The sequence below is a fragment of the Tauraco erythrolophus genome, chromosome 8 (assembly GCF_009769465.1).
Source record: "Tauraco erythrolophus isolate bTauEry1 chromosome 8, bTauEry1.pri, whole genome shotgun sequence".
Taxonomy (NCBI): Eukaryota; Metazoa; Chordata; class Aves; order Musophagiformes; family Musophagidae; genus Tauraco; species Tauraco erythrolophus.
This window is the reverse complement of record NC_141472.1, coordinates 21,003,625-21,125,520: the sequence shown is the minus strand read 5'-3', so window position 1 is coordinate 21,125,520 and position 121,896 is coordinate 21,003,625. Positions and strand designations below refer to the sequence as shown.

Below are 121,896 nucleotides of genomic sequence, written 5' to 3'. Positions count from 1 at the left end.
CCATATTACATTTTAGAGAAGAAATGTGCCGAAATTAGAACAACAAATTAAGCCTATTGGACCACAAAATTTAATATAAGAAAAAGTACGAGATAGATAGATAAATATATATAATTAAAAGTACGTAATGAAATGGTAACTGAGCAGAGTACTAGTGAGTGGATTACAGCTGAGTACAATGATCGCCTAAAAACTCCGGTGCCAGTAAAAGATAAAAAAAAGATAAGAAAATTCTTGTAAAACAATCAGGAAATGTATTTCTTGTTAATGTTTTGCCATCTCATTGCTATCCCATTGTTAATTGTATTGACGTTTTTGTAGAAGTTATATGTGCTTTTATACTGCACACATGCCGGATCAAAAGACAAACGGTGTACAAGCTGTAGCCTGCCTGTTCTGAAAACGACTGTGCAGTAAGCAGGTATTTGATCCACATGTAAAATACCCATCATATACAAGCCTTCTCTGCCACACTAATGCCTGTACTTTATCGTTCTAGGCTGTATTTAATAATTTTGCACTTAAAAATTTTACAATTAATGCATAGTCAGTATTTATAATAATATATTTATAATTTTATGTTAAATATAAAATATAGGCACTTTCACAAACTCCTTATTTTTCTCTTTAATACGAAGAACAGATGAGAAAACAACAGCACAAAAAAATATCAGTTGTGTGGGTCTCAGAGACGTACAACGGTTAGTATGGGCTCTGTCTTTCTTTGTTTCATGAAAGTTAAGAACTGGCCATTACTCACAGCACACCAGAGCCTGGGCTGCTGCAGCAAACAGGAATCAGCGCCGGCTGTGTGGGTGTGGGGGCTGCATGTAGCATCAGGTTGGTGTTTGTGGGTGCACATTCACCTTATCATCTGCAGCAGGAAAGGCAGGGTTACTCTGAGCCAAATCCAATGGCAATTCCCTTGATTTTCTGCTTGCTAGAGCTCACTGACTCCATCTCTCAGAAAGACTAAATGCAGCTGACTTTGGCTAGCAGTACTACGCAAATTCTTTTTTAGTCACGAAACAAACCCTGCTAGTTACGTTTTGGGGTGTAACCACAGAGGTGTGTGGTTGCAGCGTACCTGGACATACCTGCATGAACTTCATTCAGTCTGTACAGCGCAAGCAAAAATAATGATGCAGAGACGGTTTTCAGGCGAGCCACTTGTGAACCTCTTCCAGGTCACAAATCTGATGGTGCAAATGGCATAAAATGAATGCTGCTATATTGTTAGCACTACTGTTGCTCAAACTAGCTAGATTAATACTAGCGTATGCTAGTGCTACATCTTCTACGGCAATGTGTGTACAACCTTTTGTCCTAGTATAGCCCAGGAATGACCCCCACCATGTTTTCTGACCAATTTTTTGAGCTAGAAAAGGAGGCAAGCCGTAGCAGGCAGAGAAACAGAAGTGCTTCAAAAAAACTCAATACTAAGCCTGAGCTGAGCTCTGAGCCAGTCTTGAAGGAGAACTGAAAAACACGGAGCAGGTGTCCACCTCCAAATTATCTGTGTCTAGAGTTTCATGTACAGTTTAAGCTGGCGTAAACCTTCACTACTGCTAAAAAAGCGCTTCCGGACTCCGTCCCCTCTCAGCTGCTCCTATCAGCCCTTCTCCTCTCCTGCCTCTCTGCTGGCATGAGTCTTTGTTCAACTGTCCCATGACCTGCATTCAGATCTGGGTGAGAACTGATTGCTTTTCCCCATAGTAGCTTTGCCTCCGCAGCCCAGTTCATCGTGAGCCGTGCAAAAAACTGTGCTGGCAGAAGGTGAGGTGGGCAGTACAGCGGCAGGAATGGGGCTCGCCGGGCAGAAGAGGGGTGTGACTGCTGCTTTTGGCAGGCAGGATGATTTAAACCACCTGGACGTACGCATGAAACTATATTTTCCATGTTGAAAGGGCGGTGAGACGTCATCGCACACCCAGTGTGGCAATGAGATGTAAAGAGACAATTCATAGGAAGCCTTTCAACTCTAAAATGGAGTTAAAAGTTGCTAGAGCTGCCTTTATCCTTTGCCCATTGTTGTGGCTTTACAGTAACTTTTGTTAGCTTTTAAGTATTTTCTTTTTCTGCCTGTTCCATATAAATTGAAGACGCCTGAGATGAGGATTGAGTTCTCCAGAGCTAAGTTAGTTTCTCAGTTTGGACTCGCTGCCTCAAAAAGCATGGGAAACCATACCACCATGTGTTGGCTGATTGTTTTAGATGGTATTATGAACACCCAAGAAACTCCAATTACTCCAGTTTCTGATCTTTTCCAGCTAATTTTTCAGTTCTCATGATAATGGCAAAACCCCTTGAAAATACTTGAAGACTCACTCGCCAGAGGGTAGAAAGAATACAAACCCAGAAGCGCACACTTAACACCTTGTTGTAACAAGACCAGCTTCACTGGGGTTGGACAGTCCTCGCACAGGCTCCTCTGCTTTCCCTCCTGTGTCCTCTAACAGAGTGAGTGCAATTACGTGTTTTAAACAGTGGCATGTTAACACAGTGCCTGGTGCAGACTCCGCGCTCCTGCTCTTCGAGTAGGAAATATTAACCACCCCCTCGTTTCTCATGCGCTACCGGAATAGTTTATTTCTGCAACCAAGGCCTAAAGACAGACATGATAAATCCCAGCTCTGCACATACACAGCTCTGGACAAAAGCACCCGAGGCAAGAGATCGCTGAATGCAAGTGCTCTGCTCTCTGAAGCAAATGCCAATGAACCGAGTGATTTAACATTTAAAAAGATTTGAAAATAATTTTATTAATTGGCAATTGCCTCAGACAGGAAGGATAAACACGTTAGTCACAGCATTTAAGAGACTAAGTATGTGGCACCTCTTCTCCTCCTCCAGAGCATGAGTTTCATGTGATTTGCATTTGATATTTGTGGTTTCTTTTAAAATGTGGCACCTTTGATTGACTTTGTCTGGAAAATTCTCCAAGCCCACCAGCAGATCAGTTCATAAGAAAGCACAGGCACTCTCAGATCAGACAAAAAGTGTCTGAAAGTGCCAGGGGCAGCCAGAGCCTGCCGACCTCCTTCACTGCTTGTCCTGACAATGCTGAACCTGCCAGGTGGGTGAGAGGGGGTGACAGCGCCTGCTTTTAGATTTTCTTAGCATCTTCATGCACTTATTGCACTGAGCACTTAAGATCTTGCAGAACTTTACTCTGGTTAGTTAGTGGCATAGTGAAATAATTTGGTTTGGTTTATGCCCAGAAATGTATACCTCTGCTCTGCTGTTTTAACTATTTTTTTTAGCTTTCCCTTGCCAAAATAACACACCTTGGGGAAAAGCCTCTGATGTTCATGAAACAATTGTATTTTATTAATCAGTAAAGTGTTCTTCCGTGATTCACCTCGATACCATACATCTTCATGATGTACAATTAACGTACATGATTCAGTGCGATGCTGCACACCTCTGTGATTCATCGTGCTATACAGCTGAGTTTTATATGGCACACACATACAACAATAGTCAAACATGAGAGATAATGAGGAGCCAAGATTCCCCAGTGAATGCAAAACCACAGCACACCGACACCAGTAGATGAGTTGGGGAGTGCAGTATAAAGCAGTGATGGGCATTAAATCTTGTACAATACTGATATAAGACATGTACTGTCAACAGCCATGTGATGTGTTTGCCTCAGCAGAAAAATTGTTTGCCCCTAAGTCTTTTGAGTCACTTCCTTTCAGCGTAACAGCTTATTTTCTATTTGCAAAAAGTTTTCCACAACAGCAGAGTACCTCAATGCCATTAACATGTGTGGATAAGGAAGGGTCTGTGTGGGTTCAGAAGGTGGAAGTGAGTTGTCTGTTTTTTCCTGACCTGGGGTGATCACCCCGCGGGCAGCTGGGGAATAGGGATGGGGGGGTTGGGTTTGCACTTGCCAGTCAAACCCTCCTCTTCTTTCACATTCCCTAAAGGAGGACTGGCTATAGTTGCACAACCTGCTCCCTCCCTCCTCCTGGGGACCTCCAGGCTCTCTCATCCACACACACCACCAGCAGCCACTCTGCCGAGGAGAGGAGGAGTGACATCCAGCACTTGAAAGATGCTGCAGCTCATGGTGGCACCATCCCAGCTCCCGTGGCACGAGAGCAACAAAGCAGATTTTTAAAAAATTACCATCACCTGGTCATTTTGGTAATAATGTTAGATAAATTCAGCTATATTTCCTGTCACCGAGGCAGTAACCCTGGAAGGAAGGAACCTGTGCTTCCGAAGCTGTGGCCACGACAGCGCAGCACCCTGCCAGAAACCCCTCCATCTGCAACAGTGAACCAGACCCACCCCGACTAACAGGCCCTACATGGTCCAGATGGCTCTTCCTAAATCTGGCGGGGTTAACCAACACGCAGACACCCTGCCTCCGTCGAAGGCCATCCCCTCTGGTCAGCCCAAGCCACCCACGGCGCCAACGCTCCATCCAGCTCGCCTCACGCCAGCCCCGCCACGCTCGGGGCAAGGGGTGCAGGCCGTGAGGGGCCGGCTGCCCCGTTACGCATCCACGCCTTTGGGATGAAGGGCACACGGCCCTCCCCGTCCGCCGCCTCACGCACCCTCGGCGGGGCGGCCGCGCTGCGCGAACCCCTGAGGCGGCGGCGGCTTCGCCTCCCCCGCGGGGCTCGGCGCGGAGCGCGGGGTGGCGCCGCTGTGAGGCGGCGCGGGGGCGGCGGCGGCTCCGGCTCCTCGGCACCAACCGGAAGCGCGGGGGACGGAGCGGGAGACGCGGTCGCGCCGGTTCCAGGCTCCCTCGGCGGCTCCGGGATCGGCGCCGCTCAGGTCCCGCCAGCCCGGAGTCCCTCGGGGAAGGTGAGGAGGGCGAGGCGCCCCCTGCCACGCCCGGGCAGCGCTGGGGGCGGCCGGGGCGGTCGGTGCGCGTTTGGCTGGGCGGAGGGAGGCGGCGGGTGGCCGGCGGGGCGCAGCGCGGCCGGAGAGCGGGGCCGGGCCGTGGGTGTCCCCGCCGGGTTTGACGCTTCCCACCCGCTGGAGCAACTTTGAAAGTCCCGGAGGGGAGGCGCGCGGCCGTCCCGTCGCACGGCCTGACCTTGCGTCGCCCCGGGGAGCAGCCGCCGGCGGATCCCGCCGCGCCGGCCGAGACACCCGAGAGGCGGCGGCGCCCGCGCCGTGGGGCGGGGGTCCTGCGGGCGCCGCTCGGGGCCGGAGACGGGCCGTGCCTCGCCGGGCAGGGCGCGGGGGTGTCCGCCGAGGGCACCCGGGAGGGCGGGGGGCGGTGGCTGTGCGGGGACGGCCCCACGCGGGAAAGGTGCTGCCGGCCGCTGTCTGCCGGGGGGGCCGGCGGCGGGACGGGGGCCGCTGCTCTCGCCCACCCCGCCGCTCCTCAGAGGGCGTTTCAAACGTGTTGCTTTACCTGCACCTGTGGCATTTTTCTGTTTGGGGCATAAAATCCCCCAGGTTGGGCTTTGAGGTGACTTACTTTCCTCTCCGTTTTTTCCTTTTCTCCCTCATTTTTTAAGTGAACTTTTTTTTTTTCGCTTTATTCGCTCAAGTTAGTGCCTTTCCACCAGCGTGCCTTTTGTGTGTGTGTGTGTGTGTGTGTGTGTGTGAGCCATCCATTACTTCTCTATCCAGCGTGCTTCGCTGTGAGTTTTAGTGACAGAGCCATCGGGAAAGCTGTGGATCATTACTTTTTCTAAATTCCAGAAGCAGAAATAATTTGAAAGCGCCGGATTAACTGGGTCACTGCCTGAAAACATCATAGCTTTCCGCTGGAGGCGTGCGGTTAGATGTTTTCAGGACTTTGCCCTGAAATTGTAAGTCCTCAGAAGCCTACTTGTTTTATCTGTCAGTAATGTGCTTTGCATACCGGCGGCATTGTGTGAATAATGGCAGCCCTGGAGAGCCCGGCTCGCCGGCGGAGGAGAAGGCAGGAACGCTGAGGCAACCGAGGCCCGGATCCTGCTGTCGTGCCTGTGCAGGGACCGAGCGGCTCCGCGGGCCGGGGCGCGGGTTCTGCTGCCTTGTCTTTCTTGCGTGTTGTTGCAGGAGTATTCCTGGCAGACATCACTGACGAGGTACAGCGTAAGCGAAGTGAGCAGCTTAGGGTTTCTCTGAGATAAAATGTTTTCTGTTTAAAGTGAAGCCTTTAAACCTTTTGGTCTCAGCCATTGACACAGCTCGAGTTGACAATAGTTCTTTTCCTGAAGTACTCGAACTGTTTAGGCTCAGTTGAGCTCTTTTTCCGTAGCACTGATAGCTATATAAATTCAAATAAAATTAGAAATGTTATTAATGGAAGTTATGCAGAATTCTTAGGTTCTGACAAAGGACAGGCTCGAATGTTGTTGCTTCTGTAACCAAGGTAGGCAGAGCCATGCCTCCAGTTGCACTATCTACAGGGCTGCTGCTGAGTCTGATTAAGAAAGTTTAGGAAATGTAGTGGTTGTTGACTTTATTTTAACGTACTGGGAGATTAGAAGATTAGGTTATATTGAATTTGGAGGTGTGCTTGGAGTTTGTTTACATTTTATCCATCAGCAGTTCATGATATGATTAAAGGATCTTTTATTTATAAAAATTTCTTTCTGCAGTATCTCTCATAGCTCGATATCACTGTAACCCCTTTTCTGTTTTCTGTTTAGACAAGACAGTGGTTAAGCATGTTTTGGGGTTTGAGTTTTTTTTGTGTTTGTTTGTTTGTTTGTTTTAAAAAGGCTAAATAAATATGCTGCTGCAAAAATCTGGGTTGATATGCTCAAGGACTGTAGACCATGTTGGATACAAAGGATGATTTGAATCTAAAAATGGATGGTCAAAGATCCTGAAAGCAAATGGGCTGTTTTGCCAAATAAGGCAACTTGGCATGTTCTGCTGTGTATTTTAAGATAGCACAAGTGTAATGTGCTACTACTTTATTGGCAATATGTTGGCAGCGTGCCTTCCTGAAAGAAGCACTGAATCCTGCTTTGTGGAACCACACAGTGAAGTGAAGGCAGTGGGTTGTGTGGTTGTTCCCTTTAATAAATTACAAAGGGTTTTCCGCAGTAATTGAGTATTTAAGCAGCATCAGGTGTGCACACAAGATGAGGGATGCAATTTTCAGTTCTGCAGCCACGCACTAAGCAAAATATGAGTTGCACGTACTGTGCAATTTGTGCTAAATTCTTTCCTGCCTTCTGTCCCTAACTTGCAAGTCCCTCACTAGGAGCTCTGGGAGCAGTGGCTGAATGACAAATGGTAGGGTCTTCTGGCTTTTACGTGGCATAAAGCAGAGAGTTGGGCTTGGCAGCACTTCCCCTACTGCACAGGATGTTTTGGGGGGAGCTGGGAGGTACGAGTGAACGTGTCGGGTTCTTCCAGTGTCACTGCCAGGATGCAGAGCAGGGCAGCCGGCAGTGCTGTCAGTTTGCAGCTCATCTGCCTGGGTGCTTGGGGCTTCCCTTACCTTGGTGGAGTCTCGGGGGAGCAGCAGGTGTGGGACCCCAGCAGGGTCCTTGTGAAGGGACCCCACATGGGTTACTTCCCTAAAATGCTGTAATCACAACAAGCCAGTGATGGCGGATGGTTTCCTACACTGAGCACTTATTACTGTGCGGAACTGAGCTTGTTGTGGCTTAATAGCTAGCTGCAAAGTGACTTTGCGTAATAGAGTCCTGACATGTTAAATACTAATGTTAAATAATAACTCAACATGTTAAATACTGCCAAACGTGGCTCAGATCTGTTTCTTTTTGAAACGAACAGCTTCTAGCAGCATACTCAAATAGTTATTATGAAGAAAAAAAATGACACAGGAGAAGATGGAGATGTTGCAAGATTACAAGCTCACATTAACCATAGAAATAAAACAGAAAAAGGAGAAAGTTCTTTTTTGCCCCCAAAAGATCCCATGGGAATAATTTAAATAACCAGCAATTGAATTATTTCTTCACATACCTGTCATTCACCGTTTCCGAACTGTCACGTTTTCATTGCATCGACAAGTAACACAGTCAGTCAACGCAGCGTTCCCCACTGCTACGCAACGGTAGTGGTTAAACACTCAGAGCTGTGCTGGTGGGGAAGGATGGTGCTGATGCCAAACCTTCCTTACGCTGCATGCCTGCATTCATGCCTGAATTGCCGTAATGCCCCCAGCCCCAAGCCTGGAGACCGTGTTACTGAGGACTGCTCTCCTGACTGCAGGAGTGTAAGATGCAAAGAAGTGCCACGCATCGTTGGAATGATGCACTTGTTTCAGGTGTACGTGTAAGACTATGGAGTTTGATGAAATACTTGATTTTTTAATTTTTTTTCTTAGCCAATGGTGTAAACTCAGATTGTTAAGTGTTTTTTAAAAACAGGATGACAAGTTAATAACTGTGTGTGGGTTTGTCACATGCAGTTGTTACTCTAAACAGTTGTTTTCTCAAACATAACAAAGGGATTGATCTATCTAATTGAGGATTAACTACCTTGCATCGGAAAACATGGAGTAATATTTAAACAGGTCTGTTCTTTCATCTAGAAGGAGAGAACTGTATACCTAACTTAGGCTGTCATTAATTACAGATCTCTGAATAAAGAGTGTCCCATGTAAATCTCCTCTGCTTTCTTTGGAAAAAAGCATCTGGAAGAACCTGATACAAATCAAGGAATCGTTCTGTGATTATATTACTTTATTGTATGCGGGTGCCTATAGCATCTGCAGCTGATTGACTGCTGTAGATAAATTTGAAATTGAGCAAGCGTTAAAAAGAATGAGCAGCAGCTTCTGCAAATGCTTGTGTGCTGGGCACTGCATTGCAATTGTATAAATGTTTAGGTGAAGTTTTAAGCAGCAAGGAGGACACAGCAGAAGAGTACTCACTTGTATTTATCAAATGTCTGGTGTGCATTGTGTACCATCTTGAGGTCTGTTTTCTGTGAAATCTTGGAATAACACGTTGTTCTATGTTAGGGTAGCTTTCAGAAGTCAAATCATGTACTTGTTTATATGGATGGTTTGGTTCTTCTGGGTGAACAATAATTTAAAATAATTTGACAGCTCTTCAGAACTGCTGAATTCAGTGAAGGCTAGTGAGAAGTAGTGACAGTCTGGTGAAGTTCCCACTGATTGGGAAAGGGGACACATAACCCCCATTTTTAAAAAGGGAAAAAAGGACCACAAAGATAACTATAGACCAGTCAGTCTCACCTCTGTGCAGGGCATGATCATGGAGCAGATCCTCCTGGCAACTACGCTAAGGCACATGGAAAATAAGGAGGTGATTGGTGACAGCCAACATGACTTCACTAAGGGCAAATTGTGCCTGACAAATTTGGTGGCCTTCTACAACAGGATTACAGTGTTGGCGCATAAGGGAGGAGCAACTGACATCATCTATTTGGACTTGTGCAAAGCATCTGACACTGTCCTGCACGACATCCTTGTCTCTGAATTTGAGACACATGGATTTGACAAACAGACCACTCTGTGGATAAGGAATTGGCTGGATGATCACACTCAGAGAGTTGTGGTCATTGGCTCGATGTCCAGTGGAGGCCAGTGATGACTGGTGTTCTTCAGGGGTCAGTACTGGGGCCAGTCCTATTTAACATCTTTGTCAGCAACATGGACAGTGAGATCGAGTGCACCCTCAGCAAGTTTGGTGATGACACCAAGTTGTGTGTTGTAGTTGACACACTGGAGGGAAGGGATGCCATCCAGAGGCACCTTGGCAGGCTGGAGAGGTGGGCCCATGCCAACCTCATGAAGTTCAACAAGGCCAAGTGCAAGGTCCTGCACGTGGGTCAGGGCAATCCCAAGCACAAGTACAGGCTGGGTGGAGATGGATTGAGAGCAGCCCTGAGGAAAAGAACTTGGGGGTGCTGGTGGATGGGAAGCTCATCATGAGCTGGCAATGTGCGCTGGCAACCCAGAAAGCCAACTATATCCTGGGCTGCATCAAAAGAAGTGTGGCCAGCAGGTCGAGGGAAGTGATTCTGCCCCTCTGCTCTGCTCTTGTGAGACCCCACCTGGAATATTGTGCTCAGCTCTGGGGCCCCCAACACTAGAAGGACATGGAGCTGTTGGAGTGGGTCCAGAAGAGAGCCACAAAGATGATCCGAGCACTGGAGCACCTCTCCTATGAAGACAGGCTGAGAGAGTTGGGGTTGTTCAGCCTGGAGAAGAGAAGGCTCTGGGTAGATCTTCTAGCAGGCTTCTAGTACCTAAAGGGGGCCTACAGGAAAGCTGGAGAGGGACTTTGTGCAAGAGTGTGTAGTGATAGGACAAGGGGCAATGGCTTTAAACTGAATGAAGGTAGATTTAGATTAGATCTAAGGAAGAAATTCTTCCCTCTTGAGGGTGGTGAGGCACTGAAACAGGTTGCCCAGAGAAGGTGTGGATGCCCCATCCCTGGAAGTGTTCAAGGCCAGATTGGATGAGGCTTTGAGCAACCTGATCTAGTGGAAGGTGCCCTTGCCTATAGCAGAGGGGTTAGAACTAGTTGATTTGTAAGGTCCTTTCCAACCCAAACCATTCTATGCAATATTTGTTTCCTGTGATGCATTTTTCTTTTTGCTTGGTTTTCTGTTCCTTCTGCCATCCCAAACGCAACCACCTGTTATCACCTGCTCACAGTTTCCTGTTAAATTTATGGTCCAGTCAGTGCATATGCTTTTGCCTTTGAGTAACATTACACTTCTGAATAATTCTGTTGTCAGTAGGGAGATTATTCACTGGAGCATAATTATCCACGTGTGCAGGTCTTGTGGCCTTAAATTATGAGGTCTCTGGGATGGGAGGCTGACCTGTTTTATTTGTCTGTGAAGTGTCACATACTCTTGAGACACCGTGTACACAGTGTTAACTTGGAGCAACTGCTGGTGTAAACGAGGCAAATGAGCTCTTGTTTCTGAAGACCTGCTAATTAAGCAGCACTGACAAAGAAGCAAAAGTTAGAAGTGGCTTTGCTACCCTCTTGATTTGCAGAAGTGATCAATTTCCTCTCCCTTGAGCTTTGTCTAAAGGGCATGTGCAAACGATGCAGGGCAGTGCAAACGATGACTCTGGGATGGCAGGAAATCTAGCGACAACAGCGACAAGGTTCGAACAAGAACAAAAGGTCAGCAGAAGAGTTCAGCCACTTGTATCGGGGAAGAAGCCGGCAGGATACTGGAAGAACGGACGTTATTTCACGTCCCATGGGTAACCCCTGCTTCAGCTGGCGGAGCTGAGGAAGGAACGTTCATGCTCCCTCACCGAGGGCTTTGCAGGCTGGCTGTCAGTGAAAGGTGTGCTAGAATCCTGTGCCCTCCTAAACGTGATGCTTTCTGTCAACATAGTGAAGTTGTCACGGTCTGGTCAGCGCTTGGCTTTACCCTGATGGGTGATGAAGAGATGTAGACTGAAGCAGGCAGTTTCAGAAAACTAGGTATGTTATCTAGTGCAATATGTAGAAAAAGCATTGGTATTTTCATCTCTTATTTGGAGCATAACTGCAATTAAAAAGTGTCAGAAATTTCTGATCAAATGATATCTCTAAATTTTAATCAGATTAGTTGCACAATCAAGAGAGCCTGAGGGGGAAAAATGTCTTTGTTTGTTACAGAAGGGACTGGGATGAAGGGGTTTTGGCGGTCAGCAGTGGTAGGTGTATGACAGGGGCGTTTCCCAGCCCCGGATAACACGTAATGTGTGGATTCCACCTCAAAAAGCCCTGTGGGTTGGAGGCTCCCAGAAGACACAGTATATTTTGGTACTATAGTTAGACCAGTACAATTGGAGGTGTAATTTTCACCAGCAACTCTGAATCTCTCTGTCTTTTTTTGGCTTGTTTTATTCAAACCCGTCTCTTTCAGTTTATGCCAATAAGTTTACTTCCATTAATTGCATGTATAGTGACTTTGCAGGAAATTAAAGCTACTTTGTCTAAACTGGTGCATCTGAAATGATCCCGCAGCAGGCTTGCAGATGGTTCTGGAGGATGCTGTGTCCTGCAGTCCCAGTAAGGACCTGAGGCTTCCTGATCTTACACCATTAAAAAAAGAAACCTAAAATTAGTTATTGTTCATGCATGTAGGTGATAACGTTTCTTCAGATTCGCTGTGGGCATAAGCTTTATCGCTGTGAAATCTCCAAGAAGGACGTTCTGTTCCCCTGGCAGCAAACATGGGATCATCTCTAGAAACTGCCGACACCAACCTTGGCACAGGCTGCGGGATTCCATATATTGTAACCCAGATGAATTACCGTGCGCTGGCGCTTTGTTACAACATGTGAACAGAACTGAGTCACTCGGGAAGAGACGTTTACCGTGGCCAGGTTTTTCCACATCCTTGTGCGAAGCGCTCCTGCCTCGCCAGCAGCGCGCATGGTGCTTGCTGAGGCACTGCTGCCCGCCTGCCGAAAGGCTGCCTGCCCGGCTGGGGCGGCACGCGCCTTGTGCGCGGCCATCGTGGCGGGAGAGCTGGCGTGCCTGGCATGCCGGAGCTCCTAGGCAAACTAGGAGCAGAGAGTGCTCTTCCCAGCCCTTGGCGCGCTTCCCTCGCATCGGGGAAGTCAGCAGCGTGCCTGCCTTACACTGAGCTGCTTCCAAGGTGTTCGGGAAACGTCGATATCTCTCTGAGGAATATTTTTAGTCATTTCTGTCTCCCAGCTGCTCCTAATAGCTCGAGCAAATTATGCAAGTGTTTGCACAGCCTGTTGGAGTGCGAGTTCCCCAGCTCTTTCCCTCCTGTGCCCCGTGGATTTTACCATAGTGTCTTTATGGTGACTGGTTCTGGTTTTGGGGTGTCTGAGCATGGGTAAGAGAGTCCATGGATCCGTGGAGCATATGTGTTAATGAAAGCTTTTCTCTTCACAGGTTTTTCTGTGGTATATTTTGTCATTATGAGATGTCGTCTACCAGTGCTTCATTTGTGCAAATTAGATTTGATGACTTGCAGTTTTTTGAGAACTGCGGTGGCGGCAGTTTCGGGAGTGTCTACCGAGCCCGATGGATTTCTCAGGACAAGGAGGTGGCTGTAAAGAAGCTGCTCAAAATAGAAAAAGAGGTAAGAGTTTACTTTTAATTCACTTTGCTGTGAAAACAAGGACTGAAATTCTTTTCTAGTGTCCTCCATCCTCTAGCTAATTGAGGCAAACTACCTTGGGCTTTTTTGTTTAATTCCAAAACCCTGTAACTGGGTGATGTTATGATAAAGACATACTGAAAGGACCCCAGCCGAGGGGGTGTCTGATTTAAAGCGTTATTGTTTTACTGTTTCTTTACTGTTTTCCCTCACTTTCCTTGTTTAGCAGCTCCTCTCTGCCCTGGTCCTGGGGAGGAGGAGAGCTAGCTGTGCCTGTGGAGTTGGTAATTTCCCTTTGGTACCTCTGGGTGTGTTGCTGGATGGGGAGAGGTAGTGTTCACTGTCTGCCAGCTTCTGTTTTCTCCTCTTTACATCTGGTCTCTTAAGCGCTGTGGTTCGCACCTGTATGTTCGCTGCGGGCTCAGCATGTATTGCCTGGTGTTGTCTCATCCCTGCCTGCTGCAGGTTTTGATCTGGGGCTCAACTAGCTCCGAGTTAGTCATAGCTGCACTTTGGCTTGGTCTCGTCTTACAGCGAGATTTAAGCCTAACCGTTCTACCAGTCAGTCACCTTCCCTCAGGGTGTCATGTGCACCTGGAAAGCTGGATGGTTCCTTGGCCATCCTGTGGGAGAAGACACAATTAACTTACTGCACCATTACCAGCTAAGGTTGGTTCAAGTTGTTTTTGTTATTTTTTGAAAGATTTTTAGATTTATATAAAAATCGTCTTGATCCTCAGCTTTGTACAGTCCCTGCTGAGTCATAGTGTATGTGGCCCTGAGTGCTACAGTCTGCCTGCTGGTCACCACTGCTGGTGCAGCAGTGAGGACACACCAGTGTACTGATGGACAGCACAATTACTGGACTACTGACTATATCTAACTTGTATACAATATCCTCAAAGTATTTTAGGAAGGCAGTTATAAGCTGGAGGACAGCAGAGCAGCGCTGGGGGTGATATGCTTAGCAAATAATCAGACACCAAAGTTCATCCACTGCTGCAGCAACCAAGTCAGTGTGATTACATCGTGCTTAGTGATGTGATAGGTGTGTTTAATCATGATTAAGCAAGTTGCTGTCCAAAATAATGTGGAAGGATCTCATGATTTTTCCTGGATGGTGGGAGATGTACACCTTCTGTCCAGTGTCAGTTTGTACTGTTCTCTTTATTTTTACTATTTGTTAATATCAAAAGATACACAAAGAGAAGTGAAATTGGTGCTATGCAATATCGGTATTGTGCTCCTTAAAAATCAGCTGGCTGGCAGATCTCAGTAGTAGTCGGTGAGGTATGCGTTTATTGAATAGGTGTGTTTCTGGTGGGATTACTCAGGAGTCTGTGCTAGACCTGTTGCTAGGTACTTAAAGCATTTTTTAAATGAAATTTTAAAATAATATTACTACATCTTGTGACCGCATAAATCTTAGTGGAGTGAGACAAGATGGGGAAAGTAGGACAGTCATCTATTATTTGATACAGTTGGACCATTCAACAAAACCATTTTTTTTTTAAAACAACCAAATGGAATGTTCAGCTTGTGATACCGAGGAACACAGGTTGCACACTAGGAAGAGGAAACTGTGGGCGGAAAGAAATTGAGTATAATTTAAGGGTTTATTTAGGGATTAATGAAGACTTGCAACTCATTAAGAACTCATATCATGGTGCTGTTAGGCAAATTACGTTAATGTCCTTGCATATCTAAATGAGGATCAAGTCATTTGTAAGAAGCAGGCGAGCTTTATCCTGGTATGCAGCACTGGGGAAATGGGTGTTATTTAGTAGGTGCAGCTCGGGTTCTGTTCTGTTTAAAAGAATGTAAACGAACTGGAGGGGCAGCCCAAGAGGGGCTGCAAAACACACTCAAAGAGTGGAAAGGAAGGGGTATGTGTTTCGTAAGGGGATGATGGACATCATCCATCAGGATGTTTTGACAGAAGGGGAGCAAGTGCCTTCCAGCACAAAATTGTGTATTTTCCTTCAGACTGGTCATCATTTGCAGCTTAAACTAACAAGATGGGTTATAGTTGGGAGCAGCTTGGTGTGGGCACGTTCTCTTGAGTCTGCTGGGGAGATGGCAGAGAGGCAAGTGGTGATGCCTTAAATAAGTCTAGTAAGTTTTGCCAGAACTCGTCTGTCAAAAACCCTGGAGAATTAAAAAATAAGAGCTTGTTTACAAAAATTGCATTTTCATATGGAGAAAATGCTGGGCTCGTTTAACTTAGTGCAAAAAGTTATTACAAGAACTGATGTTTGCGATCTGAAGCCAGACAAATTAGAATGGGAAGTAAAGCACAAATTATAAGGAGTGAGGATGAGTAACGCTTGGAGCAGACTACAAAGGGAAGGAGTGAAGATGAAGAATAGTTTCCATCTCTTCATGTCTTCACATTGAGATGCCTTTTTGGACAATTATTTTATCAAGTTGTTGAGCTCAACACAAGAGCAGCTTTCTGAAGTATAGTGGCCTGTGATGTGCAGGAGTCCAACCTTGGTGGCCTAAAGGTCTCTTCTCACCCTAATGGCTGTCAGTCTGTTTGCATACATTGTATGCAGTATGTTTATCTGTAGTGATGACAGTAATGAACATCTGTGACTGAACTGTGCTGAAAATCATGGCAAGTCAACGGCTTTCTGATAAAAGTTACAGCTGTAACTGTAATGTATCTGTGTTTATGGATGGTTTGCATTTAGTCCAGAAAACTAATTGTTACCCTTTCTGGTTTATTTGAAGGGAAATGTCCTTTTAACTTCATGACTGATTGTCTTGTATTTCTGTTAACTGCTGCCAATAATCCATAACAACTGGTTAGAGAGAAAACAGAGAAGAGTTGGGAAAAGCTTATTCAGAGGAATTTTGTGCTAGCAGCATCCAAGGGCACAAGCCAAGTCAATAGAGCTGTGGTATCATTCTGCAAATATGTTGTATCTGTGTTTCATTTTACCAAACAAGCCAATCAAAACCAGCAAAGATCTTGAAGGCTTTGTATTAGCCAAGTGGCTAACAAGTTGTAACGTGAAACAAAGCAATTTTTGTTCCAGTATATAGCAGCATATCATACTAAAATACGTGCTCAGAAAATCTTGTAAATACTTGGAAGGGTGTTGCTCAGGCAGATTTCTTCAATACTCCTTAAAATTTGAGAAATGGAAAGACCTCTGCAAGGCATTAACTTTTTGTAGACAGGCAGTAAAATGTGACTGTATGGGAAGAGATGTGTGTTTATGTGACTAAAATACAGCTCAACATAGCTAAATAGATGTGCTGAGAAAAATAAATATGCTGCAAGGCCTTGATTAGGGTATCAGATCTGAAACTCTGGACAAGGCTTCTGCTGATTAAGTAAAACCATAGGAGTGTGCCTTGAGTGATTAAATTACAGCAAAAACAAAATTAAATTGCCATTTTACTATCTAATCCAAGCACTTTAGCAGTGCTAGGTTTTAAGCAAGGAACCGGAGTTCCTTGTGAATTGTTTTATGGAAAATCAAACTATCAGCATGATGTTTATGATGCCACGTGGGGGGAGTAGAAATGTGTCCTATAGTAGGATGTGTGCTTGCTCCTTTTGCCCTAAGTGATAATTATGTGCACTTATTGAAGAAGATCGCACATGTACTACTCAGGAAGTTATTTGATATTTTTGTGAACAATTTATATGAGTTATTGGATAAGCCCATAATTTGTCTCCCACTGAAATGGATGGGAGAGATTGGGCCCAAAGGCCTTATTCTGCAAATTGCTAGGAGTTCTTTTGACTCCATTATCTTGAGCAGATAACTGCTGGAGCAAAATGTTACAACCTGTTGTTTTATGCCTTGTCACGTCAGCTTTTCGCTGAGTAGCGCTTGCCTCCTTTGATCATCTGTACGTCTCAAGTTCACCTGTTATTTGTCACTGCTTTTGAAGGCTGTGCTTTTGGTGGCTGTTTTTTGGCAGCTGGTATCTGATCTGGAGTGTGGTTCTTCACTGGGAGATTTATTACTGCTGGAATTTTACCTGAATTTAATTTTACCTAAATTTGAATTTAACGTCACTGCCCTTTGGAAGTACTCCATGATCCATAAGGTGTCTCCATGCTACTGATGGACAGCAGGATTGCATCTTATTTGCTTGCATCAGCTGTTACAACCACGGCACTTAGATACAAGATTGTTTGGTTTCATGCAGTACAGCTGTTCGTGGATTCCTTCAAAATGCTGGCAGTGGTCTGTGTAAAATGCAGGAGAGTGGCATTAAAAAAACCCAATAAAACATAACTGTAATCTTATTGGGAAATACTTCTGGGTAACTAACAGAACTAACTTGTGGATAGAAGATGTTAAATTGAGTGGGATTAACTGTGCACGCGTTGTTCAGTCATGTCTGTGCAATGCATTTGAGTTTTATGAGAGCCAAAAATAAAAACATGTTTTTACTAGTTTTGATGCTGTATTGCTGGAATTCTGATTACCGTGGAAATTAATTTTATATTGTCAGGTTTCCTTATATGTAATACATGTGCAATAAGCTTTAGGGGATCTTTTAGTGCTTCATAAAACTTTTTGTATGGAATATAATATAGCTTGTTCACTCTTCTGATTTTTATGATCCACTTCTGGAAAGGACTGTCCAGAAAACATGGATTGTGCCAATACCTTCCAAAGGTGATGAGTTAAGTATAACCACATGCATGTCACTGGACTCCCTCATGTTCATAGTCCTAAAAGAGAACATGTGGTAATTTTATTGAGAGTCGTACAATCATAGAATGGTTAGGGTTGGAAGGGACCTCAAAGATCATTTAGTTCCAACCCCCCTGCCATGGGCAGGGAAACCCTCCACTACACCACATTGCCCAAAGCCTCATCCAACCTGGCCTTGAACACTTCCAGGGATGGGGCATCCACACCTTCTCTGGGCAACCTGTTCCAGTGCCTCACCACCCTCTAGTGAAAAATTTTTTCCTTAGATCTAATCTAAATCTGCCCTCTTTCAGTTTAAAGCCATTGCCCCTTATCCTATCACTACACTCCCTTGTAAAAAGTCCCTCTCCAGCTTTCCTGTAGGCCCCCTTTAAGTACTGGAAGGCTGCTATAAGACCGGAGCCTTCTCTCCTCCAGGCTGAACAGCCCCAACTCCCTCAGCCTGTCTTCATGGGAGAGGTGCTCCAGTGCTCGGATCATCTTTGTGGCTCTTTTCTAGACCCACTCCAGCAGCTCCATGTCCTTCTAGTGTTGGGGACTGCAGAGCTGAATGCGATATTTCAGGTGGAGTCTCATAAGAGCAGAGTAGAGAGGCGGAATCACCTCCCTCGACCTGCTGGCCACACTTCTTTTGATGCAGCCCAGGATGCCGTTGGCTTTCTGGGCTGACAGTGCACATTGCCGGCTCATGTTGAGCTTCTCATCCACCAGCACTCCCAAGTTCTTTTCCTCAGAGCTGCTCTCAATTTATTCTCTGCCCAGCCTGTACTTGTGCTTGGGATTGCCCCGACCCACGTGCAGGACCTTGCACTTGGCCTTGTTGAACTTCATGAGGTTGGCATGGGCCCACCTCTCCAGCCTGCCAAGGTGCCTCTGGATGGCATCCCTTCCCTCCAGTGTGTCCACAGCATCACACAACTTGGTGTCATCTGCAAACTTGCTGAGGGTGCACTCGATCCCACTGTCCACGTCACCAACAAAGATGTTAAATAGGACTGGCCTCAGTACTGACCCCTGAGGAGCACCACTCATCACTGGCCTCCACTTGGACATTGAACTGTTTTCCACAACTCTCTGAGTGTGACCGTCCAGCCAATTCCTTATCCACCGCGTGGTCCATCCATCAAAACCATGTCTTTCCAGTTTAGAGACAGGATGTTGTGTGGGACAGTATCAAATGCTTTGGATAAGTTCAGGTAGATGATGTCAGTTGCTCTTCCCCTATCCATCAGTGCTGTAACCTCATCATAGAAGGCCACCAAATTAGTCAGGCAGGATTTGCCCTTAGTGAAGCCATGTTGGCTGTCACCAATCACCTCCTTATTTTCCATGTGCCTTAGCATAGTCACCAGGAGGATCTGCTCCGTGATCTTGCCGGGCACAGAGGTGAGACTGACTGGCCTGTAGTTCCCTGGGTCTTCTTTTTTCCCTTTTTAAAGATGGGAGCTGTGTTTCCCTTTTTCCAGTCAGTGGGAACTTCACCAGACTGCCATGACTTCTCAAATGTGATGGATAGTGGCTTATCAACTTCATCTGCCAGTTCCCTCAGGACCTACAGATGCACCTCATGAGGTCCCATGGACTTGTCCACGTTCAGGTTCTTTAGATGGTCTCGAACCTGATCTTCTCCTACAGTGGGCAGTTCTTCATTCTCCCAGTCCCTGCCTTTGCCTTCTGTGACTTGGGCTGTGCCGCTGGAGCTCTTGCCAGTGAAGACTGAGGCAAAGAAGTCATTGAGAACCTCAGCCTTCTCCGTATCCCAGGTAGCCAGGTTCCCTGTTTCCTTCCGCAGAGGGCCTACATTTTCCCTAGATCTCTTTTTATCACTGACATACCTATAGAAGTTTTTCTTGTTCCCCTTGGTGTCCCTGGCCAGATTTAACTCTATCAGGGCTTTAGCTTTCCTAACCTGATCTCTGGTTGCTCGGACAATTGCTCTGTATTCTTCCCAGGCTACCTGTCCTTGCTTCCACCCTCTGTAGGCCTTCTTTTTGTGTCTGAGTTGGTCTAGGAGCTCCTTGTTCATCCATGCAGGCCTCCTGGTGTTCCTACCTGACTTTCTCTTTGTTGAGATGCACCGCTCCTGAGCTTGGAGGAGGTGATCCTTGAATATTAACCAGCTTTCCTGGGCCCCTCTTCTCTCCAGGGCTTCATCTCATTGTACTCTACTAAGGAGATCCCTGAAGAGGCCCAAGTCTGCTCTCCTGAAATCCAAGGTAGTGAGCTTGCTGTGCACCCTCCTTGCTTGCCTAAGAAGCAGAAGAAGAGGAGTAAGGACTGGGAATGACTTTCAAGAGTAACAAGAGAAAAGCAACAGAGTAAAAGAGAGAAAACCAAACCAAATCAAACTGAAATTGATACTTAGCCCTGACAGGACTAAAAATAGTAGATGTTCTTTTTGCTTGTGGTATGGGTGCTTGGGTGCCAGCCTTGAATGACCCTCCACACTGGGACCTGGTTGTAATGAAGGGAAATTGTTTCTGTTTTACAGAGTGGTTATTTTGCAGGGTTTTCTGTTTCTTTTTTATATTTTGGTAAAGGAAATGTCTTAGAGCACTCCTCTTGGTGCTGACAAGAGTATTCCCAAAAGGTATCAAGGGGATACTCTTTACCCTTTCTGGACTGTGGAAGTTGTCAAAATGGGTTCAAATGCTCCAGCTCTTTTATATTTTGTATCTTGCAGAATGAATGGTTTTAGATAGGGCGAACTTCTGCAATAAATCTCTGGCTGCTTTTGAGTTTGCCCTACTCTTGACTTTCACTCAAGGGGTATCTTCTGGAGGACTTTATTTTGTAAATCGATGTCATGTTTTCAGGTGTCAAGAAAGTCACTGCATTAGATTTTCTTAGAGTACTTTGGGTAAGACTGTATTATAAGTGTTGAGTGGCATATGCGTTGCAACCAAAATGATACCAAAACCCCATTGGTATTTGGGAGGTACCAGTGTAATGAAGGATAATGTAGCATTGCCAGAATACAATTACTCTGGGGAAGAACAGGCTTTGGTTTCATTTTGTCTGTTTTAAGAAGAAACTTAATTCCTTTGTATCTCTGCTCCCCAAAACAATCTCAGAAACATAGCAATCCAGGCACACAAATGTACTTGTCTGTATTTTGCTACATTTTGTTGTAGTGGTTTTTTTTCTTGTGTATTTAAACATTTTTATACCAAATTTTTCATTAGATGAGTAATGTCTTTCAGAGTTGCTTCATGTAAATAATGAGTATTTGTAGTATGAGTTGTGTGGCTTACTGGGTTTTTTTCACCAGCTTAATTTGAGATTCTTACTTACGCAGGCTTGTGTATACGCTCTTAATTCTTTTAAATCAAGCCAATTTTGCCTTGCTTTGATTTAGACATCAGCTTCAATGAAACTGGCATGTCAGGGCCCAGACTGGCAATCTGTGGCTTCAAAAATTATTTTGGGTCAGCTGAGACATAGTGACTGTAAGCATTGTCATCTTAGCTTGCAATAAATGAAAAGAAATTTCTCAAGTGCTGGGAATCTTGCTCTAGCCATATTTAAGAAGTTACCCTATCCTTTTCTTATCAGCTAAACCACCAAATTTTGCAATTTTTGAAATTGTAAAAGGTTACATGCACACATCCTTCTGTTGACTGGTGGGCAGCTTTGAACAGTTACTACATAAACAGACTTGATATGTAGGTAAATTAGTAAGCTAAGATGCGCCAGATTTGTCTGTCGCTTCCTTTCGCTTAATGCTCTTGAATCGCCCTAAACTTTGTCAGCGTGAAGCAAAATTACCTTGTGTGTGCTGCTGGTCAAGAATACACGTGCAGTTGCCATGGCTTGGTTGAGGCACAGGAACTTACCGTGTACCTCACCCCTGGGTTAGGACTATCTCTCTAAGGTTCGAACCCTTTTACTTCAATTATATTCAATTTTGTTTTTTCAGAAGACGCAACATCTGCAGGTGAACAAGTTTTAATGCCAGTTTCCTACAAAGTATGAATAAATGTTGTTCAGAATAGGGAGAAAATCTGTCTCTGATTATTTAGAAGCACTCTTTCCTATCCTTTTTGCTATCTGCAATATACAGCCTGTTAGGATATTATTAAATATTCTTTAGTTTCATAATTAGTTTAATTTCATCTTATATTGTCTTAAAAATGATTCTGTTAATCTGCTGAAAATTCTTGTTTGACAGTGAGTTGCTCAAGTTGCCAGTAGATACTTAGCAACCATTGAGGGTATTTTCCCTAGTTGTTGTTTTTTGTTTTGTTGTAGATGTGTTTCTTTTCTGTTCTGTTTTTGCATGGGCTCAGTTATTAGTTATAATTTGGAGGAGAGGTTGTGTTGCTTATTTCTCCATGCCAGCAACCCTTGACATCAAATGGCAGCTCTTTTGTTTCCCCTCCCACGACATTCTCTGACCCCGAGCTTCTGTTAAAGTGATCAACTGCAAAATGGTATTTTTGGATGTTTAAGCTGTCCTGAAACTTTACAGTAGAAGTCTCATGGATACGGAAGAGATCCTTTTCTTTCCAGGTGATGTTTTAGGCTGTTGCAGGCTCAAGCAATTGAGGGTTGGTTCAAGTTAGTCTTATCACTACATGTATCTAACTATATCGTTTTCTTAAAACAAGGTTACGGTGCAAAATGGCATGGCAGCTGAGATCTAGTAGTAGCTTCCGAGTATGGCAAGTGATTGCATGTTTGAGTCCCAAGTGCTTTGAGGGACAGCTGACAATTTAAATGTCTGTGACCTGCGTTGAATTCTGTGGGTGTTGCAGTCCCTGGGGACTCTAAATAATTTGCACTCACTGCAGCATACGAAATGACAAATTATTGTTTCTGATAACACCAAGTTGCTCTTGAGGTGTGTGGAAGTAGTGTTTGACTGTAACGCAGTTTCTTGCTTGTTGCAAGCCTGTGTGGTGGTTCAAATGAAGTCAAGGAGTTGATGTGACCAGAGTCTGGACAATGGTCACAATGGTCTCCTGGAGGCCATTTTTCACGGGTGTATTAAAAGCTGAGCACAAGGGGCTACAATCTTTGGTTGGGGGACCTCAAAATACCTGCCATGCACATGGTTGCAATGGAGTTTTGAACAACATGTTTTGTCCTCTTGAGAGGGCAGTAAAACACTCAATAGGACTAGACATGCCCTCCTTTACTTGCCTTTTCTTTTTTCTTTTTTCTTTTTTTGTCCTTAATTTTTGACTGGCTGCACGTGGTTTGTATAAGATTCCGTGGCACAAGATTTCGCTGAAAGCCAAGTTGAAGAAAAAACATGTAAAAATATATAACTTTAAGGGAAGCTTCAAAATCAGTCTTTTTAATTGTAATAATGCAACTAAGAGTGTAAAAGTTATTTCACATTTACCTGTTGCCACTTATTGAAGTGCTGATAGAGAAAGTTTCCTTTTTAAGAGGACAGTATAAACAGCCACAAGGAAACACTGAGACCTGTTTATGTTAGCTGGAGGCTGCAGAGAAGCCCAGAGAATAGCTTCAGCATTAACTCTTTCTCTCATACTCAATTGCACTGACACAATGGGGAGATGAGGTCAATGAGGGCAAATACGGAGCTGCTCTTCTGATCCACCCACCACCAAACTGCCCTGTTGGTCTTTTTAAATGTGTTTCACCTGTTGCAGTTCAGCTACTTGGGAAGAGCCCTATTTGCAAATACGTGTTCGTTTATTAGATTAGTGTTTAGTGGATCTGCCTTCTGCATGATTTCTATTTAAGAAAGCCAGGTCCACTGAGAAACTGGGTGACTCAAGTAACAGCGACCGTTTCTGTGCCTCCTCGGTCCCCTCTGCTACCTGCTGCCCAGAGAGCAGGGCAGCCCCTTACATGCAGGAGGGGCTCCCCTGCAGCTGCAGTTCCTCGGCGAAGTAGTGCCTGGCCCCTGGATGTCACTGAAGGGGGACAGTGCCACACATCTTCCACTTATGCCTCTGGTTGCTCATTTCTTTTACTCGAAAACTTCTTAAAATTGAGGTTCCTTATGGCTAAATGTTGTAAGCAGGAGAGTGAAAAAAATCATGTCATGATAGACACCTGACCACATAGCTGTGGGTTTTCTGTATGGGCACAAGAGTTTCCCATAGCTGCATCAAATATAAGCATGGCTTGTAAAAACCCTTGAGCTGCTCTAGGAGAAACAAGGAAGCTATTGGTAGACACAAGAAGACAACATGCGGTTGCTTTGTACGAAGTTGAGCTTTGGAAGGTGGAAAAAACAAAAGGCAGGCATGCAGGCTGGGCGGGTCTCAGCTTTTCAATGAAAGCTGAGGCAGAATAGGAGAGGTAAGTAGGTTATTCTGGAAACTTGTTAAAATAATCTAGTTGCTCTACCCTTGAGTGAGTGACGTTTTCCAAGAGGATATCTTTTCCTCTTCCGTGGAAGAATCGCAGAGCAGACAAAATGTAGTGTGTGCCTGTGTGCAGTTAGAGGGGGAAAAGCACAGAAATCACTTTTTGTCTCATCACATAAAAGTCTTAGTTTTAGTAATGTCATATGCATTTGAGGCAGTCCTGTCAAAGACGATGGCTTATAGGTAGTCATTGATGCTTTTCCTTTTTGGTGAACTCTGTGGTTTTAGTCCTAAACCAAGGAAAACGCTTTTTAATTTGACCTCTTTGTGATGTGTCTGTGTATGCTGAGGTGTGCTGCATGTGATACAAGTACGTAGCATCAGACGGATAAAATTCAGAGCTGTTGAATTGCTCTTTCTTTTGGATGTCACCTTGCTAGTACCCTCTGTAAGGCTTTGTGAGGGCCCTAAATGCAAGTACAAGATCCAGAACCCCACTCGTTAGGGCACACATTTTGGAGTTCTACTCTTAGCTTTTGCTTTTTTTGTTGTTTATGTAGTTGTACTAAAGTTTTTATTGTAAAGTCTTCTCTCCAAGCCAGTGTTTCATCTGTCTTGTGCAGAAGTTGGCAGTAATGTGGTTTCTGGTGCTGTGTCCCAAGTGCTTTCTCTGTTCCCATTGCAAACCGCTTCCCTGTTAGCGCTACAATTCTGGAAGGAGTCCTGTGATTTTTCACTGACTGAGTGGAAAGCTCAGTCCTCCTGGGGTAAACAAGCATTCTGTTGTTACTTAATAAATTTGAAATCTGCAGAGTGGAAACCTCTTGCCTTTTCATTCCTGTGTTTCTGTGCTATACTGTGAGAAGGGAGAGAATCCCTACCCGTTATGGCTGTTACTGAGATAAATGTAGAGTAACAGCACTGACAGAGTGCCTGACTCAAGAAATTCAGGGCAAGTGACACTCAATTCTGTAACGAAACTGGCGTCGGCTGTTATCTCTGGTGACATGATCGTTGCCTTGAAATGGTGACCTGAGTTCCCATTTTGGGAAAGAAAAAACCCGTGAACCTGTTTCAAAGACCAGAGCAGCTGCTTTGTTTGTCTTTTAAAATCTTTATTTCTGCCTTTTTGCTTGGTCAGTGTTTAGAACCATTAAAAAAGTAAATGTGACATGGGGACTGAGATCCTGCAGCTAGAGCTCCTTTATAATTACATATTCGGCCACAACCATACAAAGGAAAATGAGTCCCTTTTCCTTTATGTACCGTATTTCAGTTTTCCCTTAGGTTTAAATTGGCATTTTGGACTATGTTCACTGGAGCCACTGAAGAGCTTATCAGAAAAGGAAGGAAACAGAGGGAGGGAAAGAAAGATAGATTTCCAAATGACAACCTTTTGAATAGTTGAAGTTCAATCTCTAAAACAAAAAGTGGAATCTTTTTTTTTTCTAAATAATGTGCTCTGCAGTCTCACTTCTCATCTTGAGAAACATAAAAGAGCAAGTAAAAGAGATGACCCAAATCACAGAGTTCCTTTGAAAGAAGAAATTCAGCTGTTTTGAACACTTACAATCAAAGGAAGTGGTTTCCCTAATTACATGAACTATGTGAAAGCTCTCAGAATAGCTCTTCCACCCCAGGATTCCTTGCACTTTAGAAGTTTGCATAAAAGCTCACATGGAGAATCAGATGCAAAGTGTTTGATTCAAATTTTATTAGGCAGAAGTGAGCATACATTCGTATCTCTGGGTTTGACAGCTGGTTGGGTTTGGACCACAATCCTGGGTTTGATGGATTTCAGTCCTATACTTTAAAATCTTTCGCTGTTCAGGTTCTCTGGTGAGACACCCCTTTCAAGAGAAAAGTGGAAATGAAAAAATGGAGAAGGGATAGAGGGTCCCTTTGTGAGCTTTCAGTTGAGGATTCTTCACCTTGATTAGGCTGTTCATCATTGTGAAAATCCATCCCTGTACACAGCTTTTAGAGAATGAGGAATTTTACTTCCCCTCATTGTAAAGAAGCTATATATCATAAAATATATATTTGGAAGAATTTGGATCTGAATTCTACAACTTTAGTATTATTCTAGGACCACCTTTTACTTCAACCCATCAAAATTCTGAATTCAGTAGAGACTTTGAACAAAAAAGCAGTATTTTTAGAAGGCTTTTATGCCCTATGCTTTCTTTTTGTCCATACACACTAATAAAGGTATGGTAGTCTAAACTAAACAGTGAGGACATATGAAAAGATGCAGTATGCTTCTAAAGGCTTAAGATCTCTATTCCTCAAGATATCCTTTTCCAAGAAAGAGTTTTGGTTTTTTTTGGTGGTTTAGGAGGAATGGGAGCAAGCTACGGAGAACTTCAAGCAATATCAAGCTCATTTTTGAATGTAGGCAGCTAAAGTTAGATGCACCATTGACCTAACTGAAATGCTTAGTTTTCTCCAAATTTTGGCAAAGTAGAGTATAATTTTATTTTTACTCTGTAGGAAATGTCTTTATTTCTCAAACAGTTTATTACCTAAAAATATAGTTAGATTTTTAGCAAGAGTTATGGGCATTTATCACAAAATCGTCTGTCCTGAAAGTGCTAAAGGTACATATCTGATCTTCACCTAGCTAAAACTAAAAATTATTCTTCCTTTCCAAACCATCTCTGAAACTAACAAGAAGGTGCTGTCTCTGAGGATACAATATGGAATAATTAACAGTTGAAATATTAATAAATAATATTTGGAATGTTTGCAATAATATGCAAGACCATCACACTTGCTCTGCACAACAATAATCTCCAAATGGTCTTACGTTCTCCACTCAGAGCCAACTGCAGTGATTATATCCAGATTTGATAAAGACAGAGATAATTGATGCAGTTCACCTTGAGGAGAAATCTTGAAGCCCTCCAAACTGCAATAATTCAAACTCAAGAAGGAAAGAAGACAGAAGGGTTTTGACTGCCTTCCGGATATGTAGGATCAGCCAAATACTCTTTATAGTAACACTGAATACTAATAACAAAATACTGCTAACTTTACTTGAAGAGAAGAAGAAATGTTTCTCTGGTTGCTTTTTTTTGTCCCAATACTGCATCTTTCTTGTAAGAGTTAGCCTTCCTAAGCTCCATTTCTTCTTTTTTTCCAGGCAGAAGAAAGAGCTTTCCCTGAAATCAGGGAATTGTCTCCTAGAAGTGAACACCCTCAGCAGGCCAGTGGTGTTGCAAGTAAAGTGCACAGCAGAGTAGCAGCACAGGTAGAAAGGGAGGGGAGATGTCATGTAGCCATACAGCACACTGACAGCATGGAAAAGAATTCTGGCTGTGCCCTCTAGAGAGATGTGTCTCAGGCTGTGAAGCTTTGTGATCAGTGTTGCTAGAGAATGATTTTGCTTGGATGAAGGAGAATGCTTAAAGTCATCCCAACCTTGCTTGACCTGGAGGTGGCATGGAAAATTACATTTGCTCATATCTGATCCTTGATGGCAGTTGACTTCTCCCTATATGTAAATTAGAATAGCCCTCAGATGAGTTTTTGCATACTTCTGGCATTGGAAAATGGGAAGCTGTGATATATGTGATGCTGTTATTCTTCCACATCGAAGGAGATGTGGCAGGTTTGAATGTGCTCTGTGCCACTGCTCAGAGCTCCTGGGCCCTGCATCCAGCTTGTGAGCTCAGTTCATTGTAGTGAACTTTGCTGATCTAATCCTTGTTGTACTCAGAGCATAAATCAAACAGTTAGTAATCATGTGAGGACTATGGGCATTGCTAGAATGGGAAAAGAAATGCCAATTCTTTTTGCTGTGCTCAGATTCAGACTGGAATTGTCTTTAGCTGCAGCGTGTTGCCTCCTCTTTGGCTTTTCAGGTATAGCCTGTGGGAAAGAGGTTTCATTGGTATGCTGCACGGCGTGACCCCGGTCCTGATGTTCCTGTGGCTGGTGTAATGCAGCGTTCCTGCTTCCTCTTTGCTGTTTCATTTATTGCAGGTCATCGGGAAGCACCGTGCAGGGCGATGGAGGAAGTAGTGCAAGTCAATTGTTTTGTAATCACAAAATAGATGATCTCCATTTTCTAACTGGCCTTTTAAACATTATTAATCCCCTATTGGGATATGCATGTGCTGTTCTTCTCCTGTTTATTTCTGATGTGTCTGGAATTTTTCTTATGAAATTATAAAAGAGAAAATTCAAATAAAGTTTGAAGGTGCAGATCACTAGTGTGGAAGTAGAAACTCACAAATGGAGAAATGCCAAAGCTAAATGTGGTTGCAAGACGTTCTTTCCCTTTACATGTTTACCCTAAAACGTACTGTGGTTAAATTGTGGAGTATTATTGCAGTACTGTTATCTTTGCATTCAACTGTCATCTGTTCACCACTTTTTCCTACATCTGTATTTTTTTAGAAGTTTTGGTCTGTTTGTGTGTGTGAGTTAGAGCACTTCTCAGAAACAGTCCTCGGTTTGGCTCATTTTTCAGTTTTGCTCTTTCTGGTGGGTTCGAACTACAGAGCCGAGATTGTGGCACAGACATGGATAGAGGTTACGGTACCTCTGGTTGGTCTGTCGTAACTTGTTGCTGTTTGCTTGGAGGAGAGCAATGAGAAAGTCAGACTTTTAGCTTAATTTGCTATCCCGTGGTGGTTCAAAAACTGTGAGTTCTCTACTCCTTGTTAAGTCTGGTGTTCATGGAACTCGAAGTCACTGCCTTCATAGGATACCAGGTAATTAGTCTCTATGACTGTTCTGCATAGATTCTTCCAGATTTCCACTTTCTACAGAGTTCAGATACTGATATTCAAGTTACTGCCTTTTTAAACAATTTATTTTGAGGCTGACTGCTTGTATTCTTATATAGATATGATGTCAACATAATAAAAAAAATTATTTTCTGAAAATATTTTTTTATAACAAGGATTAGAAATGAAGTAGTTGTTACTGACATATCTGTGTAAGCAGATCGCTGTAAAGAAGTCTAGATAATATAATGAGTTCTGTGTACAAAAAGTTCATCAAAGAGAAGTAGGGGAAAAGCTACTGTATGTCAAATATATAGTACAGTAATACTAATAAATGTGGTTTTATAACACTAAAACCAATTTTTAAATATTACTAGTTTTCCTCTGAGGTTTTTATCTTAGGCATTGTTTTATTTGAAATTTTTTAGTCTTAATGGAAAAAGATTTAGGCTACCTTCATGGTAGCTCAATAATCCCAAGAAGAAATAAACAGTGGATCTACTTTGCACAAAGGTAAAAGCTTGAAATTTCAGGAGTTTTGTCTAGTTTCATTTTTTTGACCATTGCTACCCAGCAGGGGTAGCATTTGAGCCAAGTTTTGAAGTAAAATACAGTTTTCAGTCTTAGACAAAGAAGAGTAACTTTTCTGAAAAGCAGATAAGGAATTTATGTCCTGAAACTTAGTTCTGTTGGGAATGGAGACGCTGATCCATGGTGGTGTAGTTGGTAGTGTGAACATAGCTAGAGAGCTGCTGTGAAGTCTGTTGTTCTGGCTATTGCATGATGGCATGGTCCTGGCTGAAGGGCAGTCATACTTAGTTGGAGAAGGTACAAGACAGATTTTGCTGGAGTTGGGAGTCCTGCGTTCCTAGAGACTGTTCTTGCTTATGTTCTTGCTAATCTCAGCAAGGGGAAAGGGAGACTTGGCTGTAACTTGAGGAAGGATGCTTACTGCTTAAGTCATGGTAAAGAGGACTTGGTAAGTCACAGAGACAGCTCGTTGCTCTGGGTTCAGGAAGGAAGGTGATCTGTCACTAATACATGATAATATCAAAACTGGAAGCATATTCATGGTGAAGACTTGGTGGATTATTTGGACAGTTGCATATAAAACCATGATGTGCGTCATTCAGATAGTGCATTCAGATAATGCACAGCAGTCAGGGAGTCAGATTTTCAGATTATGGTGACAACTTATTTTCTTTCCTTTCTTTTGTGCCAGCTGGTCACAGCCAGAATTTCTGTGCTGAAAGTTTTGTGTCTTCTTAAAGTAGGTGGTCTCTGGGTAGGGAGAGATTCTTTGCTTTTCTGCAAGGGCAGACTGTTTTTGAGTGATAAGTGGGGAGAGCCTTCTACAGAGCTCTGATAGCCCTATGGAAAGCAAACCCCCACATGGTTCCCCAGCAGTTGCTGTTAATATATAACAGGGAGGTAATGCCTCTTGTGATGTGCTGTTTTCATGAGGGTGGGCTCAGCCTGTCTGGTTGGGGAGCATTTTCTGGAGTTGTAACAATCACTGGGATTCCAATAAGTGGGATCCCTGTCAAGTGCTATCCCTATCATTAGCTACAGTAGGGTGCATTTATCTACTCTAAGACAGGCTTAAAGTGAGTGCTCATCAAGAACATGATGATTTTTTTCCTAGGTTAATTACCGTTTTCATGATCAAGTTTGAGAAAATACTGTAGTGGAAAGATCATAGCTGCTTTAGAGGACTGGATCAGGATCCACGAGTATAGCTGCTGCTCTCTCAGTTGGAGGCTATGCTAATTGTTCACCAAAAGCCTCTGTATAACGAGATTAGACTTGTTCTTCTAAGTTATCTTATCCAAGTTCCTTACCTAGTACTATGCAGACCTCGGAAGAATCTCTGCTCTAGCTGGATATGTATGGACATGGCCTTTCTCCAGCTACTGTTTCTTTGACATTATTTTCTCTTCTGTTCCTCCTAAGCACTGAAAGAGACTCCTTGAGAGAGGATTTGGTTTTTCCCATCACTTTTGTATGAGAATGTCTTTCCAACAAGGTGCTCATGAGTCTTATAGTGACCTTGATCTCAGAAATAATTTCCTTGGATATTTTTCCATTTGTTTGGCCTGGAAAGATTGAAGTGTTGTGTATTAGCCAGGATACTTGCTCACCTGTGGAGTGAACAGGGAGTCAAAGTTTCAAGTTTTGTTATTCCCTTGTATTTTAGAGATGTTGGGAGTTTTGTTGCTGTGCTCTATAGTCAAAACAGGCTTGTGTTCAAAACGACTGCGAGTAAATGGGAAAATTTCCCAACATTGAGAAGAGAAATGATGATTGCTGAAAACAAACTGCTCTATGGGAGCTCAGGTATTTCAAACCTGCTGTTTAGTTCACTCATCTATTGTTTCTGTTCAATTGCTGATATTGCTTTGCAGCTGGAGACAGCTTCTTACTCTTAAATCTGCCTGAATGAAATACTTATAATATTGCAGGACATTGCTCATTTCTAAACTCTTACACCATTACAAATATATAGTTTATGCATGTTTTGAAGGGTTTTACTAACTGTGAATAACACTAGTGAAATCCAAACTACTCTTCTTGTTCTTGGCAGATCTCCCTTTACCAGGTGCCTTAATATTAAATGCTGATACAATCTCAAGCTGCATGCTGCAAAATGTAAAAAAAAAAATGGGATATGTTTGGACTTTGCGGATTTCTAGTTGAAATCTATGAGAAAATGAGTTATTTGTCTATGATCTTTGTGGATTTTTTTTTTTGTAAATAGCAGCATAGTTGTAACTTAAAATGTAATTTTCAAGCTCATTAAACCTTCTGTAAAGAATTTCTGCAGAAAGTGCCCTTGCTTAGTTTTATCCTAAATGCTGCAGCTTCTGTTAACAGCCTCTTCTGTCACTGACAGCAAGTTTTTAACCCCCATCATGGGGAAAACCAACACCATGATCCAGCGATTGCTCGGTTACTGCTGAGTGGCCTCCATGTGGTTACTGTACTCACCTGATGTATGTCAGTGGCAGGATCAAGCCCATTAGCTTGATTTGACTCTTCCTTTCCGTGTAAGTTGGGAGCTGTGCTGCCACATCACAAGGACAGATCCCCTGTGGTTTTTTGAAGGGACCAACCTGCTTTCATTGAGCTGAGCAAGCCTTTGCAGTGTTTTGACAGGAATGTTCTGAGTTCACTAGATAGTACTCCTCGTCCCATAGCCTTCAAATTATCCTTAAAACTGCCAAGTTATATGCCAAGGTTGTTGTAAAAAATTATAGGAGATTATAGAACTGTTTTATTTTCAAATGGTCAATATCCAATATATTTTGCCACTAACATGTCCTATGGTGTTCCTTACCTCCAAAAATCCTCATACACATTTCCTACTGCATGATGCAAATGAAATATTTTAAAGTAAATGACATAAGATGAGGTGAACCAGTAACAAACAGCACATAATAGATTTATGTCCATATTCCTTCAGTGCGGTACATTATGGCAGTTTAATGGAATTGAGGTATCTTGATAATGTGCTTTTTTTTCTTTCTTCAAGGTTGCAACCTAAAATAATATAATGTTAAAGCATGTAAAACACTCAATTACCTTGTGAAAAAGTATGTAGATTTTTTTGGCTTAATGATTTGTCAGCATTACATTAAAAAAAATCATAAGCCTGTAGGACTCTAAGAGGCATATTTTACTAGTGTTTTGTAGCTGAACTGTAGCTTTAGATGCCGATTTTCTTTGTATTGCATCTGCTAATTTATGTTTTGGGCTCATTTACCTAGAGAAACTAGTGTATTGTAAGAGACGTCGTCTTTTATCAGACATCAGTGAATTCGCAGGAGAGCATTCCTGAGACACTGGAAATGGACACAGAGTGAATGTATTTTTGAGCAGGAATCTGGAAATAAAGGTTTGGGACCGATTTGTATTAGCATCCTATATATTTTTTGTATGTTGTTGTCAGTACATAGAACAATTTTAATAAAATATCTGCTGGCCTCTTCCAGGTGCCCTTTTATTAGACTGTAAAACCCCCTGAGAGTAAATTAAGTTGCAACTCTCCCAAGGACATGAGAAAGGTCATAGCCTTTAAAATGCTACAAGACTCAGGAAAAAATATCTTTTCAAAGGTACTTTAAGTGTGTCTAAATATCTACTTAATAAACGTGGCAGACACTCATTTGAAAAAGTAAATAACCAAACTATTGCACAATATAATAATAAATATTAGAAGGCAGTTAAGGAAGTTGTATTAATTGGATACCTTAAGTAGCTAACCATGTCTAACCCTGTAATTTTGTGTGGAGCGAAGGTGCCTCTTGCTGTGCAATTAACTGATTTATTAACAGGAGAGTTGGTTGGCTGCTGGCTGACCCAATGGTCCCATAAAGGGCTGCAGCTATTTCCTGTGTTAATCCTAAACCAGCGTGCTCAGACCAGGGTGGAAGGATGGCCGTGCTTTGTCCTCTCTGGTCAGCGGCTCCAAAGAAACCTGGAAGAAATGGTGATTAAGTTGGTGAGGGCTCAGTTTGCCCAGACCCACGCAAAGAAGTCTTTTGATACTGAAAAAACTCTGTAGACAGATGTTCTTTTGCAGATCCAGCTGTGCTGCTGGAATAAGCTGCTAGCCCAAACCCTTGATCACTTCTTTTGACTAAAATGTGAGCGTAACAACTTTCTAACGTATTTCCAAGGAGGACCAGAGTAACTAAAATATGCTGAGTCGTTTGGTCTTTGCTAACTTTAGCTGCCTTGGGATAGGGAGCTCTAACAAGAGCAGCTGCAGCTGGTACGAGTAGCTGGCAGGCAACAACACAGCTGTATGCAAAGTGCCTCCGTCCACATCCTTACTGCCTTTGCGGCTGCAATTAAAGCTCTGACGGTGGGGCCTTGTCTGCTTTGCTGTATAATGCCAGCTCAGCATCAGGTGGCTGTTGCCCACATCTGCATTCAGCGCCGACCTTGAAGATCTCATCAGAGCTGAGCTGCATTTGCTGCTCTTGCTGCGCTGGTGCCGGACAGAGCACAAGCAAGCTGGGACATGGGTCATCCCGGTGAGCTGCAGCTTGTGCTGCTCCTAGTGAGACCAGGTAGCTTGGTTTGTCCCCTTATCTGCTGCTGGCCCCACTCAAAATCTACGTTGATGGTTTCTGTTCAGCAGTTACTGAACACAGACAAGGCCTAGAGGACCCTGCTTTTACCTGCTGAAAACACTGAGGATATGAGTATTCATGCATAGTTGTTTGTATTAGAAGGTTAAGAGCAGTAGTTGCAGGTCTAGTGGCAGCTGTAGGCTGATGTCAGTCATAGATGATGTAATTGACATTTTCACATATGTCAATAAGCAGAGATTAAACAAGCATAAAAATAAATTAGCCGTTAAGCACTGTGATCATAGGACACAATTAGTTTGTACACTGAGGAATTACCTGGCTTCCTAAGTCTTATACTGCAGTTGTCTTCTGAATTGGGTTTGATTTACAGTAACGCTACAGCCAGTAAGCGAGAATTAAATAAAAATATTTTTAGTGTAATTTGGTCTGACCTTGGATTTCATGGTAATGGTTGAATTATGTAAACAAGTAGATTAGATTTATATAGACTTCTGAATCCCTTTGCCTCCAAGGAATGACATGTAATCTGTAATTCCCTTCAGCAGGACTTGAGAGAGGGACACAATTTCACCTGTACCTGTGGTGTAAGTACAGGGTGATTGGTTTTAGCATAGTTTGATGATCAGTACCAGGCTGCGATTAAGCTTATCATGAGACTAAGCGTAATATTATCTCCACTGCAGTCACCTTGTGTGTCTGATTGTGTCTCTGTGTTATGTCCAAGGAGTTTGTATTTATATGTTTGGGTTGTACCTTTCTGTCAGCTGTGCTCCTTCTAGTTCTGCATCAATCCAACATTTAAAAAAATCCCATAACAACAAAACCCAAACAAATCTGTCTTCCACACAAAAAAGTAATATAATGAAATAACTGAAAACTTGTTACTTGTCAGCGCCATGGCTTTAGGAAAGAAATTGGTGCTCGTTTAAGTTGCATAAGATACATAGCAGCTATACCGAGGGACGTGATTGTGTCATGCCCAAGCCAGTGTGGGCTGGCTTCTTCAGTGGCCTTTAGGCAGACAGATGAATGGCAGGATTTTCTTCCAAGCATTTAGGCATTTTGGATTTAAGTATGAGTTTGGTGCTTAAAGGTTATTCTAAATATTCTTGTAAGTGCCTTTGAAATACCGGTCTTTAACCACCACTTTGTAATTTGCTATCTGAAAGTCAGTCTTTCCTTGAAATATGGTACCTTCAAGTACAAAAGCTTCAAAGATGTGGATTGACTTGCATCTGGTTCTCACTGTAAGGAGTAAGTGTCTTTAAATTGGCTAATAGAGTTCACAGCTGATCTACAGCAACTAAAAAGAGCAAAACATGAAAGGAATAGTGTAGAATCGCTAGTGCTAACAACAGCAGAGTGATTAAAAGTGTTTAGAAAGGATTTATTTCAGAAGTAATGGTCCTTAGAAAGAGTTGGCAATTTTTTCCCACCAGTTCTTAATTTGGGATATCTGTGGGCAATTAGTAGGTGCCTTTCTGTATTCTTAGATGGAAGCTTGCTTTGGTGTCTGTCAAATCCTGGTTTAGAGTATGAACATCAATGTGAAGATGATGGTATTAGCCATGGTCGATACAGTATTTCTTCATTCTCCTAGAATGTGATCTCGGAGTGTAATATACTGTAAATAAGATAATCTTAGAAAATAATTATTTCTGAATCTCCAGATAATAAAAGCACTGTGTGTTGCCTAAGGCAGCAAAGGACTTGTCCTCTTGGCCCAGTGCTTCTGTCTTGCTTGTTGTCCATTTCGTGGTAGCACTGGGTGATTTGTAGGCCTGGGTTTTGCTGGTGGTGTGGCTACAGTGCAGCCCCTCCTGTTGTCCAGTGACTCAGGTGGGCTTTTACTGGATCCAGCAGCATCTTGTGTGAGATGGAGGACAGTCACCGGGTTCTGCACATTGCTGCGGTGGAATAGGGAGCTATGGCACTTGGATGTGTTCATCATGTGGCATTTTTAATCATTCTCTACAAAGATTGATCTAATACTACTTCTGTAGCCAGGACCTAAATATATTATGCCATGGGAAAGTTAAATGTGAGACCAGTCAGTTTAATGCTAATAACCTGTTGAGATACATGGTTTGTAAACACTAGCAGGTGATGTGCAGAGTGTTTGAATACATGGATTTTTAAGTACTGTACAAGAAGATAATTTTATTCTGTTCCTCTTGACTGAGGTGTTCAAGAAAAGATGGTCTAGATAGTTTGTCTAATGTTGTTTGCGGCCTAGTATTCCTCTTTTGTTTCTAACAATGTTCAGATAGGCAGTCAAGGAGTGTTAGGTCTCCTGGTTGTCCAGCAGTAATGCTGGTAGGAATTAGAAGACATTTAATATTTCCTAAAGAAGATAAAAACATGATACATAAGTTTTTGAAGTCTTGAGATCTTGTGTGTGTTGGCCCATGGAGTTGGAGTTTTGAATGACTAGGCTGTCATCTGCATCCTCCAGGCTACTGAAGGAGGTTGGAGGTGCAGCTCCTGAAAAGGACAGTGCTGCTGCTGCTGGAGTCTCCTGCCTTGGTAGGCTGGTGGGGCTGCAGCGGGAGAGCAGAGCTCCTTCTGCCAACAGATCCCTTGCTGATCTGGCAGATCCCTTCTCGGATCCCTTCACTGGCCGTAAGAGTGTTGCTGTTTACCTGCAGGTGAGTCTTCCCACATTTGCTTAGATAGCTGCCAACTTAAATTATTTTGTGGACTTGTAGGTGAGTCAGCCTGCAGTATGATTTGCTGAAAACAGCGTACATTTAAAAAATTACTTTTTTGGTACTGTGAAAAAAGATGACTCACTTCACGGTAACACTGTTTGCCTTGCTGAGTAGGCTAAGCAGCATAAAGTACTAGTGCAACCCAAGTTAAACCCAAAGCTATAGTTAAAGATTTAATTGAATATGTATAAACGTTGCTGCATTACCTAAAGATAAAGGTCTTAATTCAAAACTATGTTGAAGTTACTCAGAAAAGGCTTCAAACAGCAGCAGCAAAAAATTGAGCCATCTGATGCTTTTATCTGTAATTGTGCAATTACACACATGTATCGTGGTACCAGCTATAAAACATAGGCCAAAAAAAATACTGTTTTGCTAGGTCTGTACATTTATTACAGTAGCACTAGCTGATGTACCATGGTTTTCTGCATCAAAGCTGCTATAGTCTTCCTGTTTTCAGTGAATCTACAAGGCCACAAAATAATTTAATTGGCAGCTATCTAAGCAAATGTGTGAAGTCTCACCTGTGGGTAAACAGCAACACTCCTAGACCCAGTCAACGGTTCCGAGAAGGGTTCTGTCGGATCAGATCCTTTTGATAAGATCAGAGGAATTAATATCTGTATTTGCATAATACATATATTTGTGTAAAAACGTGTTTAAAATGTCTTGAGTATTTATTTTAATATACTACAGAGGTGAAACTGTTGAGAGACCTTGAAGAAGACATCTGACCTTTTCTCTCAAAACCCACAGTCACTATATGTCTTAATTTCTGGATAGATGCGTTCCTGTTCTCTTGCACTCTTTTTCTCAAACCTAGAAGCATTGTTCAAGTGGAATTTGAAGGTTTTGTGTGTATATCCAGAATTTCCAAACATCTGCAGCCTGCTCTGAGGAGCAGTTTCAACTGCACTGCTGGCTATTTGGCAATCTCAAGCGTGCTTGCTGTGCGTATTCAATGAGACTCTACAGCGCATGCCTGTAAAATCCACGTTTCCAGTAAACATTGGATGGAGCTGTGTGTGCACGGTATGCTCTAACAGCCTGAAGCACTGGACTTGCTGAACCCATAGTACTTTGTGCATAAACACAAATTCTGGATAGGACTGCCACAACTGTGCCAAAAATCCTGGATCTTTCTTTGAACAAAGTTTTCCAAGGCCTTCAGTTTTTCCAAAGACTTAGCTTCTACATCTGTGCCTTGGCCATGAAAGAATAGTCTGAAATTTTTTTTTTTTTTTTTCCCCAAACATATTGACCATTCATCTGCCAAACTCCCTCATGAGGTTTTCAAGTGCCAAGCTTTTGTGGACAATCTTCCGTAGATACCTGTGTATTTATATCTATGTTCTATGTATTTGTATACCTGCTTGGGTATAAAATAAACTATTACAGTAAATGCCTCATTCTTAATTGTCGAACTTGTTTGTTTGTTTTCAACAGGCAGAAATACTCAGTGTGCTCAGTCACAAAAACATCATTCAGTTCTACGGAGCTGTCATTGAACCTCCAAATTATGGCATAGTTACAGGTAAGGATTTTTGTCTGTCCTTTTGTCTTGAGTCAGTAAAACTCCAGTGTTGCAAGGTGTTAGCTTTACCCAATTTAAGTGTTTTGCTAATTGTTCTGGCCTTCGTTGAATGTTAATGTGCTCAGCATCACCTGCTGCAGTGTAAATGGGAGTGCTCAGGTAGGAACCAGGCTGGGAGCATGGCTGGGAGCAGCACAGAGGCAGTTGGAGCCTGAGGCGTTCTTAATGCACAAACTCAGCACTCTTTTAAATAGAAACTGTCACTCTGTTCTGTGAATTGCTTTTCCATTTTAACTGATGTGTGACCGAAGTAGAGGTTTTCATGATACATAGTTCTGTGAAAAGGGAAGGCTGAGAGTCTGCTCAGAACAAAGCTGCACCGTGAGTTCTGCCTGTGTTGAAAATACAGAATCTGCATTGGGAACTTCCCAACTGTGGGAAGGACTTGAAATAGAGTCAAGGGTTTATTAGACACCATAACACAACTCCCTCTTTTTGCTGAAACCTAGATTTCATTCGTTCTGTCATCCTGGAATTATGCGGAGGTTGTTTTTTGTATTTTGCTGTGTTTTTTTTTTTCTTCCTATCACCACTTCAAGCTTTCTTACTTTATCTTGGGAGTTGGTCCAGATATAAAATTACATTACAGATAATGCAATTTCTCACATTCATGTATGAGAGAAACTAGGTAAGATAGTAGTAGAAAACAAACCCAAAGCGAAGAAATCTGCAATATGCTGAAACAGTGTTTAGGGAAGTGAAAACCCTGGAAGCCTGGATTAGGAGGCACTAGGAGACAGTTTTGACCTGTCTGCAACACTTCAAAGAGTTTGATGTGAAGAGCTGTCTTTGCATGTGGCACAGTCTTAATACCAGTTTGAAACACTGCCGTTCAGAGTTTTATTGGTTCTCAGATGGTGGCCAGAACCTGTGAAAATTCTCTTGTTTCTACCTGTCTCTTCGATGTCCGATTATCACAGTAGATGACATCGTAACCTGGTGGGAGCGCCTCTGAGCACGGAGAGCTTTACTTACAGGAGCATCAGCCTACTGGGGGTCACGATGTTGCAGCCAGTACTCCAGAGGTGCATGGGAGTGACCATGGTTTACACCACTCAGGGAGTGCCCTGGTAATAGCATATAGGTGGGAACTTGGATAAGTTCTTGAAGCAATAAAAATAGTAGAAAGCTAATAAATTGAGTAATGTAATTTTACTCTAATTTATAACATAAATGAAATAAGTGCAAACCAGCAAGCAGAGTAACAAAGAAGATGTATAACCAACAACTCAGAATGATGTCTGAATCAGAAAGTCCTCAGTTTGATCTCATAAAAGGTCAGTATTCAGAGGACATTTGACTTGCTTGCCAGTCACAGGACAGACAGCAGCTGAAGTAGTTCATTATGTCATTGGAAACGGGGACTCTTTTTAACCATCTGTGAGAAAGAGACTACGCTGTGTAGTCCAACCACTTTGTTACTCAGGGAGCTCTGATTCCACCCTGGCTAAAGAAAAAAGCTTTATTTTAACAAACTGCATTGGTTCTCCCTGCAACTTCCAAGGAGACTGGAGTCCCGTGTGTTGGAAGGGAAGCAAGGCTGCGTTTGCCCACACCATTTTCAAATGAGAGAATGGCTACTGAGAAAACAAACGTTAATTGCGCCTGAAATATCTTTTAGAGGGATTTTCACTCTGTGATCTTCTGGATGGCCTTCAGTGTTGCAGACTTAATCCTGTGTTTAGTCAGAGATCCATTTCTTATGAGTGAAAATCCCAAACAAGAAGAAATCCTGAGAAACTAATGTTTCTTCAGAGCAATGGAGATGAGGGCATTCAGCCAAGCACTGGCATGTACCGAGCATTAGCTGCACGTAACGTCTTATGTGGGATTGTCAGAGAGTTCTCTGAGAAAGGCTGCATCTGCAGTCGGAACACGTTTCCCTGCTGGGCTGTGTGTCAGCGTTAAAACGGATCATCCTGCCTGGCGAGCTGCTAATGTGGATGGTGTCGCTCTAGATGGCACTGGCCATCTCTGTCAACAGCAGTCTCGATGCCTAGCAAAGTTTCCCATCTGGTTTTTAACCACAGCTGCCTCCTCCCAGAAGGTTCTTGGGAGCTTTTTTCCCCAGTCTGCACAGAAACGTTCAGTGTATCCCAGAGCCCATCAGAGGGTGGGTCCAGTCAGGCTTTCAGAGCTTTTCTTCCTAAAGCAAATACCTCTTTTACATTATTGACAGAAAATTATCCTCGGGATACAATTTCCAAATCCGTAAGCTCCTAGTGAAACTTGTGGTACAATAAACGTGTAGGAGAAGCGCTGCAGGATGGAGCTGTGTTGATGGAAGCGTGCTTGCCCGTGCTTGCGCGGCGTGGCGGGGGGCGAAGGGCACTGGGCTGTCCCTGACCCTCCGGATCACGCCAGGCGTTGTAAAGGCATGCGAAGCGTGCAGCCAACCTAGTCCTGAAGAATCCATTTATAAGACAGATGACATCATGGGTAAAAAAAGCTTATGTTTTAATTGAGGAAACGTGCAGGTCAGCAGCTTACTCCTCTTTCGGTGACATCAGAAGCAACATATCTGTCTCCTGCAGAGGCTCCTTTCAGCCGGAGGTCCTGCGGTAATGATCCAAAACTAACCTGCCACTTGAGTGTTTACTTTGAAGGGACTTCCTGTTTTTTCCCTCTTTCTTTTCATTTAGCGCTGGAATCTTCTCACACAGACCACCACGTTCTAGGCTGCAGAGTCAGTCTCATCCTGGAGCTTCCTTCCCTGCGCAGCAATCTCCCAGTGGTTTTTATTTCCCTGATGAGGAGCCATGTTTCCTTTCTATGCTTCTGGCATATCATGTATCATTCATCGAATAATATTATTATTAACAACAATTTGGATATATTTGATGTAGTCTTAGAGGGAATGATTTTGTGGCTGCTTTGAAATGGCTGAAATTTTCTTCTCCTTTCTAATTGCAAACCCTTTCTTTGTAACAGAACATCATATGTTTAACATCTGGTTTTACTTTTAAAAAACGAAATAAAGTAATTATCCTTTGTTATGAGGCATCGTTTATATGCAGTACTGCTCACCAGTGGGGAATACCTTCTTTCTTTAGAAGCAGTAAGAAGGATCTGATACCACCAAACTCATCCATTAACTGCTTTTCTGATGAGGAGCAGCAAATTCACTGTTTAAATATGTAAGAATTTCAAGGTATATAAAAGTGCCTCCAGTTTCATACCTAAATGCATGTAGGTGTAACTAGCTTGTTATTTCAACTTTCAGACCTGTGAGCTCTGACAGTCAGACCAGATTCCATCTGCCACACTTGCAAACACCAATGGGCCAAAAAAGCTCATGTTTGTACCTGTATAAACCTGCTGTGGGCTTCTGAAGGTGTTGTTGAAAGAAGTTAAGAAAAACTGTTGATCCTGAACAAGGAGCATAAGGAAACACCTTGCTTTCTTACCTTAGGGTGAGGGAATATACAGCAGTGAAGGCTTACCACCATTTACGTGTGGGATGTAAAGTCACAAATGGACCAAATTGTCTAGTGGCGTGTTACCGTTTTCACACAGTTCTCTGAGCAGAACTATCCTTCAAAAACCTTTGGAAAGTAAATCACCAGAACCTTTTACTGTGGAATTTGAATTGCTTTGCCTGAGCTCTAATGCTTTTTCATTTTAATGCCTGTTCTTAGGTAATGATTTTACAGTTTTTTTTTTTCCCTGTAGCAGTAGATTATGTCTGTGTTGAGATAGTCAGAACAAACTGCCACTCTCCTACTACACTACTAAGTATTAGCTGCTGAACCAAATTTCTAGTCATTAAGCCAGAGGTTGACTGCTTTCTGGAACTGACATAATTTCCATTAGATCTTTCAATTTAAGTGCAGTGTTTAAAAATATTGTGTGTGTGTGTTTGTTGTTTTTTAACAGAGTATGCTTCTGCTGGCTCACTGTTTGATTACATTAATAGTAACAAAAGTGAAGAGATGGATATGGATCATATCATGACCTGGGCAACTGACATAGCTAAAGGTAAGTGAGACCAGTGGTGCATTGCTGTCCTACAGAGTCAGCAAAGTGTATAGCTGGAGGTGCTTTCCCTACGAAGTCAGGAAAGCTTTCCTATACTTCCTTATTCAAATTGTCAAACCCTTCCCCCCCAAAACAACAACAAAAAAACCCTCATTCACTGTGCTTTTTAATATGTTCCTTGGTTATTCTGAATCCAAAGTAATTTCTGGAGTGAAAATGGGTTCCAAGAGCCAGTTTTACTTCTGGTTCGCCCCTAAGTCCCTAGAGAATAATTTTGCTGATGTAGATTAATTACGAGGTAAAGTGTGTAATTAGCCTTGCATTTGATTTGAATTGGGACATTTAGGGAAGCTAAGGGCTTGTTCTCAGCAAACATACTGACATTCTTCATATAATAATACAGAACAAGCTGTTTTGTCCTTTGTGTTCTCTGTGACCATGGAAGAACAAGTGTAAACTAATGAATAAAAAGTAAATTCATATTTTAGCTGCCCTGCATAGACAACACCTTACAGAAAATAGCTAGATACGACGTTAAAAAGCATTAACATATCCATATAGATGCTCTGAGAGATATATGAGCTTTGCTTAGTGTTTTTTACTCAGAGTATGGGAACCTTTGCTTCTCCTGCAGCGTATCATTATGGCATACAGGTATGCCAACTTGTAATGAAGGCAAGTAATGGGAACCAGAAAACGTGACTGCTGCTAAGTGATGGCCACACTCAGCCTGCCTAACGAGACTGTTCCCTTGTTTTGTGTAGGAATGCACTATTTACACATGGAAGCTCCAGTGAAAGTAATCCACAGGGATCTGAAGTCCAGGAATGGTAAAGTAGCAAAACACTGAAACGCTCTGCATTTACTGTTACCTATTAATGTAGCATTTAAATCTGTCCCTAATCTTTGTGTACATGCAGAACTAACTAATGTCTTGGCTGTCATCAAGCCGTGCTAGGAGTTGTTGAGGCACAGAAGAGTCTGTTACCTCCTCACCATCCTGAGCCTGTCTGACCTTCGTTACAGTTGTTCCTGGCATCATTAAGCCTTGTGGAGGACTCTTTCAAGTTGTGTCTTGCTGACCATGATTGTACCCATTTTATCAGCTGTCAGATGCTGCCTGGACACTCCTCGCTTCCTTTTTCTGTTTGGAAGGGTTGAGTACCAGGAAAGGCTGGCAGACCCCAGACACAACAGACTGGATAAAGGCATATTATTTCTTATTTGAAAATCTTGTCTGTACTGTGGTCCATTGTGAGGTTTGGCAGATATGCATACTTTTGAATAATGCACTCTGTGGAGCTGCAGTGGTTAGTCTGTACTTGGCAGTTGACGACTGGTTTTGCATCTGGTCATAGGCATGCAGGTATTCAGCAGATGTTCTCTAAAGCTTTTCAAAGAAACCAGGATAGTTTTGCATCTGTGCGTGTTCAGGTACTGACTGGCCATAGGATCGTTTTTCTTGATAAAATGCAAAGCCCTTTGCTGTGAAAATGTGTTGTGTTTATTTTTAATAGCATTCTTGTAACCTACTGTTTTTTAATTTTCAGTTGTTATAGCTGCTGATGGCGTGTTAAAGGTATGAACACTTTAATTATTTGTAGAGAGATGCTGCTGCTTGACTCAATGTTTCGATGCCTAATGAAGGAGGTTGATACTCTAATATCTTTTATTTATTTATTTATTTATTCCAGATCTGTGATTTTGGTGCCTCAAGGTTCCACTCCCATACAACACACATGTCATTAGTGGGCACTTTTCCATGGATGGCCCCAGAAGTTATCCAGAGTCTCCCAGTGTCTGAAACATGTGACATATACTCATACGGAGTGGTGAGTGCCTCTTATTTCCCTATGCATAGTAGCAGGTCTCTAGGACAGAATCTGTGTGATGCAAGAACAACAATTCTAAATAAGGACAACGCAAAATACCACACTTTCTTTCAAGACTGACCCACAATTTATAATTATATGCTTGAAAGTGATAGGAAGAACAGTGTCTTGCATGTTTAGTAAGATCCTTATCTGATTAGATTATCAGCATGCCAGTGTGGGAAGGGCATGCTTTACCACAAGCATTCAGCGTATGTCCAAAGGCTTTCAGGAGCCACTGAACAATCTGCATCATGAATCTCTGCTTGTGTTTTTCAGTGGAACAGAGGAGGAAAAGGTTGTGTTGCAATAGGTATATAACAGAATGAACTGATTAGGACTCCACTTTCCATAAAATGGAATATCACTGATTTTATATTAAAGAGCAAGCCACTTCTCGGTGCTTAATTGTTTAAAAGACACCGCTGTCATTAGCTGTGAGAACAGAGACTACCTCTTGTGAAGGTAGACGCCCCATGTAAAAATATAGAAAAGGCCAGCATGGCTTTGCCATTTTTCTGAAGGAGGGACAATCAGTTACAGTTCGTCAGTGCTGGGTTTGCAGGTGCAGTAATGTGAATTATTTCACTCTGCCTGCAGGTAAACTCTAATTTGGTTTTCCTCTGCAATACAAAATAGGCTAGAAATAGCCCTACTAGTCAGACCAATTGTGTGTCTAGCCCGATAGCCTTTCTCTGACAGAGAACGGTAATGAATACTTTGGGAGGAAAAAAGAAAGGAAGTGGGGCTGTAGTTTCCATGCACATCTGTGTATTAACCATTTTTGGTTTTGGATTCAGTGGTGGGTGGCAGAATGAGGAATTCCTTCAGTACCTGTCAAGTATTGCCCCTTTCACTTTGAAGGATGGGAGGAGATAGATGGGAGGAGATAGATGTGAGGGAGGCACTGTGATTTTAAGCTAGCACCTATGGCTATACATGGCTAAGCTGATATCCCAGTGGAAGACAACTTAAACTGTCAAACAGCTGTTTATAGTGAGAAAAATATATGAGAGATGATGTGATGTCACTTACAAATGGAAAGTTGAAGGTTTGTAAGGAGAGAGAAAAAGCCTCTATTGGCAGATTCAAAATCCTTGCTTGCTTGACTGAACTAGGTCACAAACAGTAATAGAACATAAGCTAACAAATGTAAATGTTAATGTAAACTGTTACTGGAAGCAATCACACATTATCCACTGAAGGAAAACATTCCCATTTCGAAACAAAGCAAAAACGTTAGAGGAGAAATTCCAAACATGGTCTTATAGCTCAAACTGCTCACATAGTCATCTTGGTGTGAATTGACTTTAAGTAACATCCTAGTAGTGGGAGAAGGTAAGAAATTTTTTAATATCATGTCAGGTATTACCAGAGCCTTGGGAACAGTATGTTGCACAGAGTTTATTTTTCCTCTTCCAAAAGCTCATCCAAAACTCTTTTCACAGTTCTGTGCTTGGAGGTAAAACTCAACTGCCCTCTGTATGGAAATGGTTCAGTGTTACTAGGATATTCTAATGTGGCTACGGGTGTATAGTGCTGCTTTAATATGCCTAATAATATTGGACTCGCATCTTTTCATATATTGTTTTTGAGCTAATATGTTCTACTAAGTTCATAAGCACTTAGGAATGAATTCATCTTTTTATAACTCCAGTCTTGGAACACCATCGTTTTCAGAGGAGATACAGGGGTAGAAATGAAGAATGGCAGTGGCCCAAGTTCTCTGTTGATGAAATTACTGACATAATGGGGTTATACCAGCTAGAAATTGTCCAAATATAACATTGAAAGTTGGAATCTCCCTCTAAGTATTACACTACCAGAGAATTAGCTAGGAGACTGAAATTAGAAAGGGTATTTTTCTCTATTCAAATGATTATCATCTATAAAAACAAAATTTAAAGAATCTCTTTTCAAAGTTTAACGCTTGCCAGCAGCTTTTGTGCTAGAGAGACAAATCTGCTTTTCTGCAGTTAAAGTCCTCTTAACAAAGAACAGAATCCTTTCAAATGTAAACTAGTAAGATGCGAGGAATAGATGCTCTGTTTGCAATATTTGTCGCCTTCCCCATGGTTTTCTTTAATTTCTTTTCTACTATTATTTTTTTTCCTGACTGGCTTTTCTTTCTATTAACCAGTCTGTGATTTTAAATATTCTGCTTAAAGTGTGTGAGAGGTGTTTCCTTGAGGTGTCAGTCTTTCTGCAACCTTGTAAGTCTGAGTTGCTCCTCAGCTGAAATGAGTTTCCTGTTTGTGAACAGTTGCATACGTGTTTATAGCTAACATTCAGATTAGTTTGTCCTGCTTTTAATGGATGGTTAAAGAGGTAGATATATTCTCTTTGGGATATGTAGTAAATAATTTAAAATACTGCCATGAAGTCCTAAAGCTAAATGTTCCAGGAGATTTGTTACAACACAAAGACAGATCTTGCACTTTTCTTCAGCCATGCTGTGATTGTTTTCTAATCCATTTCCAAACCCATACTCTATAAACAACAGATACTAAGTGTTAAAAGTGACCAGCCTAGAAATTCACTCACATCAGTAGCACTCTCTCATGTCATTATGTGTGTTGCTCAAAATGATTCCTTGCTTCTCTTCCAGATATGAAAGTGTATGTGGAATGACAATGTTCACTCTAAAAGCTGTTTTGAAATCATGAAGATACATGCTCAGAATATGTTATCCTGGCAAAATTGTTTGTAGTGCACTGCAGTGTGTGTTTGTGTATCAGCATAAATGTGTTTAATCATAGAAAGTTTATGCAGTGTAGCTGAATGGTTTTAACACTTACAAGAACAAAAAGTCAAACCATTAATTGGCTATTGGTAGCATAGAGACTGCTGTTAAATGTAGCAGCTGTTTTGCTCCTAGCAATAGTTTGTACATTGCTTTAGCTATGAGAACATGGGTTATTTATAGAGGGAATGTTGGCCAGCTCCAGGGGTTATCCCTTACTCTTTTTGAAAAGAATTATGAGACCTTTAACTTCCACTTGGATCAATGCAGAGAAGACTGACCTAATTTTCATGCCTAAGAGCACCACCTCTAAGAGTGCAACACTTTCTGCTCATGCTGTTCTTCTGCTAATTGTGTCTCCTGACCCTTATGTGTAAACACTTTCCTACCAAGAGAAAATACTTCTTTTTTTTCAGTGAAGATGTTCAGAGTATTTGCTTTTTCTCTTATTACTCATTTGGACGTTCCTTATCCTATATGGCACTTTGAATCTTGATTGGCTTTGCACTGAGGTGGGGATGTGTGGGTTTTGTTGTTTTGATTTGTTTTGTTTTTTCCTTTTGGTTGTTGTCACATAGTTGAGAGGATAAGAATCAAGATGCGCAGCTGAGCTGACCAGAAGTGTGTGAGCTTTTTCTGAAGACCATGTTAATTCTTAATCTCAGCTTCATGTATAGGATGAACATTCATACATTTGTGTCCTTTCTGTTTCTCTGTATGCAAAGAAGATCCCAGCATCTTCAGAGGCCACAGCTTACAAAACACTACATTAAATGATGTTGCTTTGTTTTCCATCATTGTGTCTAGCTTGGCTGTTTCTCTGTGAGCACCTGCTGTCTGTCATCACAGAGATGCGATGTGATCAGGAAAGCAGGTGATCCTTACCATTAGAGATGGGAGGGGAAGTGAACCGTGTCAGTCTCAATTAAATTGCACCAGAAATGGAAGATAGATTGATTTTCATATGAGGTGAGCTGGGGAGCCAGTTCTGAAAATGAACAGAGTGTATCCCGCGATAAAGACGCTGGGTTAAGTCAGCTTGAGGTGCTTTTTCTGTGGCCGAATGACTCTGGGGATAGGAAGAAACAAACAGGAATGCAGAAGCTACCCATTTTCTGCTTTTTAAAAGACTGATAATGCAATCATTCACATTAGCTGATGATTCAGGGTAGCTAATTCATGAGATGGGGTTGACACTGCTATAAAATTGAAGATGTCACTGACGCATGTCACCATTGGAAGGAAAGGCTTTATCTACACCATTGGCCTGACTATGAAATTTGCATTGTTGTTAGAACATTTTCTGAACCTGTGCAAATCAATAGAAGATCACAAGGATTTATGACATCTCACTTCTGTATCTTTTACTTTCTTCTACTATTAGTGAAAAATAAGGCATTAAGAAAAATTCCTCATATTGTGTCAGATTGCTGTTTTTCTTTTGAACTATGTGCAATCTTGAAGTGTTTTAAGCTAGCACAGTTGGTTTAGGAGGGCAGTGATCCATACAGGCAGTGGAATTAAACGCTAAAGGTGTCATGATAAAGGAATTCAGTGCAAAATGTTGTGCACAAACTTAACTGCATGAATGAAACAAGACAACTCTTACAATTTACAGTCTTCTGAAAGAAAGATAGCAGGGCAGTAGAGTTTTCCAGCTCAAAGCTCTTGGAGACGTTTAATGTGTATTTCATTGTGTTCTTTGCTTGGAAGATGTATTTAGATACTGCTCTATCTGATGTGCAAACTTGAGTTTCTTCTCTCTGGTTTCCTGGTACAGCGGTACAGATGAGGTGGTTCTGCAAGGCTGCTCACCTGCATGTTTGATTTGATCCAGGGGCTTTTGTTTTACCTGGCTGTTTTGTACACTGCTTTTTGAAGTACATGGGACTGCTAAATTATTTCCTTCTCTCACAGTTAAATTTCTTTCTCTACCAGTAGAGAGGTGATAATTGGAATTACAAATAGAAGTGCTTTTTTTTTTTCCTTCTAAAAGGAATGAATTGAGGCAAACAGGAGAGTTGAATACCTCTATGGTAGCTTTCCCCATAAATTTCTTATTCTCAGGGAAACGGTCCTTTTACTTATTTTTCTGAGATGCCCTTACCTTTACTAACCAGTCTCTGACTCACACAGAATTATTCAAATAGGTCTATTGATGGAGTACCCTGTTCACTTGATTAAAGGCCCAACTCTGCTTCAGTGCATTTTTTCTGCTTGAGCAGCATCTGCCAATATTCTCACATTTTCTTTCTAATTACCTTTAGAGCTGGCCAGAATCCATTCAAAATGATGTAGCTAGAATAAGCCTAGGTACTAACCCAAATAGTGAGAATACAGAGATTTGCATAAGGCTCTTAATGCATTTGGTCAGATCCTACATAAATGATGTCTTTTTTGTTGATATGTTTGGTATATGAGCAGAAGAAAAAATTTGTCTGTAGATATTTGCAAAAAGATAAGTATATGAAGGTTCTGAATTAAAAACAGAAAAAAGAAAAAAAGAAAAAAGAGAAATATACAGGTACAAAGGAAGGTACAAAGTGCCTGTTAATTTGGTTGAACTCCAATATGCAGTCCCAATGGCAGAAAAACAAGTTGTATTCATTGACTTGAAGCCTTTTTGGTGATGCCAGACTCTTTTCTACAGAGTAGCTTAGATTCTCGGGTACTGTGTTACCAAAATGCTAAAAGCATGCAAAATTAGGAGAACTTTCTATATCTAAGGACAATGTGTCCATAAAATACTGAGGAGAACAGAGTAATTTTTTATATGCTGCATATTGTTTAGTTTAACATAATCACATACTTGGAGATAAACAGTTACAGTTTTGCTTGCAAAACGATATTTAATGTTTTCATAGGCATAACATAGGTGCAAAATACCTTTTGGACCATATATCTGACTACTGAGAAACACTAGCTGCAATCATATAGAAATATTTTTAAATGCAAAATGACTACAAAGCAAAGATGTGTCTAGTTGGGGCTGAGAAGGAGAGAAGTTCATCGTCTTCCCAAGTCTCAACTGTCAAATGTGAACTTTTTAGAGTACAAAGAAAGTAAAAAGCATTTTCCATGGCTCTTACAAAATTGCAGGCATTAGACCCCGCACAACCCAGTTTTTCATCTGGGCTTTTCTGTAGAGGAAAAAGCAGAAACATTCAAATTAATTTAGCGAGAGGATCTTGCACACAAACACTGGTCCAAGTTCCTGCAAATGGAAACTGGTTGCCTGATAATTGGATACAGAATAGTGCTGTATCAAGGTTTAATAATGTATTTAAAATACAAAGTACAGAAATAAAAATTCTTTTCTTTTTTTCTGTTCCAGGTTCTCTGGGAGATGCTAACAAGGGAGGTCCCCTTTAAAGGCTTGGAAGGATTACAAGTAGCTTGGCTTGTAGTGGAAAAAAACGAGGTAAGACTACGTTTCTACATTCAGGTACATAGATCAGAAAACAGTATTGGGGTTTTGCAAAAGACTTTTTCATCTTCTTCAAATTGAAAGTAAGTTCACGCGTATGGAAAGATTAGCAGTAGGAGCTAACACAAAGGGTCAAAGTGATGTTATTCCTCATGAATGGACCCTTTACATCTAATTGTTGCAGCTTCACGTCGTGATGCTGTAGATCAAAAATTGTACAAGTACTGTACTAGTTTCTCAGTCTCAATTGTAAAACCTAGGGGTTTGTTCTTAGTGATGAAAGAAGCCATTGCGTCCAAGGTAGGGGAACAGTTTAACTCCATCTCCTGCGTTTAGGACATCTTTTTACTGGCCGGGAGTTGATATATCTGTAAGAGACCTTCAGCTACTTCAACTTAACTCTCCCAGCAGGAGTCACTATAGTACAAGAAACTGCCGCTTAGATGAAAATTTCAAAAATAAAAGAAGAAAAAATAGTTTTAAAAAAAGAGAGAAATTACAGTTTTGCCACCTACGTTCAACACTACATTGAAGATGAGCTCCTCACTGGTATCGGCAAGGCTGTGGCATAGCTGCAAGCCTCCTCATGCAGAGTCTTTCCATTTCAAAAGCACTTCAGTGGTGTAAACACCGTTTGTACAGTGTCCCCAGCCTCGCTTTTCTTCTTCTCACAAATTGAGGCTTTCAGTTAGTTGGACATGTGAGCGTATATCTGAACACATAGTCTCTTGATATCAAAGACAGTTACTACATTTAAAAAACATTTAAAGTTGTGACTGTACCACACACAGACAAGCATGGAAATCCTCCACAAAGATGAAACCTCCTCTATCTAGACACAGCGGAAGCTTGGGAAACATTACAATGGCGAGGCAGTGGCTGTACAATACAGATTTCTATTATTCTACATAAACTGTTTCTCAAAATGCTTCAGAGTTAAACAGAGGACTTAGGTTTCCTCCTCTTAGTTTAATATTTTTTCTTGGTGTTTTTTTTTTCCCCTCTCTTTTTTTCTTCTATTTGAGGACTGGATTAACTCCAGTGAGTGATACTGTGATACACCGATTAGTTGGAAATGCCACACTAGCAGTGTGAAGATTAAGACTGTGGTCTTCTACAGCATTTATCAGAGCAGGAGGCACAATGAGACTCTTTCTCCTAGTTTAGGAAAAGCCTCATACATCGGTTTGAAGGAGGAACCATAAAGCCTTTCATCAACAGTATTTCTTTCCTATGTCTACCTGTGCAGTTTTGTGTAAGAGGTACAAAGCAACATTGGGAATGTTGTAAAGAGATGTAGTCGTACACTGAAAGATGTCAGAGAGTACAACACGTTCCTCTACAGCTTTCCAGAGTAAGGAACTATGTTAAATACAGTATGAACAAAATGTGGACATGACAACTATTTTACTCATGGCTGAAGAAACCTAAGGGGTGACATGTTCAAAGCCAGCTGTTTTTTCTGCCAGGTACCACTAGCTTGTTGCTACCATCTTCTTTGGAAGGGTGCCAGAGAGCTTAGAAGGCATTAACACTTGGTTACATAGGTTTTTGTTTTTTCTGGCCATGACTTAGGGAACATGCCCAGTGTAAGCCTTATAAAAGTCAGCTTATGCCAATTTTCTTCATAGTTTCTACGTCCCAAAGCAAGTGTGAGAGTCAGGTTCTGCTCTCAGTTCAATCTGTTGACATCAGTGGGGTTGCATGGTTCCAGTTCACAACAGAACTGAATCACTGTTGAGCCAGTCCTTCATTTTTTGCACTGCAAGTCTCCTGTTAAAATCAGTGTGGGAATGAGGCCAAAGCGTAATTGCGTAGGGTGAAAAATCCCCTTTGCAAAGCCTGAGCCCAGCAAATTAAGTGGATTTTAATGATTCTGCATGGGTCTTTTTCAACTCTCTGCATAATTTCACAGTGCTATTTTTATTCTGGTAGAGTTTCTATATAATTATATATTTTTAAAATCCTCAAAATAAAAACAACAGTTTAGATTATACTAGGCATGATCTCATAATACATTACCACTGAGAAACATCATCATTATTGTAATACGACACTTTCGGAACCTGCTACCTCTATATAACATGACAGATAACATTCTGCACAAGAGAGAGACATACAAATGGTGATTGCAACTGATTTTACACCTCCTGGAACAGTGAGGGTTACAGACAAATACTGTAGCAAGACTAGCCAGTGTATTTTTAGGCTGATGACTCAACCAGAGATCAAGCACCACTACAATTTGTTTATGCATTGTACAAATTTCTGTGTATTTCTTGCACGGAAATCTTTGCACCTTAAGATATTACATTACCTTAGTAATCATACTCCTGCAGTACCCTGGCTCTGTATCTCATGTTTCCAGTTTTCATGGTGTTCAAATGCTTGTGCAGCAGAATTTGTTAACTCTTACTTTGGCTACTGTGGCTTGTAAAACTTCTCAGGTCATGTTGCAGTAATATAATGGTACAATTTGACAAAACTTGCTCTGCTTTGCTTGTGAAATGCCAAGAGCAGGACAGATCAAAGGGTCTTCCCGGCAGGTTGGTCGGAACAGGACACCTGTTACAGGAAAGAGAACCTTTTTTCCAGCTTCACCTCTGTTATTATTTGGGCCCATTTTCACTGAAGAACTGTGGGTTTTACCTACATATTTTTTAATTTAATATGAAACATCTGAAATCGGTTAACTGCCTTAGCAAGAGCAGAAGGATCTCCTTATCTGTGTAATGTTGTTGGGATACACGTTTCATCTCAACTGGAGAGACTTTAGTACCTGTGTGTGTATATGAGAATGGATTTGCTTTTAGGATTTCCAATGTAGATGCAGAGTCTTTAAACTAAAAGTTGTCTGAGACTGACTGACGGAATCTTTTCATGGTTTAAAACTCCCAGCAAAAGAAACCAAATAAACTTCAAACTAATTCTCTGTAGTCAGTGGTCCTGCCTATAACCAGCAACTCCTAGTCTTCAGTCATCAGGAAATATTTATGAGTTCACTGTGCCCTGTGAGTGCTCTCTGAGATCTGTGTGTCCTCATTAATCCTTCTGACCACAGGCTCTTGAAACGTCTCTTGCGTTATGCAGAGCTTCACTTAACTCTTTTTAACTCACTTAACGTAATTTGTATTTGAGCCATTTGTTGTATCAAAAGTGACTATGGTATTTTACAGCTGGATCATCTGTGTGGGAAAAAAGAATTAAGGCAGCCTGTACCTTATACCTATCTTTACAAGCATCTTAGAATACCATGCAGTAACCTCCACAAACTATTATGCTTTAGTATTAAAAGATGTTTGCCTTGTTTTCACTTCCTTGTCTCTGAGCTTGCTTAAGCAACTCCATTTATGCTTTTGTTCCATTCCTTCTTTATAGGTCTGTTAATTTGTACGTCTTGCTAGTGTTAGTAATTTTGATTTTTCCTTTTGATATGTCAATCCTCAGTTTTTATATTGGATTTAAAAGAAAGAAAAGCGTGTTTTACTTCTTTTAATTGCATTGCTTTTATAGGGAATCTATTAGTAGCAGCTTACAGGGAAATGCTTCCAATAACTGGTACATTCTCTCTGCTTTAGAGATTAACCATTCCAAGCAGTTGTCCCAGAAGTTTTGCAGAACTGATGCACCAATGTTGGGATGCTGATTCAAAGGTAATTTAATTTGTGTTTGATTTCTACACCACCACCCCCTGCCTTGTTTTCCTAAGTGTGTTAGTGTTTCTTTGGGGGACAAGTCCCAGCTGCATGCTAGTAGACACGTTTCTTCACAAAGATAGCTGAAGCTGTCTTTTTTCTATATGTTTACATATTTATACCTAAATGTGTCTCTTTCCCTTCTAGTCAAGAATTATTATGCTACTAAAGACAATGTCTGTAGATAGGGTGAGATGGTAAGAATGTAGCCATTTTGGAGCAAGTGAAAAATTGTTCTTTCCTATTATTCATTCAGTAGTTAATAATTAATATTTCTTGAATGTATGTGAGCATAACATATGAAATATCTATTTCAAGGTCCAACTTCGATGCCTTTCTGTGTTGAAAGCACGTAAAGAATGAGTTAATCTATAAAATGTGGGTAAGAACAGCAGCAACACATTCTAAAGTAACATTAAACCTTTCCTAATCTTTTCCCTTAGGACTTTGAATGATGAGCTTTATAATGATTATACTGTAATAATATAATAATAGAAGTACTGTAATATACCATTTAACCATGAAAACAGAGTAAAAATACAAGTTAAAGCCAAACCGTTGTCACTATTAATCTGCCCCATGAGAACAAACTAAAAGGGAAATTAAAGAAAGTGTTTATTCAGTAAAATGTTTTGTAGATTATGGGAGTTCCCTTCTTTAAGTTGACTCAGCTACCATCCTGGTGTACATAAAACTGGCTGGAAAGAGCCTGTGGGCATGCTCCTTTATTACCAAGTATTAGCATACATTTCCTTTGCCTACGAAGATATTTGAGAGAGAGAAGTAAAGGTAAGGAAAAGAAATTATGCTCTTTTTTGCAAGTCAAGGCACCAGCAAGAGCTTTGTTCCTTTAAACTCAGAAGAAAGCTAGCTACTACTTCAGAGAGACTAAAATTAATCCCAAAGCAGATTACAGTGTTCAGGTGCTCTGAAGCTAGAACTTGTTATCACCAGAGAGTAGCCATAGAAGAGCAATATGAGAAAGGAGATTTCCCTTCTTGGTTTCTTTTTTTTAAGCAAGGAGTTGCTTTCCTACAGAATGGATCTGGAAGCCTGGTGTGTTCCACATGAAGACCCATTTAAATGCTATTCCCCTAGTATCTCCCTCTTTGTCCTCTCCACAGAAGAGAGGGGAGAAAAATGCTTTGACTGTTAAGTTCTAGGTCAGTAATTACAGAAGAGCGCTTTTAGTAGTAATTACGTATCTTTAATAACTACTTTTAAGCATCAGCATCGCTACCAAATACCACAGAATAAGAATTATCAGAGCTTCTTTTCTGTAATTGCAGCACATACTAGACCAGCTTGCTCTCTGGCTTGGTCTAGCCACATATGCGAGTGTCCAGAAGGCTGTTGCTGTTTTTCAAGGAGAGGGAGGGATCTGCATGTTGTAAAAGAAGGATGCCCAACCATCAGGCTGAGTTCTGCTTGCGTGTGCAATTCACCTGGATTTGGGCTGGTTTGTGGGACCGTTGTTCCCAGAGGTGACTCTGATCTGTGCAAAGAGCGAATCTCAGATTAGACAGGTTTCTCTGACAATCTGCTCTTTGCTGCTTTTTTCGTGCAGCTTCTCTTGTGTTAAGCAATTATAAATGCTTTGTTCACATGACTGAAACGGAGTAATCTCTGGTCACAGTTTGGGCATGTGACTGACTTACTCAGTCACGTGTTGGGAAAGGATCGCTACTTACAGCTCTCAAAATGCCTTGATAAAAGGCTGTGTGGCCTGCATGAGCCAAAAGATGGAGCACATTCCTCTAAAATACTGCTCTGTGTTACGTTCCCTTTTCGCCAGGATTAGCTTTAGAAAATCAGATAGTCGATGCGTGAACAAGTTACTGAAGGTCAAGTGGGAGTGAGCTTGAGGATGTCGGCTGCTCAAAAGCAATTGCTAATGTGCATACTTTAGGTCACGGAAAGCATGAGGTATCTTTAGGTGGCTTAACCTTGAGAAAAGAGGGATGTGCGTTTACTGTGGGGCTAAGGAATACACTTGGAGAGCTGCTGCAGAGCAGCTGGAGTGTCAGACTCTGCTCACACCATATCTTCCTCATGGGAATGGACAGAGTTATTAACTTGGCTTTGAATTCTGGAGAATTTCTTCGTATATGGATAAAAATGTCCATAGTGCAGTGCTCCACATGGTATTTGTAATGGTAGTCTTTATAGAGTTTAAACTGTGCTATCTGAAACAAAGTCCCTAGTGAGTTCAAAGCATTTTACTAAGATGTTAATTACTAATTATTTTAAGTTAATAATTAAAGAACAATTATTAAAGAACAATCTCAGTGGTAACTAAGTATCTTAAATAACTACCTCCACATGTTAAAGTCACTGCCAAACAAGCTGCTTTTGCTTGAGTATTAGATAATTGTACAAACAAGGTTGCTCATCACTGATACCTTAGTTTACGGGAGAATACTTGCTTTTGAAACATAGGTGAGTGTTCTTTCTCATTTCTCTGTTCCTTCAGTTTTTCCCTACTTTAACATCAAAGCTGTTTATAAATTACAGAATATTTTAATGGAAATCAGAAACTGGGGAACAGAGAATAAGCAAGAAAGGAAATCCATATGGATTAAATATCCTGGTTTTATGCAGACCTGTTTGGTAAGAAATACTCAGTGGAAGGAAACACTGAAAACATTAGCCAAAATTATTTCTAGAGGGGCATCTATTTTAAAGGTTTTTATATGAGGCATCACAGATATAAAGGGAAACAGTTTTCAAAGGCGACTCATGCCTTGATATTTTAAGAATCTCTTATAAGGCATGACTTGAAATGCCCGATTTTCTAGAAAGTGCTAAGCAGTCATCCACTGAAAATAAGACTTTTTTTAAAAAAAGCTTGCCAGCTTGGGCTCCCAATTTCAACAATCACTTTTTGCCTGTTTTAACCAAGGTATCAGTCTGCACTTAGAGTGCATTTATTAGATCTGAAATTATCCTTGTCTAGGGGGAAGAAACTAGCAAAGTCCACATAGCAGTGTGGGCTTGTGTCTTCCTGTCAGCTTTGCCTCCAGGGAAAGCTGGTACCTTTGAATCTGGCAGCTACAAAGCTGGCAGAGCAGCTGGTGACTGCTCACAGAAGTTGCACAGCCAGAGATGTACAAGCTTTGTCAATGCATTTGTCCCAGCTCTAGTTGTGCAACTCAACAGCTCCTTTGCCTGTAGTGTAGGATGACCCAAGGAGTGTGTGTTGCTGCTCCTCTCAAATCAGTCAGTCAGTGCTTTCACCTGCCCTTAGTAAAAGCCCAGTTCTCTGTCATTTTCTCCGCTCCAGTTACTCCAGGCAGGCCTAATAGTCGTGTTGACTGTGCTCACTTAGTGTCAGCCCTGCCCTATACTTCCCAGCATACCCCCGAAAAAGAAGAAGCAAGCAAAACTCATGGAAGTGTTTTGTAAAAGAATCCTAAATAAGCCATAAAATACTGTAATTAATGCAACATGGGGATCTTTGCCCTTCTTCTCTTCCTGAAAATAGAATTGGTTGAGAACAGGCACATTACGCACCTGCCAGTCGATTGGTCAGTATGTAGCAGCAGCAGTACCTGGGTGTACTGGGGAGAAGCCACAACCTCCTGTCTGGCAGCTTCCTCACCATTGGGGAGGCTCTTGAATCCCTTCAACAGTTCGCACGCACTGGAATGGTTACAAGAGATGCAGCTGTAGCAACAAGAAGGGTGTGAGGGCTGTTGGAAGGTTCTCCTTCCCCAAAACTGCACCGGAGTCATCTGTCCCGATTGCTGCCAGTGATGAGTTTTGTGTCCTGTAACCCCTCGCGTGGCACACCCCCTGACCGGGGAGGTTTGGGTGCTCAGAGGGTCCGCTCAGCCATGGCAGGTCCAGCAGCATCACGCATGTAGGGGGAAGACGGCTTCCTCCCCCAGCTCCCTGCTAAACGCAGCAGGGCTCTGCTGGGTTTCCGCACTGGGACTAGACCAGCAAGTGGAAGCGCTGTGCGGCCGAACAGGCGCCTGCTGCCACGCTGCTCGGGGCGCCCAGGTTGCTGCTCCGTGGGCCAATGGCTGGGGCCAGCGTGCTCTGTTGCAAAGAAAATCTGCATAGCTCATCCAACTACCCGTTGCTGAAATCATGGAGATGGACCAAAAAACGACAGACAAAGCCTCCAGTTAGAGCTGAACAGTGCAGCATTACAGTATAAGAGAGCTCGTCTTTTTTTTTTGTTAGGCATTTGACACTTTTTCATGCTGTTTGACATTTAAAATAAAGAAATTGTCTTTCTTTTATAATGTGGAAATGACTTGGATCTTCCTGGGAGAGACACCTCAGCATTGTTCTTAATTGTTTTTGTGCTCCTAAATTAAAATGCACGTTTTAATTGCGGCATCTGTAATTTTAGCAGAAATGGTATAATTACAGGCACGATAGAGAGAGAATGTGCATCATCCCCTTATTATGTATCTACATTTGGTTTCAACCTTTTGTCTCAACCTTGTCTGGGGTCTGTCAAACAGACTAACAGAGTCAGCGCTCTTTCAAGAAACACATTTAACAGTGGCTTTTTCAGTTTTCAGTTATTATCCTACTTCATAGCTTCCTTTTGGGACTAAGGGGGAAGTAGAAAATACAGAGAAGTTTTAACTGCTCTCTGTGTCTACTGAGCACAGCGGGTGCTGGATGGAGAGCCTTGGAGCAGAAAGTTCAGTAAATGAGCCCAGGACAGAAGAGCAGGGGCACTGCTGATGTGAGCTCCGCTGGCAGGCCAGACATCCTCGTCTAGCTTCAACCTTCACTTCTTCCCCCGCTGCTCCTGGGGTAGCTAAGTGAGAGGTTTCCCTGGAAAGTCTGTCCTCTGCAAGAGGGGAACTGCAGCCAGAAACCCATTTTTGATGGGCAGCTAAATAGCTCGTTCCTACCTGTAAAATGCTTTGTGTCTAATTACCAGTTGCTAATAGGTCTTTTTGGCACTATTTTCCTTCTTAGCTTGAGGAAAACTTCAGAATTAAGAATCTTGATGGATATTGATGCTACTAATGTTGTTTAATGCTCTTATTGAGTACCAAAAGGTTTTACTGGTAAGATATATGAGACTAAGGCTTGAGTCCTGCTAGCTTATGTGACTCTTCCCAAACTGATCTTTACTTCAATGGGAAGAACAAAAAAATCCATTTACAAGTTTACAGTTCTCTTGTAGGATGCTGAGTTCAGAAAGCGACATTCCAATTTCTGTTGCTTGCAGTCTTTCAGTAGAAAAATTCCTGCAGTAATAGTTGTATATGAATGCAAATGCTGTGTTTTGTTTTGTTTTGTTTTCCTTCAGAAAAGGCCATCTTTCAAGCAGATCATTTCAATCCTGGAATCTATGTCAAATGACAGCAACCTTCCAGACCAGTGTAACTCATTCCTGCATAACAAGGCGGAGTGGAGGTAAGTTTCCTTCCTCCCAAGAGGAAATGATGTGGTTTTCCCTTGAAATTGTATGAGTCCATATTCTTTTCAGAAGTACATCAGACTCCAATGATGTATTGGTAGAAAATATCTGTGCTTGGGGTATTTTTAGAATATAACTTACCTTGTTTTTTAGGAATGCCTAGAATGTTGTGAAACTTGTATTAGGAGCCAATACACTTAGCTGTACTCTGTATTTATTATTACACTGGTTTAAGTGTCATGATATTTATGGTTTTGTGATTCACATCTTAAAACCAATTACATGTTTTCAGTTAATAGTGTGAGGGCAAGACAACTCAGGTATACATGTGTTTGATGCAATTTTCACAGAAATTGTATAGGTGTATGTTTATGTTTTAAAGAAAAGGGGCATAAAAGCATAAATTTTCAAATCAAGCCTCCATTTGTCTTTACTGGTATGTGTTCTCCCATTTTTTGTGCATTTTCTCTTTTGTACTGATTTTGTGTCCATGTATTCACCATATACCCAGGCCAGCCCTATTTTTGCATAGTGCACCAGCATCGCTTGAGCATATGGTTTTACCTACTGCTGATTGTAATTTTTATTCGTAAGTGATTATAAATGGAGATGAGATTTGAGAAAATTTTGTTACATGGCAGTTTTACAGTAAAAATTTCAGCCTATTTTCCGTATGCGCCAAAACTTAAGAAAACCCGTCCCCGAAGCTTGTTTGAGAGTTAGAAAGCTTGGTGCTTCACGGTACATCCTTCTGTTTGGAAAAGAAAATTGAGAACAGATCTGCACAGGCAGAAGACTGTTATGATCGTGCCTCAGTCTATATTAAGAAGCTCTGGCCCTGCTCCAGGTAAGCTGGGAGCAGAAACATTTACAGATTCCCTGCCTGCAGTCAGCGCAGGAATCGAAGAAACGCGGAGCGCAGGGGCGGGTGGAGGACGGGGAAGAGCACGTGGAAATGAGGCCGGTATCAAACCCAGCGTTCCAGATCTCCTCCGCAGACTTCCAAGGAAAAACAAGACGTATACTTTAAACGGGGCGAGTGGAAAAAGTGAGTCGGCGATGGGACGCTCACGCGGTCACATGGTGGGGGTATAAATAGCCTGTTCCGGGGCCGGGACCGGGACCGAGACCGGGACCGCTCCTGCCCTGACTCAGCAGCGCCGGCGGCAGCCCCGCGGCCCCGGGCACCGGCACCGGCGGCGGCGGCGGCGGCGCGCCACCTGCTGGCCGCAGCGCCCACCTGCGCCTCCCCGCCGCCGCGCCGGGGCCGGGGCCGGGGCCGGGGCCGGTCCGCGCTCCGCCGCTCGCCTGCGGACGGCGCTGGGAGGTTCCCGTCGCGCTGTGTTCGGTGTGTTTGGGCTTTCCTCTCGCCCTCAGAGAATTCGTCAGTGATGTGGTCCGTGGCGTTGCTTTTGGGATGTATCCATATGCCCTCACGTCCCCCAAATCCATATTTTAAAGCTTGGGACAAATGTCGAGTATGTAGAGTATAAAAACGTATTTCTTGGCCACTATTATTTATACAGACTCTGGACATACTGTGGTTTTGGTAGCAGACAGAATACAAGGAGGATTGGAAGAAAAAGATCCCCCACTGAGGGGTTGCTTATACATCCCTGTATAGTAAAAATATTTGTTTGAAAGACGAGCAAGTACTCAAATTCTTTTAGGAAAAACAAATAACTAGTTAAATGTTGCCAGTATAGCAAAACAAAAGCTGTGATAGTTGACATTTGGTAACATTTCTTGGAGTGTCACCCAAGTAGCCCAAGTATTTCTTGCAAATTTTATTTTGATGCACCTGAATTGTTTAGATGAGGAGTGGCTAACAAGGTGTTAATGAGGAATGATTTAGAAACAATAAGTTCTTCAGCACAATCAAGTTGCAGAAAACCTTCTTACTATGGAGACTTGTGTTAAAGGTAAATTCGGCAATTTATTTTTTTAAGAATAAATAACTCGGAGACAAGGAAATATGAGAGAAAAGATACGAATTCATGATGGGGTGTGATTTGCCTGAAAGCAAAAGTGATTTGTGAGTTAAGCTGAAATGAAAACACAAAGTGCAGAGAGAGCGCAAGTTGTGCAGGGACTGGCTCAGAAGCTGGGTGAGAGAGGTGCTCTCTTACCTGAATTCCGGTAATGGCTGCCTTCCCTGATGCCACAGCCATGTCTGCATGGACGTACTTGTGAAGACTAAGCCAAATTAACAAAGTATGCAACAAATAGGCAAGTTAAAGTAGGTGAAAGACTTATATGCATAAAGTGATCCCAAGGGATAAACTAAAACAGGCTAAGACCATTTTGGAGAACAGTTGCACAGAAGTTCAATGTGTTTTAGCTTCTGCATTGAAAAATCTTTGCTTTTCCTTGTTGGATTTTTTTTTTTTTTTTGTAATATTTTTTTATCCCATAGTGATTTGCAAAGACGTAGTTGAACCAGCAATAGGGAAAGAATGAGCTGTGTTACCAAGAAATAGGAAATTTAATGAAGCCATGCTATCGGAGCCCTGGAGAAGGGTGGGCTTGGGAAAAGCGAAGGTTATGCTTGTTCCTTTGAGGGACCTCCAAATCAGTGATTCAGTCAACTGCACTTTCACAGGGATGCTGCAGTTATCAAAGCCAATCAAAACTCAGATAAGCTCTATTACTTTTTTTCCTGCTCTTAAAAAAAGGCAAAGTGAGGTTGTTTTTTTAGAGAAGTGCAAAAAATGCATTTGTAACAGTGAGTAACCAGCGTTCAACATCACTGGCAGGCATGAAAACTGAGAGTGGGCTGAGTCTGTATGTGACTGACAGAGAGAAGATAAATGGCACTTGACCTATCTTTAATGTGGTCTTATTTGCAACGTTTACTGTTCTTGATGTTTATATTAATAGTACATTTTAATCTGCCTGTTCTATCATTTCCTTAAAATAATTCAGCATCTTATTTCCTAACTTTTTTACCCTTCACATTTTTATTTTTTAATCAAATAGGCGCACTGTCTTACGACTAAGTTGCACAGGTCTGCCTTATGTTTAAGTTCATATTCTGTGATCTTCCTGGAGCTCTTTCTCAAGTCACTTTTATTACAGTAGGAAAAAAATTACTGTTGAAGTAATGATGTTCCAAGTCAGTGAGAGATCACATTTGTCTGCATTTAGTCATATATGCTAACTGTGTTTCTGCTTCCATCCTCTCCCCGTGAGTGGCTGTTCTAATGATTAAAATAGTCTATTAGTGATACTTATATTAGTGTATCCGTAGCAATTCAAGACGTATAAACAAATGCCAGTCATTGTTTTTAATCTGTGGCTATTTATTGTTATATTTTCTAATAACATAGTATACGTTCTTCAGTGTCACAGAGCGAGATTATTCTAGAAAAGCCAGTAAACTCAGACTGCAAAGCTGCAGAAGCAAACAAATCCACATGCCCTACCATGTATAATGTTTCAAGCTGCTTCATTTATGAAGTAAGACTCATTAACTGAGTAATGTACGGTAGCTTTCTCTTTAATTACACAGTTTTATTATACAGTGGAATTATTTTTCAGAATACAACTGTTTTCGTAGACTGACCTTTTATTATAAGAGAAGTTTCTGTCTAATGAAGAGAGATAATTACAGCACAAAATAGACTTTTGACATATAGAAAGCTATTGTTACTGGGACTTTCCTAATGCAGAATGTTATTTAAAAGAGAACTTAATTTACGTATTTACATATTTTAAAAATTAATAGAGTTGCATGTAAGTAGCAGTGACAAACTAAGAAAAGCAGCACTTGCAACTATCCTCCTATTACTCTATAGTTCCCACAGTGCATCGTAAATGTTGCATCTGACAGGAATTGTTTATGATAGGGAAGTGAATGTTTGGAGAGGAGTCCCTGACTTTCTGTCCAGTGCTTTTTAGTTTTATTCCTTTATTACCTCTTTATTAGGATGTGTGACCACTTTCCACCTAGCACAGAGCTCAGCCTTGACCTTTGCATGCCTAAATACAGGAGAGAATTTTTCTTGAAATCTGAAGCATAGTAATTGTGAGGGGCATTTGTTCTGACCACCACATTGAACAGCTCACTCAGCAGGATTTAAGTGTGATAAATGCTCTTGCCCCGGGTGGCTGATTTTTGCAGTGGAATTAAGCCTGGTGGTAGAGTTTGCAGTAGAGTTTTCTAGTTATTCTAGCTCTGAATCTAGTCACTGTACTTTGTAAGCATTACCGTCTGACAGAGATGTCTAATTGAAATAAGAAATCTATAAGATTTAGAATATTTAAATTATTTTGTTTACTTAAATAGGCTATTTGGGTATGCATTTTCCTACATTGAGAGCTTCAACTCCTTTAGGTTAATACCGGAGAAGATCTTAATCATTCTATGCTAGGACAGGAAATTTACAGGAAGAAATAATTCTTTTTTTTTTTTTTCTCTCCCAGAAATAAAAATGACAACTAACTCTGTTAGTCCGTTCATTTCCTTTTTGAAAACATCAGAAGGAGCAGATTTTGTTTGCGTTGTGTTTATGAAGGGAAAACATTGTGAAAGTTTGAGCCGAAGATTTGGCATTGCAGACACCCAATAGCTATCTGTCTTCACAGCTTTGTTTAGGATCTCTGTCTCCTTAGGAGCTTGCTCTCTCTAGCTGAAGAATGAAATGCTGTGATTGACTATGCCCACAGCATGAATAGGAAACGGTTGAAGTCACAGTCAGGACACAGGTGACAGGCAGTGCACAGTCTCCCAGTCAGTCACAGAAATGGTTTGTTAAATGCAAATACAACCTCTGATACAAACTGGAGGTTTTTCTTTGGTTAACCCACAAGCAAAAAATGTGGCTGAATTTAGTGACAGAATTATTTTTATGTACCTTTTAGTGTACACCCATGCATTTGTAGTGCAAAACTTGTTACTCTCTGTTCCAAGAGCAGTTCAGTTCATGTGTTTAAAAGATACTATCCATCAGAAAGCACATCAAAGGAAGCTACTTTGTTAAGGGATGAGGTACATGCAAGGCAACCCAATAAAGATGGTATCTGAAGCTGCTTAGACTACTGCCTTCAATTCCTGCCTTTCTTATTTTTCACACCTTTGCATGTCTGGTGAGAAGCAGAGAAAAGTAAACCAAATTCTTTTATTAACTGTTCCTAACTTGAGAAGCTTGTATTTGTAACCATTTGTAGGGCTGGGTCATGTAGTGATTTGTATTCTTGCTCTTACATCTTCACCTAGAGAAACAGGAAGGTAGGTGGGACAAACAACCCAGTGCTGCTTCTGCATATTTTGAGTCCAAATAATATTTATAGGCAAGTTACAAACCCAGGCAAATGGGCTTCTTAGACTGTCCATATTGTGTTGCTAATGATTGTCCCGTTACCAGGTCCTAATGCAGTTTCTCTATGGATAAGATCATGTTTCATGATGTTGAGGGAAAAGACAACATTTTAGTTTTTAAAATGTTGTTATTATATGGCATTTACTCTTTTAAATGTTATTTTTCTTCAACTGAAGGTATTATGGTTATTCTCAAGTGTAAGCATTGTCAGTTGTTCTTAAAGCTCTGAAAGGCTTTGCATTTGGTAATTAAATGAACTGCTTGAGTTAGTGTTGTACTTTTCAGCCTTTCACATTTAATTAACATTCAAGTGGGAATTATGAACAATTTATATCTGTCAGAAAAAGACGAGACGTAACAAATTGTCTCCATGCAGATGTGAAATTGAGGCAACCTTAGAGAGACTAAAGAAACTGGAGCGTGATCTGAGCTTTAAAGAGCAGGAACTAAAGGAACGGGAGCGACGTTTGAAGATGTGGGAGCAGAAGTTAACCGAACAGTCCAATACTCCTGTAAGTAGACAACAATTCAACCTTTCATCTTACTTCAGAAAGTATTTGGAGCTTTGTCTGTGTAAATCTAAAGACATACCAAGAAAATAGTGCCCCTGTTTTCTTTAGATGTTCCTTTGGGCCAATTAAAGTCTATTTTATTACATCACTGCCAATAACTATACTATTTTTTAAAATTTCATCTAATACATTAGATATCAGATATTGCTGATAGTTCATATAATGTCGTGGGCACTTCAGTAGTTTCCCATTGATTTAATTACAGTTCTCAGCTTTAAAAGTTTATTGCATTCAATAAATTAATTTTTCAACTAGAAAGTTGTTGACTTTAATGGATGCAGGATTAATCATTTGTTTCTTACAGGAGAAGGTCTGAGAAACCTATGTAGATTTTTTTTTTTTTATTCTGTTCTTTTCTTTGAGATGAAGCAAATTTCCATTCTGTAAAAAAAAAGGGGTCAAAATTTGAAATGTTAATTTAGGGCTTTGTTCATAATTACAGTTAACATACTTGTACTGGCTAGTAATTTGCTGTTAGGATTGCCACATTTCTATTAATAAGTTGAACAAAAAAACTTCCTTGGATTATCTTGAATTTTTTAACGAAATACGATGTTCTTGACTACTGATTGGCACAGGAAGGACCACAGGGTTAGTGCATGGCTAGACAAATTACAACACAATTGTTGTTACAAAAAATACCACATTACATACTTGTTTTTAAAGCACTAGCAAATACCAAGTTGAGATTGCAGTAGCAAATGATTTTTTTTTTTTAATGGACAATTTTATCTTACTTATAACCTTGATTCCAGCCAGACCCATTTACATACAACTTGGTTTTAAGGCACAGCTTATTGTTATTGTTTGAAGGAAGTTGCATTCATGTTCCAGCTGTGAACACGCAGTAATGAAATCATGAAGAATGAATGTTTCCTTATGTGCAGATACTGTATGTCCTCAGTAGATATCTGTATGCCTGCTTCAACGCTTGCAAACTTCCTGTAACTGAGCTGTGGGCCATCATCTATCCTGAGCACAGCATGAGACGCAGCCTTAATGAGCAAATCTTTTCACGAGCAAGGCCCTAGGGTTTTTTATGCTGTACTTGCTTATGACTTCTACTTTTCACTTAGAGCTGGCATTGCTGAAAGAATAAAGCATTGTGCTAAGGCCTATTGTGCTAAGCATGAACTATCTTACTATCTTTCTGCATAACATTAACCCAACTCTCCTATTGCATTTAAATGCAATTTCTTCTAGTAGAGGAATACAGGTTTGTTTTTTCCGTAGATCTTTAGTGAACTGTTACGTGGAACAGCTTTAAAAAAGCCTTTTTCTTGGAAAAAATTGACGTACTGGCAAAAATTTGCTTGTTCAAGCAGTTTTGGTTTTTTTCATAGTAAATTAAGTTCTGCAAGGTACTGGTTAGGAATACAACTGTATTTTAAATTCATGGCTGTAAATCATCTGCAGAATATCCCTGGGAATTCTGTTTGCAAGCTGTAATGCTTGGAGTCGAGCATCTCCCTCCGTCCCTTCGTTCAGGGTATGTCTGCTCAGCAGTATCAAACTGGAGTATTGCAACAGGGAGGTGCACTGCTCCTTTTTAAGCTATCTTGGCTGTGAAAATGGTAGTAAAGTGATGGCAACCAGAGCTAGTAATACAGCTTAGGGTACCTACTTGGCTTATATCTGGTTCTTAACCAACACTAGGCCTTGTTGTGTCTTAGCTGGTGCTGTCAGCCCTGCTCTGTGCTCTGCAGTCGCTTCTTCATTTCGCTCTGCAGCAAAAACCAGAGGCCAGCAGATACTATTAAAAGTGGTGTGCAGGAGAAGAAACTCAAACCAAGTGAAAGGAGTACAGGGAAGCTGTCTCTGCCACTTGATCCTCCAGTGTTTTAGGATTGGTAGAAGCTTCATCCTGCATGGTAGGTAGCTATAAGTGGCAGGCTGCTCCTACTCCAGAGAGTAAAGTATAGCTTTACACAGATCAGCATGAGAGAAGGATGAGGCCCATCTTTAGAAACACTTAGGTGAAAGTAGTATTTCTCCCTGCTCTTGTTTTGCCTGTTTTCTGCTGTGTTGTATACAACAGACACCTTTGAGTCTGGTCTCTGCAAATTCCCTTTGTGCAGATCTCCAAGAGCCTCTTGCACAAGGGAATCTGGAGCCTTTTGGAGGAGTAAAATATATCCACAGCTGCAGTGAAATGGGAGACTTCTTTTGAAAGAGGACTAGACTTTAAGAAGGGAGTGTATGTAGCTATTTAGAGGAAGACAGTGAGCAAGACATGAAATCCAGGTAGTCACCTGTGATGCTGTGCAACTGCAGGTGGTCATTTAAGAACAGTGGCTTGTACAGAGACTGGGGATCCCAGCCACCTGCAAAAGTCTTTTCATGATAGTTATCCTATGCAATGCAACACCAAAGGCAGGTGCTGTTGCACAGATCTCTTAAGTTCTCCAGATAACGAGATGGCAAAATACGAAGGAAGTAAGGTGATTATAACTTGCAAAATGAGCCACAGTTATGGCCCAGTCACAGGTTACCCACTGCCAGGCATTGCACAAACACTGATCCAGGAACGTGGTTTAGAGGAAAGCTGTTCTGCAGCTTGGACGATTTTTGTAGGGAGTTCTTCCTGTATGTCAGGGGATGCTTTTGCATGGATCTAAAATGACTAAAACTCCTATAGCTGACAGAAAAACTACCTGGCACTGAATTGTGTGTGCTGGGCATCTTGTTTCTGTGGCTAGATCTTGTTTTTAAAGTGTTCCTTCTCTTTATCAGTAGGAGCTTTTGGTGTCCTTGATCTGTGTAGCACTCTGGTGATGGTGTAGTTGTTTTTTTCTTGTACAGCCAGGTGTACAGAAGCTTAGCTGCAGGTTCTTTTGTCACTTAGTCATAGGATTCATGAAGAGTATTTAGGGCACCCCATCTCCCCAACTTCTTAATTTTATTTTCGTTTCTGAAACCATGATCAGTAACTTTTGTTAACCACAGTGCAAATAGCCTGTTTAAGTAGGGAAAACTTGAGAGGAACAAAAGACAGATATTGTCGTTTTTAATGCTAGACAGTATGTCAATGTAAGTGGTTTTGTCAAGAAACAGGCCCTCTCTGAGCAGCCTGGCCATGAAGCCTCCTGTGTTACAGACCAGGGCATCACTATTATCACCCATGTAACTTGTTGTGACCAAGTGCCCTTGATTCTTCAGTCAGTTTTCTGATTAGGTTAAAAAAGATGTGGAAAACCATGAATTTTGGGCAGGTTGTTTTGCAAACAGCTTTGGAAAGAAAGACCAGTTCGGGTGTTCACACACAGCTCCTTTGCTGTTGCTTTAGTAGGTAGTTTAATTTGGGATGAAACTCCTGAGTTTTTACTCCCTGTGGAGAACAGGCAAGCATGTCAGAGAGGTTACTAGCCCAGCCACTCTGAAGAGGCATGAATCATTATTTCGCTGCAGAGGGCATGTTTCATTTGTTATTCCAGACAGACTGGGTCAGGAAAACACCATTATCTGTAGGTGAAGATTATATCAGTAGAGATTTAATATGATGTACAACCAAATGGCAGATACCTAATAAGATCACTTGAAAATAAAAGAAAAGGCAACCAAGCTGAAGAAGCTGACCAGCCGACCAAACAGCCCCTCTCACCCTGCCTGCTCCTCCTTGAGACAGCTTCCAGAAGCAAGGTGCTGGTGCGGGCTGGAGGCTGGTTCCCGTGTCCTTTGCATTGGTGAGAGGCTTGTTTCTGATTGTGGCCGTTGCAGCGTGACACCTTCCTCTCCTTTTGGAGCGTATGCTCAAAACCAGTCTTTGCACAAATAATACTGCTACTATCATTTCTGATACTTAGAAGGCTGCTACTTCTGCACCAAACTTTGGGAGCTTGTTTGGGTTCTCTGATCTTAATGTGATTTATTCTTCAATCCTGAAAGGTTCAATTAAGCAACTCACTCAGACTTCTGTTGTACCCACATTGCCTTGGGAGCCAGGCCACCTGGCTGGGGAATGTCACATTCTGTTTTACCCTGTACAAAATGAAGGACTGAAGAGTTTGAACCTTCTTTTGCCATGAAAGCTCTGCTACCTGTGGTTCTTGCCATGCGACTCAGTGATTTTGCACTTTTTTTTAAGAACAATGACCCCAGAATGAAGCTGTCTGATTTAATGAATTCTTACTTGATCTCCATGTTAAGATTCACTAATCGTTGTGCTTTCTGTTAATTGCCAACTAATCTGGTGGTGTCTTTTTCTTCGATATTTAAATTGGTTCTAACTTTCACTTTTGCTCTGTCCTTTCCTTCTTTAAATAGTTTTTCTTACCTCTTGCTGCAAGAATGTCTGAGGAGTCTTACTTTGAATCTAAAACAGAGGAGTCAAACAGTGCAGAGATGTCATGTCAGATCACAGCAACAAGTAACGGGGAGGTAGCTGGCATGAACCAAAGTCTGAAGGCCTTGATGATGACGGGCTTTGGGGATATCTTCTCTCTGAACCAAGCAGGATCTGTCCTGCATTCTGGAATGCAGATAAACATGCAAGCCAAAAGAATTCTTCTAAAACCACCTCTATGAGAAAAGGAAAGAAAATCAACATGGCTTTGGGTTTCAGTGAATTCGACTGGTCAGATGACGATGATGATGATGATGATTATTTTGATGACACAGATGATAGCAGTGAATGAAATCCGTTACAGAATTAACCCTGAAATTGATTTTAGCAAAGCAAAGCAAAACAATAAAGTTTTAGAAGAAGAATCCTGTCAATTTGGTCTGTTTAAATCCTGTAAAAGAAAAAAAAAAAAAAGCGAGATGTTTTCCAGGCTGAGCATGTTTGTGTGTAGAAAGACATGTTGTTTCTGTTTAGGTTGTGCTGACTTATTTCTTTTTTGATGAAATTTGGAACTAAACTTTCCAAACTGATTGAGATTATTATTATTTTAAGAACCATGATTATATCTATAATTCTTGGTGCCTGATTACAGAAACTATGGCTTGATAAACTTAAGATCTGAAAACACTGGGGGAAATTTCAATGCCTTTAGTGCCATTAATGTACTTCACATTTTACTTTTGTATTTTTTGTCATTTCCCTTACCCCTTTAATTGTCAATCATATGAATATACTTGTACTTCCAGATTTGCTTTTCTTTATAATCCATTCTTTCTTACCTTTGCAGTGAAGGGGTTTGCTGTGTTTCTAATTTAAAGCCTTTTTCAAGGTGGCATTGTGGAAAGTCACAAATACGTTTCTAGGAAGAGAGAAGCTTGGTTGAGCGAAAGAGAGGGGTTAGTTGGATACTAGTTAGTTTAAAAACTGAATAGCAGCAGAATCTAGATAATCCCTGTTAGCAGATGATTTGTATAAATGTTCTTTTTTCCCTTCACGTGTATATGCATGTGTGTATAATTCACTCTAGCAAAGCAAACTGCAATCAGACCTCTGCATCTATTATCAGATACTGTGATCTAGAAGCTAATTTTCAGTTATGTTGATGTAAATCCAGGAAGCCTCATTAACTTTGATGGACTTATTCTTGTACCTGAGAGCAAAAATTGGTTTTAGTAAATTTTGGTTCTGTTGTGTCTCCTAAACCGTGTGTGCCACCCTTACAAAAGGACAAAGAGAAGCCACAATGACATTTCAGCTTGGGCCCTGCTGCTGTGGCTTATGGGAGGCTGTCTGTGATGGCGGTAACGTGAAGAATATTTACTAGTCTCTGCATACCTGTTTTTTGCAGCTAAATCACTTTTAAAGTATTGCCACTGCTTTTATGACCTACCGTAAAACTCAGTGTGTAACAGGCTGCTGCAATAATTGCCTGCCAGGCACTTATGTTGAGAGCAGCAAGTACGTTTCTCTTGATGACCCCTTTAGTGGTGATGCAGAAGGAGGGAGGGAAACCAGTGCAAACACAAATGCAGGTTAGAAAGCAAGATGATGTAAAATATTTGCCCAAGGAAGAAGGGCAGCATTTCAAAAGAAAAACGTTACTGTTTAGTTCAGCTGTAGTGGGAACAAGCCATCAAAATTCCATTCTCAATTACTGGAGGGGTTTCTTTTATGAAAACTTCTGTTTTTGAGTGGCTTCTTTAATTATAGGCTTGCCTGTTACACAGCTCTAACCTACGTATTATGGTGAGTGTTTTTGTAGATAGCTTAGAGAAAAATGGATACATTAGATAACAGCAGGCCTGAAATCACTACATGTTCACTCAAGAAAAGAGAAAGTTCTTTGAAGGAGTTTTTCTAGAGTGACGAGTGGGCACCCCTTCGGGTTGTGAGAGAGAATTGTTTTATCCTTAAGCGTCCGCACTGGTCTGGTAACCTGCAAGGCAGTGAGTGCTGCGCTTCGAGCTAGCCTACTCCACTCAGTTTGCACAGGATTAGACCCTCCAAGATGCTGAATTTCTGGAGGATGTCATTCCACCTTCTTCCTAACAGTTGCAAATCCATTGGCTTGAAGTTAACCTTGTATCAGGAAGCTTTTCTCATGACAGAGTTGTAATTTAAATGATGTAATAAATTTATGAAGTATCCCAAGGAGGAGCTTGCTCCTTCGGCATAGCTAGGGTTGTCTTCTTAGGTCCATCAAAGCAACTTGATTTTAGGGAGAAAAAGGGACCTCGAAGGGCAAACAATTAAATGGAAATAAGAGCAAATAGGCTGCTTCCAGTGCAGATTCGTACTATTTTTGTAAGCTTAAGTCTGCTAACACCCACAGCAATGATGCTATTTTTGTAACTGCCACTTTGCACCCAGGAAAATTTGATGGATTTGTGTAATCTAATATGTGCACTTTAGATCTTCAGATGTGTGTCATTGTGCATAAATTACTGTACCACATAAGCAGTGTAGGGTTGTACAGCTTTAACTGAAAATGAAATTTGGTTCAGTACGTTTACTATTTAAAAAAAAAAAAAAAAATCTGTCACTAGCATTGAAGTTTTGCACTTTTTTAGCATCTGACAATGTCAGGGCGCTTCATGCACATTTATGTTTGCATAGGTTTTAACTGAATTTGTAAATCCACTCCTTAATCTTTACAGAAGTAAAAATAGTCCTTAAGTAGTATGACATAGGGTTTCATAGTTGCAAAATCACAAGATTTAAGTTTGTCTTCAAGGTTTTGTGCTGACCCAGGCATGTAACTTATTTCAGCAAACCATAATCAAAATTTGGTAGCGTGTTCATAGGAATTTCTAGTAGTTCCAGTATTTTTTAATGAAACAAAGATGGATTTTTGTTCCCCTTCCCCTTTCTTTCCTCATACATTATGTGTCAAAGCAAATTAAACTATATTAAGGAAGAATTTAAACTCTTGTAAAACTTACTTGTGTGTTCAAAGTAGCAAAGGTGGAATTGTAGAGAAGGTGATTACTTACCACAAACTCATCTGATGCAGTTCCCTTGAGATAGTGTTTTACTTAGGATATTGGCTATATTTATGAAAAAATAATGATATCGATTGCATTTTTACTTTCCTGCGATGACTTTTATACCAGATGTCTCCAGTTTACAAGCCAAAAATTATATGCGAGAATCAAGCTGTGTTGTTTCTGCCTCTGATACGCTTCTGACTAGAGAAAGGTTTTCAAAGTGGCTCTGGTGGGCAGCTAGGTTGGTTGGAGGAGGTCAAAGTATTTCATCTTCCACACATGATTTTGCTCTGCAGTGGAACCCAGTCTGTTTCCTACCTGTGTCATCGCCAGGGTATATAGATCTCCATAACAGTCCACAGCCACATAGTATGTCAGTTTATGAAAGCATTAACTCAACCCAGAAGGTGTTTCTCTGGCTGCTCTGGGCTGTGAGCAAAGCCTGTGCCTTGTACATCTCTCAGCTTACTAGTCCCCACCAGGCCTTTTGGGATCCCAGTTTTCTCTACCTTCCATAAACCCTGAAGGTATCTGCAGTAAAATAACATTGCTGCATTTGACGGCGGGGAAAGGTAAGAACCAGGCCTGAACTTCCTGTTTTTACCAGGCCATTGTATTGCCAATGTTGACATAGATGGGTCTATGGCCCGAGAGAGGAATGGTGAGGATCAATCAGCTTTTGGCTTGCTTAAGGTACAGGGTGAGCTGGGACTAAGACAGGACGTCCAACTCACTTTCTTTTCCTTCAGCAGTGGGGAAACAATGCAAGCACGAATTAAGGGAGGAAGACTTTTGATCTAGTCATTTTTGTGACATTCGTACCACTAATTCCTTGGAGTAGCAAGTGTCCTAAGGTACGATGTGTAGGTGTGCTGCATCCCCAGCCAGTTGTGTGCTGTCTGACATGGAACTTGTCCCTTCTAGATGGGAAGGCTTCCAGGAGGTGAGGGCTGGCACAGCTTCTTGTCACACAGTCATGTTCTTGACTTGTCATTTGTTTATCGTTCCAGCAGTTTTGTTAGATGTTGTTTCCCTTTGCTTCTGGGTTTTAAAGTGATTATTGTGAGTTAAATATTTGATGCAATAATGATTTATATTGCTATCTGCAGTAAATCCATAGTGTGCATATAGCTGTTAAGTATTCAGCAGCGTTACTGTGTCTTTAATACTGTAGTTCCTTTTTTCTGTAATCAGGCAGCTTTTACAGGTTTTTAATAAGACCTCTAGCTTGACAGCGGTTTTAACTACAGTCCTAGGTAGAATGTTCAGGTAGAAAAACAAGTCCATTTAGTAATTTTCACAGCCCTTAAAATGCACTAGTAGGAATCTGAGGAGAGACCTTTCCCTTTTCCCTCAGACTTCGACTTAGTGTACACTGTAAAATCTGCACAGAGATTTCTGATGTGTGAGAATTTAATTTTAAAACTGTAGAACCAACAACCTTCTTTAAACATTTTATATTGTGTGCTAGATACTCATATGCCTTTTAAAGTCAGATATAGTCCACTGCATTTCTTGCTTTTGCACTACTGAAAAGGTTTTTTACTGAATACTAGAAGGCAATGCTACTTACACTTCAAGAGTGAACTGATGAAATTTGAATAGAAAGTATTTTCACAGTGTTAGAAAACTTCATTCTCCCTTCTGAAAAAAAACAATGCTAAGCGCAATGCCTGTGCCAAAACTCTTGTGCTGTAAACTGAGTATTTATCATTTGTGTGGAACATGTGATGTTACACCTCTGTGTGGTAAAACCTTGCAGCGTCAATTATTCTCTTTATTGCACTTGACATATCATGTCTTGTTTTATTCACACTGTGGATTTGATTTTCCAGTGTAAAACCAAAGCAAGCAAACAAAAAGAAATCATGCAATGTATTCAATTTCCTCAATTGGTGTCATAAACTTTCTTTTGATGTGAACTTTTTCCTTTGCTTCTCTTTGTTCCAAACTTCTATTTTGCAATAAACATTTTGACAGTAAATTTTATGCATTTGTGTCCCTGTGTAAAATGCTGGTGTTTCAAGAGGTTCCTTATTGTCTGCTGGTTTAAGTCACTTTTGTATTACTGTGTGACATTTCTCCTTCATTCCTCCATCTTTTTGTTAAAAATAATGAAATAACAAAGAACACATTCTTCCACGGGTTGTATTTAAACATGGGGAAAGCTGAAAAAATCCTTTGTGCAACTAGGAATGCAATACTGGACTTCTGCGGTAAATTATTTAGTTGTGCAAATTACTGTACCAGGCTTCTCCCACAGCACCAGCTGGTTTGACTATAAGTACCTACAAAAGGCACAACCCACTGCCTTCCTAAGGATGTTTATGATTGCCACATGCCCTCTTTTGGGCTCAGGTGTTACCCCCAGCACTACTTTTGCCCCACAGCATCCTGCCCAGGCTGCAGGTAACTGTTAGCGTAGGGAACACCTGACTTAACAGCAGGTAGGTTGAGAATATTGGCTGGAAGTATGGTGTAGTAGAGAGAAAAAATCAGGAAGGTCTCTTTTTGTCTGGCAAGCGCGCCTTCCCATCTGCCACTTCACCCTGATGCCTTTGGCTCAGTCCCCTTTGGGGAAGCAGTGGTCAAAGGGATGAGTTTGAGGGTCCCTTAGGTCCTCCTTGCAGAGGTGGGTTCAGCTGGTCTCATGGATGGTTTGTGCCCAGCAAGGTTTGGCTGAGACATTGGTGGAGGAGGAGGAAGGTCTGAAGAGTCATCAAAGTGGGGTGGGCAGCAAAAAGTCATAGATACGGAGGCAGAATTCAACAGGTGTTGGGCAGTCACAAGACCATCAATGGGAGTTTCACGTGGATGCTGCAAAGGCTGGAAGTTGTGGGTGGATTTCACTAGACCCTGGCCTCATGCCTGGAGAGCCAGGGAAGTGCTGGGTCTGGCACACGTGGGCAACTCTGCCCTGGGGTTGGGTGCTGGAGGCAGGCAGGGGTGAGTGCCTGTGGGGCAGGGGATTATGCTTGGCCTGCGGGTGGGCACTGGAGAGCTGGTGGTTGGCAGGGCTCTCTGGAGGAGGTAACAAAGCCTTGGGGGCTGGTGGGTAACCGAGCTGTGTCTCTCATAAGTCAAGGTTATGTACGTCAAATAAGTTTGCGACTATATGATGGTATTGAGCCTTTGGAGGACACAGTCCAAATACACACGTACCAATTAATGTTAACCCTTTAGCTGGATAAAAATACCAAGCAGGTGCAGCTTGGGATGCCCACCATATGTTTGAATGAGTAAAATGGCAATCAGTATTACAGTGACATCTTCTCCTGTCAGTTTTCAAATCATGCCAGAATTTCACATTACACAGCCATCCTCCTGTGCGTCCTCTGTGGTTTCTTTGTGCTTCAAGAGCTGATGCCGTCTCACATAGGACAAAGTGTGCCATGCGTGGGCAGCAGCGCTGGAGGGGGCCAGGCTCCACCAGCCTCAGGGCAGCAGTTACAAGGTGTTGGCATAAACCAACAGAGACTTGTCCACACAGGAAGACTAGCCACAGTGGCCTGACCCCAAATCCTGCTTTCACTGCTGTCTAGTGACAGTTTTCCTTCCTTTTGCAGAAAATACCCATCATTCAGGAGACAGTCGTAATCACAGCATTATTTTCACTGCAGAAATCAGGTGGTACCAAAGCCATAGAAAACGCCAAAGCCTTCCCATAGTGTCAGAGCTGAGAGAGGCAGCTAGGGAATCCCTCACCATCGGACAGTTTGCTTTTGCTTCCTAAATTGTTTCTGTCAGAGATCTGCTGATAATTTTATCTACATAAAGCAATGGGATCATTTTAGCACTGCCACAGTACTGTTGGAGCCAGCCCGTGGTCAGCGTATCGGTATGAGAGTTGCAACCTAAAGTCCTGCTCTTTGCAGGGGAAAAGGAACCAAATAAAATGGGCCACCAGAGTAAAATTTGGTTGGAGGGGAGAAAAACGGTCAGACGATTTTCTTTTCAATTCGTATCTCTCATACAGTTGCTGCCCTCCTTTGATATTTGTGCATGGACCGAAGAAGATGTGGTGAGTATTTTGTGTTAACGTGGCCAGCGTTGTGCTGCTGGAGCTCTTAACAAATTACAGTGGGTATGGAGGGAGGGAAAGCCGGATCGGAACGTCTAGGTGAGATTTTACTGCTGTTTGGTTGGTGAAACTTATGTCCCAGAAAGGCTTTAAAATGTCCACGAGTAAATTAAGGACTCGAGTGACCTTCATAAAACAGCTGCATCCTCCGATGTCCAGAAAACAATTTGTGCTGGGAGCCAGGAGGGCATTCCTGAGCGATGATTTAAGGAATGTGGAAGTGCCCCAAGACCTGTCTAAGCAAGACCTGTCCTGGACAGGACAAAAGAGGTTCGAAGGTTTTATCTCACTGTGTGCCACCAGGATGGCAAGTAACTGAGAGAAAGTTAAGGGGTTTTTAGGGGGTGTGGAGTCTCTCTTTCATGTAAAATAATGACATTGAGTCTTTCTTACCCTTTTATTCAGTTAAAAGGCTAAATAAGAAACATCAATGATTTATCTCTCACATAGTGATGTGTCATAATGATTTTAATGTCCCATCTAGCACGCTTCTTGCGTGTTGTGCATGATGGGGGTTGTTTAGCTAACGTTTACCGAAAGACAGTCTGGAAAGCCAAAATACAAAAGCTGTAGTAGCCCCAGCTCCTTAACTTCAGCCCTTCTAGCATGTGACAGATCACTAAGTTTCTGCTCTGGTCATTTCCGTTGTTCTTCATAATGATAAACTGCGGAAGGTGGCTGCAAAATAGAACACAGTTTTAAAAAGCTAAACAAAAGTAATCACTTACATTGGTGAATCTTGAGTCCTTTAACCCAAAGTTAAAAATATTTCAAAATTTTGTTGTGAAAAGGAATGATTACTTGTGAACTCCAAATAACTGTCATATAAAATTTTGATAATGTGAAATTCAAGACTGATTCCTCTTTTTTGCAGTTTTTCTGGATGCAACAACTTACTAGAAAAGGTAAAAGCTATTCATACGTACCATCATATTCACATTTACATATATATATATATACACATTTGCTCATCTTTTTCTCCCTCCAGTAAAGCACCCTATGGATTTCTGAATAACCTCTCTTATCTTAAGGAGATACTTCTGGTGAAATGAGTGTATATGCTACCTTGTTTAAGGAACATCATATCACTGGGAAACGATTGCTTCTTCTAGAAGAAGAGGATTTGAAGGACATGGGAATTGTTTCCAGAGGACACATCATCCATTTAAAGGTAGTTAACAGCATATGTTAAATGTTACAATAGGTTATAGTGTGAATATTAAGGAGTCTATGGGTTTTCAGTAATATTAACAACAACAAAAAGTTATAAAGCTAAATAGAGACCATATCTGCTATAAAAAAAAAACAAGAGTTACGAGTTAGTATGGATCTAGAACCCAAAGCAACCGGAGCATTTTACAAGGCACGAAAATGCGCTGTGATCTTTATACTCCTCTGCAGTTCTTGGTTTTCTTGTGGGCTGGACTATCAGTACTGCTTAAGATTCACCTAGGAGGGCCATTCCCCTGGCAGGCGGCTTTGGATATCTTCAGCGAGAGTTCTCCCTGAAGATTTCTCTTTAGCTGAGGGAGGAGCAGATATGAAAACAGTTGTTTGAACAGAAATCATAGAACGGCATAGGCTGGAAGGGACCTTAGAGATCATCTAATCCAACCTCCCTGTCATGGGCAGGGACGCCTCTCAACTAGATCAGGCTACTCAAGGCTCTGTCCAGAACACCTCCAGGGAAGGGGCATCCACAGCTTCTCTGGGCAATTTATTCCAAAGTCTCACCACACTTGTACTGAAGAATTTCTTCCTAAAATCTAATCTAAATCTGTTCTCCTTCAACTTAAACCCATTTCCCCTTGTCCTATCAGTGGACACCCTTTTAAAAATCCCCTCCCCAGCCTTCCTGAAGGAAGTCCCTCCCCAGGTTCCTGAAGGGAACCTCCTTCAGGTATTGGAAGGCAGCTATTAGGTCCCCCTGAAGTCTTTTCTTTTCAAGGCTGAACAATCCCAGCTCCCGCAACCTGTCCTCGTAGCAGAGGTGCTCCAGCCCCTGGATCATCTTTGTGGCCCTCCTCTGAACATGCTCTAACAGATCTATGTCTCTCTTATGGTGGGGACACCAGAACTGGACGCAGTATTCGAGGTGGGGTCTCACAAGAGCAGTGTAAAAGGAGAGAATCACCTCTCTTGACCTGCTGACCATGCTTCTGGAAATCTCTGAACTTCTCAACTTTCACATCTCATCTATATCTTAAAGCATACTTTGACTAACAAAACTTTGTTAGACAACTTTAAAGTTTGTTGATTGACGGCCAAGTTGCTTTCCTCTTAGAGCTTTGTTTCGCAGTGTTTCAAATATCTAATAAAGAGTTAAGAAAATCATGGTCTGGAAGATGTGATCACAACAGCAGTAATAGTGTTAATACTGTAGCCACAGGAGAGAGTTCAGTGTCCTTGCAGTCAGCTTTGGAAAAGGATTTCTCTAAAAGCAGCATCTATAATTCTGTTGGGTCTCAATGATTTTATTCCACAATTTACTAGTAAAAAGATACTTGTATCCTAATTGCTAGTCCTGCAAATTTAGCTTCATAAGTCACATAGATTTATTCCCCTTTTGCTCATCAGCCGTTTTTTTCCATGCCGCACAGCATTACTGATGTATTTAATTTACCTTTCCTACAGGGAAAATTATTGGAACTTTAATAAAGTCAATAATGCCCAAAATGAAAGATTTCAGCTTCCTGGGTTGATTGAGCATAAACAAAAACAACCAAAACAACCCCCTAAACACCTCTTTCTCTGATTAAGCAGATCTGATTCTGAATGCGAAATAGGGCCGATCTACCACGACAGTTTCCAGAACAGAGGTGTATTTTAAACTCTTCTCACATGTCCTAATGTAGTCACAATGGAAAAGCGTGCAGGGAGTTGTGCTGTTTTTCACACTGGTATTTGCAGTGTGAGATACTGATCGGATTTTGTTGATTTTCTTTTTTTTTCCCTAGACTGCTATTGAGAAGTTAACTCATGACTACCTAAACCTGTTTCATTTTCCACCATTAATTAAGGCAAGTCTCATTGTTTATATAAGAAGTGCTTCTTGTACTGGTGTGAATATTTCACTATTCCCATGTCTCAACTTTCCTATCGTTTGCGGGAGTGCAAAGCAGGAGTTCCTGCAGAGGGTTGTGACAAATGCAGAGGGTCAACAGCAGCGATGGGTCACATCAGAACAAGTAATAGGATAATAAAAGTTGTTTTCAAAGAGGCTTTAAGATTTTATCATGGAACCGGTGGTATTAAATTAAAAGACTACTGGTTGCGATTCTTCTGCTCTCATTAATCAGAAAGTACTCTTAAGAGCCATTCCTCTGAACTGGTGCCACCAACTGCTCCCCACCGGAGAACGGCAGACCCCTGGCCCAGAATGAACCCATCATTGCTCAGTTTGTTAATGTTACAGGAGAGAAGGGTGTTTTATAATGTCTGGTCACCCTTGTGTTAACCTATTGGCTTTCCGATATCAGTAACTAGAGCCATGCAAAAGGGAGAGAGTGTTTGGGAACCTCGAGGTTGCCAGAGCAGATACTTGCCTGACTTAATTCGGTGAGCTAATCAAGCAATTCTAGACCCCAAAGCCTGAAGTAGCTTTTATAGTCATAATTTATTGCACAGCTATAGCGTAAAATCCACTTAATGTAAATTTACATACAGCCCTGAAGGGGAAGATGAAAGTCAGGGCTTTGCCGCTGTGCCATGCTGGCTGTAATTCCAATGGCAGTGGCTGCCACGATGCTCACACCATGTCGCGTCAGAACGGCTCAGCCAGGAGCAGAAATCACACAGCATCTCCCAAGTGCCATCCGCTGCGCGCCGTGAACCTGCGCAGAAGCCCTCGCTCCTCTTGGAGTGGTGTGATCGGGGCAGAGTGATGGCTCCTTCCCGCTGCCTGCCAGACTGGCAGCATCTGAAAGGCGAATCCTTACTGCCACTGAAGGCCTTGTCCCTGTCTCCCAGGGGGTTGTGGTAGATGTGAAGTCTCACCGTGCCTTTTTTTGGCAGGATTCTGCAGGTGGAACCGAAGAAAACATAGAGAAAATAGTGAATCTTGAACTCGTTTTTGGTTATCACTTGAAGCCGGGAAATGGTCCAAAGGTAAGCTGGGAGCGCAGGATCGGTTAGTTTGGTTACCTCTTTAGTCACTACCCAGAGGGTCCCATATCTTCTGGACACAAAAAGATAATTCGCTGCGAGAATCGTGTTTTGGAAAGTGCTGACCAAACGTCAAGGTGGCACATGGGCTGCATCGGTGATGGCGAGAAAAGAGTGGTGCAGAAAGCTTTAACTGAAAGCTTCTGTTTCCCGTGAACAATTTTTCTAACCATAATTTTTGTAATTCAGGCTTTTGCTTTGTTCCTTTTATCCCAATCGGTGTGAAATAACAATCCATGTATGCAGAAAAACCCATTCAAAGGGAGGTCTTTGATTCCAAGGGACAGCTGAGCAGTGACGTGCGCCTGATGTTAGTGGACAGACTATTACTTTTGCCTCAGCAGAAAGGTGATGTCTTTTCGTGCAACCAAGAGGACTTTGGGAAATACGTGGCGTGTGTGGCTGCCAGCTGGGGAGGACGGGACTCGTCCTGGTAGCGATTGTGTTCCCTCACAGTTGTGGGGAAGGAGGGAGGGTAGGTGCAGCGCATTGCAGACGGCAAAACTACTGTGCAGCAACTGCTAAAAGGCAATTACCAGCATGCCACATCTTAATCAAACCGCAGCTCCAAGCCAAGCTGGTTCAAGGATCTCTCGTTACGCCCTGTGTAACAGGAGTGTTGACGACTCCAGATGTTCCAGCAAAGCATTTCCACCAGGTTGTCTTTTCTCAAGAGTGAGGTTTGTCCCATGCTTTTTGTTTTCTTTATCCAGCCTGCCATGGACTCTGAGTTCAAGGGTTTTAGAATTAATAATCTAAGTGGAAATGGTGTGCAAAGCATTTCTGAGTAAGAGTCAGGGGTTGTGACAGCAGGATTTGTTTCCTTTTGTATTTGACAAATCTGCATTGTGTGTCCACCCTAAACTTGTGGGTGGCTGACTTTCATCTTGTGTTATCTGGCTGCTTTGCTTTCAGGACATATTGTTTGCAGAAGTCTCTTGATTTCTGTACTTGGTGGTGCTTGCAGAGAAAGCATTTAGGTTTGTACTTAGTAGGAACTTGGACTCGTACTGAAATCGTTTCATCAATTTGAAAAAGCTTTTTGCTTTTTGTCTGGAGATTTCCTTTTTTTTGTTTGTTTCTTTTATCCTAAGCACTTTTTTTTTTTCCTATGAAAATCTTCTTTATCACTATGTGAATTACTTAGACTGTCTCGGTGTTCTTGAATGCATGTAGCTTATGATGCTGTACAGCTGCTTTTTTGTAGGTGTGCATCTTTCCCTCCCATGTCCAACTCTACAAGGAACTAAAAGTCCGTGAAATAACTTCTATCTCCCTTCCATTTCCAATATGGGTTGTGAGCCACAAGTGCAAAGAGGTGGGCAATCTCCCCCAGGAAAGAGCAAAAGATGGAGTGAATAAACCTTTGAGTGTTGGAAGGAAATTCAGGTCACACTAACACCTACTAAGTTTGAGGACAAGTAGATATTTTAGCCATGATGGCAAAATTTGCAAATGAGACAGTGTGGCAAATTCTATGGACGGAAGCTGAATTGTTTTATGAGAGGATGGGGCTAGTTTGATCCGCCTGGGTAGTGCTGGCATAACCTTTGCAGGTTTCTGACATGCCAAGTGAGAACAGTTCTGGGGTTTTTTTTGGTCCTTCCTTCCCTGCAACCTCCCAATTAGTCCTCTCTGCTCTGCATGCTGTTGAAGCCGTTCCTTCTGCAGCCATGAGCACGTGCCAGGCATGCCTGCCCTGGCATCCGCCCCGCCACAGCACTCGTGTCCCTGATGCTGTTCCAGGGAATGTGTCATTTGTCACCTGAGTTGGTCTGAGCTGGAAACTTCTGTCTGAGGTCTCCTTAACAACTCATACCTGCCTTTAAAGATGTTGCGGCTAAGCCAGTTCTAAAAAGTGGACTGGAAGGAGTTGATCAGCTGAGCTTTCGGGCAGGATGCTGGAGCCTAGGTGAGCAAGGTAATTTGCATTAAACATGACACTGACAAAGACTGATGTGGTACGTGCAAGACAGAAAATTTGGCTACCTTGCTGCTTTGAAAATCCCTGGATACAATCTTCTAGCTCCCCTAGAGGCTGTTTTAAGCCAACTGCTGCTGCCATCCAGATTTGTGCCAAACTGAACTGGAGATACTGGGTAAACCAGGATCAAAGGTTTTAAACTTCTTTTACTGTCCCATTTTTGTAAAAGAGCAATGCCTGTTCTTGTAATACTGTGTCAGCAGAAGCATTTGGGATCGATCGTACTTTCCACTGTCTTTATAGCTAAAAAGCTGGCCTACATCAGTTTAAAAATAAATTTCTCAAAGGAACTTTACCCCAATCAGTCCCTATAACCAGCTGCCTAGCTAAGAAGCATTTCTTCTGGTTTAGCTGTGAGGAAAAAGAGATAGTAAGCTCAAATCTGGGTTACGAGTTGAGAACGTGTGTTCCCCTGGTGATGTGTGGACTTCTAGATCTGTGTACGTCACAGGAAGTTATTAGGCTCAGCTCAGAGCTGGAGCAGTGCCGCAGGAAGGGCTCTGTACAGGGGAACAGCTCATGCTGGGAGATTTTAACCCAGACTGGCTCTGCGCTGGTCTCCTGGGCTGAGTTCCCGTTAGTTATTGTAGTGCTGCTAGTTTTTCTGCTGTAGTTGCACCTGGAAGTAAGCCTGTCCATGTGCTCCGAGGTGGCTTCACCAAAGCACGGGACAGGACGAACACGTGGGACAAAAGCACGTTCCTGATCCCAACTAAAGCCCTAGTGTGGGTGCAGCCTCGGCGTGCAGAGTGACATACCGCAATGCCACAGGGTGTAAAAGTGCTGGACGAGCTGGTCTGGGACCCAGAAGCCATTTGACGGGTGTAGTTTAATTCAGATGTGTTTGGCTGATCAGAGCACAGCGCTGTCTCAGGGGTGAAGGTGGTTCCTTGGGGCACGAGTGTCCTCTCCCTGGCACTGCACCAAGCCCCGTCGGCACAGCCAGTGCACCTTCTCCGTAAGCCTGCAGAAACCTGAGGGCCGTAGGAATGGCAGTGCCTTCTAGCAAGGATCCTGATGGACAGACATACTTCAGGATGGCATTCGAATGTTCAGCCTTGTCTGTACCCTGGATGAAACATTGACTCCCCAATATGCAACTTTACAAGCCTCAGATTTATCTAATTTAAGCTACATCTTCTAGTAGGATTCTGTTGCTTTCCACCAGCTGACAGATGCAGTCGTTTCATTACAGTTTCCTTCCCTTTTTAGCTGCATCTTTGGAGGTGATGAAAGCTCAGTTGACCTTTGTGCTCTCCGAATGCATCAGGACTGAGCGCTGCAAAGCCAACTTGGGTTTTCGAGGTTTCTTTTCCAACTCTTGTCGTTCGAGTTATGTGGTTACTTCCATTCACTTCCTTTTAATGACCTTTCTGTACACAATTCCCACTGAGCTGAAAGGTGATAGATTTAGACATTTTATATGAATTTTTTCCACAAATTAAAAAAAAAAGGGAGCGGGGGGGAACACACCAATTAACTCCAAGATACCAAAGAGGCTAAAAAAACAAACCCTGGCAATTGTGGCTTGAGCTGATTCGAAGAACTGCAGAGGGAATTTTCAATGGCTTTCTCATGCTAGGTGGCTCATTAAAATTTCCCAATCAGGGAAAGGTGTCTGAGCTGTGTTGGCTCCGCACTGATGAATCACCCAACCTCTTAAGAGGTTGGTTCACAGTCTTTTTGTCTCCTGTTGATGCGTTCTTTAGTTTTGGTTCTCAAAAGGGCAGATTTCACCATACCTTTGAATGCTTTCATTTTTTACCGAGCGTGGCACAATCTGACCTCTATCCAAACACAAAGCCTTGAAGTTGGCTCGCCATTTTGCCTTATTTTTCCCCACTTACCTCTCCCTCCGTTTGACAAGGAGCAGAGCCTCTTCAAAACCATCTGCTAGCTGTGTGAACTATTTTCTAGCCTTGAATATCCAAACTTGGATATATATATTTTAATGCTATTATTTAAATGCGTAGTGCAAAAGTGAATATAAAATTAAGGCTACTTTAGAGAGACATTGCGACCAACTCTTCAAGTGGAGAAACCCCGGCTGGCAAAATGCAGGCAGTACCAGACAAAGCAGTACTGAAATAGTTGTCGGAACGGGACTGTAGTTTCACGAGTGTTTGAGACCGTTTCTGCTGCTTCTTCCTCTCCACCCTCCCACTACATCAACACTCATAAAACCTTTCTTTACTTTCTTAGAACTAATTCCTAGTTCAGACAGATGTGATACAACATCATCCGTTTAATCTGCCGTGTAAGGTACTCCTCACATTATGAACGTGGCAAGGGCCGAGGTCTAAAATTTAAAATTCCAGTTTTGTAGGTTTTCAGTTGTACATACTCCCCATGCTCTGTAGGTATTTTAGCCTACTTCAGTAAGTAAAGCTGGCAGAGGAATTGGTTTTATCTGACCCTTCCTTTGCAAGATACTTGCAAGTACCTTGACTTTCTAACATGGGGTTATTTAACCTTATCTCAAAACCTCATCTTCTAAAGCCCCTCTCTTTAATTACAGCTCAAAGCACAGTGCTTTCACTACTAAAGGCTAATAGTTAATGCAAAAATCAGAGTAGCTGTGTTTGTGTGCCATTTTCATAGATTTGCCCCTATTCCAATAAGTAGTCAGTAAAGGGGCAAATACTTTGTGAAGGAAAAAAAATGACCTAAACTGTAAAATTAAACCACAGCCACATTTAAATATAACCAGCACCATTAAGAACTGGTTAATGTAGTCCACCAGGGAGGCAGATCAGTGGTAGGGTTTTAGAAGTTTAGTGCAGGTGATCTGAGCTCCTTCTATTGTCTTTCAAAGAGGCTTTTCTGGACCACGTATGTTTTTTACATGAGGGGGAGCTGATATAACTCCATCATCTCTACTGGGATTGCTCCTGCTATAGTACTCATGTAACTGAGGTCAAACTCAAGCCAACACCTTTCAGAATCCTTGTGTAGGCAGTGCTGAGCCAGAGATTCCCATCAGGAGATTATTCCATAATCCTGAAGAAGCATATAGACTTTTAGCTATATTTTTAGCATATGTACTTTTTGCTCACTTGACTTTCTAGACTTTTTAATCTCAAGCTTTATTTTTATAGCTAGGCCACTCTGAATTAACTTGCTGCCTTCCATATGTTGTCTCTCACGCGTGCAGCCTCAGTCATGGATACGTCTGCAGAAGCACAGACAGGTTCCCAGTGGCCTGTAGGCTGGGCACGTGTCCTCTCCAGACGAAAGCCTGGAAGAGGACCCTCTGTCCCCGGCATGTGCAGGATGTGTCCAGCGGCCCTGCCCTGCCTTTCCTGAGCTCTTGCTGTGCACCCTCGTCCCCATGGCCGATGCCTCACGGGGCTGCAAGACCCCGAGTGTGCGCTGTAGCCTCCACACGCCGCCCCGCCACCGGTGGGGACGTGGTGCCTGCGCGGCTCCAGCACTTGCTGCCATGAGCAGTCCGCGGGAGATGCCACCAGAGGACAGAGCTGGCACAGGCAGCACAGGAGGGCAACTGCGCAGCCCTCTGGGAAGGGACTCGTATTTTTCATGCTTCCACCTTTACAATCCCGCCGCTGCCGCAAGCAGGCTGCACGTCTGGATGGTGATGCCTGTGAGCACAGCGATCCCCGTTTGCTTCTGATCACAGGGCAAGGGCAGCTTTTGGTAAACGCTGCGGCGAGGCTGGGGACCACTGTTAGTGCAGAGCTTGCCGTGTGGGCTGCTGCAGCCTGCTCTTCTAGGGGCACCAGCCCCCAGCACGGAGCAGCGCCCGGTATTTACCACCATGTTCCCCTCCGTGGCGGCACAGAGCTTCACACGCTGGATGTTAAAGAGGGGTGCTGTTGAGGGATGGGTATTTTTGGTACTTCCGGGTGGTCTGCGTAGGTGTTAAAAAGGCTTCGTGGTTCTCCAGGCGAAGCTCCAGCCAGCCAGTGCCTGCTGCCTCGCACAGGAGTAAGGGCTCTGGCTTTCGGAGGAGGCACCCAGGCAACTGATAACATAAATATATCTTTCACTCGCTTTGTTTCTGTACGTTTTAAGACCATCTCTCTCGGAAGGCCTCCCCTCCGCCCCTGTTTTTTTCTGCCTGCACAGCTGAAACAAAACCGGCGGTGGAGCCACCTTCTCTCGCTGGAGCCTGGCTGGCAACAGCCTGCCCTGACCTGAGACACCAGCCATTGTTAAGGGTATAACACATTTACATATTTTGCAATAAAACATCAGTTATTTGCATTACTGTGTCAAGTTTTATTTGATTCTTTCACCTAAAAATGACTCATTTTCCTTTCTTGTATTTTAAAAACCAACTACTCTAAGCTTGTTTGAGAATAATCAAAAATTGCCCATTTAGCTAGAAGTCATTTTCTTTTCAAAAGGCAAATGTTATTTAATCTTTCAGCTGTTCATTGTGCCATCATAAATACTTTCTTTTCAGCACAGTTGTGGGGACTGAAATGAGCCCACTAATTGCCTCCCATTTCGACTGACATGTGGTGGTTTAGTGGAAAGAGAACACAGCGGGGAGAAGGAAATAGGAGGCTGAGAAAATGAGAGCTAATTATTTTCACTGCCTCATGTCAGGCTCTGTGTCAGCCTTGTTTTTACAAACTGGAAGGTTTAGCACTAAATAAAACAAACTGGCGTCATGTTTTTATATACTGGCAGTGTCATGGAAGCAGCTGCACATCTCAAAGACAATATAATGCCTGCATTCGCATGGACACCATCTGACAGCCACTGTGAGCCACTGCTAATGAGGATATCACAGTGGTGCCAAGTGAAAGGTGCTGAATTATGTATGATTCTTCATCAGTGCAGCAATAGTCCTGTACATCATTATGAGACATTGTTTTGCTGAAGAGATTAAAACATTCTTAGTTCCAGACCCTGCAACCTATACACGCTACAAGAGGTTATTAATGGAATTTTTAGGGAGAGTTTCTTGTGGATTTCTTTTTGGTTAAAAATATCTCATGGGACAAAGCCGTGGTGGGTCATGACACTATATATATAAAGAAGAGAAGCAAATTAACCATAATTGTGTTATCTTCCTTTAAATCCAGAATAATAAAATATAGTGTAGCAGGGTGATACATAATGATAAATAACCCAAGTGCTGTCACTAGATGTTCAACTCTAATGCCTTTAAAACAGCAGGTTTCAGCAGCTGAGATAGATAATAGCTAAGAATGTAAAGGAGCTTCTGGGGACCTAAATCATCAACATGCTACTACTTTTAGTACCAGCATGACCAACATTTTTTTCATATTTGTTTCATCTTACGTTATATCTTACTTTTCTTCTAATATCCAGTTGCCTGCTACAATGCTGGTTTCATTTTTTCTTCAGCCTTAAAAAAAAAAAAAATTATTGCAACCACCGATTTTAAAACGAATCCTAGATTTGGGCCTCCTTGAAAAATGAGGTGTCTCCCCAGCAAGAGTTTTAAGCTGTTGTGGCAGGAGACATGTTTGTTGTTTAAAGCCTGTGCCTGATCTTTTTCATTTCCCTTTCAGTTTTTGTTGCAGACGTTAGCGCATATGGGGTTAAAGGAGTATTGTCACCACAGTAAGCTGGAGACTTAATTTTTAAAGTGTTCTTATTTTGTGTTTCAAAGCTGAGGATAAGTGGCTGAAAATACATGTGTGATTTGCTTTTCTTTTCTACAATCATTTGCAGAAGCTGATGATTTATTGGCTTTGTCAAAGTGTTATTCGGAAGTGTTTTTCACACAAAGTTTTGCTGGTTGTGCCTCTCCGTTCTGAAACGAGATTTTTTTTTTAAACAAAAAGCTGAAATTCTTTATTTAAATCAAAATTGAGCAGGTAACTATTGGGAGGTATTTTAATTCTTGAATTACAAGATGTTCAGGGAAATCTCTTTGAAGGACTCGTGTAAGTATATTTATCAACCAGACGTTTTGAACAAGCCATTTCCAAATTATTTTCCCACATACGTCTGGCACGAAATGTAGTCTCAATCCAAGAAATCTTATGGCTCCAATTCATCAAAGAATTGAAATGCGTATACTTGGTTATTCTAGCCAAATTTTTGCTTAAGCAGCTGAGCATCTCTCTCCTATTCATTGCTAAGTAAGAACCTAGAACTCGATTGGAAAACAGGGAAATATATCCCTTTCTGCAGCACACAAATCTCACATTATTTACTGTGTGGTTGAACAAAATGGTTACCGGGTTTGTAAGACAAGTAGCCACCTACTTATCTTAGGTATTTCCCAAGTGCCCTGATTCAAAAGTCACCTAGCTGCTGTCTTTCCTCTTTCCTTTTCCTTCGTTCCTTCTCTCTTTTTTTCTCTTTTCTCTTTTTCTCCCAACCTCTCCTTCCCTTTCTCTCCTCTATTTCCCTTTCTCTTTCTTTCTGTCTTTCCCCTTTCCACTGATGATTTTACAATACTACAAAATGAAAACCTTTCCAAATAAAAGGAGATACGTGGTTTTGAGTGACCAGAGAGGGTATGTTTAGTGCAGGAATTTGCCCTCTTGGTACCTATGCGATGTGGATGGAGAGGACTCCAGGGAGAACCAAACGTTTAGAGGCTGGATTTGAAGGACAGGAGAGTGTATTTCTTTCTCTGAAGCAGCAGTTCACAGCCAAGAAGGCGGTGTTTGTGCAGGGCTGGTGCATCCCCCAGCTGCGTGGGGCAGCCTGATTCGTTACTGCACGGAGAAGACTCCTGCGTGCGCGGCAAGGGGCTGGGCACTGGCAGGTGCCCACCACCTGCCAGGCCCTGGGTTTGCACAGCTCGACAGCCTCTTCTTTAGAGATGGTCGATTGATTTATGTTGTTTATTAAAAAAAGCTCACACCTGTCAGATCCGGTCCGTGCGGAGATGTGAGTGAACAGCACAAAATCATGACTCGTGCAGGCACAGGAGCCCTGTCACGAGGTGCAGCCCTGGCTCTTGGGTGCTTGTCAGTGGTCTCACAGCAGGAGATGACCTGAATTCGCTGAAGGATAGTATTTTGTGCCAATGTTTTGTTCTTTCCTTGGCTCAGGTGTTTTTGTAAAACTAACAAATGTCATCAAGCATCCTGTCTCTAACCTCGTTAGATCTGCAATAGGGAGGGAATCCAGGTAGCGTGAATTTAGGAAATCCTGCAAAAAAAGTCTGGCAACAAGGATGGTGTGGGCAGGCAGAGGACAGTTTGAGAGTCGAGGAGGAGTAAAAGACAACTTTCTCTGCCGTTGTGGTTCAGTTACATAGCATGTATGGTCCTCAGCAGACATCAGGGCCGGTACCTCGTGCTGTACCTGCCCAGGAATGACAGATATAACCCTGGGTTAGCTCACTACCCAAAAAAGCAGGACAGAAAAAGGATGGGCAAAGAGATACGGTCCATGATTAAGAAACGGAGGCACAGGGTGACTTCAGCGTCTTCTCAGGTTGCACAGGAAGCCAATGGCAGAACTGGAAACTGAACTTGATGCCTCCAAGTCTTGGTCCGGTGCCCTGACTGCTGGACCGTGGTTCCCATCACTCAAACTCGCACCGAGGTGATGCAAAAACAAACTCACACGTCCACTCTGCTGGTAAAACGTGGAAGCTTTCAATGGGTACAGATGGACACACAGGGCCAAATGCTTTCATAAGCATAATTTGTTGTTGCAGTTCGGAAATGATTATACTCCAGTTTTCTTTTATCTTGGAATTGCCAATTCAATGCCTGATTGAAAGCTTTGAGACTTCTGAGGGCTGAGCTCCTACGTTACATTTATGAGAGATGCACGTGCAAACACTAGCAGATAATCGCCTGTGAGAACGGATACTTTTTAGGCTGCTGTACGTTTGTGTGTGCAAACAACTGCTTACGCAAGCCCTTGGCCCCGAGCGGCCATCTGTGTCCGCATTGAAAGTTTTTGCGTTTTCCGAGCAGCATTGAGAAGACTGCCTCCTGCAAACGCTGAGACCGGCCCTGCCTGGCTTCTCCGTGTGCTGCGGACACAGACCCTCCTGAAGCCCTGGCATGTCTGGAGGAGCTTCTGTCTCTGTGAAGGGCAGATTCCCCCCTGCCTATGGAGATGGAGACATTCCGCTTCACTGCAGCCCTGTTGTCCCTTTGGAGGACCTCAGTGCACCGGCCACTATCTAATCCCCAAAGCACCTGCTGGGCACGCCAGCAAATGTTGGCTGGTTTGCACCATGGACAGTCAGTCTCTGGTTCCCAGTGGGAGCCTCCCTGGCCACAGGCAGAGTCCGCTCCCAGCACTCAGCCTGCGCGGGATGTCCTGAAGGATGCTGCCAGAGCCATTAGCCTCTTGCAGGCGCACACATGTGCAAAATGTTGGATGCTGGCCTCATGTTCAGCTCATGGTATTATTTAAGGATGCCTTTCATTGTTTTGGTCTATTAAACTCACTGTGATTACTTTCTAAGCTGAGCTTGCTTATGATTAATAGTGCAATCAGAGGTGAGCGGGAGCTGCGGAAGCGCAGTGCCTCGCTGGGCGCTCAGTGTCTGAAATAACTGAGCTGTAGTAACCAGCTCACCCTCTTGCCCGTTCTTTGAGCCACTGTCCTAATGGTGTTTCACGGACGCTCTGGGCGTCTTTGTTCCCAGGTTCAGCGAGACAATGTCCTTGGGGCTGGCTGCCGGCGCTGGCTGTGATCCCGCGTGGCAGCTCCCACCGCTCCCTGTGCCTCCGACGCCAGGCGGGTGTGTGGAGCTCCCTGTGCTGCCTGCTCAGATGGGCTGACCGTCCTCCTGGGGCCCGTCAGAGGCATCCGCACCTCTGAAGACTTCCAGACTTGTCAACATGGTGACTGTCTCTCAGGGTGAGCTGAGAGCAGAACAAACAAGAGAACCCAAGGGTTTTCCATTATCAACAATTTTATCAGAAAACATGCATATCCTAAAATAGGTGTATGTTCCTGATCTTTGTCATTGGGTTAGTTTTTTCCCCCTCATATATTGAGTATTAGGGTTTAGGTTGTTTTTGCTTTCAGTTTTGTTTCTTTTTTTTTTGTGTGTGTGTTCTAACAATCCAGCATTCTTTTTTTTTTATTATTCATAGGATTGTAAATGGAAAATGTACATGGAGATGGACGGGGATGAAATTGCAATAACCTACATAAAAGATGTGACATTCAACACTAACCTACCTGATGTAGAGATTTTAAAGATGACAAAGGTATTTACAGCCTTAAAGCTTTCACGAATTCACAGATCTCAAACAAAGACATTAAAATACCACAGCGGTCGACTTTTGTGCTTTCGGAAGCTCAATCTCTTGACAGCTTTTAAATAAAATGCACATTTTAAACAGATTTGTATCATAATAGGAGTTAGGTATTTTGGTTCTCTTTTAAGCTGACAATAATGTTAACAATAGAAAAATAAGAGAAGGAACTAGTTTATATTTTCTTATTTTAATTCCATGTTCTATCCTCTGAATTTATTACCCCTTCTAAAGAAAAGAATGTTCAAAAAATGACTTTCCTTTTCAAGAGAAGAAAGTGATTTAAATGTTGCAGTTTGAAACTTCATGTGATTTGTCTGGGTTTTTTTCTTTCTCTCTTTCTTTTTTTTTTGACATGGTTTTAGAACTTTTACATGGTTCTAAAACTCCCTCTTTCATGCAACGATAGGTTGCAAAGACTGAAACACATCAACAGACAGTACAGCACTGAACATCTGCAATTCAGTGTCACTGGGCATTTTACCTTATTTCAGAACCTGCCTGTAAATATTTACCAGCCAGGGTTTAGACTGCTTTTACCGTGAGCAACAGAAGCTTTGTTAACGCAGGGAGCATTCTGTTTGCTGTTATTTTAATTGTTTGTTTTTATTAATCTGCTCCATTCGGTAATAGCTAACAAAATAAATTCCTAAATGAAAAAATATACAGCTTGATTACCAATTAGAATGCTGCTCTAATGTGCACTGATAAAAAATTCCAAAGTCCTGGATGCTTTTAACTGTGAATTTTTGGGGCAAAATTTTGGGAGAACCTTCGATTATTTTTTCTAAAGGAAAAACTGAAAATCAGATTCTCAACAGTCAGAATTTTAAGGAAAATGTGAAAATATGAGTATTTGTCAAAAAGGATTCTCATATTTAATTCACGCTAGTACTATTTTTGTAGTTAGTGATTTCTGGAACACTTGGGATTTTTAACATTATTACTATTATTATTTTGTTGCAAAATAGTTTTCTGTCTAATTTTTATCTTGGACATTTTAATTTTCTCCTTAAAAAAAAAAAAAGCTTAAAGTTAAATCAACTAATAACCAGATACAAAACATTATCTTTTCACATACTTCAACATTTTTATATCTGTCAGGGAATATGTCTGAGAATCTCCATATATTTCTTCTTGCTGGCCTCTGTAAGTCTAGCAGAAAAAAGCTGTGCATGCACAGAAATGAAAAAGGTTTATGCCCCCGTGAAAACATTCCATGTTGTCTTACCTACTGTCTGTTATTTACAGAAATCTCTTCTCAGTTTCCTTTTGTGAACAAGGAAGTAAATAATTCCAAAATATATTGCTTTGTCTCATAAGATTTTAAGAAAAGTATTGATGTTAACAGCATGGAAACGGATGAAAAAAGGCAAACATTGAAAATATCTTTGGGGTGTTTCAGAAACAAGTCAGGAGATGAAGAGCACTTTATAAAACTCCTGTCATGTTTTTTTCAGCCACCGTTTGTAATGGAGAAATGGATTGTGGGGATAGAAGAACACCAATCTGTAGAATGTGTTGTTACATATGAGGTAAGCTCTAAGAAACAAATAAATTGTTTATCCAAGAGAAAACCTACATGGGAGGTGTGGAAATAGCATCCTCTGGCTTTGTTATATCCTATAATCAAGTCTCAGCAGCCTGTAATTAATTGTAAAATCTAAAGTTCAGAGCAAAAGCTGAATGAGGTTTACAGAGACAATGTCCTCAGACTGCTGCCTGGGACGGCTCTTTTTCTCAAGGACGAAAACTCCCGTAATGGTCAGTGTTGTTTGCTTTACTTGAAGAGACTGAGTTTTTTACCTTTTCAATGAAGTGCTAATTAGGAGAGCTGAGAAGCAACAGGAGAGGAAAGAAAATGAGAAGTCAAGAGTAAAATAAGATAAAATAAAACCTGGAAGACAATTTAACGTGATAGGAATTAGCCTTTGTAAAAAGAGTTTGCAGTTACTTACAAAAGTGTTTTTATAAGGACAAATGCTGTGCATCACAAGGAGGCTAATAATTGACATTCCAGCTCTGTCCTGAGCAAGGATTCAAGCAGTGATGGAGAGACAGGGAATCGTGCACTTTGCTTGCCTGTCTCAGAAATGAAGTACAGTAGTTTCTTTCTGCCCGAAATTTCTCACAGGAATCATAGGCTCCTAACAGCAAATTTAAGAGCTTGATACTCCGGGAAAGTTTTGTGGAGGGTCCTCCTGCAAAAATACCTGCTTCGTCCTACATCTTTTAGCAGCAAGCACTGCCTGTTTGATGCTCGAATTAATATAACTAGTAAAATACATTTTCGTGGTTTAGAGGAAGGCCTGCAGATCTTTCCTCCACATGGTACATGAATTGAAACAGTTATTCACTACCACATTTTTAGCATAATCACAAAATACCAGCCAAAATTATCTAGAGTCTAAAAATACTTGAGAACTGGCTAAGTGGTTTTGCAAAACAGACTTTATATTGAACATGCTGCTGCCGCCTAGGCACTGGTGGAAGTTCCCTTACAGGAGAGCTTAATGAGTTGTGTGTTGTTATGTCCTCCTGTGCATTGTGTCCTCATATGTGTTGTGTCCTTTCTGAGCAGAGCGACGTCAGAGCTCCCAAAACCACCAGGCACATCCAAGCTATCTGCTGGAGCAAGGTGAAAGCACAGGACAAGGTCGAGACGGTACAGCTCATGATACAGACCTCACTCCCCAACTCGGAGGGGAATTCACGGAGCAGATCTGACTCAAGTAATTCAGTATATACGAGCTTTGTTGCTGGTGTGGGCAAGGTGTATATGGGGAGAACAGCAAAAAGTCAATGCCATTATTCTGTTCCAACAACAGAGCACCATCTTGCAGTGTCAGCTTGCACTGTGGTCCCTGTGATGTCTTCGTAGATGCATGCAGCAGGAGCACCCTGGCTTAGCTTAAAGGCTAAACTTTGGGTAGAAACATGTTCTATATCACAGTGTGATTTAGGGGGATGACCTGTATGCTCCTATAGGAAGCATGCTGGAAGCAGTCCATTGTGATTAGCTACAGATCTTTCATCTGCTGTAGTCACTTGCAGCTGCACATCAACAGTAGACATAGAGTTCAGATCTTTCTGCTCCAAAATCCCGAATGCTTTACATCTTCCAGTATGAGGCAGCCTTACATACAGACACTTTTTCAGTCCATTCTTTGAATCGGCCTTGGGTCAACCTTTTGACCCCCTCCAGCATAGAAGGTCACTGGGAGAGGTGTTTCTGCCTATGGTCCAGGCTTCTTCCCCTCTCTGTTGGCATATGTGTACACATCCACAGTAGACTTTCCATGATGGCAGGCCTGCTCTTCTCCAAAGTCTACTTGTGGAGGCTGGATCAGGGGATCAGCCAACAAACCTGCCCTTCTCCTCCAAAACTGTCCCTCTTCACCAAGACAAGAGAGTGCTCAGCTTTGTGGAGCCAAGGGTATTGGCATAGCAAAAGGATTTGGACTGAATTATAACACCCAAAGTGTGCAGGGAGACGATCTCACACATCTCTTACTCTCTGTCTGTTGGGGTATTCCACAGCCATTTTGAGGATATTGGGAGCCAGTGCTTTCAGCAGCTTTTATCCTATCTTCCTCTCCTTGCAGCTCAAACTCAGCAGAAGTGCTTTGGCCAGCTCTTTTCTCCTGCTCTTGGCCACCCAGCCACAGGCAGCTTTGCACAAATGTGCTCAGATACAGGACACCTCCTGGAAGAGATGGGTGGGTGCAGATTGCTCTTGCTCTGGCCTGCACTCTTGCAGGGGGGGCATGCATACCAAGGCTGTAGCCTCAGAAACTGCACACAGGGTCACAAAGAGTCCCCTGTGAGCACTGTGATGTTCTGACAGATCCGTACTGCCAGCCTGGCAGACCCCACAGGCACTCCTGATGGCCTGCCCTGCTGCGAGGAAGAGTGAAAATCTTCCAGCTGTGTTCCTCTACAGCTCAGCCTGCCCATTTGGGCCAGCCCGGGCTCATCGTTATCTGACTTCTGGAAAAGTGTTTGTCATGACTTCTGGGGCTTGACTTGTTCAGTGAGATACATGTAATAACACAGTGGGCTTGACGCTACAGTCTTCATTTCCTATCTAAAGTATGCCGCTGACATAGTCAAACTCAACTCAGTTGACTCTAGCACAGTTCTGCCTTTAAGATCTGCTGTTCTTTTTGTAAAGCTGTTTTTCTGATTGAGTTCATAGTAGCGCTGCAGAAATGTTTGAGTTGCGACAGCTTTGAGGCCGCTCAGGAGCTGAGGAGGATGAACTCCGATTTTGTACAGCTACTGCCAAATGTAGAAGAATGGCCTCCTGAATTGAGAGGTGCTGGGGTTAGAATACAGAGGCATCTAAAATGGGTGCTCTTATTCCTAAGCAATCGCGATCCATTTGCAGCACAACTGTGTTTTGTAATGCAGATGAGACCTAGAGCATGTCCTAAAAGATACATCTCCACTGCAGATTAGCTCTGCTGATGGAGGTTACCCTGGTTCCGGGGTGATGAGCCATACAGCCCTACCAAAGTGTGGTGGTGTATCTTCACAGATCGGCCAGATCGGCTCTACCACAGTCAGCCGAGCTCCTTTCATTTTTGTGCGGTGAGCAGTGGGAGAGCTTGTCTCTCCCTTTGGCACACGGAGGAGTTACACGAAGGTGCTAATGTATTGTCAGCGCCCAAGTGAATAGGCACAGTTCAGAGGAGGTGAGTTACCAGCCAGCATGAAAGCTGCACCTCAGCTCTGGCAAACCTGGCCTGTCTTCTTTAGCAGAACACTGACCCCAGGTTTCAGACGCCACCAAATCCAAGCACAAAGGTAAAGGTAATACCTGTCTAAGAGGCTAAAATAACCAGCAGTGAAGGTACTACCTCTGCGGGGCTGCCACATAGAGCGTTTAATTCAGTGTACAGAGTTGGTAGCTCAGAGACCATATGAGGGAGAAGCCCCCCAGCCCACGAGAGGTGAGGGGCAGCGTCATGGGGCATACTGGGAGGTCCCAGCTGGGCAGCTGGTCCCTGAGCTGGTGACTGCAGCTGGCCATAAGGAGCAGGGACTGAACAGCCTGAAGGCACTGAAGGGAGCCCCTCGTTCAGGACAGCATCAGCACTGGTCCCACAGGGCATGTGGTGGCCACCTGAGAGTTGATGACAAAGACCCAATCTCAAGTCCTGAGCCTGCTGCTTCCAGGTTTAGGAGGTCTGTGTTTTAAATCCACAGCCTTGGTAGGGGGGCACAGGAGAATGGTGGAGGAGACGGTGTCTAGCAAGTACATTTCAGCATGCATGCCTCTTTTGAGAACGTGACTTTCAAGGAGGTTAAGAAGCAAAGAAGGACATTCCCATCTGTCTTTCCATGAAAGGATGTTCATCTCTCAGTGCAGCCAGAGCTATCTGCTGTGGCGGTGTCACACTTGAACTTTGACAGGAAAGATAGTTTCGTTTTGACGTATTTGACATTAAGTTGAAGTGATTTAAGTCTCTTAGTATTCAAGCAAAGTCTGGGGAAAGGAGGAATAAAAGAGACCATCCATAACATCTTAACAGGAGCAATCATAATGAGGGCAGAGCTACTCCCCAGCTCCCACAAAACTCCTCACGGCTGATGAAGCATTGCAGCGAGAAGCAGAAGGCTTGCAGCATAAGGAGTCTTTCCCTGTGAAACCAGCAAAACACAAGACAGGATGTGTGGAGATGTAAAACTTTGGTCACATTTATGCTGCTTCAAGCTAGTGGGATAATGCTTTCCTGTTGGAATGATATTAGCAATCTTTAAGGATAAATCATTAAATCTCTCCAGAGAAAAATTATTCAGGCTGCTTGCCATGGGTTTTTGGCCAGAGCTGTGGCCTTGGATAAGAGGAATTTCTGGTCTCTGCTCTACCCATAAAGTAGCAAACCAGGCAGCGCTTGCAGTTCAAATGGGAAATCTACAACTATTGTCTTTGCTATAGGTTTTCATGCAAACCACAGGACTGACTTTCAAAAGCGCTTCAGACTGATCTCTGGGAGCTACAACTTTTGTTACAGCCCTAGGGCTGTGACAGTAGGTGTGAGGGAACTGTGATACCCGGAGCTGCTCGCAGTTAAGCAGTGTCTGAGCTATCCTGGCTGAAGCCTGCTGCTTCACCAGCTTTCCCACAGACAGAATTGATTTTCTGCATGAAGCTGGATGGAGTGGTGTAGCTGGGGCTTGGACTCAGTATCTGGAGCATGCAAAGTGGATTGACTTCTGAATTTGTGGTAATAATAACTGAAGTGTCTCTAGTGGTTGTGGCATGTAGCAGTTTGAAGATAAAATGGAGCCAAGAGGAGGTGAGTCTGCGTCCCCCCCACATCAAACCGTCACAGTCTGGCTGCTGCAGCAGAAATTTGCAGTGGGGTCTGCACTGCCTCCATCTCTGTGCTTGGCTGTGAACAGCGTGACTGTGCCGGCTGGGAGGGACACAGGTGGAGAGCAACACTGTGGCGATGTTGGCACTTTGGGGTGCCCGCTCTATGTCTGCTCTGGAGGTCTCCAGGCTCTTTTGCAAAGAAAGCTGTGGAGAAATCTGCTGAGGCTGCCGAGAGCATCACAGGAAATGTTTAAAACCAGGTTGGGTTAAAAACACTGGGAGGCACTTGGGAGCAGGAACCCATCTGAACAGCTAAATGGATGGTTCAGTGTCTTCTAGTCTAAGCTCCATAATCTGCACTGGCATCGGAAATATTTGTATCACTATTTTAAAAGCCCAACATTATGTTCATAATGCTGAACATACTCAAACCTAGGAATGGAACAGGTTGCCTGGAGAAGTTGTGGACGCCTTATCCCTGGAAGCGTTCAAGGCCAGGTTGGATGAGTCTTTGAGCAATCTGATCTAGGGGAAGGTGTCCCTGCTCATGGCAGGGGGGGTGGAATTAGATGGTCTTTAAGGTCCCTTCCAACCCAAACCGTTCTATGATTCTATGACTAATTGCTGCAAGGTTGGGAGGGAAATGGTGGTTTGAGATATGTAGAGGTTCTTCAGAGGGAAAACCTGGTACCTAACCTCACATCTTTGGTAAACTAGAGAGCAGTTTTGCATCAATTCACAGAAAGCTGACTCCGTTTCCATTTCCCTGCCAGGCATTGACAGCCAGTGGATGCAGATGCTGCGGATGCACCAAATAGCGAAAGCCACTTCTCTCCAGCACAGCCACCCCCACAGCCCGACCACTGTTAGCCACTACCTGCCCTACCTCCGCAGCCAGGACTCCTACGCCGCTGCCGTGAGGAGGATGCGCGGTCCCGTCAGTTACCAGCTCACGTCCATCAGCCACTCCAGAAACTCCTCTCCCTTCTCGCACAGCTTGACGAGAAATCTCTCGAGTCTGCACCTAAACTCGAAGGGTAGCAGCACCTCCAGCACGGCCTCTGACACCACTTCGGAGAGGGACAGGTCCACTGGCAAGGGCAGGAACACCTCGCACAGCGGTAACTCCCGCAGCTCCTCAGATGGGCGGCGCAGTGGGACCAGCTCCCCGGTGCCCCCCCAGCACTCAGGAAGAGCCGGCAGGACTCCCTCGCCAGTGGCCCCCCTGGTCTCCCAGCACCGCAGGTACCCCCGCAGCCCCCTCCCGCCCAGGACCATCCCGGGCATGCCCCCGCAGGGCGAGAGCGAGCCCCGGAGGGGCGAAGGGGAGAGCAGAGCCAGCGAGGGGGGATGGATAAAGGTGCAGCATGCAAAGAAATCCCACAGGCAGACTGCCGGCAAGCCAGGGAAGGAGAGGCCCCGGGGGAGCTGGCGGGGCCGAAGGACGTTCTGAGGCAGGAATTTGCCCCTTTATTTAACTGAACCTTCAACTTGGAGAAGATACTCCTGCTCCTATTTAGTTCTCCGCGCCAAAGCCCAGACAACGCCTCCCTCGCTCACGGGCAGCGCCGAGGGATTTTGTTGGGTTTTCTCCCCTCCCTTTGGCTGCTCATGTTCTCAGCCGACTGGATATCCACAGATTTGCTTAGTATTTCAATAATAAAATCAGTCAGGCACAGCCGGGTGCCATAACGAAAGGCTCTCTGTTTCATCCTTAGGGAAGGAGTTGTGCTGCTACATCTCCCCTCGCCTCGCTTATGTCTGCAGGCGTCGAGTCCGGCCCTGAGCCAGGTGTCCTCACCCCTTGTTCCATCTGCTTCTGCCAGGGCTATAGCAAGACTCAGACCAGCGTAATCTGAAAAAATAGGAACGGAGGGACGTTTTTCTTCAGGTCCAGTCCAGTAGCTTCACTTCTCCACTTCCAGCTTGCCATCCCCTCTCAGGAATTTCTCACCTCGCTCTTTACTGAAAAGCCCCAACACCACTGAGCACACTCTGTCACATACACAGTTGCCGTAATCAGAAAGAGAAACAAAAATTAGGCTTTATTCTTTTTGGGGAAAAAGTAAAAATAGAGGGAGAAAAAGGCATTGCCATTATCATAGCTACATGTAACCCCACTGAGGTCTATGATAATATTTATCCCTGGGCAGCAGGCACTTTTTAATTGAATTTTTAAATGTGGCCAGACTGTGTCGCTTTTGTCTTTCAGTCTACAGGTAGTAAAGACAAGGTCAGCAAAGTTTCTGATTAATGTGGTCTTTAGCTCCACCGAGAACAAAGACACAGCTGTAGACTCACTTGTCGTCAGAAAGTTTCTTCTTGGCCTTTTCACTCTTAAGTTGATTTCACACAATTAAAAAGGAGAAAAAAAAAGTTAGGGTTTCCCAAGATGCAAGAGGGGGAAAAAGAAAGGAAGAACAGATAAAGGAAGCTGAACCCAAAGTAACGCATGGTACCTTCTGAAAGCCAACAAACTGTAAATTAGAGATGCCTTTGAACGAGGTGCTACATACCATCCATACCGAGCGGTGCTCATTGGCATTCAGTTGTGAGCGATGCTGGAGATGTTGCTGGCACGTCCCCCCCAGTGACCTCCATCACCCCCTCGATGATCCCCATCACTATAGCCCCATCATGGATGTTCAAAAGGACACGTCAATTCCCTGCTCTACACAAAGGCCACTTCTGGGGATATACGGAGCTCTCCTCCCCGATTTCCACAAGCCCCAATAAGGGCTGAGCACTGTGGTGGGTTTCCCAATACCTGCCAGAGTGAACTGGGACTCACATTTCATGAATTCAGGACAGGGTCCACCAAAACCAATGGAGCAGGACACAACTGATACCAGGTGTCAGGAGCTGGATCTCGTATCATTTGAGCACCTTTTCCTCTGACAACAGTTAAGAGCAGAAAAAGTAAGTAAGAAGCTTTACCTGGAAGTGAGTGGGGCTGCACATGAAGCTCTGTGATAACAAAGTTTGCCGCTTTCTTGTGGCTTCAAACTGATTGAAAGCTAGTTAATAACCCAGCTTCTGGCCCTGGTTTACTGAACCTGACAACTAATCTGGGTGATGTTGACAATCCACCACTGGATGTTTCTCTGTCACAACCTGGTGGGAGACTGGGATTTTGTCTAGGTTGGAGATCCTTCCCTAACATTTCTTGCCGTGACCAAAATGGGCTGGAGGATACCAGCTGATAGTAACCGCACCTGACAGCACTTGCTAGAAATGTGCTTGTGTTATTAAAATTTGGATGTGCATCTTAGGAAGCGAGATCTTGTTTCATAGTTGGGTCTGCACAAATCCTAGAAATTGGAAGACTTTGGAAGGGTCCATTTCTCTTCCAGGGTGATGCGGATGGTGGTGTGGTTGTACAAGCCTGAAAACAAGGCCCTACCCAGCAGACACTGTGGGCTGGTGGTGGCAATTCAAGATTTATCAGCTGCCTGTGGTTGATTGTCAAGATGTCCAGCAGGATACCTCTGCTATTTGTAAGCAATTTAATGCTGTGCCTAATTTTAATCTGCAATGTACTGTCTGTCCACATCTGTTGTATTAAAGTGGTCATTAGCACTTAAAGGAGGAGCGGATGGTATTGATCACGCCTATTGACATCAAACAATCATGCAATAGTGACTGAAATCCTCTTACTGCACCAGCATTGCTGGTTAAAGCAACAGTGAGTGAACTTGTCAAAAAAAAAAAAAGTCTCAGCAAGATCTAGTTTTCCATCTCATTTTTATTACTCTTAATGTGGCTACTCCCTGGTAATAATTCATTATACATCAAAATGTGCTTATGTTTTCACCCCCCAGTGCTTTATGACGCTGAGCAATTTATTTCCATGTTTTACCAACATGCAGCTAGAAGACCGTGCACAGCAATATGGAAAATCGGACTGTCTCAGACAACTACACCTCAGCAAATATCTGCCTTTTGGAAAGGAGCCGTGCTGCGTTTTCTTAGGGTTGTCTTACAAGTCTGTTAAAGGCAATCATAATTAAGTCCCAGTGTGTCTAGATTTGCACACCAGGAGCTGGACACACTGCCCTGCATCCATACACATATCCTCAGCAGCAGTGCTACGCCCTCCCTCCATGGCTGACTCTGCAAGTGGCACAAAATATCACTGCTGTTGAGCCACCCCTTGTTTTCCAGGCTCTCTGTTCTCTTCGTCTTCATATCTTCATGCATTGATGTTGCTGCTTTCTTAATTCCCAAAAGGTACCTGCATTTTCCTTTTCCATAGTTTAGAATTATAAGAAGCCAGCTCTGGGATGGCTGCTGGAATGGATGATGAAAAATAGCAGAGAACACATGAAGGCAAATTCAGAACTGGACGTCCAAAGTGAGTATTTGAGTCCAATGGGGAGAATGTTTACAAATCAGTTACAAATTTTCTTATTTTTTTCAAATTAAAATGCGAGACTGTCTGTCAGGGCTTACACAGAACCTGTTTGTTCATCCGGCAATGCTTTACTCCAGATCTTGTAGGAATCACAAGAGTTGCTCAGCTCTCTCTGGATGCCAGACAGCGGCTGAACGGTTTCAGGGTGAACAGCAGTGTCTCTCTCCAGCCGTTAGTTCTTAGCCCTGTTGGTGGGTTGGGAGGGAGGAAGCAGTGCTCAGCTCACACAGGAAGAGCAGGTTAACCTCAGCGTTATGGTCCTTGGTTTTCTGAAACCTTACAGGCTTCCCCCTGCAGCTGATGTCCTCATGGCATGATGCTGAGACTTCTTTCTTTTTCTGCCAACAAAATGTGTAGTTCAATTTTTTAAGTTTTTTTTTTTCTTTCCCATATACCTAAGGATGTCTTAAAAAAAAAAAAAAAAAAAAAGAAAAAACAGGAGGATGGAGAGCAGGCACTTAACACTGCAGTCAGTCCTCTTTAGCTGAGCAAGGTGTCCCAGAGCTGGGTCTGACCCTGGTGGGTATTGGCTAAGTACACAAGTTTCCCCAGCAGCGCTGCGGTCAGAGGAACTGGTTGTAGGAGGCAAGTGTCCTGGGGACCCGCTCCACGGAGAGACCAATGGCCAGCCCAGCAGCCTGGCGTGGTGCTGCCCCAGGAAGGCGCCAAGCAACTGCGCTCTTGGGTGCGTGTTGCCCGTGTCCCGCAGGTCAGAGGCAGGTATGCTGCATGCCGCAGACCAGCTGGCGGTTCCAGCGCCTGTGGAACTCTGCTCTTAAGCATAGCGAGCAGCAAGTGAATGTGAGACTCCCTGGAGCAAAAACATTGCCCAGTCCTGCAAACACAGACCACTTTTTTTTCACATGCAGCCAGGGCTCAAGGGGGCTGCCCGCGTGCAGCTTGCTCGACAGAGCTGAAGGCATTTCTGAAAGGGGGAGAGCTGCTCAGCGGGCTTTTGTAGCGGCTCATCTGCCTGCGTGGGGAGAGGACGAAATGGCAGAGTAACCCGTCTCCCAGCTCAACCCCTCACACAAGCCTTTCCTTTTCCCACAGAGCCTCTGCAGATTCACAGAAGGTTGATTGTTGCAGAAGTGACAGCCCACTGAAGAGTCCAAGGGGCCCCCCAAATCATAAACAACCCCAGGCTGCTCCTCACCCTAACCCCTTGTGACATGAGCAGACCGGCAGTCCATCTGCAGGCAGCGGAGCTGCAGAGGTCCCTTTTTACGGCCTGGGCAGGGATTTCACCCAGCTCAGTGTTTGATTTGGGCAGTGCTGTAACTTGTCTCTCTTGCAACATTTCCAGTTGTTGCTTTGGCTTCATATCAATTTCAAAGCATGTACCAAAAGGTTACGCCTGCGCTGTGCTCGTCAGGAAAACAAACAGAAGTAATGGTCAGAGATGGGAGACAGGATGGCTGTCTGACTCCTTTTCACTGGGGAACGCAGCTACCAGGGTTTCACCCTGTCTGGCTGCCACCATGATGTCCTGCACCTCTGTGCTGAGGGGGATCTGGTCATACTGACTGGGTGGGATGGGATGACCGTGGGACCTGGTCACTCTGCACTCATGCTGCTGAGACCTGCCTGTAGCAGGGGAGATGCCAGTGGCTCCTGTGTCTTCCCATCTACACCCAGATCTCGGTGATGCTGTGCCAGCAAACAAAACACTGCTGTGCTCCCTGGAGCGGTGGTTTTCACGGCTGGGGTTAACGGATGTCATTGCTGCTGGTTGATTATTTCTGTGAAATGCTGGAGAAAGTAAACCCGGTTCCTGTTCAGCTGGGAGGGGAGAGCACCTGTTTGTGCCTCCCCCCGGCACTGCCATGGCTGAGCTAATATCCCGTGAGAACCTACTTTCTCACTGGCGTCGGTGTGAAACAGGGATGGGTGGTTTTGGAAATTGTTTACGTTTTAAAGAAAATATTTGCTACTGCAGTTTTGCTCTTTCTAACCTGCTCCCAAGCAACTGGCCATGTCTGACAGCAACACCACCCCCCCCGGGCACACAGCAAAACCCCACGCGCTGACCACGGTCTGGCAGCTCGCTGAGCTGATTTTAGGAGCAGAAGTTGTCCGAACCCTCTGCGTCCCTCCTCCTTCCGAAAAGCCCCTGGCCGAGGCACCCCTTACCACTGTCCTCCCCTCCAGCTCAGCCGAGGCTGCTGAGGATCAAACCCCAAGTATTTTAAGGCTTTCTATAAACTTGCTGCCAAGAATACTGGACAGTGTGTCAAAGATAAGCACTTGACTTTTTTGATTGTGTTGGAGAATGCACTTTGACCTAATTATTATTATTATTATTACTATGTTAAGCTGGGAAGACGGGCAGTTGCCTTTGTAATTGTGGAAAAACCCTAAACCGAGAGACCTCCTGACATCTCACGTCACGAAAATGGAACCAAATAGCTGTGCTACCTCTGAAAATTACATCTGACAGAATTATTTTCTGTATATGTGTCCACTATAGAAGGGTTTTTACATAATTTTCTTATCTAATGAAGTGCCAAAGCTTAGCAGTTCAAGCCAGTTTGTTGCAAAAAGTTAGAGGTTAGGGAGGAGAAGTCTATTACAGCAATAACACTAATAAGGGTCTGCCGAGATCACGTTCAAGTACATGTAAATACAGGGCATTTGAGATGAAAATCTCAGAGGACAGAGGAACGGTGCTGGGAGGCAGCAGCAGCCGGGGGCAGCTGAGAGCCAGAGGTAAAGCATGCAGCCCTTCTGCAGCTCCCATCCCAGCACCACCTACATTGCCCTAGCCCCGCCGTCTGTCCTGAGGGTCAGCACCTCCTCCTAGAAACTTCATGAGGTGTTTTTGCAGATGCTGAGGGACTACGGACACAAACACTCTGCTATGTGGAATGAAGTGGTTTAATATACCTGGGGCTCAACATATACATTTATTTTCCTGTCTTAGGAAGAAAGGTGAGGGCTCCCTGCAGCAGAGAGAGGACATTTCTCTCATGCTGTGAATAAACACAAGGCAGGCCTGAAACCAGAACCCCCTGGCAGGCAGTAGGAGCCCCGGAGGAGGCTTTCTACCTGTCCTCTCTCCCTGCTTCCTCCCTCCTGAGGGAGCTGCAGGGAGAGAGGTCCCTGGGGAGAGGGTTAAGCCACTACCTGTCCCCCCACTCCCATCCTCTCCCAGCAACTGCATCTCACTGAAGGCTGGTGGAAGCAATGCAAACAACGCAAATCAACATTCACAAAGACGCAGTGGCAAAGCTTATATAAAAGGGAAAAAAAACAGACTGCAGAAAGCATTTTTGATTATTTTCTGATAGCCTCCTGTTTCCCACAGCTATGCATTTACAGAACATTTTGTAAGCAATTTCTTTATGACGTGACTTAATCTATTTTGTGTTTTCAAAGAGAAATATAAATCAAAGCCCAAGAGTGAAAGGGCTGGGATCTTGAGCTTTTAAAAGTGGCTATTGCATATCAACAACAGCTACTTTTGATCAACATTTTTGCTATGCATTTGGTGGAATGGCTACAGGATACTCAAATGAGCATTATAATTACACTGCCATAATGTGCATCACAATGCTCCTGGCTCCAAATAACCTGCTACGACTTATACTTGGAATAATCATTAAGATTTGTATCAAAACTGACCACCTTTCAGCTATTTTCTTAGTGCGATGATGAATATAGGTTCCTAGAGGCATTTATCGACTGCACTTTTTCTCTCCCTGGGCTGTATTTATTCCTTTGATTTTCCGTCTCTTATTCTTTCCATTTTCCTGGTCTCACCAGTTTGTATCAAAGAAACATGGTATCAAGTAGGATCAGACACGACCACCTTCAATTCAGCATACAGGATGCGTTCGCACCCCGACTTTACTAATAAGGAACTTACAGTAAAGCACAAGGAGATACAAACTTGTTAAATTAAAAGGGGAAAATGATTTTTTCCTTAGAGAGAGAAAAAAGGAAAAAGATACTAATTGCATTGTGGAGGTATTTTGTGGAGCTGGTACAGTTGGGCTTGGCTATAAACTGATTATATATGCTAAATATTTAAATTTACATTTATTTTATAAATTCTGGTTCTACCCATCAGAGCACAATGTTGAAGTATTTACAGTAAAAAAGTACTTCATAAAAATTAACATCCAGCAAACATGTAGAGGTCTAACTATAACTAAATCCAAAAGTGGCCATCCCCCTGCTTCTCTGTAAGAACAAGTGTCCCTTCTGGGTTGCAGTCGGAGCAGTTACCTGATTATGCACCTTATTATGTCGTGTGTAGTAGCGTTAGCCACTGGAGGGTGACATGTGAGCAAATGCATATGCCTGATCTGATCTTTTACAGAAACACACCTTTCAAGGGAGAGAAAAACAATTAGCCTGTGTTATAGGTTACCGATTTACAATTTACGCCATAAATCAATGTCTGATTATTTTAATGCAAAATGTTTTAGCTTCATTTTATTGCATTAATGGTTTCAATAACACTCTGTAATTTGTTTAGCTGAAGAGGTGATCGGACAGCCCTTGCAGAAATTTTTAATTAGGGTCATTAGTGGCTGCAATCTTATTCTTTTTTATGGAGCTAAGATACACGTTATTGCATTGTGCTACAGATACTCTGTGGTCATGAGAATCCACACTCTCCACTGAAATACTTGCATCTATAAATCTGTGTCACTGTGCAAGTGCCATCACAATAATTACTAGCATCGCACAAACATTAATTAGTGTATCCACATGCTATTTTAGGCAGGTAGAAATGTATTGCCTCAATTTAAAAAAAAAAAAAAAAAGGGAAACTAGAGCATAAAGAGTGTTGTCCATAGTTAAGACAAGAAGCGTGTAGGACAGCCAGGGACGGGGCAGCAGGAGTCCTGTCCTGCCTCTAGAGAGAAAAGCTGTGTTGCAATTCCAACAGCCGAAATCTGCGGGGTGACGTGCAGGACAGCGCTCGTCCTTTGTCCTGGCGGAACAAAGGTCACATTTACAGCTTCTGACAATGGAGCTATTGTCGTTGGAGGTCCATGTTCTTGTTACTGCTTGAAGCTCCTAATTCGTAAACAACTTTGATTCCCCTAGACGGATGCAGAAAGCATTGCATGTTCCATCTGCTGCACATGCCTCTGTCATTTCAGCCGATCCCTTTAGCAGGTCTTCCAAGGGCTGCTACCATGTACTGACAACTCATTTCAAGGAAAGGCAAGAATTTAAGATACTATTTTCTTGGAAACACCTGATAAAATACTCCAGATAATCTCTGCTGACATGTGAGCCCTGAGAGGCGAGCTGGCCCCGCAGCTGGGCAGCAGGGGAGACGGAGAGGCTGGTAGCGCTGGACAGGCCATGCAGGACCCAGACTGGGGGACCGAACGGGCAGGGATGTTTTCTTATGCTCACATTAGCCTAATTTGAGTTAAATGTGGCTGAAAATGCAATGCTTACCCAGGTTCAGCTTTGCAGGTCCTCAGCTATTGCAAATAGCTGGATGTAGGACAGTGATGCTGCCTACATTTCGACAAATATTAAGAAACTTTTTCCATCACGATAAAGCCAGTTGGTAAACTCGTTCTTTGGCATGAAGATGAAAATTAGGGAAATGACAGGGGTGCAGGTCACACAGCCATCTCCTGAGTCACAGACCTTCATTTTCTGGTACCCTGCACTGTACCATAGGAGGGGAAGCCCCTGCCCTTCACATACTTCATGTTTCTCTTCTGCATTTCCTGCCCCCTTCTCCCCAATCCACTGTGAAATATGAGAGCTGACATACACAATTTTCAACAAATTAATTCTATTTCACATATGAAAAAAAAAAAAACTGAAAATACAGTTCACAAAATGTCCTGTCTGGTTTCCCCACAAATTCTCTGCTCTGGCCTATTAATTTTAAAGCCATTTGACTATGTATATTGTTTGAAGAATGCTTTTCCATTAAGCATTAAATGGAAAATTAACTGCAGTCTGAAGTATGGATTCAGCTAGCCCCATCAGTACTCCATAACATTTCATATGATGCTCTTAAAAGCTGTGAAGGTTGGCTACTCTTCTAGTAAATTTCTGATAATCATGATTCAAGATGTTAAGTGTTGTTACTGTTGAAAGACTGGAATCTCTTTGTCCAGCTCAGTAAACTAGTATTTGTAGATTTTTTTTTTTTTCTGAAAGAGTAAAACTACATCAAAATTCAAGAAATATTCCCCTGTTCCCAACTGAGCTGTCTGGGTTGGAAACCATCTGAGTGGCAATCCTCCACCAACGTAGATTTAGAGGAATTGAGTGTGGCCTGGTCTCCAGGGAACCAGGGTTTAGTTCCTCTGCTTTTGTGCGTGTGCTGAGCAGCCAGCGGTGCAGGTAAGTATGTAATTATGGGCTTATTTAAAACGGAGATTCTTTTACACAACAGATTGCAGCACGTGCAGGGAGAACAACGCCCACAGACAACAGAAAACCTCCACGAGGGAACTCTATTGTGCTGCAGCCTATTTACAGGCTTTGGCTTAGAGATGATTCGTGGTTTGCTTTACACGGGCGCGGGTTTGTGTGCAGGCTGCACGTGTGCGGAGCCTCCTTCCCTCGTGCCCATTCCAGTGGGGACTCGCCTGCTGTCGGGAAGGTGCCTGGAAATGCTGAGCGCTACACAGTTGTGCTGCTTTTGAGCCCTGCTCGAAGCACAGGATGAACGAAGGACTACAGCAAACGCCGGGGCCACAAATCCCGTACAGCCTCTTCAGGGCTTCTCTCATTACTGTTGCATTTAATGCGATACTACAAACGTTACAGAAAATGGTTTACAATGTCCGATGATCTGCCTTCTCCTGGCCTGTCTTCAATATTTTGTTTGCAAAGAGCAACGCAGCCAACTTCTTACTAAAATCCTCTTTGCGCTGCTGGACTCCCAGGGGAGCGGGGCCAACGGGCGTCACCCACGACCTCCCTGCTAGTGCTGAGCGGCACTGGCGGTACGCCGGCAAATAACGCTACCTTTACTGGGGCAACACAGCACAGCGTGCACGCTGCTGGGTGGGCTTTCTAGTGACGCACCCCTCTGCCATCCCGTGCTGCTGACTGCAGGGCTGCTGCAGCCTGGTGCTCTGCGGGGCCCCAGGGTGCCCGGGGGACGGCGGAGGCTGCCCCAGCCCCGGGGGCAGCCAGGACACGGGCCCCCGGCTTTCCTTCATGGAGAAACCCCTTCTGCCCCCGACAGCTGGCAAACTGGAGTTTGGGTGTTATTTCAGAGTGGTGGAAACCAAGCCAGGTTTGGCACATAAAATTAATTTTTTAAAAAAGAGGGAGAGTTGGAGACTACGCCGGCTGCCCCGGCCCTCATCCCGCGGGGCGGCTCGGCACAGGACGGCCTTCCTCCGCCCCGCCGCGCCGCGCCGCGCCGCCCCTCCCCTCTGGCACGCGAGTCCCGCGGCTTTCCGACCGGGAGCTTTTCGCGCCACAGCGCCAGGCCCTTGCAGCTCCACAAACCCCGCACCGCGAATAGAAAAAAATAAAAGAGGCCCCCGCATAGCCCCTCCGGGGGCACCTCGGAGAGCTGCTGTGCTCCTTAGCAGAGATGGCGGGTGGGCGCGGGGTGGGCACGCCAGGTGCCCGATCCCGAGGGGGTGTCAGCTGCATCTGCCAGGACGCGGGCGCCAACGCGGGAAAGGCGCCGCTGGGCCCCCGCCCCCCGCGGTCTCAGTCGCTTTGGCGCGAACCTTCAGTTCCCCGGTGCTCGTCCCGCCGCCGCCAGCATGGGTCTGTCGCGCCCGCAGGTGAGCGCTGCCCGCCGGGCTTCGCGGGCGTGGGGGTCCCGGGGGCGCGGCGCGGCTGCGGGTTGCTGCTGGCGACGGGGGGGCTGTGGCGCTTGTGGCCGCGCTCTCCCGGGCCCTGCGGCGTCTTCACGGTCGGGGCAAGCCGGGCTCCGGGGGTGGCTGGTGGGGTCAGGCGGGGTGTCTTTGGGCTGGGGCACCCCAGGAGGAGCGACAGGGGGGCAGCCCCGCCACGCGGACCGGCAGCCCCAGGCTTCCTGTCCCGCCGCGGTGCAGGGGGTCCCCGCGCACGGTGTTGCTCCCGCCCGCCTGGTTGGGATAGGGGCCCCGCTTCGGGGCTGCCCTCGGTGGGGTCAGGCGGCGGCGGGGGGTGGCCGGCCCGGCGCCAGCCTCTCCGCGCCCCCGCCTTCTGCCTCCCGCCTCGCGGCGGGGGGCCGCCGCGTGCCGAAGGTACCTCACGGCGGGGGGCGGGCGTAGAGCGTCGCTGCGGGGCGCGGAGGCGGGCGGCCCCGCGCGGGGTGTGTGAGGGCGGCACCATCTGAGCAGGAGCGGGGAGAGCTGCCCGCGCCCCTCGGCCGGCGCGCCGGGCGGGCAGGCGGCCGCTCCTGAGCGGGGGAGGCCGTTCTCGTGTGCCGGTGGCGCCACCCGGGCCGGCCTGGCTTGGCCTTCACCGCGCTGGGCGGCCCCGTGCCCGAGGCCCTGCGGTGCAGCCCGGCCTGCCGCGGCGGGGTGTCTCCGGCTGGGCGCTCCCTCAGCCGCGGGAGGCGACGCCAGAAACGGCCCCGTTCGTGTCTGGGGCCGCAGCTGTGCCGGGCTGCGCCGGGAAGCTGTTCTGTTCCCCGTCGGCACCAGCGGAACCAAAGCATGGGCACCCTCGGGTGCTGCGGCGCCGCTCCAGCCGGAGCAGCGTGCTGAGCGGGGCTGGGGAGCGGGCGGAGGTCTTTAAATTGCCCCAGCTCGTTACTGGTTAAACCGTGTTTATGAAATATTTGGCCCAGTCGGCTGGGCCTATGGACTGGTGACATCTAAGTGTGGGTGCAGCAGGCTTGGCCTTCGGGTTGCTGCCACTGGAAACATCCCCTGGAAATGAAAACCTGAAGCCCATCAAAAAAAGTATTTCATGCTGGTAATAAAACTAACAAAAGCAGCAAGCTCTTGTGTCTAGAACAGTTGTTTCAAAGCTCCTCTTTTGTGTGGCTGTGATCCTGAGTCCCTTCCTGAACAGCTGCAGTGTATTTAGTGTTTGCTTTAAACTAAAAATAATTAATGAATCAAAGCAGATTTCTAGGTACGGTTTGTGTGCTTGTACTTTTTTTCCAGCATTGCCTATAATGAGTAAGGAAGGATATGGTTTTTGTGTATGCTTCCACTTGGCTGTCATTATTTCTAACTATTGAACAAAATTATTTCTAAATATTGAACAAAATTATTTCTAAATATTGAACAAAACTCAATGATCAGAAGTGTATCAGAGCAGAAACTATTCAAATTCCTAACGTTGGGAATTATTTCAAAGCTGATGATAATTCTGCTGCTTTGTATTCAAGACTGTTAAACATTCTAAAATGTTCAGACCTCCTAAACTTCAATTTAAGGATGTTCTTAAAAGCTAGTATACTACAGTAAGGTCCCTTTTATTAATAGTGTTGCCATTGTCCTTTTGCAGCGCCGAGGTCGTTCAGGAAGGAGAAACTTCACAGTATTCCGAAATACAAAACTGATTCCCATGGAAACATCCTCATCCTCTGATGACAGTTGTGACAGTTTTGGTTCTGATAATTTTGCAAACACAGTAAGTACAGTACAAGAACAAATACAACTGAATGTACAGTGCTAGTAAAGCTTGCAAAAATGTAAAGCTAGTGAATGTTTTGTGCATGACTAACACTGCTTGCTCTTCTTATGCTTTTGTATAGTAGTTATAAATCTATGCTATATGCTGTAATTTCATTTCACTCTTCACTTGTGCTTCTAGGTGGTAATTGTTGGAAACAGATTAGCTATTTATTCTAGCCTTTGAAATGTCACCTAACCCAACATGCCTGATAATTTGCAACTGCGGTTCTGAAACCCCTTGTTAATGCCTTAACTATTTTTTTTCCTTATTAAAAAAGCTATTTGCTTATACTGCACTTGTAAATGTGAGTAATTTTTTGTACAACTTCAGTTAAAGAATATTTTATTCCTCATAGAAATGCAAGTTTAGGTCGGATATTAGAGGAGAACTGGCAAAGATTTTTCACGAAGCCTCTGATGATGAATCCTTCTGTGGCTTTTCAGAAAATGAGATTCAAGGTGCATTGGTAAGACAGTTGATTCTAGTTTGCAATTTTAAATTTAAATTCTTACACATGATTAATTGAAAAATATTGGCAACTTCAGCTCGAAAGTCAAATGTTGTCAGAAAGAAGCATGATTTTATTTAATTTAATGTACAGTCTAAGTACCCATAGTTTCATTTTCTTTTTTTCTCCATAAAAAGCTCTCAAGCTCCTGAGTTTTGCAAGTTCAGAATAAAATCTGCTATAGGGATTTTGAAGTATAATACCTCTTAAAACTATCCTTGCTGGTTGTTGCTCTCTTAGACTCTAACACTTCTGATTTACTCAATATGAATTGTTGTGGTAGCCCATGGATTTGAGCAAACCTGAGGAAAATTTCTGTGTATATTGACATGCAGTCAGACCCGCACTCTGACAGTGTAACAGTAAGAAGCTGTACTTCTTTAGAGGTAGAGAAATAGTGATAGATGGTGAAATCTGCCTTCCTGCTTTTCCTTGGCATCAGTGCAAGAGCAGTTTTATTGCTTAAAAAGACCAACAGTTGGTATTTAGTAGAGAAGACAGAAGTAAAACCACGTTTGGCATAAAATAGATTCGTTGTAACTTCAGAGCATGCTGAGGAATGGCTAGAAAAGAATAATGTCTGATTGGAAGAGAACGTGCCTGAGTTAAATAATACACAACAGTAAAGAGAGTTAAGTAGGAGACAAACTGGAATAAATATGTAAGAAAAAGAACTATGTACCTGGTTTAATAAAAACCCTGTGCGAGTGAAGATTGCCATTTGAGACTGATGGTCTACGCATATGAAGCGGGAAGCCAGTTGTTACCTATGACTAAAATAAGACTATCTTACGGAGTCTAAACCTAAAAGACTCTTGTGGTTTAGCCTGGCGGGCAGCTAAATGCCACACAGCCACTCACTCACCCTCCCCCACCCCCCAGGGGATGAGGAAGAGAATTAAAGGGGAAAGAGAAGATCTGTGAGTTGAGATAAGAACAATTTAATAATAATATATGAATATATATGTGTGTAATGATAGTACTATATGCAAACAAGTGGTGCACAGTATAATTGCTCACCACCTGACGGCTAAGGCCTGTCCCATCCTGGTTAATGATCCTGAAACAGAAAAGTCCTGACACTGCAATCTCGTATGAGAGAGAGGCCGAGAGAGAGAGATATCTCCAAGAGTGAGAGCCCCCAGAAGAGCAAAAGCCCTTCTTTCTGGTCAAGCCTTATCTTTATACTGGCCATGACATTGCGTGATATGGAATACATCATTGACCAATTTAGCCCTCCATCCTAAGTCAAAGTTCAAATCATAAGGGGAGTTGTGGGCCCTTTGTCCCGGCCATGCTCCCCCCAGCCTGTTGTGCTCCTGCACACTGGCAAGAACACGGGAAGCTGAAAAGTCCTTGAGGTCTCAGTGCCAATATAACCATCAGTGCGCTATCAGCATTCTTCTTGTAATGAGTCCCAGACTAAAACCAAAACACAGAGCTCTTCTAACTGCTAAAAAGAACTAACTCTGTCCTACTCGAAACCAGGACAAAGCCAAAGCATGTTGTAAAATAGGCTTTTAGCTGAAGAAATTAATTTCTGCCCTCGCTGAACCTTGGGCTCTTGCAGAAGTTGTAAGCAAGGCATCAGAATTCAAAGATCAGAAAATATTGGGATTTTATTCTTAATTATTTCATTGACTGGCTGTAGAAGGAAGTTTTCACTTGATATCGTTGATACTGAGATGACTGTTCTTGACAGCTTACAAACTTGAGTTTGATCCTGTGCTGAGGACTGTGTAAGGGCTTTTTTTTACAGCCAAATACAGGATATTGCAAAATCAAGCCCTTTAAAGGCAATTTGCTTTCTCACACACACAAACTATCTTTACTATTGGGCTTGCAAGCGACGACTAAGACCGCTGCAGTTGAAACCAAGCTCCTTTTCCTGATGTGTTGTGGCAGTAGTGTGGTACTCTGAGAGGTTTTTTTATCCCCGCACTTTGCTCTCCTCCTGCCTCCTTCGCCTTGCTTTAGGTTATGCTAGAGCACTAGGACTGGAGATGTAGACGTCTAGATTTCAGCCAGATAGCCTCTTTAGCTGCCTCCAGACAAAATACTGTTGAACAGTATTTAATTGCAGAGCAACTCATTTGGATTTGTGCTTGCTTTCTTGTTTGTTAACAGAAATTGGAATCAGATTCAGAGGAGAATGATACAAGTGCTGAAAGTGAGGTAGCTCAGAGAAGGCAGAAATGCCCTGTTCCTCTAAAAGTAGCCATGAAGTTTCCACTTCGAAGATCGGTGAGGAGGAAGGGTGAGATGGAACCTCTTCCTGAAAAGCTGATGCCTACTCCAGATTCAGACTCTGACTCTGAAGAAAAGGGTTCGATGTTTTTAGAAAAAAGAGCTTTGAACATAAAGGAAAACAAAGCAATGGCAAGTACTCATTGTCTCCCTGGGTGCTCTCTCTTCTTTCCCTCCTCTCCCTCTCCTTGACTCTTAGGGACCTCTTTGGTTGTTCAAATTAACTCTTAATGGGAATTATGTGACTGCATTAAGAGGAATTTACATTCCTCATATTTAAATCTGATACTTTCTGTTTGCTGGCATGTGAAAATCCATAGGCTAAGTACTTCAGTAAAAGTCCATAGGCTGCAAGCCTAAAGAATAGGGCTTCAACATAATAAGTTTGAGTGTTTTCGAATTACTTGCAGTCACTAGAACATAAATAAAACATAAAAGTAAAGTTGAAGAGTGACTGCATTTCGTATACGTAATTGTACTTCTAGCCATTGCTCTAATCTAATAGTCTGTAGTAGCACATAAACACCTTTTTAAAGTTCTGCTTCCTTTTTCTTTCCCTTGTTAGCTTGCAAAACTAATGGCTGAGTTGCAGAATGTTTCTGGTATCTTTGTTGGGAGAAAGTCCTTGCCAACTGACAGTCATGTAAGTATAAACTTAAATATATTTGCCTTCAGATTTCTGAAAGTCAAATTCTGACATTACAAAACAGGACTCACAATTAAAAAACTTAATAAACCATGTAAGTCAAAGTCCAGTTCAGAATTTTATTGCTTCCTAAAACAGGCATCCTCATTGTGCAGTTCTCTATTGATTTGTCACCGTATAAAGCAGAACAAATTAATTCATAAAGGTTAGGTGTCTCCACAGGCCAATAAAACTAAACAAGGTGCTGTGTAAATATGTATTTATGCAAAGGCTGGAGATAAGGGGAGCGGCTCAGACTTTGAAGCTCAAGCCTGAATATTCTGCAAGTTTGGAGCCGCGGAGAAAAACCTGACGTTTGGCTTAAGTCCTTAAAGAAGGTTGGGTTGTGAATCGGCAGTGTAATGAATTTCACTGCTAATTTACCTGTAAGCTGCGTGAAGATGGCAACAACACTAAAAGTTGCAACTCCTCGTATATGTGGGTTGTGCTGCTGGGGAATGGCAGAGTTATTGTATCTCATAGCTGCATGGACACAAACATGCAGACTGTTTCTCTGCAGCTAGCAGAATGCCTAAGACGAATTTGTCTAGGATGTTTTTACCTTGTGTTTTCTGATTTGGGTCAGGGGGTAGCTAGTCTTCATCTTTGGGAGAGACAGAAGGAAGGCATGTCTTTTGGGAGAGGAATTTGTAATAGGGACAGAAGCTGGTTTTGCCTGTTCTATTAGAGGTTTTTAAAACTTTTACCAGGGACAAAAGAGACTTCCAAGACGTTCATTGCCCAGAAGTGCTTTGAGGCGGAACCCAGACCGAAGTTCTCGGCCTTACACAAGATCGAGGTCCCTGATTGAAGGTCCTCCTACTCCTTTGCCAGAAGAGGATGATGATGACCGGTACATCTTAGTGAGAAGAAGAAAGATGTCCGATGAATACCTGGAGGTATGTTGAGATTCTAGTTCTCCTATTGCAGGTTGAGCACGAAGGTGATTTTATATCCATTCAAGAAAATACCAATTCATACAGAGTTGATCAAGATGACGAGTATGCCATGGCTTTGGAAGAAGTACAGAAAATAGCATGTTGTATGTGTTTTCTATTTCCCCTGCCTTATCCTTGAAAAATTGCTCCGTTTTGTACTCCAACGGGAATTAAGCCAGATCCAGTAGGATTTCTGGACACTGAAGGTGACAGATCAAATGAAGGTGCTAAGGCTGTATCCATATCATATGTCTTTGCAAATATCTATCATCTGTTGTTTAAATATATGATGGATATTGGAGACTCTGGCTTTTCTTTGAAGATTCCCACCTTGTTTATGTAGATTTTTTGCTGAAACTAAAACTAAAAGTATTGTGTCTTCACTATTCAGCATGAAGCCTGCACTCCCAGGAGGGGTCACCGTGGTGCCATGGCTTTTCCACACGTTGTGCGCCCAGTTGAGGAGATAACAGCGGAAGAGCTGAATAATGTTTGTGGATCTGCAAGAGAGAAAGTATATAACAGGGCCACGGTAAGTATGTTCCAACTTTAGTGAAACGCATGGTTTGTGAAGTTGTGTTCTTGTTACTCTCTGCCTGTGATTTAGCATCAAATAGAGCAGACTCCCTCTCACTGAGAGGAAGGATGTGATTTTTGGGAGAAGTATGCCTGAGATCTGGAAAAATCGTCTCTTACCTGTCCCTGAATTTATAGAATGGCATTTACCAAGCCAGTTAGCTTACTTTCACCCTGGAACAGCTGTAGTACCTAGGTGATACTAGCTGAGGAAACCGATTAACAGACAATGAAGAAGCAATATGAAAACTGTCTTGGTTTGAACTTGCAAGGTGGCTTTCTCTTTCAGGATAAGTGCTGTTAGCTGTGAAAGTGGTTGCTTGTTAAATGCTCTATTCCCCTAACTAAAGAACCGTCTTTAACGCCTTGTTTCCTGAACTACTTTCCTTGTGTTCTAGGGATCCACCTGTCATCAGTGTCGCCAAAAAACCATAGACACCAAGACAAATTGTCGTAACCCTGACTGTGTAGGAGTACGGGGCCAATTCTGTGGGCCATGCCTCCGCAATAGGTATGGGGAAGATGTCAGAGCGGCGTTGCTGGATCCGGTGAGACAATTTTGAATATTGGCTTTGTTGTGCCTAACGAGCAGAGGAGTGCATTGGTTACTCATAGCAAAAGAGTTTTAGCAGGGGCACTGCTTACAATGCTGTAGTACATAACGCCATCCTGGTTTGATTCTATTGTGTAGAACTCATCTTAGTCACTACTATAGCTTTATTTGCAGGAGTAAACTACGAGAGCAGAGCAGCTGCCAAAAAATTCTTGTATTTGAGCATCAGAACAGTGTTCTCTTTTGCCTTGCATTAGTGCTTAATACTCTATGGAAAGGAACTGTATCATGGACAAAGTGCTGCTGTTGTGGGCTGTGGAAGTGGTGCAGGAGTTGAGCAGAGTGGGATGCTTCCTGTGGTTATGTGCATGGCAGGCAAAGGAGAGTTCAATCCCTTACAGACTGAAGAATTTGTACTCTTGCACTGGTTTAGACAGCTTCTGTGGCACTGATGTTCACTGCAGAACTCAGTACAGAGCAGGGCCCTCTTTTAAGTTGCAGATGTGACTCATGTCTGGCGCTTCACTTCAGTTAAAAAGGCTTGTCTGTCTTTTGTCTAGACTTGGAGGTGCCCACCATGTCGTGGAATCTGCAACTGTAGCTTCTGCAGACAGCGCGATGGCCGATGTGCTACGGGTGTCCTGGTCTATCTGGCCAAGTACCATGGTTATGACAATGTTCATGCCTACTTGAAAAGGTAAGTATGCCCTTGTGTCAGTGGCATGGCTCTGCTCTAAGTGGAATAAACAGCTCAAAGCTCTCCACATCCCAGTTTGTCACGTAGATCTGGAGATCAGTCCATGTTGCCTTTAAAGTCTTATAGCGGTCTTCCAGTACCTCAAGGGGGCCTACAGGAAAGATGGGGAGAGGCTGTTCAGGAGGGCCAGTTGTGATAGGACAAGGGGTAACGGTTTTAAAATAGAGGGAGGTAGGTTCAGGTTGGATATTAGGAAAAAATTTTTACCATGAGAGTGGTAGAACACTGGAACAGGTTGCCCAGAGAGGTGGTGGATGCTCCATCCCTGGAGACGTTCAAGGCCCTGAGCAACCTGATCTAGTTGGAGATATCCCTGTTCCTTGCAGGGGGGTTGGACTAGATGACCTTTGAAGGTCCCTTCCAGCCCTAACCATTCTATGATTCTATGATTCTATGATTTTGCTGTATGTTTTTTCTGACATGTTGGTTTTTACCCAAAACAAGCACTATATCCACTCTATCTTTTGGCTCTCAACTTCAGCTGTGTTTATTGTCAGGGCTTCCACTAATTTGTCTAAAGAGTTTCCAAACAGTGTTTTGCTGTAAGCTAACTCATGTTTCTACTTGTCTTTCAGTCTGAAACAAGAACTTGGAATGGAAGACTGAAGCTCTCCACTGCCTTTAAATTACGTGCATTTTCACCAATGTTATTTACTGCCTACAGTGAATTGTTTAAGCAAATGAGATTACAAAGCCAGTGCCTGCCTTCTCTCTCCTTTTGGGTAAAAAAAAGGATAAAGAACTTCCACTTGTCTCAGTGCAAATCATACTTGGGAAAACTCTTTAATGAAGGTCTTTGCTCACAGGCGATTGTTTTCTTTTTAAACGACTTTGCAAATCAGATAGCATCAGTCCTTGCTTTCATGCTAATAACTTTTGGTTTTTTTTCCTGAAAGGAGATGGGGCTTTAAGCCATTAAAGTTGTATTCATGCAGTGATCTGTGCTGCAGGTTTATTTATGATTTAAAGTGGATCACAAAAAGATACAGATGTTCTGAAAATTCAGAGCACTGTTCCCCACAGAACCAAGTAGGGAAAGGTGCACGCTTAACTCCAGGCCAACTTCTGCTGCTGTAATACGGACTCTCATTGAACACAAAGTATCAGATAGAAGTCAAGAATTATCTAAAACAACAATGCATTCTTAAGTTCAAAAAGGAAGCCCTAAAAGTTGCAGGTGAGCAGTCTCCAAGCACTAATATTTGGTTTTCTAGAGTACTCAAAGTGCACGTCGGCCATTTTAAGGGAGATTCTCCAAGCGACTTAAAAAATGTAGCAGAAGCAGTTGGGGATGGCACTTTGTATTTTTGTCCAGATGAGAAGAGGCCGCTGCTGAGAGCTTGCCCAACAGCACTTGCATTGCCTAGTGATGACAGTGATGTGAACTTACTGGTATACATTGTGAAGTGACCACCACTCTCTCTAAACCAGAATGTACTCTTTCTTAAATCACTGGTTTTGTGGGTTCTCTTCTCCTTGCTTTTGCTGCAACTACAGAACTGCTTCTTTGCAGAATCAGCACTGGTCCTGGGGAAGAGGGATGCCTCCAGACCAGGGCTTGATTAAGTAGAGGGGTAGTGGTTCATGTGACTGTTGGCCAACTACAAGTGGATGAAAGATGGTAATTTGTTGAATTTGGTTATCAGGGAAAGGGACAATGGCAAACAATCGCTGGAATCAGAAATTAGATTTTTTTTTTTACCTCTGAAAAAAATTAAAAAGCAAGGAATTTTTAAGCTACAGTCTGGTTTAAAGTGATTTATTCTTCCAGTTACATAGAGCAGCATAAACATAAATAGACAATGTTCTCAAGAGACATCCTGGTTGTAGTAATAGATGAGGAGGAATGATTGCTTCATCAAAAAGGCTTTTAAAAATAAATAAAAAGGGAGATGTAATGGGTTGCATACAATTTGTGAGCACTTACATATGTGGTTAGTGCTGTGGTCTCCTCCGTAACAGTCCAGCCATATTTTTGTATCTGCATCTGCATGATTGTAGAAGGATCTTTTCCGTGATGTTAACGAAGCACGAGTACAGCAAAAACAGAGCTAAGAATACTAGTGTGCTGTGTGGTTGGAGTCTTGTGTACTCAGTAGTGCAGAAAAGAAGGTGCCATGAAAATTGCATCTGCAGAGCCACAAAGTGTATAAATGCTCTTAGTTTGGTTATGGAAACTACTGTATAAGCTTTGTGTAAGGTTTGGAATGCAATATTATAAATAACGTACAGTTGAGGAGCAGAAGAATCGACTTGCTCTAGTTCTCGGCACTAGAACAAAACATGGGTTTAGACTTCTCTGCTTGCACAGTGTTTGCACTGTGCGTATACATAATGATCCACAGTTTATACCTTTCTGGGAATTACATCAGTATATGTGGGAGGGGAGAGGAATTTAGAAACAAAAGATATTTGTGTCTCAGACTTGCAGTTCTGTTTCATACATCATCTGTCCTATTGGAAATCTGTCCGCTCATTGTCTTTTTTTATGGTGTGAATAGCTGTGCAATCTGAAATAGAGTGCTCTACCCTCTAGGAACATTTTGTGAAGAAGGAACTCTAGAAATACATGTTCTGACAGATAAGAGGGATTTTATTTTATATTATTTTCCTTCTCCTAATTGCTGGGCTTGCCTTCTGATTGCTAGAGTGTGAAAGGACTGTGCTAAAAGTAAACCTTTGCGTCATATCACGGAAAGTGCTGTATTTAGATTTACTTGGATCTACAATGTTCTGTAAAAAGTTTTTTATTTTGAAAATAAAAATTTTCTGGTTTAGAATTTTTGCCTCTTAACTGTTCGTAAAAAGCCTGTTAGAGCTGTACTTAGATTTCACCACCTTTCGCGTAAACATTTGTTGCAAAGTCACTTCAGTTGCTCCCATCAAACTAGGGGGAGCACTGGGACTAGGACATCTTTCTCTCCCGAGGCCTGTGTCTCTGAGCCAGGCTTGCTCTGATATTCATGCTGCTTGGATTGAATTGTTTGGTACCTGGTGACTAACTTGTGATGATAGAATTATATGGGTGCTGAGTTCAGGCCACATACAGACTTTAAGCACATGCCGTGTGCTTTACCATTTTGCTTTTTTTTTTTTCTATGGTTTTGTTTTGTTTTTTAAACCTAGATACCTACATCCTGAGCTGAGAAGGTTGAGGAGGATATTACCATTTTGGACACAAGTTGAAGTCAGGTGCCTGCCACTATTTATTTATTTATATTTTTCCAAACAGACTCTTAAGTAACTTCTCTTGGGAGCTCTGTGCTGGATCAGAGAATTACCTGGGGGGCCTTGATTACAGGCTGACAGTGCTGAAGACTATTTTTGATACTTGTGCCTTTGCATCGGGGTCTAGAGAGAGGAGTTACATGAGACTGTGGCAGAAGATTGCACAAAGCCGACCTGTAGCAAGGAGGGAAACGAGATCAAGCAGAGAGTGA

At 43.0% G+C, this 121,896-nt stretch overlaps 2 protein-coding genes across 3 annotated transcripts; both read left to right on the top strand.

Annotated features, from left to right (window-relative positions):
• Nucleotides 1-4,745: 4,745 nt before the first annotated feature.
• On the top strand, nt 4,746-99,655 carry MAP3K20 (mitogen-activated protein kinase kinase kinase 20). Of its 2 annotated transcripts, none has more exons than XM_086615485.1 (20): nt 4,746-4,824; nt 12,801-12,990; nt 37,979-38,066; nt 42,003-42,104; nt 42,869-42,934; nt 43,655-43,683; nt 43,799-43,936; nt 50,053-50,139; nt 53,724-53,798; nt 59,125-59,231; nt 64,933-65,068; nt 76,434-76,478; nt 77,413-77,443; nt 77,570-77,709; nt 79,496-79,558; nt 80,553-80,645; nt 91,713-91,829; nt 93,338-93,412; nt 94,459-94,609; nt 98,976-99,655. In XM_086615485.1, the coding sequence occupies exons 2-20, from the start codon at nt 12,832-12,834 to the stop codon at nt 99,653-99,655; spliced, it is 2,382 nt and encodes a 793-aa protein (XP_086471611.1). In that variant the 5' UTR covers nt 4,746-4,824; nt 12,801-12,831. The 2 variants fall into 2 exon arrangements, with proteins under 2 accessions (XP_086471611.1, XP_086471610.1); XM_086615484.1 differs by lacking the exon at nt 4,746-4,824 and adding an exon at nt 12,619-12,647.
• Nucleotides 99,656-110,328: 10,673 nt separating this feature from the next.
• CDCA7 (cell division cycle associated 7) lies at nt 110,329-119,068 on the top strand. Its single transcript, XM_086615833.1, has 10 exons — nt 110,329-110,358; nt 112,022-112,147; nt 112,548-112,658; nt 114,828-115,079; nt 115,513-115,590; nt 116,343-116,531; nt 116,962-117,102; nt 117,545-117,694; nt 118,260-118,396; nt 119,032-119,068. The coding sequence occupies exons 1-10, from the start codon at nt 110,338-110,340 to the stop codon at nt 119,060-119,062; spliced, it is 1,236 nt and encodes a 411-aa protein (XP_086471959.1). The 5' UTR covers nt 110,329-110,337; the 3' UTR covers nt 119,063-119,068.
• Nucleotides 119,069-121,896: the final 2,828 nt, after the last annotated feature.

Bases quoted from the DNA above. Each gene is read 5' to 3' on its own strand.
- MAP3K20 (XM_086615484.1), top strand. From the start codon at position 12,619: ATGCAAGTGTTTGCACAGCCTGTTGGAGT. The intron at 91,830-93,337 runs GTATTTACAGCC...TGTTTTTTTCAG, and splicing joins AGATTTTAAAGATGACAAAG to CCACCGTTTGTAATGGAGAA. The intron at 94,610-98,975 runs GTAATTCAGTAT...TTTCCCTGCCAG, and splicing joins ACGGAGCAGATCTGACTCAA to GCATTGACAGCCAGTGGATG.
- CDCA7 (XM_086615833.1), top strand. From the start codon at position 110,338: ATGGGTCTGTCGCGCCCGCAG. The intron at 117,103-117,544 runs GTAAGTATGTTC...CTTGTGTTCTAG, and splicing joins AAGTATATAACAGGGCCACG to GGATCCACCTGTCATCAGTG. The intron at 118,397-119,031 runs GTAAGTATGCCC...CTTGTCTTTCAG, and splicing joins GTTCATGCCTACTTGAAAAG to TCTGAAACAAGAACTTGGAA.